We start from the raw sequence: 144,179 nt of genomic DNA, 5'->3' as shown, positions 1-144,179 counted from the left end.
TCGGCGAGTCGGGGCGGGGCGGGGCCCGCTCGCCGAGCCGTAAAATGACGTGTGGTGACATTGGACGTGCATTCAGAAAGTGGGACAATTGAAATTTATCACAAAGATTGACTTGCTGAAAGGATATTGGCAGATACCGTTGGTCATAGAGAGCAAAGGAGATATCAGCTTTTATAACGCCAAGTGGACTATATCAATTTAAAGTCATGCCATTTGGTATGAAGAATACACCTACGACATTTCAAAGACTGACGAACAAAGTAATTACAGATCTGAGCAATTATGCTGTTTATGTTGATGATCTAATAGTTTTCAGTCCTACATGGGGGAGCACTTACAGCATCTGGAAGAATTATTTACTCGACTATAAGATGTTAATTTAGTGATGAACTTGGCAAACAGTGAATTTGCAAAAGCGCAAGTTACGTATCTAGGCCATACTATTGGACATGGTAAGGTGGCTCCGAGAGATGTGAAAGTCAAGGCTATCGTGGATTTCCCAGTGCCTACAACCAAATGAGAAGTTTTGAGATTTCTGGGCATGAGTGGGTTTTACCGGAAATTTGTACCAAATACCACACTGAACTGTGTGGTTGCTCCACTGACTGAGCTATTAAAAAAGAACAAGAAGTTTCAATGGACACTGGAGTGTCAAAAGCCATTTGATAGTTTGAAAACTGTATTAACTACGACACCAGTTTTGGCAGTACCCAGTTATGCCAAGCAATTCAAGTTGGCCATTGATGCAAGCAATATAGGCATTAGAAGCTGTACTGTTACAAGAAGACGACACTGGAATTGAAAAACTGATAGGGTATTTTTCACGGAACCTGAGTAAACAGAGAAGATATTCAATAATCGAGAAAGAAACTCTGGATTTGGTGTAGGCATTGCAACATTTTGAAATTCATGTTGCAAACAATTCATCAGAAACAACTGTTTATACAGACCATAATCCTTTAAAGTTTCTGGACAAATTTTGCGACAAAAGTGCAAGACTTTTTAGGTGCTTTCTATTATTATAATCATTTAATCTACGGGTTATACATGTTGCTGGAAGAAAAAATCTGTTTGCAGATGCGTTATCAAGAGTTTGAAGCTTAAAGGAAAATTGGACATTTTTTTAAAACCTGGACACTGAACTGGAATAATTTCTGTTGATACTAAGAACTTGTGTATATACATATTGTTATGTTAATGCATGCATCTGGTAATGTAATAGTGTAATAAGTATAGGAGATAGTGTGAGATGGGTTATTAAAAGTGAAGCTGTCTTTTAGAATTATGAAAGTTCATTTTTCAATAGGAAAGGGGATGTCATGAAGAGATATTAATGTTTATAATGTTATTAGAAATTATCTTATTTTAAATAAAGGTTTAGTCTGTGTGTTGTGTTACTTGGATTAAAGCCAACTTGTCTGGGCGCTTTGATGTATAGTAGTTTTGAGATGTAAACAGTAAGGTAAAGGGTATATTTGCATTTTGTTGAATAAACCATTCAAGAATGGGGGGTGATATCTTGCACCTAGCTAGGTGACATCAAGCAATATGTTTATATTATTAATAAAATTGGTACTATGAATGTTTTATTGTTAGAAGAGGTGGGGTTCAAAGGGCCTGGTGATACAATGAGCATTTGCATTCAACGGGAAAGGCTGGGTATAACAGAAAGGAGTTTATGTGTGCAGGGCAGAGGAATGTAATATCTAAGCAGCTGTAAGCCTGCAACTGTCTGCAAAGGAACCAAATTGAAAATAACCTCATTTTGAATTCATAAGGTGAAAAATGTTTTGCCTGGCGTTTGTTTAAATCTATTGGTTATTGTTGCCTTAGTGGAGATTAATTTGGGAATTTGTTAAAAAGTTATGATAATAGTAATTTGTAGCCATGTTTAATTTGTTGTAAATTAATAAAGGTCTCATTTAGTTTGATATAAAAACCTCTCGAGAACTGGTGATCTCATTGCTGAATTTAGAGCTGCAACTCAAAACATATCAATTGAATATATAGGTTATAACAGTTGTTTAAAGTTTCCCTCTGGGATTTTAAATAACAGCTTATACCAACTGCTGTGTCATAACACCACCTTATCCCACATCTCTGTCTTCTACTAGTTAGCCAATCCTCTCTCCATGCTAGTATACTACTCCCAACGCCATGGGCTCTTATCTTATTAAGTAGCCTTATGTGCGTTACCTTATTGAACACCTTTTGGAAATCCAAATCTACTACATCTACTGGTTCCCCTTTATCTATCTTGCTTGTTACCTCCTCAAAGAATTCTAATAAATGTCAGGCATGATTTCCCCTTCATGAAGCCATGATGACTCTGCTTGACTATATTATGCATTTCTAAATGCTCTGCCATTACATCCTTCAGAATAGACCCTAACATTTTCCCAATGACAGACGTTAAGCTAACTAGCCTATAGTTACCTGATTTTTGTCTCCCTTCCTTTTTGAATAAGGGTGTTAAATAGCAGTTTTCCAATCTTCTGGGACTTTTCCAGAATCTAAGGATTCTTGGAAGATTACTACCAGTGCATCCACTATCTCTGTAGCTACTTCCTTTAATATCCTAGGATGCAACCCATCAGGTCCAGGGGAGTTATCAGCCTTTAGCCCTATTAGTTTCCTAATACCTTTTCTCTGGTGATTGTTGTTGTATTTATTTTCTCCCTCCCCTTTTTCCCCTTGATTATTTAGTATTTTTGGAATGCTATTGGTGTCTTCTATTGTGATGTAAAGTACTTATTCAACTCCTCTGCCATTTCCTGGTTCCCCATTATTATTTCCCCAGCCTCATTTTCTAAGGGGCCTATGCTCATTTTGGCCTCTTTCTTCCTTTTTATATATTTAAAGAAGCTCTTACTGTCCATTTTTATATTACTTGCTAGTTTACCCTCAAAGTTTATTTTCTCCCTATTAGTTTTTTAGTCTTTTGCTGGTTTTTTAAAAACTTTCCCAATCCTCTGGCTTACCACTAATCTTTGCCACATTGTATGTTTTTTCTTTCAATTCAATACTATCCTTTACTTGCTTGGTGAACCATGGTTGGTTTACCCCCTTCTTAGAATCCTTCTTCCTCACTGGGACATATCTTTGTTGTGAGTCATGAACTATTCTCTTAAATATCTGCCAATGTTCATCAACCGTCTTTTCTGTTAAACTCCTTTCCCAGTCCACTCCAGCCAACTCTGCCCTCATTCTTTTGTAATTACCCTTATTTAAGTTTAGCACAGTTGTTTCCAACCCAAGTTTCTCACTCTTACTCTCAAACTGAATGCTAAATTCTACCACGTTATGGTCACTGTTTCCAAGGGGATCTTTTACTTTGAGATAATTTATTAAGCCTGCCTCATTACACATTACCAGATCCAAAATAGCCTGATCCCTGACATATTGTTCTATGAAACTGTTCCGAATGCAGTCTATGAACTCTTGCTCGTGGCTACTTCTGTCAATTTGGTTTTATCAATCTACATGAAGATTAAAGTCACCCATGATTAATGTACTGCCTTTTTTACATGCCCTCATTATCTCCTGATTTATTCTCTGTCCTACAGTGTAGCTACTGTAAGGGGGCCTATAGACTACTCCCACATGGTCCCAGCATGGTTCAAGTGAAGCCCATCCCACCGGAACGCCTCGCTTCTACCCCAGTACTGGTGCCTGTGTCCCATGAACTGAAACCCATTCCTCCCACACCAATCTTTGGGCCACACATTTAACTCCTTGACTCTATTTATCGTATGCCAATTTGCCAGGGGCTCAAGTAGTAAACCTGAGATTATTACCTTGAAGGTTCTGTTTTTTAACTTAGCTTTAACTGTTCAAATTCTTTCAGCAGAACCTCCTTTCTAGCCCTATCAATGTCGTTGGCACCAGCGTGGACGACGACAACTGGACCCTTTCCCCACTCCAAAATACCCTCCAGCCCTGAGTAGATGTCCTCAACCCTGGCAACGGGCAGGCAACACAGCCTACGGGACTCACGCTCACAGTTGCATTGCTCTGCATTGTTCAATTTTGCCATCCTAAAATAACCTAGAAATGGATTTTCTTGGTGAGGTAACTGTTGTACATTATATACAAACAGTTATGGACATTGTATTATAAAGATAACCACATGTAAATCAATAAGCTCAGTGGAGAAATGTTGAGTTTAATTTATTAAGATTGAAACACATAACTTTAAAAACTCAAACTTTTCATCACAGCAGTGTGTAGCAGGAGATTGCTCCAATATAAAAAGTGCTATGATGATATGAAGATCATATATCAAAGGTTGTTTACAAGACAGCTTGCCTTGGAGGAGAAAAGCAATGATATGATGTAACAGTGTGGTGTGAAAACGAATGGGCCTTTCATCTCAGTTTGACAGTTGATTCAAACAACTGTGTAGTCATAGAACATCAAGTTGTGTGCATTCAGCAGGAAGAAGGCTACAAAGAAAAATAGTACAGAGATGCCTTGTTTTTGCTTAGAAAAAAAAGGCACCCTTTTTTACTTTAGAGGACCCTTGAAGCATGAAGAAGCCATCTCTGCGATTCATCATTAAAATCCACACAAGTAAGGTTCAGACGTGAGGCAAATGTGCTCTATTCTGTGTAGCTGTCTGTGTTTTTAAAACGAATGTTTTTTCAATAATAATGTAAGTGAATTATCAAACATATTACTGTCTCTAGTTTTATGAATTTGGTTAAAGTCTAATGATCTTATCCAACATGCACTAGAATGCCAGACCTCTTTCTTTTACTACTTGCTTTAGTTCTTTTCCCTGAAGGATGTATGTATGCCCAGCATTCACTCTGCTCACATGCATAATACTGCACTTTCCTAAATTAAACATCAATTGCCAATTATTGGCACATTCCCCCAGCACATCTAAATCTGCTTTTATTAATCTGCAATCCTGATGCTTGCACATATCTCGGTATCATCTCCAAAATTGCAGATCATTACCCCAACACCTATACTTGGACCATTAATGAATAATCAAAAGGGAATGCAAAATGTCAGTCTGGAATACAACTTTAAACTGTGGAGGAAGGACAAATTTAGGATATGCAGGGAGCGATCAGTAATTGGAATGACCTCCAAATGGAGTGGTGAAGGCAAAACCCTGGAATCATTTATGAAATTATTAGATGCAACAATAGGGGAATTGTAGGGTCTTTCTGAATGACAGGCTGAATGGTTTTCTTTATCATAAATAGCTTATTGAAACAATGGAACAGTTTCAGTATTCTATATATCCAGGTAGAGGGCTTCACTGTGTTGTTATTTGTCTTTGTTATTGATAGCATCTAGGCAACACTTCTATGGAAGCACAGTTCCCACATCACAATATCTCAATGGCACAAGGTTTAAGCTTACAAAGCCGAACAGACTGATTGCGCTTAGGGTTTGTACAGTTCCACCTGATTGAATGTCTTCAGAGTTTGGTTAGTCCTATAGAATTAATGTGCTTAGAGTTTGTTCAGTTCCACATGGTGAAAGATATTGAGAATTTAATATCGTGGCTTTTCGCCATATGTTCTTTTATGTTATAGACAATAAGGCGGTGCAAGCATGCTGTGAACAATCAACGGCTTGCAAGATCCAAGGAAAGTCAACTGCCTCACTACTGATCTCCAGCGATGTCTTGGTGGAATATTATTTGCAGACAGTTTGTCTCAACCAAAATAATCAACCTGGAGGAAATGCATATTGGTCACCTGGACAAATTTGATAGGGATCACTTCTTGCTACAAAAGAAACCTGAAGTACTAGATAAATGTATGCCTGCAGACCAAAAGAAGACCATAAAGAGGTGTGAAATAGTAAGACTAAAGCCAATTGCAAACAGATGAAAGAAACCATGGTGGGAGATGAGGAATGCTAGAGAGGATAAACAAGTTGAGCAAAGGAGACTAAATCACACCTAACCTCAGCCTTTAAACAACTTACAACACTGAATTCTTCAGCATCTTAGTGCAGGGATAAAAGCGTAATTTTTAAAGAACAATAAATTTGAAAAGCCCCAATGTAGTTCTCAGCAGTATATTTGAATCACTCCTTGTGATAAATGAAAAATCTTGAGACTTGGATATTTGATAAATCATTTACAAGCACAAAGGAAATCAAATTAACTAAGGATTTAATTTAATTATCTCCAGTACAAGCCACTCAAGCATTGCTGTTCTTAAAATTTCAATTGTAGTTTATTCTTTCGTTCCTGACTTAAAATCTCTAAAGGTGATTAAACGCAAGAGCAAATATCTGGCTCTAGTTACCATAGATCTATAACTCAGTCATTTAAAAATCTACAAATGGCTGTGCCAGTGAACAGTTATACTCAGTTCTGTTGAAGGGTCGTGAGGACTCAAAACGTCAACTCTTTTCTTCTCCGCCGATGCTGCCAGACCTGCTGAGTTTTTCCAGGTAATTTTGTTTTTGTTTTGGATTTCCAGCATCCGCAGTAGTTTTTTGTTTTTATCTCAGTGTTAATTAACTCCTCTGCAATTCTTAATTACCTGCTGTTTGCCACTCTGCAGCTTGATTAATGTCCTTTGCTGCCCAACTACTTAAAGCCTGAAATGGGTATGATTTTTTTTATTCTTTCATGGGATGTAGGCATCACTGAATAAGCTAGCACTTATTGCCCTTGAGAAGGTGCTGAATAGCCAGGTGAGGCCTCACTACAAATAAGTATACTCAAAGTAAATGTGTAGTCAAAAGATGAGAGGGACCAATCAGGGACTAAAAGGTAGGTCCTCTTGTGTAGGTGGAATGTATATAGTTCTAAATGAATACTTTATATTAGCCTTCACTAGAAAAGAGGATGCTGGAGATGTAACAGTAAAATATGAAGTAGTAGCAATACCAGAATAAATAAATATAGTCAAAGAGGAGGTACTTAAAAGACTGGCAGCACTCAAAGTAGAAAATCATGGGGTGCATTCTAGGCTGCTGTAGGAACTAAGGGTGGAAATTGCAGAGATTCTGGCCATAATCTTCTAATACGTCTTAGATATGAGGACGGTTGAGAGGACTGGAGGGTTGTAAATCGTACCCACCAACCCTCTCCATCCCCCACCCTTTCAAAAAAAAAGAGAAGGATAAACCTGGTAATTACAGGCTCACCAACTAAACTTCAGTGGTGGGAGAATAAATTGAGAGACAATTATGCAGGATAAAATCAAATGGCACTTGGAAAAATAGGGGCTAATAAATAAAAGGTTCACCGTGGGATTCCAGAACAACATCTGAGAAACTGTGCACTTCCTCTCCCTCCTGAGGCATCCTGTAATACGCCACTATGTTCCAGCCAGAGTACTCCACACCTACAATGGAAGGAGGTGTGAGGAACCTAAATATGCTGCTCCTTGAAAATAGTGTCTAATCAGCATATTTCTGATTCAGCACCTCCAGGCAAATTTAAATTATAGTGTACAGCAATTAACAACAAAATTAAGTGCTACATCCAGACTTTCAAACATGCTAGTCTTGTTAGCACTGAACCCTTGGGCCAAAATAAACCCAGAGAGTACAAAAGCACGGAAGTTATTTTAAATTTTTATAAAACACTGGTTAGCTTGAGTATTGTGTTCACCTCCGGGCATCAAATTTTAGGAAGCATGTCAAGGCGTTAGAGAACATGCAAGAAAGATTTACGAGAATGGTACTGGGGATGATGGACTTTGGTTATGTGGGCAGACTTGAGTAAGGGTTAAGAGGAGATTTGAAAGAAGTGTTCAGAACCATGAAGAGTTTTAATAGTGTAAATAATGTTTCCAGTGGCAGAATGGGCGGTCAGCAGGTGACACAGATTTGCGGTGATTGCAAAAGAATCAGAGGCGAGATGCGGAAACAATTTTTATACACTGAGTTGCTATGATCTGCAATGCACTGCCTGAAAGGCTGGTGGAAGCACTTTCAAAAGGGGAATGGATAAATACTGGAAGTGAAAAAAATTACAAGACTACAGGGCAAAGTGCAAGGAAGTGGGATTAATTGGACAGCTCTACCATGAGCCAACTCAGAAATGATGGGCTAAATGACCTCCTTCTGTACTGTATCATACTATGAAGTGAAAATATTTTTAGTTTAGTCAAAATTTAGTCAAATATATATCATGCACTGTGTGATCAGACATGTGAAATGATCAAATGAGGTATGGTAATTTTAGAGTTTTCCTTGCATTTGGAGAAAGACTATTCCCATGTCATTTACAGTTCGTTTATATTACACAGCTGCTGGCAATATAAGTGATCTTGTTCCTCATGTCCCATTGCACTGCACTGGGTGAATTTGGGTGCAGACAGCAATACAAAACCCCAGTGCAATTTATTGAAAAGCAGTTTTTTGGGAGTTGCAAGGAGTTCATATCAAGTGTTGATCATATCTTGAGATCTCGGTAATAATCTTTGTATTCTTGATGGCTAATTATTAGCTGATTTTTTTTATATCCAACCAGTGACTATCATTCTGAATTTTTACAACCTGACCATTTAGCTACTATGTATTAAAATTGCAAAGTAAGTCAGAACATTTCATTTCAAAGTGCATTGAGAATTCATGTTATACACCCAGAAGTGGGAAATGAATCACAAAAGTGTTAATGTATAACTGCAGTACCAGTTATGTATGTATTTAGACCTGTAATTTACATTTATAATGGTAAAGACTTGTAATGGTAAATTAGCTCAAACTCCAACAATCTAAAGTTAATGTTGCCTTTAAAGTCTGCAACTGTTTGGCATGTGATTCTCCTGTACAATGTCACTGGGAGACTTTCCAACCACCCTAATACCTTAGTCAACAGCTTCAATAATTAGGTCTTGGTGAACTCAGGATTCTAATTCCACCCACCTCTCACCATTCTTTCCTCTCATGCCACCTGCTTTCTTCTTTGCTTGTCCCTTTTCTTTCTCCTGCTATTCTCATTTCTTCCCCTTCTTCTCCTCATTCTTTACCCCTTCCTTCCTCCATCCTTTTCCAGGTCCTTTCCCTGCCTTCCTCTTTCACAGCTGCCTGCTCCCCTCCCTCTCCCCCATTCTCTAAACAAGTTCTTTGCTCTTCCCTCACCACCCCATCTCCCTTCCTACTCCTTTCCTCTTCAACGTTTTACCTCCTTCCTTCTCCCTTCCCCTATTTTCCCCTGCCCCTCCCTCTCCCCTCTTCTATCTCACCTCTTTCCTCTCCCCTCCCCAGTCCCTCTCCTCTTTCCAGCATTCTCCCTTCTCCATCTGCTTTTTCTCCCCACCTTTTCTCCTCATGACTCCTCCCCCCCAACCTTTCTCTCCACCCTCCCTTTTCCTCTTTCTCCACTCTCTCTTCTCCCCTCTCTCTGTCAATAGTCCTTCCTCCCCTTCTCTCTCCTTTCTCATCCATCTTAAATATGTTCAAGCAAAAATGTCATTATTTGGACATTCAGATGGATGGTTTCCCATAGCTGCAAGAACATCCCAAACAGTCCGTGTCTGCTGCTTGCATAGCATAACTTCGTAGTTCAAAGAAGAGTCTTTATGTAGCAGGACAAAGAAGGGGGTCCAAGAATCAGTAATAGAATAGGATGAAGAAGAGGGGAAGGAAACAAAGGAAGTTGCATCGGCAATACAGGAGTCAAGTCCCTTCAAATTTGGCTGATGATACCTCTGAGAAACACCATCAATAAAGCCCAAGAGTGGGACAACAATCCATATGACAACCAGATGAATCATTGAGCAATCCATTAGCATGCTGAAGATGCACTTCAGGTGCCTGTACAGATCTGGAAGTGCACTAGCCAGAGTCTTTGGAATGGTCATGGTGTGCAATACTCTACACAGCACTGTACAATAGTGAGGTTTGGATCTGCAGGAGTAACAAGGAGAAGAACACAGGGCCTCTTTTACAAATTCCAAAGGGGTTGGGGGAAGATGAGGAGGAGGCGAAATATAACGTAGACAATGCAACAATAGTGATGCATGTTACTGCCCAGGATACCTTCATTATTCCAAGGTTCACAATGGTTCCACCAGTCCACCCATCTGACAACCACATGCAAAAACCACTTTGTGCCCAGCCATAATCTCCGTTCCCCCAACACAAAGCAGTCCTGCAAACAAGCCATTGCTCGGCATCAATTGATTCCTTCCCATTCATCACAAGTGAAAAGGCTCCTTGCCAACCAGCAACCACAAGCTGACAAATATTAAAGTGGTGAAATGGAATAACTCATTATGCATGTGATCATATTTAACTCACTGCTGACATCAAGTCATGATGAGTGAGTGTTGTATACCCTGTGGCTGTGTGATATTTAATTCTGTCACCAGATAGCTGGAATATCCCCAGGGTTATGACCATGCATACTGTGACTTGGCTGATTTCCAGCACCTCCTCTGCAATTGCCAGATGAGAGGTGGCTTGAGGGCCAGTTCTGGTTTTCTGCCTCTCTTACATGTTTTGTTTTCTCTTACAAAGAGGGAAAGTGAGACCCATGAGCGAGAATAATGACGTGTGTTGAATGGGTGGATGGAGAGCATTTGTTGAGGGTGACTATGAGAGAGGCGTGGCCTTCTTCAAAGCTGAGGGTGAGTGTCAGTGGTGATGGGCAGATGGGGAATGTGAGTAAGTACATAAGGATAGATGTACCTGCATGATAAGTTGGTGTGAGGAGTGATGTACAGGGTTAGGTTTGAAATATACTCACCTTTCCTGCCTTGTTTAGGCCATTAAACCACTTTCAGCATTGAGTCCACAATGTGACACCACACTCCAGCTGTTAACCTCATGTGCAATCTCCAGCCATGCCTTCTTTGTTTCACCTGCAGTCTTGGGTGGAATCTTCTGTTCTTGGCGGGTGTCTTGCCTGCTGCCTGAGAAAGTGGTGAGACACCCTCGCTGACTCTGAGGATGAAAGCCTGCTGCATCTTCTACCCATCAGGTAGTTAAGTGGATAGCGGTGGGCCTTATTCCCAACTGAGGACCCTGGAAGATGACATACCGCCCGCCAAGAACCATCTGCCAATCAGAGGCTGGCAGCTCTTGCACTAGGCAACACCATGGAGGAGGCCATGGCTGCTGCCGGAACAACACCCGTCCGGAGTCCCAGGATTAGTGCAGATCGAGGGACCGTCCCTCAAGCTGACATGCAGCCCGTACAGTGTTACCAATCATGCAGGCTGCATGTCGGCAGGCCAGCCTAGAGCTGGGTAGAATGCAGTGGAGATGGAAATAGGCCTTTAAGTGGTTGTAAATTGGCCACTTAAGGGACTCTAGTGGAGGCGGGGTGGGAAGGACGACCAAGGGCCTTCTTGCCCAGAACTTACTTCCAATGGAGGTGGGAAGGTGTCAGACATCGGTACCGACACCACCCCACCAAATTTTCAGGCCCGCTTCCTTCGTGGGCAGAAGATTCCGGTCCATGTGTCAGTGGAGACGAGTATCTCCCTGTGGACCTCAGACCAGCAGCACATTGTGGGAAGGGGTACTCCTAACTCCAAAATGTAAGGCCCTTTTAAAACTGGGGTTCAAATTGACTTATGTAGGCTGTCATCCTGCCGACTCAGGCTGATTGGTTTGGAAAACTGAAAATGAAATGATAAAAAGCCACTGAAAGACATGCTCCACTTACTCGCAAGTTCCTTGTGCATCACTGGACCCAACCCCCGCAATGGGAATTTAAAACTTAGGCCTCTATCACTGAGGCAAACTGACAAGTTATTTGAATTTACAAGCAGAACAGAAACAGCCCCCTCTGTTGTTTAAATGTTGTGACTTACTGTGTCAGGGTGGAATATATCCTATTCAGAACAAGTAATGTTTATGGTCTTTCTGGAATCATGGAAATACCAGAAAGACATGAGTCACCTTCATGGAGATTTATGCAATGTGTGTTTTTCCTTCCAAACACCACACTGTCACCCACAAGGAGAAAACAGATGCACAGAAGAACTGAAATAAAATTACAGAAGCTGTTTTGGTGAAGTCAGGCAGGGTTAGCAAGCTCGCCAACAGGAGCCTAGTTTGACAGGAATTTTTCTGTTTCGCACAAATCCAGGAACCATCGCCAAGACGAGGTGAATTGGTTCAATCTTTTAAACACATAGTTCTCCCAGCGTTAGTACAACCATAGCAACAAACTCAGTTCACTTTCCCATGAGCATGGCAATATCAAAGTGTAAGGAGATGGGACAGTGCGAACCAATGTACTCTCTAGTGATCTGGGAACAGAATGGAATGGAGAATGACAGCTAAAAAAGAAGTTCAGAGAAGGGAGAGACTTTCCTCTTCAATGCCATAAGAACTTGGATGGAGTTGAGGCACTTATTATAAACTCCATCCATCAAATAGAGGGAAGTCTGTATCTGAATTCATGATAAATGCTTCTGCCCTGTTCAAGTTCTTACCTCTGAGTGCTGAAAAGGAAGAACTGGCCCATGTCTGTCAGTGAATCAAATTATTTGTTTTATTCAAATGATTTATCAAATCCAAGGATAGATTTTGACATCTGGCCAAATACCTTTTCTGACAGCAAAGAGGTTTCCGGTTGATGCTGAAGCTCCAACTTTATTTAAATTCACCAAATGACTTGCAGGGTTCCAAACAAATATTCCCCACTGCCGCCTCACCATCCCCCCCACCCCAACCTGATGCAATGCTTTGACCAATCAGAGTCCAGCTGCCCGGTTTAAATTTCAAACAATGCTCGGCAGTTAACTGTCAGTCACCATCAACTGGTGCAATCTCCATAGCCAACCGTCTGCCAATCAGAGTCCATTTGCTAGCCAATCAGCACTCTCTTCTACAACAAAAACAGAAAATGCTGGAAAACCTCAGCAGGTCTAGCAGCATCTGTGGAGAGAGAAGCAGAGTTGATGTTTCGAGTCCGTATGATCCTTCTTCCGCCTCAAAACGTCAACTTTGTTTCTCTCTCCACAGATACTGCTAGACCTGCTGAGTTTTCCCAGCATTTTCTGTTTTTGTTTCAGATTCCCAGCATCCGTGGTATTTTGCTTTTATCTTAGCACTCTCTTCTCATGCAGTATAAATTGTTGTTCACTTGGTATTCTTGTTAAATGTCCTGGTAAGTGCAAGATGAAAAGCTTTGACTAAAAAGTGTCTCTTTTTTAAGCAGTAATAATATTTATTGCACTTAATCGGTCTAAGTAAAATAATAAAAACACTCCAACTTTCACATGCACACACACTCAAAGTTTACCCACACACACAAGCACACCAATAAGTTACAGAGTGGCAGCATAGAGTAAGTGATATTTTAAAGTCCAGTAAAGATTAAAGTGATACGGCTCTTGTGGGTTGATGACTTGGACGGATCCGGGTTGGGGTTGGTGGTTCTTCTGGTTTAACTGTCGAGGCAGCTTAAACATGTAGACAAGCAATTTATCTGTTCTTCTGGAGACAGCAGCTGCTGGGTTGAGTTCTTTAAAATTTCTCTCTGTGGCACCATAGATAGACAAACAGCAAACGGGGGTTTGAGCTTGCAAAATAAGATGGATGGAGAGAGAGAGAGTGAGGCCCACACAGAGATCTTGCCACTTCAGTGTCTTTTCTGCTTCTGTCTCTGTTCTGGAGAATACAGCTTCTTAAACACAAAAAGAGTTAGCTGGCTTGTCTCATGATTCTCTCTCTGCAACTGACCCCTGACACAAATATGCTCATGGCTAGTGCATTCCAGGTGGATTGCTTTGACTTGATTAGATTATGGCTGGGGTGGATTCATTTCTCAGACAGAGTTTATTGCCTGAGGTGATTACATCTCATGCATAGTCCCCAACCAAGTGATTCGATGTCGGTGGTCCCTCCGAATCGAGGATGACATCCGTCAGGGCTGGTGAGACTTCAGATGACCGAGGAGTGCAATTCTGGATCCACACTTTCTTCCTCAGTGGGGGCACGTTGTTGCGCAGGGGACTGGAAATCACAGCCCCGGGTTGGCTTCCTTCTCCTTCCTCTGGCGCCACCATTCTGCCTTGCTGTCGAGTTGCTGAGCCTTGAAGTGGCTTGCACCTTGATGGACCAGGTGGTGCTATGCTGAGCGATCAGCAGCTTTCTCTTCCCAATCAGTGGTGTTAATGCCTCCGTGCTTTACAGCGACCTTGAGTGTATCCTTATACCTTTCCCTTTGACCGTCCTTTAAGCATTGGCCAACGGAGAGCTGTGAGAAGAGAACCTGCCGAGGGAGGCAGATTTAAGGCATCCGGACGCAATGGCCGGTCCATTGGAGTTGGTTCCGCAGGAGCAGGCCTTCAATGCTGGTAGAAGCAGCTTCATGGAGGATGCTTGTGTTAGTCCAGTGGTCCTCCCACTTGACCCTCAGGATTCGATGCAAGCACCGCTGATGCAAACTCTCAAGGATCTGAATGTGGCAGACGGTCCATGTTTCATTGCAGTAGAGGAAAGTGGTCAACACAACTGCCTTATAAACCAAAACCTTTGATGGCTTGTAAGGGTCACTGTTGTCAAAGACACATTGGTGTAGATTGAAGAAGGCAGCGCTGGCACAGTTGACTCAGTGTTGGACTTCCTCATCGACAGTAGTCCCTTGGGAGAGGTGGCTTCCAAGATAAAGGAAGTGCTGCACGTACTCCGGAGCCAACCCATCTACGTGGATGGCGTGGGGGATGATCAACTGGCCCGGGGAATGTTTGCAAAAGACCTTAATCTTGGCGATGTTTACGGACAGGCCAAGCCGCTTATACAAGGTTTTGAAAAGGTCAAGTGTCTTTTGCATGTCCTGTACAGAGTGAGCCATCACACAGCAGTCATCCACAAACTGTAGGTCGTGGATATCCATGGTGGTGAGTTTTGTTTTTGCCCGGAAGTGACCAAGGTTGAAGAGCTTTCCATCCAGACGATATTGAATGCTGACACCAGGTGGTATGTCAGCTTGGATGAGGTGGACAATGACGGGCAGGTAAATGGTGAACAAGGTGGGGCTGATCACACAACCTTATTTGACCCCGGTCCAGATGTGAAAGGTGTCAGTTTCAGATCCTGCACTCAGGACGGTGGCGATCATGTTGTCATGCAGGAGTCTCAGGATGGTGACAAATTTCAACGGGCAACCAAAGCGTTGGGAGACGATCCATACAGCTTCGCGATTTAAAGAATCAAACGCCTTGGTCAGGTTGATGAAGGTGAGGAGCAATTCTTGATTTTGCTCCTGACATTTTCCCTGGATCTGTCTAGCCACAAAGACGATGCCCTCTGTACCCCGGGATGGTCAGAAGCCACACTGGGTTTCTGGGAAGATCTCCTCAGCGATCGGACGAAGGCAGATCAGAGGGTGCGGGCAGAGGTTCCCCCCCCCTGTAGTTTTCTCAATCAGGTTTGTCCCCCTTCTTGTGGATAGTAGTGATGGTCGTGTTCTTGAGATCCCAGGAGATATCCTCTTCGTCCCAGAGGTGGAGGATAAACTGGTGGAGTCGTGATGTGAACTGATAGCTGCCAGCATGGTAGACCTCTGTGGGTATGCCGTCTGGCCCACAAACTTTGTTGGTTTTCATCTGTTGGATGGCCCGCTCAAGCTCATCGATGGTTGGTGGATCGCCAAGGGAATCCTCCACAGGGTGTCGTGGGACAGCTTGGAGGGTCTCCTCCAATATGTGGAGTCCCGATTGAGGAGCAGTTCAAAGTACTCCTTCCAATGCTGGCGGATGGTGTTGTCATAACCTCAGTTGTAACCAATGCGCCACAGTCATCAGTGCATACACCCAACTTTAGATTTCAACCATGAAGTAAAGGGAAGGTTCTACTCTGATCTAGTTGGCGTCCTTGCTTCCTCTGGAATGACAAGGTGACTTTAATGCCTGAATTGGACATGACCACGAAATCTGGAGTGGAACTATCAGCAAGAGTGGCATGGAAAAGGATGTGGATGGAGTTGTCCTGTGGTTGGAGAACATTTTGTCCTGTTAAGTGGAGTCCATAGATCGTCTTGCTAGCCTGGAAAAAGTTGCGCATGTTGTGCTGGTCAGTGTAGTCCTGAATCTCGAGCACCTTCTCCACCTACCAGTTGTCCTTCATGTCTTGAATGCATTCCTGGACCTCAGCCTTCAGTTGTTGATACACTGCTATCATTCGCCAGGTACAGAGGAGACTTTGCCAGGTTGATGAATGATGCTCGCTTCCACTCGAAGAGATCACAGGTCACTGTGTCATTGGCATCAAACCAGTCCTGGTTCCATTGTGGTGCAAACCCAATAGTCTGTGCGCAGGTATCTAGGACAGTGGACTTGAGTTGCTCCCAGTATGCCTGGATGGAAATGGCATCAGTGGTCGGCACTGTGCAGCCAGGCCTGGAACTCTTCCCGCAGTCCTGGGTCCTTCAAAGCTGCAACATTCAGCTTTCTCTGGGTGGCTTTTTGGGTCCTCTGGTGTCTTGGCACCCAAGGCAGATGTTCATCACCGAGCGCACAAGCTGATGATCCATCCAACAATATACAGAACCCTTCATGGACCTCATGACAAACACGTCCCTCAGATCTCTGCTTCAGACAATTATGTAGAACAGGCGGGAACAATGCCCCGACCTCGGGTGCCTCCACGTGGTGTTGATCGGGTTCTTCTGGTGAAAGACCAGGTTCGTCACAATCAGACCATATTGGACACTTTTGTTCAAGAGTAGGATGCTGTTGGCATTGGTCTTTTCCATGTCATTCTTGCCAATAGTTCCACTCCAGATTTCGTGGTCACGTCCAATTCAAGCATTAAAGTCACCTAGGAGGATTACCTTGTCGTTCCTGGGGAAGCAAGGATGCCATCTAGATCAGAGTAGAACCTTTCCTTTACTTCACGGTCGGAATCTAAAGTCGGGTGTATGCACTGATGACTGTAGTGCATTGGTTATGACTGAGATGCAGGCACAGGGTTATCAGCCTCTCATTGACCTCCAAGGGGAGTTTGGAGACCGTGACAGCTTTCCTGTTTCTCGTGGAGAAACTGGATCCGTGGGTGCGGGGGTCACAGTCTGACTTCCCTTTCCAGAAAAAGCGTGAGCTCCGGATGGCATTGCTCCCGGGTTCATTGGAACATGCAAGCCTCTCCACCACGGCAAGATGATAATCCTCGGAAAAGACCCAAGTGATTATTGGGACGTTCTGTGAATGGTATAGGAAATGTGATTCAATCACATTCCCCGAAGGTAATTGTCTTTGGTGGGCTCTTGCAGACAGGTTGGCTCCAATTAATGGTTTTGGAATTCATTTTGTACAGTGATGCAAATTTACAGCCATCTTAGAGGCTATGGCTTCAAGTCACTGGAATGTTGCTTCAGTCTTTCTAAAACCCAATCAGTGGTTTCCAACCAGTAAATTAATAAAGTCATTGTTTATAAAGCATAGCTTCATAACAGCTGCACTGTGGTGGAATTGAAGGAACTTCAGATTGCTGTTGTGCAGTGGCCTCAGTAAGATTTCAGAAATTATGCAAATGAGAGTAATGCTTCTTTCCCAAGAATTTCGCATAATTTGGCTTTGAAAAATGACCTTTATTGCTCAAATAATGAAGAATCAAACAATGAACACATTGAGCAGAGTTTTAACTGCTGAGAGGAGGTGGGTTCAGGTGCAGGTAGTGGGTTAAAGACCCAAAAAGTAACATTGGATCGGGAACCTGACATGACCCTGTCTGCTTCCGGTTAACACGGATAGGTTTGCAGGGGAGCGGGGAACGCCCTTGGGGCTGTTGGGTAAGTAATTAAAAGAAGCAAAGAGACCATAAGACATAGGAGCAGAAATTAGGCCATTCGGCCCATCGAGTCTGCTCCGCCATTCAATCATGGCTGATAAGTTTCTCAACCCCATTCTCCCGCCTTTTCCCCGTAACCTTTGATCCCCTTACCAATCAAGAACCTATCTATCTCAGTTATTAACTTCGGATTTAACTCAGCATTTCCCTAGCTGTGTGAAACTCGCCAGAGTCAGCAAGGTGAGGAGAAAGTAGAGAATGCTATTTCATTGAAACTGACAGGCTAGAAAACCTTCAAACAGTGAAACAGAATAGCTCCTGCCACATTGAAGTGGGAGGCTGCTGCTAGCACCAGAAGCCACACCAGCTGCCTTCACCTCAGCCACATGTTTCTCCGGAGGACAAAGGTGATGAACACAGAGACATTGACACAGCTCCAAGGAGGTGGGATCCTCCAATGCAAGGCTTACAGGCAGAGAATTAGATGCCTCGATATGAACGTGCATCAACGTCTCAGGGGCTCAGGCTTTCGTGTCAGATCATTGTCGACATCTGCAGCCTCCTGGAACAAGACCTCCTTTCCAGTGGACATGTTGACAATGCCTTGCCAGTGGCTGTCAAGGTGAGGCTCACTGGAGGTTCACAGCCCCAGTTCTCTGGCTCTGCCTGCAGTTCTTCACTCTTGTCTCCTGCAACCAGAGAATGCAGGGAGTTGTGAGTGTGAGAAATGGATTGTGTGAAGAGGAAGGAAGGACGATATTCGTGGAGGGTGACTGAGGGTGACATGGGTGTAAAATGGCACAAAGATGAGGGTAAGTGAGGATTGACTGCTCAGATGGGGATGTGAGGACTGGAAAGAGAGGAATGAGTAGAGTTGCAAGGCGTGTTGCTCTGGGGAATGTTGTACAAGAGAATGCTGGGAAAGTCAGAATGTGGGGCTCAGCACTGAACGAGTAATGCCCCTTACCTTTTCTGAACCACTGAGATCCCTGAACCTCTTGGTGCAGTGAGGGATCACACCTCTGCTGCTGACTTCCTCAGACACTTACATCCATGCCAGCTTTGTTTGGGAGACTGGCCGCTTCTCCCGTTCTTGACAAGTTACACTTCACGTCAGTCCCTCAGATTCCACAGCAGGCCCTCCAGGTAAGAGTCTGAAACCCAAGGGGCAGCCTCGCCATGTCTCCTTTCCATTCATCTGGTTGCTAAAGCCTCAGGAATCAATGATAAAAACAAAAAGCTAAAAGCTACTGCGGATGCTGGAAATCCAAAACAAAAACAGAATTACCTGGAAAAACTCAGCAGGTCTGGCAGCATCGGCGGAGAAGAAATCAGTTAACGTTTCGAGCCTTCATGGCCCTTCGGCAGAACTGAAGCATAGTTAGAAGAAGGGAGAAATATAAATTGGTTTAAGGTGGGTGGGGCGGTGGGGGGGGAGGGGGGGGCGGTGGGGGGAGGGAGAGACATTGAGGGTGTGGTGATTGTGGAGATGAGCAGATAATCAAAAGATGTCACAGACAAAAGGGTCAAAGAGGTGTTGAAGGTGGTGATATTTGTCTGAGAAAAGTGCTAATTAAGAATGGAAGACAGGATATTCAAAGTACAGCTCTAGTGGGGGTGGGGTGGAAAGACTAACAAGGTTTTAGTTTAGATTTAAAAATAATGGAAATAGGTGGGGAAAGAAGAATCTATATAAATTATTGAAAAAAAAGCGGGGGGGTGGGGGGGGGGGGGGAAGAAACGGGGTGGGGATGGGGGGAGGGGGAGTTTAAGATCTAAAGTTGTTGAATTCAATATTCAGCCCGGAAGGCTGTAAAGTGCCTAGTCGGAAGATGAGGTGCTGTTCCTCCAGTTTGCGTTGGGCTTCACTGGAACAATGCAGCAAGCCAAGGACAGACATGTGGGCAAGAGAGCAGGGTGGAGTGTTAAAATGGCAAGCGACAGGGAGGTTTGGGTCTTTCTTGCGGACAGACCGCAGGTGTTCCGCAAAACGGTCGCCCAGTTTGCGTTTGGTCTCTCCAATGTAGAGGAGACCGCATTGGGAGCAACGAATGCAGTAGACTAAGTTAGGGGAAATGCAAGTGAAATGCTGCTTCACTTGAAAGGAGTGTTTGGGCCCTTGGACGGTGAGGAGAGAGGAAGTGAAGGGGCAGGTGTTGCATCTTCTGCGTGGGCATGGGGAGGTGCCATAAGTGGGGGTTGAGGAGTAGGGGGTGATGGAGGAGTGGACCAGGGTGTCCCGGAGGGAACGATCCCTACGGAATGCCGTCAGGGGGGGTGAAGGGAAGATGTGTTTGGTGGTGGCATCATGCTGGAGTTGGCGGAAATGGCGGAGGATGATCCTTTGAATGCGGAGGCTGGTGGGGTGATAAGTGAGGACAAGGGGGACCCTATCATGTTTCTGGGAAGGAGGAGAAGGCGCGAGGGAGGATGCGCGGGATATGGGCCGGACACGGTTGAGGGCCCTGTCAACGACCGTGGATGGAAAACCTCGGTTAAGGAAGAAGGAGGACATGTCAGAGGAGCTGTTTTTGAAGGTAGCGTCATCAGAACAGATGCGACGGAGGCGAAGGAACTGAGAGAATGGGATGGAGTCTTTACAAGAAGCGGGGTGTGAGGAGCTGTAGTCGAGGTAGCTGAGGGAGTCGGTAGGCTTGTAATGGATATTGGTGGACAGTCTATCATCAGAAATTGAGACAGAGAGGTCAAGGAAGGGAAGAGAAGTGTCAGAGATGGACCATGTGAAGATGATGGAGGGGTGGAGATTGGAAGCAAAATTAATAAATTTTTCCAGGTCCCGACGAGAGCATGAAGCAGCACCGAAGTAATCATCGATGTACCGGAGAAAGAGTTGTGGGAGGAGGCCGGAGTAGGACTGGAACAAGGAATGTTCCACATACCCCATAAAGAGACAGGCATAGCTGGGGCCCATGCGGGTACCCATAGCCACACCTTTTATTTGGAGGAAATGAGAGGAGTTAAAGGAGAAATTGTTCAGTGTGAGAACAAGTTCAGCCAGACGGAGGAGAGTAGTGGTGGATGGGGATTGTTGGGGCCTCTGTTCAAGGAAGAAGCTAAGGGCCCTCAGACCATCCTGGTGGGGGATGGAGGTGTAGAGGGATTGGACATCCATGGTGAAGAGGAAGCGGTTGGGGCCAGGGAACTGGAAATTGTTGATGTGACGTAAGGTGTCAGAGGAATCACGGATGTAGGTGGGAAGGGACTGGACAAGGGGAGAGAGAAGGGAGTCAAGATAACGAGAAATGAGTTCCGTGGGGCAGGAACAGGCTGACACGATCGGTCTGCCAGGACAGTTCTGTTTGTGGATTTTGGGTAGGAGGTAGAAGCGGGCCGTCCGAGGTTGGGCGACTATCAAGTTGGAAGCTGTGGGAGGAAGATCTCCAGAGGAGATGAGGTCAGTGACAGTCCTGGAAACAATGGCTTGATGTTCTGTGGTGGGGTCATGGTCCAGGGAGAGGTAGGAGGAAATGTCTGCGAGTTGACTCTCAGCCTCCGCGAGGTAGAGGTCAATGCGCCAGACAACAACAGTACCACCCTTGTCAGCGGGTTTGATGACAATGTTGGGGTTGGACCTGAGAGAACGGAGTGCAGTGAGTTCAGAGAGAGACAGATTAGAATGGGTGAGAGGAGCAGAGAAATTGAGACGGCTAATGTCACGCTGACAGTTCTCAATGAAAAGATCAAGAGAAGGTAAGAATCCAGAGGGAGGGGTCCAAGTGGAGGGAGAATATTGGAGGTGGGTAAAAGGATCCGTTGAACGGGGAGAGGACTCCTGCCCAAAGAAGTCAATGTTTATTTCAGCCATTCTGATCACTGCGGAATCCTTCGACAGATTCAGCCTTTCTCTCTCTCTGATTGTTCAGGAAACCCAGAAGCAGGATGCATAGCCTGCTGACAGAGAGAAAGGTTTCCAACCTGCTACCAGTCCACCCACTGCATGTAGATCTTAATGTGCGGTGCTATGTCCCTCTGGGATTTTTCTTTGCTCTGAGGGAGCCTGAAGCGGCAACAGTGTCCACAGGCAAGTCCAGAGGCTTCATCACCTCTATCCCAATAAAACAATTTGCATTGACCGACCACTGACCATGGAATTGGATCCGATGTGATTATGTCTTGGGGGGGAACATGCGGGAGTAGGTGGTACCGCTGAGGGGGCCTCCTTTGGACAGAGGGTGTCCCAACTGAGGAGCGCCATCCACTCCCCCCACCCCTACCAAGTCTGCAACAAGCCTGGCAGGGTTCATGTGTGTGGGCTCCAACCTCACCCCCCAACCCCACCCCCCCACCACCCAAAACACCCCTCAACCACGACAACCCCTCACCCTGCATGCTGGAAATGTACCAGCAGTGACAAAAAATAGTCCTTAAGTGGGCCATTATTTGCCTCTTCCAGCACTGGTAAAGTAACAGCAAAGGCAGGTAGGCACTGGATTTTATACCAGCCCCCCCCCCGCCCCACCCAACTTCCTGCTATCTACCGGGTGAGGTGGGGGACAGGTTTGGGGTTGGTGTTAGATGCTATAAATTCCCACCCCAGGTCACTACTGCATTCTGCCAGGGCAGAAGACTTCATCACGTTGCTTAAGGATGACAACCAGTAAAGTTCATTTACTGAATTTCTGCCCTCCCAAGATTTCAGGACTGCATTGTTAACTCAGTAATTCATTAATCAAGGTTGTACACGATTAGCAGAATTATAACATGCCATAGATAACAGATACCCTGGAAGGTACCATAGTGAATTTATGATATGATAATCAACATCCCACCATTAACTTATGACATTTCTTCCCTCAATGGATGGATTCTGTGTGACCAGAGATACCTTCATATGTGGTATCACTATGGAATCCACAAACTGCAGCTGAAAACAAATGTAATGAAGCACCTGGCTCAACTAGAATAAAATAACAGTGTGAAAACAATGGTGCTACAGTCTTGCTTTGTCCTTGGGTTGTCCCACTGTGTGGCACCAGAAATTATAGCAATGCGCTCTATAAATAATCGTTTGGTAGTACAGAACTTGAGTATTGCTGAAAAAAGAAACACGTCTAAGCTTTTCATTTTGTTCTCATCAGGACATTCGCAAGAACGCCAATATAAGGAGGAAAACAACAATTTATGCTGTATGTGAAGAGACTGCAGATCGGTTGGCAAGTGGCGTTGCCATGAGAATGCACCACTGATAGTGACTGACAGTTAACTGCCAATCATTATTTGAAATTTAAACAAGGCAGCTTGACCCTGATTGGTCAAGGCATTGCCCTGAGGAATGAGTCAGCGAATGGCTGTCACTTATTTTGTTTAACTGAAATAGATGCAATGTATGTACATGTTTTTTCTGTCTGCAAAGAACAGGGTCCTGTATATTAATATATGTAGCTTCCAGTACACACAAATGTGCCACACTGCAAGCCCACTGACAATCTTAAATTGGTTGTCAACATAATTCTTAGCACACTGAGGATTATTTAGCAAATGTTGTCCAATCGCAGAATCACATCTAGTATTGAATACTGTGTTTTGAGTTTTGCAAGCATGGGCTGGTGGGGTACAGTCTGTACCTTGCCCATTACGAACAGCAGAAGGGACATGCTGTTTGATACAATCCACCAGCCTTTGGGACATACGACCTACATACCTAACATCACACTGGCATTGAAATTCATACACCACATTATTCATTTGTGTGATAGGCAGAAGGTCTTTTTGGCTTGATGGCAGCATCCTGTTAGTGGCGAATACCATTCTTGTTGCTATTGCCTAATAGCAGCGTGAAACAGCTTCACCTGTTGCTCAAATTTTTGAGATACCTTGCCCTTCCAGGATAATCCGAGGTAGACTGGGCACTTTTCAGGGTCGAAAGTGATGGCCTTAGGCCCATTCATGAGTTTATATGATATACAGTGTGAAATGATTTTCAGGATGTCTTTGATGTGCCCTATTTCAGCATCAAGCTTGCATGGTGAGCAAATGGCTCGGGCCTCCTTATGTTAGTATTCTTGCGAGTGTCCTGTTGAGCTTAGACATGTCCCTTTTTTCAGCAATACTGATGTGCACTATGTGCACAGTTACACTATGAGTAGGCGAGACCATATGCAGCAGGTGTAAGACAAGGACTGGAATTGAGGCAATAGCTCCAATATTTATCTGGAAATGTATTGGGAGCGGAATCCATTGTTGTAGGTGAAACCCAGAAGTAAATTCAGTGCATGTCAGTGGCTTTTAACTCAGCCAGTTCATTCGCATTTTATTCCTAGGTTTGGCATCCCACCTGCGGCAGCAGAGGTTATGAGGATCCGCATGATGTGATTTCAACATCAGTTTTTAAATGGCCAACCCAATACTTCCTTATCAAGCCTACACCATCCATCCCTACTCACACATACACCCTACTTGCATTGCACGTACACCTAGTTATGTACTTCCTCACATCCCCATATACCCATCCACTAATCCCATTCATGTTCATCCTAATGTAATTTCACACCTCTTCCCCATAAGATACCCTAACCAAATGCACTCATTGCCCTGAGCCCCTGACCCCACCGAATCAGTAGCCTGCATGTTGCCTCATCTCCTGATGGCTGAGTCTGATCTTGCACAGCTGAAGGTGTAAGAGTCTTTGGTGGGAACCTCACAGGCTCCAATCGCAGAGGTCATCAACCTAGAGCATCTCAGCAGTCAGAGCAGGGATCTAAGCAGCTTGTCTTTATCACTTCTCAAGCCACAGGGGTTGCACCGCATAGTAGTCGTAGAAAGGAAGAGGAAAACTTTGCAGTTACGCAAAGGTATGGAAGTGGATGTAAGTCATATTGTTAAGTTTCTGTTTTTTAGTTTTCGCACATAAATAGAATTCTTTTGCAGCACATGAAAGGGTTATTAAATAAAAGCAAAATACTGCGGACGCTGGAAATTTGGTAATAAAATCAGAAAGTGCTGGAAATACATAGCAGTTCTGGCTGCATCTGTGGAGAGAAACAGAATTAATATCTCAAATCGAATGTGACTCTTCCACAGAACTGGACGAAAGGGATGATTGGTTAAATATGGAACTGCTTTATGTCAGTGGCTTGGGGGAGGTGTGGCAAGTGCTTGTAACAAAGGAGCAGTGGTGCGAGCTAAGTGAACTTTGCATTAATAAGAGGGTCCCTGACATCTTGGGCAGCAATGGGAGCAGCTGGTGATTCATTGCCCCCATCACATTCCTCCTCCTCATCTTCCTCCTCCACCTTCTCCAAATTGTCTGGAGCATCTGAGTTCTTTGCCTTGTTCCTCCTGATGGTCCAAACCTCGCTGCTGTGCACTGTTATGCAGGGAACAACACACCACATTGGAGACCCTGTCTGGTATGTACTGAACGGTAGCTCCAGATTTGACTTGGCATCTGAACCTGTCTTCAGCATGTCATTGGCTTGTTCAATCCCATATCTAGTGACCAGATGGCATTCATTGTAGTAATGCTTGGCTTCATTGGTTGGTCTTTTGACAGGTGTTAGCAGGCAGTTTTGAAGTCTCCTAGCAGCCATCTCTTAAGTCTGCTTGCAGATACAAAGATGTTAGGAGCTTACACTGCCGTAGGACAAAAACATCATTGCAGCTCCTCTGCACTCTGGTGCACACCTGCAGAAATATCATTTTGTGGTTGCACACTAGCAGCACATTGATGGAGAGGAAACCCTTGCATTTGACAAATACACCTGGTTGTTCTGGCAGTGCCTTGATTTCCACATCTGTGAAGTTGATGATGCTCTGGGAAACTGGTGTCATCATAAGTGATGTTGACGTAGTTGCTGCCCCTGGTGAACAAATCATCAATCAGCTGTCTAATGCATTGTGGGTTGCCAGCTGGGAGATCCTAAACATGTCCCTGGCAGAGCATGGGAATGAGCTTGAGGCAAAAAGTTAAGGGTGGTAGTGACTTTGGCAGCTACTGGTAATGCATGGTCACCAAATCCAGCAGGGAGTAGGTCTTCTTCTAGGATGCTGCTCATGTTTGACACCACCTGACATGACAACCTGAGATACTCCCCTAGAGGTCCCCAGAATCACAGATGTCAGTCTTCAGCCAATTAAATTCACTCTATGTGATATCAAGAAACAGCTGAAGGCACTGGATACTGCAAAGGCTATGGGCCCTGACACTATTCTGGCAATGGGTACTCCACGCTGCACCCCTAGCCAAGCTGTTCCAGTATAACTACAACACTGGCATCTGTCCGGCTATGTGGGAAATTGCCCAGGTATGTCCTGTACACAAAAAGCAGAACAAATCCAACCCAGCCAATGACTGCCCCAGCAGTCTACTCTCGATCATCAGTAAAGTAATGGAAAAGGTCATCAACAGTGCTATCAAGCGGCACTTGCTTAGCAACAACCTGTTCACTGATGCCCAGTTTGGGTTCCGCCAGGGCCACTCAGCTCCTGACCTCATTACAGCCTTGGTTCAAACATGGACAAACCAACTGAACTCCCGGGGTGAGGTGAGAGTGACTGCCCTTGACATCAAGGCTGCATTTGACTGAGTGTGGCATCAAGGAGCCCTAGAAAAACTGGAGTCAATGGGAATCAAGGGGAAAACTCACTGCTGGTTGGAGTCATACATAGCACAAAGGGAGATGGCTGTAGTTGTTGCAGGTCAGTCATCTCAGCTTCAGGGCATCGCTGTATGATTTCCTCAGGGTAGTGTCCTCGGTCCAACTATCTTCAGCTGCTTCATCAATGACCTTCCTTCCATCATAAGGTCAGAAGTGTGGATGTTTGCTGATGATTGCACAATGTTCAGCACCATTCGCGACTCCTCAGACACTGAAGCAGTCCATATCCAAATGCAGCAAGACCTGGACAATATCCAGGCTTGGATTGACAAGTGGCAAGTAACATTCGCACCACACAAGTGCCAGGCAATTACCATCTCCAAGAAGAGAGAATCTAACTATCGCCCCTTGACGTTCAATGGCATTACCATCACTGAATCCCCCACTATCAACATCCTGGGGGTTACCATTGACCAGAAACTGAACTGGACTAGCCATATAAATACTGTGGCTGCAAGAGCAGGTCAGAAGCTAGGAATCGTGCGATGAGTAACTTGCCCCCTGACTGCCCAAAGCCTGTCCACCATCTACAAGGCACAGGTCAGGAGTGTGATGGAGTACTCTCCACTTGCCTGGATGAGTGCAGCTCCCACAATACTCAAGCTTGACACCATCTGGGACAAAGCAGCCCACTTGATTGGCACCACATCCGCAAACATTCACTCCCTCCACCACTGACGCACAGTGGCAGCAGTATGTACCACCTACAGGATGCACTGCAGGAATTCACCAAGGCTTCTTAAACAGCACCTTCCAAACCCACGACTACTACTATCCAGAAGGATAAGGGCAGCAGATAGATGGGAACACTACCACCTGGGAGTTCCCCTCCAAGTCACTCACCATCCTGACTTGGAAATATATTGCCATTCCTTCACTGTGGCTGGGTCAAAATCCTGGAACTCACTTCCTAATCGCACTCTGGGTGTACCAACACCACATGGACTGCAGCAGTTCAAGAAGGCAGCTCACCACCACCTTCTCAAGGGCAACTAGGGATGGGCAATAAATGCTGGCCCAGCTAGCGAAGCCCATGTCCCGTGAATGAATAAAAAAAAACTGCAGTTTGGTTGGACATGTCAATGAAACTCCAGCTCTGCCTGATCACCCTATGACATGGGCAATGCCTCCCGTGAGCTGCACCCATCTGCTGCTTCCCTTTCAGCCACTGTCCTCTCTGTTGCTGCATTCTCTGTTTTTGCCCACAATGCAGCTCCTTCTTTTCTCTGCTGCTCAGTTCATTGCTGGTGCCCTCCCTGCTGTTCTCCTCTCTGATGCTGCCCTCTCTGCTATCCCCAGCGACAAACCTCTGAATAGCAGGCTGCTGTTGCTGCTATTGCTGGTACTGCTCCTGGTCGTATTCATCTTCATCCAAGGTTCAATATAAAGTAGCCATAACAGCACCCATCCTGATGTGATTGAGTAAACCTCCAAGTTGTAGAAAGCAACCTTTTGGCAAAAGTACAGTAAACAAACACTTCTCCACTAACAGGTAAGAAAGCAGCTATTAGTACTGAGTATTTATTGCAGTATTCCAAGAAATTGTTTCAGCCCCCTCAATTGCTGTTGTATTCTCGCTTTGTCTTCAATGGTGAATTTCAGGAAGCCTGGGCAGCCCATGGATTTACCACTAAATTTAAAAGTATGTACAAAACATTTGAGCAATTAGTATAGGTTAATAGGCAACCTTCCTCTCCTGAAGAGTTTGCAAGCAAGCATCACAATCCAGTTAAACCCAGAACTCGGCAGGTTGCAGCCAGCTTCCCAACACATTGACGATTTTATAAAGGCAAAATACTGCAGATGCTGGAAATCTGAAACAAAAACAAAAAATGCTGGAAAAACTCAGCAGGTCTGACAGCATCTGTGGAGAGAAAGACAGAGTTAACATTTCGAGTCCACATGACTCTTCTTCAGAGCTAAAGGGAAGTAGAAATGTGGTGAAATATCTACTGTACAAGGGGGTTGGAACAGGTGAAGCTGGATAGAAGGCCAGCGACAGGTGGAGGCAAAGGAGAGATTGCAAAAGATGTCATAAACAAATGGCCAAAGGGGTGTTAATGGTGGTGGTACTGGCTAAAGGAGGTGCTAATGGTGACATTAAGAGTAGAAAGGAGGAGGCCGGACCAGGGTAAGCACTCTGGAAAGAACAACATGAGCAAGTGACAGATGGCCCTCGGTGGGGTGGGGTGGGGGGAGGGGATGTTGATGGGGAAAAAAGATTGAATATAGGCTAAAAGCTGGGGGTAAAACAATGAATAAAAATGGAAATAAATTTTAAAAATAACAAAACAATAATAAAAATAAGTGGAAAAAATAAATAAAAATTTAAAAATAAAATGAATATTGAAAACAGGGGATCAAAAAGGGGTGGGGATGGTGGAGAGAGTTCATGGTCTGGAGTTGTTGAACTCAATGTTAAGTCCGGAAGGCTGTAAAGTGCCTAATCGGAAGAAGAGGCGATGTTCCTCCAGTTTGCGTTGAGCTTCACTGGAACATTGCAGCTGGCCAAGGACGGACATGTGGGCATGACAGCAGGATGATGTGTTGAAATGGCAAATGGCAGGAAGGTCTGGGTCATGCTTGTGGACAGACCGAAGGTGTTTCGCAAAGCAGTCACCCAGTCTGTGTTTGGTCTCTCCAATATAGAGGAGACCGCATTGGGAGCAGCAAATGCAGTAGACCAAATTGAGGGAAGTGCAAGTGAAGCGCTGCTTCACTTGAAAGGAGTGTTTGGGCCCTTGGACTGTGAGGAGGGGGAAAATAAAGAGGCAGGTGTTGCATCTTCTGCGATTGCATGGGAAGGTGCCGTGGGAGGGGGGTTGAGGTGTAGGGGGTGGTGGAGGTGTGGACCAGGGTGCCCCAGAGGGAATGGCCCATACAGAATGCTGACAGGGGGGGTGGGGGGGTGAAGGTAAGATGTGTTTGGTGATGGCATCATGCTGGAGTTGTCGGAAATGGCAGAGGATAATCCTTTGAATGCGAAGGCTGGTGGGGTGAAAAGTGAGGACAAGGGGGACCCTATCATGGTTCTGGGAGGGAGAGGAAGGTGCGAGGGCAGAGGTGTGGGAGATGTGTCGGACACGGTTGAGGGCCCTGTCAACCACCGTGGGTGGGAAACCTCGGTTAAGGAAGAAGGAAGGCTTTTTGATCCCTTTTTTCAGTATTTATTTTTATATTTTTTCCATTTATTTTTATTATTACTATTTTAAAAATTAATTTCCATTTTTATTCATTGTTTTATCCCCAGCTTTTATCCTATTTTCGATCTTTTTTCCCACCACCATCCCCTCCCCCCACCCCACCCCACCCTACCCCACCCCACCCCACCTCCACTTGGGCCATCTGTCAATTGCTTATGTTGTTCTTTCCAGAGTGCTTACCCTGGCCTGGCCATTATTACGTTGACGATTTTGCCGGTTTTAACTGAAATAGAAAGATTGAACTAATTGCAAATGTAATTATCCAGTGCTGGGAAAACATTGCTAGAAATGCTGTAGCAAATGATACTTAAGGGGCAATTTACAGAGTCTCATTAATCACATGCGTAGGTCATAAAATTGGGCCTACAATGCTGTTATTCCCAACTCCATTGCCACATTACTGGGACTCAGAAAATTGTCCTCAAGGCCCCAGTCCAAGTTCAATTTAGTTATTCAATGATTTTTAAAAAAATCTTTAGGGCAACATAAGAGCTGTGTATACCATCTGGCATGTCATTCTCAGATAAAAAATGTAAACTTTGTGACATGCATGCATGTACATTTTAGTGAGTAATGCAATTGAATGTCAAGAGGAGATGGTTAGACTCTCTCTTGTTGGAGATGGCCATTGCCTGGCACTTGTTCAGTGAGGATGTTACTTACCATTTATTAATCCAAGGCTGGATTTTGTCCAGGTCTTGCTGTATTCAGGCATAGACCACTTCATTCTCTGAGTAGTTGCGAATGTAACTAAAACCCGCGTAATCACCAGCGAACATCTTCACTTCTGACCTTATGATGGAGGGAAGGTCATTATTGAAGTAATTGAAAATGACTGGATCTAGGACACTGCAATGAGGAGCTGCTGCAGTGATGTCCTAGTGCTGAGATGATTGGCCTCCAACAACCACAGCTATCTTCCTTTGTGCTAAGAATGACTCTAGATGTGGAGTTTTTTCCTCAATTTTGCTAGGGCTCTTGGATGTCAAAGATAATTGGTCTCACCTTACCTCTGGAATTCTGCTCTCTTATGTCTGGACCAAGGCTTTAATGAGATCTGGAGTGATACTTGCAGAACCTAACTGAGCATTGGTGAGCAGATTATTGGGGAATAAGTGGCACTTGATATCACTGTTGATGACACCATTTACCACTTTGCTGATGCTTGACAGCAGACTGAAGGGATGGTAACTGGTAGGATTGGATTTGTCATGTTTTTTGTGGACAGGACATTTGTGGACAATTTTCCACATTATTGGTTGGATGCCAGTGTTATAGTTGTACTGGAATAGTTTGGTTAGAGGCACAGATAGTTCTGGAGCACCAATCTTCTGGGGAACAGTCTGGATACATTCAGGGTCCATAGCCTTTGCTGTATCCCCTGTACTCAGCTATTTCTCAACGGTATGTTGAGTGAATTGAATTGGTTGAAGACTGGTTTATTAGATGATGGGGACCTCAGGAGGAGGTAAAGGTGGTTATTTACATGGCACTTCTGGCCAAAGGTGGTTGCTAAATAACTTTCCTTTGCCCTGATGTGTGGGACTGCCTCATCATTAAAGAGGGGGGTGTTCAATGGGCCTCACCTTCACTTCAGTTGTTCAATTACCCATTATTCACAACTGGATGTGGCAGGACTGCAGAGCATTGATCTGATCCATTGGTTATGGGATCGCTAAACGCTGGCTATGGCATGATGCTGTTGGCATGCATGTGGTCTGTTGCAGCTTCACCAGGTTGGCACTCATTTTCAGTTATGCCTGATGCTTCTCCTGGCATGCTTTGCTACAATCCTCATTGAACCTGGCTTGATGGGGGCCAGTTGGGCTCCATTTTTTCCTGAGGTTTTGCCATTGTGCCCGTTTCGGTTATGTTGACGTTCTGATAAACCCAAAAGATTGGAGTTTAAAAGAATATTCACTGACATTTCTCGTACAAAATATGCTTGCATAAAGTTGTGGAAAAGTAGAATTGAGATGGCAATCCTCAAACTACCCATAGCGAGAACAGTGCCGGGCAGGAAGTGTACGCGGTACCCATAATAAGATATTTTTTTAATGTGTTGACCGTAGTGTATAGCATTCGGATATTGCCAGCACAATCTGGTCGTACGGGTGCCAGCTGTCGTGGCTGCCGCATCTTGTTTTGAAATTCAAGTGAGGAAGATTAAAGCATTTTGTTTGTGTGCCTTTAAGGATTGCCACTCACTGACTGCCTTCTCTGTTTGACCTGACTGGAATTGAAGCCCCGCGGATCGTTCGCTCAACGATGGAGGGGGAACGTGTATGAGTTCCGACATTAATAGGCCGGGGAAAGATGCGATGATGTAAGGACATCTTGTAGCTCTGGTCTGGCACGCTAGCTCAGAGTGAACGAGCAAGTGCGCGGGATTGGAGAATTTGCGTTTATTTTTAGATTTGACTCTCGCCGTCCGCGGGCAGTTCGGCTTTGCTGCTGCCTTGGCTCCCTGGGCATAACTTGGCTTTGTAAGGTGAGTATTGGCCGATGGAAGCCCTCGGCAGAGCCTGCGAGCCACATTGCCACGCTTGTGCTGTGAATGACAATGTCACAACGATCGAAATTGGAACGGCGTGTGGCTGATGTCTGCGCGCACTGTCTGAGCGCCAAGGCTCTGTCTGCTTCTGTGACCGCCTTGTGCTTCTATGAGTTTTCTTTGTTTCCTTTAGACTTGCTGAATGCTTTTAATTTGCTTTTTTTCCCCCACCCTCCAATCTCCAAACGCCATTTCGTGTGGCCCCCCGTTATGAGGTGGGTTTTTGTTATGGCAAGTTGCGCGCGTGTTGATGTTGTTGCATATGTAAAAAGAACACGAAAGACCGCCTTTATGCACCGGTATAGACTGATGCAATCCCCTTTCTTCCTGACTGGAGTGTACGTTCTTTTGCTTATGTCGCAATGTTACATCCTGCTGCTGCAGAGGCGAGTCAATAGGACATAGTTTTGATTGGTGCAAATGCCCCACAAGCGTTGGGATGTCTATTTACACCAGTTTATCCCAATTTAATGCGCACGATCAGTTCAAACCGCCTTTAATCCTTATGATCCGCGAGCCGCCACGAGGAGCCAGATCAAAAGCGTGCTCCGGAGCTCAGAAAATCCACAGGTCTATAAAAGTTTATGCTCAGGAGCAGCAGGTTTTCACATTGTATCGTATGCAAGTGGCTGCCTGAGTGGGTAGAGATTCAAGTACAGAAAGGTACAGTTGTCGTAATTGTCTTTAGAGCTGGTTTGAATTTTCAGGGGGTTTTTTTTGGAGGATGTGGAGGTGGGGGGGAGGGGACTGCTTTGGCCGTGACACCTTTTTGCAGGTTTTGATGTTATTACAATTTTGTCATTGAAGTCACGCTGGTGTATTTAGACTTTTCCTGCGTTCATGTGTGTTTAAACTTTTCTGATTTTTTTAACAGTTTGTGTAAGTGCCTATACACACTATGAATTAATGAAATGTTATTTTTGAAGAACACGTGTGTTGTCCCCATGGTCCAATATTTTTGTCTTAACCAACATCACAAGAACACATTGATGTTGCACACTGTTGTTTTTGGGTCTTTGAGCCTGTCCGGTACATAATGTCCAGTAGTACCTATCTGAGGCTTGCATCTGTAATTTAATATTTGTACAGATTTGAAAATAAATGAAGCCATAATACATAGTGCACAAATAGGAGCATTGTTGTAATTGTATGTGAGCCATTAATTCATTTCTGTAGTAGAATAATACGGCTTAATTAACTTATTGAAGAAAAAAAGTTGGGATGGGGATGATGCTGACATTCCCCATCCTTAACTGTGGGTTAATTACTCAAGAGTTCTGCACTCCGTGTGATGATGGTGCTCCCCAAATGGTATTGGGTTGAAAGTTCTAGGACCATGACTCAGCAAGGATGAAACCATTGTAAATATATTTGTACTTTGGGATGGTGTGTGACTTGGAGGTAATATTGAGTTGGTGGTGTTTCCATGACATTGTTGACCTTGTCCTTCTGTGTATTAGCAACAACAGCATTGGAAGTTGCTCTTAAAGCAAGCCTGGTGATTTGTTGTAGTGCATATTGTCGATTGTATATATTGGAGTCACAGTGTAACAGTGTTGCATTTTTTAAAATTCATTCATGGGATGTGAGCTTCGCTGGCTGGGCCAGCATTTATTGCTCATCCCTAGTTGCCCTTGAGAAGGTGGTGGTGAGCTGTCTTCTTGAACCACTGCAGTCCATGTGGTGTAAGTACACCCACAGTGCTAGTAGGAAGGGAGTTCCAGGAATTTGACCCAGCGACAGTGAAGGAATGGCAATATATTTCCAAGTCAGGATGGTGAGTGACTTGGAGGGGAACTTCCAGGTGGTTCCCATCTATTTGCTGTCTTTGTCTTTCTAGATGGTAGTGCTCATGGGTTTGGAAGGTGCCATCGGAGGAGCCTTGGTGAATTCCTGCAGTGCATCTTGTAGATGGTACACATTGCTGCTGCTGTGCGTCGATGGTGGAGGAAGTGAATGTTTGTGGATGTGGTGCCAATCAAGTGGGCTGCTTTGCCTTGGACGGTGTCAACCTTCGAGTGTTGTGGGAGCTGCACTCATCCAGGCAAGTGGGGAGTATTCCATCACACTCACGACTTGTGCCTTGTAGATGGTGGGCAGGCTTTGGGGAGTCTGGAGATGAGTTACTCGTCACAGGATTCCTAGCCTCTGACCTCTAGTCCAGTTCAGTTTCTGGTCAATGGTAACCCCCAGGATGTTGATAGTGGGGGATTCAGTGATGATAATGCCATTGAATGTCAAAGGGTGATGGCTGCATTCTCTCTTGTTGGAGATGGTCATTGCTTGACACTTGTAAGGCGTGAATGTTACTTGTCAGCCTAAGCCTGGATATTGTCTAAGTCTTGCTGCATTTGGACATGGACCCTTCAGTATCTGAGGAGTCGTTAATGGTGCTGAACATTATGCAATCATCAACGAACATCCCCACTTCTGAACTTCTGATGGAAGGAAGGTCATTGATGAAGCTGAGGACACTACCCTGAGTAGTGATGTCCTGGAGCTGAGATGACTGACTTGCAACAACCACAACCATCTTCCTTTATGCTAGGCATGACTCCAACCAGCAGAGAGTTTTCCCCCTGATTCCCATTGACTCCAGTTTTGCTAGGGTTTCTTGATACCACACTTGATCAAATGTGGCCTTGCTGTCAAGGACAGTCATTCTCACCTCACCTTGGGAGTTCAGCTCTTTTGTCCATTTTTGAACCAAGTCTGTAATGAGGTCAGGAGCTGAGTGTGATGAATATTGAGCCCAATAGCAGGGGAACTCGTATCAGGGATGCCAATCAATTGAATTGTTCTGGTCCCACTTCTTAAGCGATGCAGCTACTGTACATTCATCCAAGAAAATACTGACTATTCACCTATGCACTTGTGATTTGAAACTTGTATATGGTGGAGAGGCTTTGTTGAGAGTGTATTAGCTTCTGCCTTTTCGTTTTTGTCCATATTAATATGGCTGGTCTGGTCAAGTATACATATGAACATACAAACTAGGAGCAGGAGTAGGCCACTCAGTCCTTTAAGCCGACTCTGCAATTCTATAAGATCATGGCTGATCTGACTGTAACCTCCCACCTACCCCCAGTAACCTTTCACCCCCTTGTTTATCAAGGATCTGTCTCTTTAAAAATATTCAAAGACTCTGCTTCTACTGCCTTTTGAGGAAGGTAATTCCAAAGACTCACTACCCTCAGAGAAAATTTCTTCTGATCTGTCTTAAATGGGCAACCTTTTATTTTTAAACTGTGACCCCTAGGTTCTCCCACAAGAGGAAACATCCTCTCCATATCAACTCTGTCAAGACCCCATGGGATTTTATATGTTTCAATCAAGTCGCTCTTATTCTTCTTAACTCAAGTGGACACAAGCCTAGCTGTCCAGTCTTTCTCATAAGATAACCTGTTCATTCCTGGCACTAGTTTAGTAAACCTTCTCTGAACTGCTTCTAATGCATTTACATCCTTCCATAAATAAGGAGACCAATTTTGTACACAGTACACCACATGTGGTCTTACCAGTGTCCTGTACAACTGAAGCATAACTTCCCTAATTCTGTATTCGATTCCCCTTGCAATAAATGATAACATTCTATTAGCTTTTCTAATTACTCGCTGTACCTGCATACTAGCCTTTTGCGATTCATGCACTAGGACACCCAGATCTCCCTGAACCTCAGCTGTGCAATTTCTCATCATTTAGATAATATGGTGCTTTTTATTCTTCCTGCCAGAATGGACAAGTTCACATTTGCACACATTATACTCCATTTGCCAGATCTTTGCCCACTCACTTAACCTTTGTAGCCTCCTTATGTCCTCTTCACAATTTAGTTTCCTACCTATCTTTGTATCATGCAAATTTAGCAACCATACCTTCGATCTCTTCATCCAAGTCATTCATATAAATTGTAAAAAGTTGAGGGCCCAACACTGATCCCTGTGGCACACCACTAGTTGCGTCCCGCTAACCAGAAAAAGACCCATTTATGGCCACCCTCTGTCTCCTGTTAGCTAGCCAATCATCTATCCATGCCAATATGTCACCCCCTACACCATGAGTTTTTATTTTTCGCAATAACCTTTGATGTGGTATTTTATCAAATGCCTTCTGGAAATATAAGTACAGTATGTCCACCAGTTCCCCTTTATCCAGAGCACAAGTGACTCCTTCAAAGAACTCCAATAAATTGGTTAAACATGATTTCCCCTTCACAAAACCTTGTTGACTGCCTGATTGCTTAGAATTTTAAGTGCCCTGCCATAACATATTTAATAATCCCTTTCAACATTTTCCCTATGACAGATGTTAGGCTAACTGGGCGATAGTTTCCTGATTTCTGTCTCCTTCCCTTTTTGAATAAAGGAATTACATTTGCTATTTCACAATCTAATGGCACCTTCCCTGAATCCAGGGAACTTTGGAAAAGTAAAACCAGTGCATCAACTATCTCACTTGCCACTTCTTTTAAGACTTAAGGATAAAGTCCATGAGGACCCGGGGATTTGTCAGCCTGCAGCTCCAACAGTTTGCTAAGTACCACTTCCTTGGTGATTGTAATTTTCCTGAGTTCCTCTCTCCCTTCCAGTTCCTTATTCACAGCTATTTCTGCGATTCTCGACAGTGAAGACTGATACAAAATATCTGTTCAATTCATCTGCCATCTCCTTATTTTCCATTGTTAATTCCCCAGACTCGCTTCGTATATGACCAACTTCACTTTGTTAACTCTTATCTAAGTATCTATAGAAGCTCTTAGTATCTGTTTTTATTTGTCTAGCTAGCTTTCTCTCATGCTTTAATTTTTCCCTCCTTAATAATCTTTTTGTCATTCTTTGCTTTTCTTTATATTCTGTCCAATCTTCTGAACCGTCACTCCCCTTTGTTCAATTATATGCTTTTTCTTTAAGTTTGATCCTATCCTTAACCTTTCTAGTTAACCTTGGATGATGGGCCCTCCCCTTGGAATTTTTCTTCCTCATTGGAATGTATCCATTCTGTGTATTCTGAAATATCCCTTTAAATGTCTGCCACTGCATCTCTATCAACCTATCCCTTAACCTCATTTCCCAGTTCACTTTAGCTAGCTCTGCTTTCATTCCCATATAATCGCCCTTATTTAAGTTTTAAGTACTAGTCTTGGACCCACTCTTCTCTGCCTCAAACTGAATGTAAAATTCAATCATATAATGATCATTGCTATCCAGGGGTACCTTTACTATGAGGTTATCAATTAATCCTATCTCGTTGCACAATGTCAGGTTGAGCATAGCTTGCTCTCTGGTTGGCTCCAGAACATGTTGTTCTAAGAAACTATCCCAAAAACATTCTATGAACTCCTCATCTAGGCTACCTATGGCCATTTGATTTTTCCAGTCTGTGTAGATTAAAATCCCCCATGAATATTGCCATATCTTTCTGACAAGCTCCTGTTATCTCTTCCTTTATAGTCTTGTTTTATAATTAGGGGGGCTGTACGCCACTCCCATAAGTGATTTCTTGCCTTTATCATTTCTCATCTCAACCCACATCGCTTCTGCATCCTGGTTTTCTGAATGTAGGTCATCACTTTCTACTGTGCTAGTACCATCATTAATTAGGAGAGCCAACCCTCCACCTTTTCTGAGCCTCCACTTATTCCTATAAATCATGTTATGTACCCTTCAATATTCAGGGCCCAATCTATCTCGTCCTGCAGCCACGTCTCTGTAATGGCTATCAGATTGCACTTATTTGTTTCTATTTGCACTATCAGTTCATCTGCTTTGTTTCAAATGCTACGTGCATTCAGATACAGAGCTTTTAGTTTTGTCTTTTTATTATTTTTGTAACCTCTAGCTTTGACTGTTGTTTTACTCTTTGATTTGTACTCTGTCCATTCCTGTCACAGTCTCTTCATCATTTCCAATATTAATACCTTTCTTTCTTGCCTTGTCTCTACTCTTTGGTTTACCACATCTTCCCATATTCGATCCCATGCCCCCACTATTTAGTTCAAAGCCACCTCTACTTCCCTAGTTATAAGGCTCTCTAGAACATCAGTGCCAGCATGGGTCAGGTGTTGACTGCCCCAACAGTACAGATCCCACTTTCCGCCAGTGATTGGTGAGCCCCAGTGCAATAATGGTGAGGATCTTGGTGATCATGGTGCTGTTAAAGGTCAGAATGTCATGGTTGGACTTGCTTGTGCTGGTGATGGTCATTGCCTATTATTTATGTGACACAAAGTTTGCTTGCCATTTTTCAGGCCAGGCATTGGCTGCATCCTTATCTGAGCTAAAGATTTGTCAGCAAAATACCCATTCTGGATCAGATGAGGGAAGGTGATCAACGAATAAGCTAAAGATAGTTGGACCAAGAACACTGCCCTGAAAAACTATATCCATGTCCTGAGTTTGCATTGATTTTAACCTCCATCAATCGTAACGACCTTGTGTTTTGAGTGGGCAGTATTGCCTTTAATCTCTATTGGCCTCAATTCTGCAGAGAACTCCTTTTGTGCCACATTTGTCACATGTTGACTTGATGTCAAGGATGGACACTCATCTGCCCTCTAATGTTTAACTCTTTCATTCAAGCTTAGGGCAAGGCTACGATGAGGTTTGGAGCTGAATGATTCTGCCCATACCAGTTGAGCATCAGAGAGCAGGTATTCAGAAGTAGATGCCATCTGATGGCATAATTGAAGACTCTCAACTACTTTGGAGAGGGCTGATAGTGCAGTATATGGTGGAGTTAGGTCTGTTTGATTTTTGCAGATACTTACAAGATCACTGCAATTTTCTTTATTGTTGTGTAGGTGACAATATCATAACTAGACTGAAACAGGGGAACTGCACTTTTGGTGTTGAAAGTTGTCATGCCACAGCCTCGATATTGCCTTTATTCATGCACACATTCCTACTCAGCCCCCAACCATCAACATCTTCGGAGGCCCTCCTGAAGGACCTATCTTTGGCTTGTTCCACCAACATCTGTATGCTGTCCCAGGTGAAAAGATTCACTGACATGGAGTCATCTGATCACTAGTGGCATCTTCTCTTGCCTTTTTTGATTGTTTCCAACATCCAATTTTAGGTGAATCTTAACTTTCCTCAGCAAAGTATTGAGATGACCTGAAGCCATCATCTCTGGTCAGTGCCAAATATTTTGCTCCCTCAACACTGCCTATGTCTCTTTCTTCAATTATTTGCTTAGACTGAACCAGAGTTTTGCAAGCTGAGCAAATCAAGTTTCAGGTCCTCCAAACCTTCCCACCAACTTGTAACACATCCTACTTCCACCTAAGTGTCAGTCCACCCCCTCAAACTCGATTACAGTAGTATTCTCTTTGCTGGCCTCTAATCCTCCCCATTTCTCAAAAATCCAATTCTGCCATATTGCTACTGTTCATATTTTACCCCATACCAAACCCCACTTGCTCATCTGCCGCTTTCATTGACTTTTATAGGTTTACCAAAATCACCAATTTTGTTTTGAATACTTTGTACATTGTTGCACTAACAGTTAAAATTGTTCTTTATTTATTATTCCTCTCTTTTTGCTTTGCCATTCAAGTTATTCCTTCCTTTACTCTCAGGAAAAATAGAGTATATTTCCACTGCTTAAAACTGACCCAACTATGGTGATGCCAGATCCACCCAATGTCACGTCATGACTACCCAATACCAGTGCCTTGGAAATGAACATCAGAACCCATCCCTTAACAGCGGTTTACCATTTGAAATTTATATTCCTAACCACTTTTAAAACCGAACAATTCTCCTTTGGGTCCTATTTGCAGCAGATACGTCACCCCGAGTATACATCTCACACACTACCCACCCATAATTACTTCTGCAACACTCCCACACCTGCAGCTTCCACTGTCAAGGAGGATAAAATCAGCTTTTTCATGAAAAAAAGGCAAGGAAACTACCTGAGAAATTTCTCAATTACTTGACAATTTTGAAGGGGAAGTTTGTATGGAACTGCATAGATTTATCACAATAGAACCTGCATTTTGAATAAAACTTTGGACAAAGTGAGTATTGGCACTTTTTTTTTTACATAGATTATAGGGACTGTTGAATGAGAATGCAAGTGTTTTTCTGGCTTCGCTATTCAAGTGTGTAATTGGGCGGGGACAGTGAGCATTATTCTCCCTATCGGATAGTGACACTGGTCAAAGTGAACAATATTTTTGCATTAATGTCTTTCAGCTTTATGAATACAAAGAACAAAGGAATAATTGTTGTCTGGTAAACCTTGACTGAGAAATGGGGCCCATGGTGCTTGATTTTTAGAATACATGGCTCATCTGTGAGAAAGGAAAATGCCCTCATTATCTGAATTGGGTCAGATTCCATGCCTGTTGGGAGCAGTAAATAGAAGGAAATCCCCACTATCCCTGAGAATTCTATGAAGGATTGAAGATAGTCTCATAGGTGCAGCCAATTATAATCCAAGGTATTCTATTTATTAGAGAAAGCTAGCCAGTCAGGTACCTAGATGTTCTGATGAAGGGAGGATGGAACCCATCTTAAAACCAAGGATAAGAAAAATAAACAGAACTCGGATTTATAAAATACTTCCTTAGGATGTCTCAAACATGGTGTATAGCCAATTAATTACTTTTGAAGCACAGTCACAGTTATGTTGGCAAATGTAAAAAGCCCACAAATAAAAAAAATTAGATGAACAAAGAAACAATCAATTTTTTGTGCGGTTATGTTGTTTAAGTTTAGGAGATCTCTCTTATTAAAATAATGCATGTGATCTGCTTCCAAGGTGAGAGTGCTATCCAGTGAACAAAGCTGATTAATCTAACTGGTTCCTTTTGTGTGCAAAGTTATATGGATAAGGAAAGCTATTTGGCCCACCCAGGGAAGAAAAATATTGACTGGGTGACCGCTTTGCGGAACACCTTCGGTCTGTCCGCAAGCATGACCCAGACCTTCCTGTCGCTTGCCATTTCAACACACCACCCTATTCTCATGCCCACATGTCCGCCCTTGGCCTGCTGCAATGTTCCAGTGAAGCTCAACGCAAACTGGAGGAACAACACCTCATCTTCTGACTAAGCACTTTACAGCCTTCTGGACTTAGTATTGAGTTCAACAATTTCAGATCATAAACTTTCTCCTCCATCCCCACCCCCTTTCCGATCTCCCTTTTTCCAATAATTTATAATTTTTTAACAAATATATTTTTCTTTTCCCACCTATTTTTAAATTTATTTTGATCTATTGTTTTATCTCCACCTTTTAGCCCATTTCGATCCCTTCCCCCCACCTCATCCCCACTAGGGCCATCTGCCACTAGATTGTCCTGCTTGCTACCCTTAATGTCCCCATTAGCACATTCCTTAGATAATATCACTACTGTCAACACCCCTTTGTCCTTTTGTCTATGACATCTTTGGCAATCTCTTCTTTGCCTTCACCTATCACTGGCCCCCCCTATTGAGCTCTACCTGTCCCACCCCCTTCTACCAGCTTATATTTCACCTTATTTCTCTATTTAATTAGTTCTGATGAAGGGTCATATAGACTTGAAACGTCAACTGTATTCCTCTCCGCAGATGCTGTCAGACCTGCTGAGTTTTTCCAGGTATTTTTGTTTTTGTTCAAGAAAAATATTGCTTCAGAGTTTCTGTCTTCACTGTCATACCTGAAAATCCATTCATGTGGCCTTAACTCCTCTGTGAAAGTGTTTCCTCATCCTGAATTGGGCTTTGTCTAGGTTGAAGCTGTGCTCCTTATCTTACTAAATCAAGGTTGAGTTCTGAATTTGCTTTTTTAAAAATTGGGTTCTTAAGAAACACATTCAGAGTCTGAGGTTTTGTTACTGTACATTCACATATCCCTTCTATAAAGCCTTTGTATGATTAAGGATGCATGCAGGCACATATTTAATGAAGCCAATGTATATTTAGGTGTGGAATTGAACACTTTTTGTATGCACATTCCATACATAGTTTCTGGAGCCACTGTGTCTTGATTGCACAGTGATTGCAGGAAAAATGTTATTACAATGGTCTGCCTGCATTGAGAGCAATGAAAGTCGAGGGGCGGAGGAAACCTCTTTGGCCCTTTGTGGAAAGTTAAGCTTGGGAATGGTAGGAAAAGTGTTGGAGTCAAATAGTTATTATGGCACCAAAAGGAGGTCATTCAGCCCATCAGTTCATGCTGGGTCTCTGGAGCAATCCAATTCTGCATACTGGTGGTTCCATTGCTTAGGATTGTAGCCCTTTTGGTCAATGGGGGAATTGCTGTACTGAAAGTTCTTTTCGATGGGCCTCCAAGGATGGCTCCCAGAATGCATGGTATTTACCTAGCACCAGATGGAGGGCAAAAGTCACTTAGTCAAACATCTGCAATATTTCAGCCAGGTTTGTTGTGGGTAGAGCTGCATAAACACTTCTATTTGTATAGAACCTTTAGTAGAATGCATAATAAATGCACTTTACAGAAACATTATAAAGCAAAATTAAGCACCAAGCCACATAACAAGACATTAGGGCAGATGGCCAAAAGTTTGGTCAAAGAGGCAGGTTTACAAAACAACTTGAAGGAATAAAAAGAACTACAGAGGCGGAAAGTTTAATGGAGGGAATTCCAGAGCTATGACCTAGGACCGAAGCAATTAAAATCAGAAATTCTCTAGAGGTCAGAAATAGAAGAGTGCAGATATAAAGATTTATGGACCTGAAAGCGTTCACGAAGCTAGCAAAGGTCATGGAGGGACTTGAAAACAAGGATGAGCATTTTAAAATCGAGGCATTGCTTGAGTGGGAGTGTAGGTAAGCAAACACGGGAGTGATAGGTGAACAAGTGCAAGTAAGGAAAAGGATAGCAGAGCTTTGGATGACAAGTTTACGAAAGATGAAACATGGGAGGCCGGTGAGGAGTGCATTGGAAAAGTCAAGATTGGAGGCAACAAAGGCATGAATGAAGATTTCAGCAGGTGGTGAGCTAAGGAAGGGATGAAGTTAGGTGATGTTATGGAGATGGAAATACGCGGCCTTAGTGACGGGGTGGATATCAGATTGGAAGCTCACACCAAGGTTGCAAATAGTCTGGATCAGCCTCAGACTGCAGTGAGGGAGAAGGAAGGATTTGGTAACTGGGGAATAGAGTTTGGAGTGGGGCCGAAGGCAATGGCTTCAGTCTTATTTAATTGGAGGAAATTGCTACTAATCCCATTACTGAATGCTGGCTAAGCAGTCTGATAATTTAGCAACAGTGGAGGAGTGGAGAAAGATGGTGAGGTAGAGCTGGGTGTCGTCAACGCAAAGTGTGCTTTCTAATGATGTCATCAATGGATAAACATGTAGATGAGTTAGGGAGCAAGGATAGTTCCTTGGGGGACATCAGAGGTAACATGGAACATGAAGAGGTGCCAATGCAAGTGATACTTTGGCTAGGACTAGATAAGAATGAAACCAGGTGAGTGCAGTCCAATCTAGCTTGATGACAGAGAGAGGCTTTGGAGGAAATGGCGGCTGTAGACAAGTTGAGAAGGTCGAGGAAAGATAGTTTTCCTTTATCATGATCACATAGGATGGTCATTTATAAATTTGTAAAGAGTCATTTTATTACTGTGGCAGAGATGGAAATCTGAATGGAGGGATTCGAATATGGAGTTCCAGGGAAAATGGGCACGAATTTGGGAGGCAACAACAAGTTCAAGGGCTTTGGAGAGGAAAGGGATATTGGATATAGGGCTGTAGTTTGCAAGATGGGCAGGGCATTTTAAAGAGATGGATGATGACACTAAATTTAAAGGAGAGAGGGACAGTACCCGAGGAAAGTTATCCATTAACAATATCAGCTGAGGCAGAAAGCATCACCTTGCATTGAGTAATATCAAGTTTCCAAGATGTAGGCCCAATGAGCACTGAACTGGGTTCTCTGGGATTGTAAGAGTAGTTATCTAGGTAATCTCCCAGACTGCTGACCAGAATGGCCAGAGTATATGCAAGAGGATGACACCCTCTAGGAGCTGTTTGGTACGGTGGTGTACGTATGGGTTCAGTGTGCATTATGTATGGATTTTGTATTGGCCTTTGTGCATTTGACTAAAAGTGTGGAGCTTTAGTTCTAACTTGGCACATTTTGCTATTCCTGCTCCCTTAACTATCAACCTGAGTTATTTTTCCAGGCATCCTTCAAGTTTACAGTTCCATCACTGAGTTAAGAATTGCACATGGCGGCGGTGCATCTGCAAGGTGTTTGAGGGGTGCTTCATGCTGAAACCTCCATAGTATTTCATATTTCTAGGGTTATTGTTTCATCTGGAGATAATAGTTTTAATTATACTGGACAAGGATAAATTCGTTAGACAGCTGATGAATGCCCATTACTGGCCCTGGTGGAAAAGCTGGCATAATTTGTTAAACCTCTTTTCGCACCAGGTTCTGCATCTAGCTGAAGTAAGGCCTCCTGGGTTCTCCCGATTTTTTCCATATTGGGGAGAAAACTGATATATCCTGTGAGATCTACAAGATCGTTAGGGTGGTGCAAACCTGATCTTATGTTCTTCCTGTCCCTTATAATTTAGCCTAAGAATAGCAATAGGAATAAGCCATATGGTTCCCTACCATTTAATAAGATGATGGTTGATCTACCACAACTCCACCTTCCCATACTATCCCTATATCTTTTGATTCCCTCAGTAACCAAAAGTCTGTTGATCTGTCTTGCATATACTCAACAACTGAGCATCCTTGGCTCTCTGAGGTCGAGAATTCCATAGGTTCACAACTCTGAGTGAAGAAATTTTTCATCAATCCTTTATTCTGAGACTGCAATCCCTTGTTCTAGACTCCCCAGCCAGGGAATGAACCCTCCCAGCAATTAAATTGTCACTTCTTCTATTAAAAAATTTTATACGTTTCAATGAGATCACCTCTTGTTCTTCTAAACTCCAGAGAATATAAGCCTATTCTACTCAATCTCTCCTCATAGGACATAGGAACGGGAGTAGGCCCCTTAGCCCCTCTGGCCTGTTTCACCATTCAAATAGATCATGGCAACTCTGCAACCTAACTTATACCTGCATTTGCTCCACATCCCTTTACACCTTTGGTTAACAAAAATCTATCGATTTCAAATTTTAGAAGTAACAATTGACTGAGCATCATTTGCACAAACAGTTCCGAACTTCTTCTGCCCTTTGTGTATAGAAGTGTTTCCCAACTTCACTCCTCAAAAGTGTTAAAAATTAGAACCAAGCCAAATCGCTCAAGAAGCTTGACACCACCCAGGATAAAGCAACCCACTTGATTGACACCCCATCCACAAACATTCACTCCATCCATCACTGACGCGCAGTGGCAGCAGTTGTGTACCATCTACAAGATGCACTGCAGGAACTCACCAAGGCTTCTTAGACAGCACCTTCCAAACCCACAACTACTACCATCTAGAAGGGCAACAGAAACATGAGAACACCATCACCTGGAAGTTCCCCTCCAAGTCACTCACCACCCTGATTTGGAAATATATCACTGTTCCTTCACTGTCGCTGGGTCAAAATCCTGGAACTCCCTCCCTAACAGCACTGTGGGTGTACCTACACCACATGGGCTACAGTGGCAGCTCACCACCACCTTCTCAAGGGCAATTAGGGATGGGCAATAAATGCTGGCCTAGCTAGCGATGCCCACATCGCATAAAATGAATTTTAAAAAATACCCTAGTGTTCGATGCCCCAACCAACAGAAAGATACTTTCTCTATACTCTATCTGTTCCCCTTAATATCGCAAACTACGACCAAATCACCCCTTCACTTTGTAAATTCCAAGGAACACAACTTTAGTTTGTATAATCGTTCTTTGTAATTTAACACTTGGATCCTTGTAAATTTATGCTCCAATCCTCCTAACTGCATTGTTCTATCCTTTTTTTAGACCCAAAGTAAATGATGTTACATTTACCTAAACTGAAATCCATTTGCCACAGTTTTGTCCATTCACTTAATCTGTTAATATCTTTAATTTTTTGCTTGCATCTGCACTGCTTACATTACCAACTATCTGTGTGCCATCAACACATTTGGATATGTGGCTTTCTGCTCCATCATCTATGTCATTAAGAAATTCTGTAAACTGAGGTCCCAACATAGGTTCTTGAGCAACATCTGCCAATTAGAACATGCCCATTACTCCGATTGTGTCTTCTGCTGCTTAGCCAAATTCCTAACCAGGATCATAATTTGCCTTCAGTTCTATAACCTTCAGCTTTAGTCTCTAATGAGTGACTTTATTAAATGCCTTTTACAAGTCGATGAAAATAACATCCATAGACATTGCCTTATACACTACTTCAGTCACCTCTTCAAAAGATTCAGTAAAGTTTGCTATGCACAACATACCCTTTATAAAACCATGCTCCTTTTGTCTGATCAGATGAAAGTGTGACTGAACACGTTGAAAACTATTTTAATTATAAGCTCCAGCAATTTCCTAACAACAGATCTGAAACTAAATGGCCTTTACCTACCTGGTTTATCTCTATCACCTTTCTTAAATAGCAAAGTGATGTGCATAATTTTCCAATCTAAAGGAATGGTTCCTGCAGCCCTACCTAAATTAATATCTTTATAGCTGTTTTGTGTTTCTGAAACAAATGATCGCAATTGGTTAAATTTTCAAGCACTGTTAAGCTGTTAATTAAGTCTGTGATATTACTTATTATTAAATCTAATTTGGAATGCCCCCTTGCTGGTTTTAAGACCCGTTGCTGACAAAAATCTGCAGTCTCATGAAATTCACTTTCTTGTGTGCTAATCTGCTTATCCCAATCTCTAGAAAGTTAAAATCCCCCATTAAAACCGCTCTGCCTTTACTACGTGCTTGCTTAATCACTGCGTTCACACAATCTACCACTTCACAGCTGCTACCCCAAGAGGCCTATGCACAAATCCCACTACAAGCCTAAATGCTTTTCTGTTTCTATTTCTACCAATAGTCTCCACTGCCTGCTTACACCTCATTATATTACTGAAGAGAATTGATTTCATACTTAATTATTAAAGCTAATTCTTTCCCTCTACCATTTTCTCTATCTTTTCTGCAGATGTTTTAATCTGGCATGTTTAGTTCCCAGTCCTGAGAACTTTGTGATGGCAGCCACTACAGTCACATTGAATTTGCGCCTGTAATTTATTCAATTTTTTCCCCCAGGAATCAGTCGAGTAAACTTACGTTGCACTCTCTCTAAGGCAAGTATATCCTTCCTTCTCTAAGGAGACCAGAACTCTACACAGCAGTAAGCAAGTGTAGTTTCACCATGGCCCTATATAATTGCAATAAGACTTCTTCACTATTTGCAAAAATACCTGGAAAAACTCAGCAGGTCTGGCAGCATCTGCGGAGAGGAACACAGTTAACGTTTCGAGTCCGAATGACCTTCAACAGAACTAAGTAAAAATAGAAGAGAAGTGAAATATAAGCTGGTTTAAGTGGGGGTGGGACAAGTAGAGCTGGATAGAGGGCCAGTGATAGATGGAGATAATCAAAATATGTCACAGACAAAAGGACAAAGAGGTGTTGTCGGTGATGATATTATCTAAGGAATGTGCTAATTAAGGGTAGAAAGCAGGATGAGCAAGGTACAGATAGCCCAAGTGGGGGTGGGGTGAAGGGATCGATAAAGGCTAAAAGGTAGAGATAAAACAATGGATGGAAATACATTTAAAAATAATGGAAATAGGTGGTAAAAGAAAAATCTATATAAATTATTGGAAAAATCAAAAAGGAGGGGGAAAATTGGAAAGGGGGTGGGGATGGAGGAGAGAGTTCATGATCTAAAATTGTTGAACTCAATATTCAGTTCGGAAAGCTGTAAAGTGCCTAGTCGGAAGATGAGGTGCTGTTCCTCCAGTTTGCGTTGAGCTTCACTGGAACAATGCAGTAGGCCAAGGACGGACATGTGGGCATGAGAGCAGGGTGGAGTGTTGAAATGGCAAGCGACAGGGAGATCTGGGTAATGCTTGCGGACAGACCAAAGGTGTTCTGCAAAGCAGACACCCAGTCTGCATTTGGTCTCTCCAATGGAGAGGAAACCGCATTGGGAGCAACGAATGCAGTAGACTAAATTGAGGGAAGTGCAAGTGAAATGCTGCTTCACTTGAAAGGAGTGTTTAGGCCCTTGGACGGTGAGGAGAGGGGAAGTGAAGGGGCAGGTGTTGCACCTTCTGCGGTTGCATGGGAAGGTGCCTTGGGAGGGGGTTGAGGTGTAGGGGATGATGGAGGAGTGGACCCGGGTGACCCGGAGGGAACGATCCCTGCGGAATGCTGCCGGGGGGGTGAAGGGAAGATGTGTTTGGTGGTGGCATCATGATGGAGTTGACGGAAATGGCGGAGGATGATCCTTTGAATGCGGAGGCTGGTGGGGTGATAAGTGAGGACAAGGGGGACCCTATCATGTTTCTGGGAGGGAGAGGAAGGTGTGAGGGCGGATGCTCGGGAGATGGGCCGGACACGGTTGAGGGGCCTGTCAACCACAGTGGTTGGAAAACCTCGGTTAAGGAAGAAGGAAGACATGTCAGAGGAACTGTTTTTGAAACAGAGGCCCGAACAATCCCAATCCACCACTATTCTCCTCCATCTGGCTGAACTTGTTCTCACACTGAACGATTTCTCCTTAAACTCCTCTCACTTCCTCCAAATAAAAGGTGTGGCTATGGGTACCCGCATGGGCCCCAGCTATGCCTGTCTCTATATGGGGTATGTGGAACATTCCTTGTTCCAGTCCTACTCCGGCCCCCTCCCACAACTCTTTCTCTGGTACATCGATGATTACTTCGGTGCTGCTTCATGCTCTCGTCTGGACCTGGAAAAATTTATTAATTTTGCTTCCAATTTCCACCCCTCCATCATTTTCACATGGTCCACCTCTGACACTATACCTTCCCTTCCTTGACCTCTCTGTCTCAATTTCTGGTGATAGACTGTCCACCAATATCCATTAGAAGCCTACCGACTCCCACAGCTACCTCGACCACAGCTCTTCACACCCCGCTTCCTGTAAGGACTCCATCCCATTCTCTCAGTTCCTTCACCTCTGTCGCATCTATTCTGATGATGCCACTTTCAAATACAGTTCCTCTGACATGTACTCCTTCTTCCTTAACTGAGGTTTTCCACCCATGGTGGTTGACAGGCCCCTCAACCGTGTCCGGACACTCTCCCGCGCATCCGCCCTCACACCTTCCTCTCCCTCCCAGAAACATGATAGGGTCCCTCTTGTCCTCACTTATCACCCCACCAGCCTCCATATTCAAAGGATCATCCTCCGCCATTTCCGCCAAATCCAGCATGATGCCACCACCAAACAATGGATGGAAATACATTTAAAAATAATGGAAATAGGTGGGAAAAGAAAAATCTATATAAATTATTGGAGAAAAAAAAGGGGGGTATCGGAAAGGGGGTGAGGATGGAGGAGAGAGTTCATGATCTAAAATTGTTGAACTCAATATTCAGTCTGGAAAGCTGTAAAGTGCCTAGTCAGAAGATGAGGTGCTGTTCCTCCAGTTTGCGTTGAGCTTCACTGGAACAATGCAGGCCAAGGACCAACATGTGGGCATGAGAGCAGGGTGGAGTGTTGAAATGGCAAGCAACAGGGAGGTCTGGTTTGGTGGTATCACCGGTTTTACTTGTCCCACCTCCCCTTAAACCATCTTATATTTCACCTCTTTTCTATTTTTACTTATTTCTGTTGAAGGCTCATTTTGACTTGAAACGTTAACTGTGTTCCTCTCCGCAGATGCTGCCAGACTTGCTGAGTTTTTCCAGGTATTTTTGTTTTTGTTTTGGATTTCCAGCATCTGCAGTTTTTTGCTTTTATTTCTTTACTATTTGCCTTTATTACAAGGGATTAAAATATAATGTACTATTTGTTTTCCTAATTGCGTGCTAACCTTCTGTGATTCGTGTACAAAGATATTCAGGCCCCTTGCTAACATTTCCCGGTCTCTCACCATTAAAAATATCTGCTTTTCTATATTTCCTCCCAAGTGGATAACTTGATACTTCTGCACGTGATAGTCCAGCTTTTTGCTCAATACTTAACCCGCCTGTATCATTTTACAGCTTTCGTGCGTTCTCCTCACTGCTTGCTTTCCCACCTAACTTTGTCAATTGCAAACTTGATACATGACACTCAGTTGCCTTATCTAACTCATTGATACAGATAGCATATAACTGAGGTCTGTTAACTGTATATCAATTGTGTTTAATTGTATGCTGATAGTGGTCATTAACTGGAGATTCGCTTGTGTTCCTACAATTAGGATCAGACTGAAACTGTGTTCGTTGGGTTAAGAGTTTTGTAATCTAAATAAAAGTCTGTAAAGATTGGATTTGGTTCTACTCTTTACCACCAGACCTTCTGGAATAAAACATGGTAACAGATGATAGTTGCCTAAAGTTGAAGGTTGGAAACTAAGAAGAAGCATATATAAATCCAAAATGATAGTGGCCATTGTGGAAGCCCAAGTGTAAATTGAGGTATGATTGCCCTCCAATATTCTCGGAGTCTGAACCATATAATCAGTGAAAAATGAAATGGAAACATGGACATGGGTTTTGACTGCCAAAAAGAAAATGAGATATACAGGAAATAAAGCAGAAGTAAAGTATTTTGCGAGAGGAATCATAGTAAGGTTTGGGCCTTGGGAGGTCCTGGATGAAATCTACAAGAAAGACTATTTGTCTGTGGTGCAGTCAGAAATCGATAGATTCCCAGGAATCAGATGGTCATTCCATGGGCCTTAACAGATTGTAAAAATGGTTCACAAAGTTCAATTTGGGGATCCCTGGATCATTTAAATGGATGAAGTGTGCACAGGATACAGATTCGAATTGGTGTTTGATTCTTGAGAAAGGAGACTCTGTTGAATCAGATGCCTCCTATCTTAAAAAGATTCCTGGGGAAACAGACATTTCACTGACACAAAGAATAGTGGACACTGATTACTGAATTTTCAATTAATTATGCAGAATAATGAGTCAGTTACGTTCATGAGGCCATGATGATGATATTAATGATGTAACTGTGACATCAGTAGTCAGATGACTGAGATGCCCCAAGAGAGCTAGGAGCAGAACAGACGGTCCTGAATATCATGTGCTTACCCTGTGGCCTTTGTAAATAGTTCTTAACAAAGGGTTTGAAGTTAAACTATACCGCCTATCTCGAGCCTGACAAAGGGAAACAAAGCCTCTTCAAGGTTAGATAAGACTAGAAAGCAAGGTATTAGTGCAACCTCACTAACGCTCAACAACAACTTTGAAACAATTCAAATATTGGTTGCAGGTGTCAATATAACAGCAGATTAAAAACTAATAAAATGAAGATGAAAGTGCCTTGAACAAACCTGGCTATTACATCAGAAGACAGAATTGGAACAACAATATTGGGTGAATGAATCTCAGCAATGCCTAAGGAAGATTTTGAATGTGCTTTAGGTGTGACTTGAAGTATCATTATATGGTGAATTGCCCAAAAGTGAAGAGATGGTCCTCAAAATGACACGTGATGAAGAGAATTCTGATGAAGATAATGATGTATTTGGTTGTAAGGAGTTTTAATACTCTGAAATATGTTAGTTGCAGATAACTATGCAGTATGAGACAGTATTTGGTCTTCTGTGGGGAGTGGGACAGACTGGTTAAAATGTTTTCTTGATTCACTAAGTAATGAGGATTGATACAAAGTTAAGGAACAAGAATACAACATACATTAGGTTTGGTGATGACATCTGATGGCTGTCATTAAAGAGAGTTTATAATTCCATTTAAATAGCTGGAGTAAGGCATTTGTAAATGTTGATTGAGTCTCAAGCGCAATCCCTGTACTGTCCATGACAGTATTGGTAGGAGTGACCACTGCATTGTCCTTGTGGAGATGAAGCCCTGTCTTCACATTGAGGATACCCCCCATCTTGTGTGGAACTACCACCATACTAGATGGGGTAGATTTTGAACAGATCTAACAATTCAACTAGACATCCATAAAGTGTTTTGGGCCATCAGCAGCAACAGAATTGTATACAACCATAATCTGTAACCTCATGGCCTGGCATATCCCCCACTCTACCATTGCCATCAAACCGAGAAATCAACCCTGGTTCAATGAAGAGTGCAGGAGGGCAAGCCAGGAGCAGCGCCAGGCATACCTAAAAATGAGGTGTCAACCTGGTGAAGCTACAACACAGGACTACATGTGTGCCAAACAGCAAAAGCAGCTCGCAATAGACAGAGCTAAGTGATCCCACAACCAACAGATCAAATCTAAGCTCTGCATCCTGCCACATCCAGTCGTGAATGGTGGTGGACAATTAAACAACTCACTGGAGGAAGAGGCTCCACAAATATCCCCATCCTCAATGATGGGGGTACCCAGCACATCAGTGCAAAAGACAGCTGAGGCATTTGCTACAATCTTCAGCCAGAAGTACCAAATGGATGATCCATCTCTGCCTCCTCCAGAGGTCCCCAGCATCACAGATGCCAGTCTTCAGCCATTTCGATTCATTACACACATGATATCAAGAAACAGCTGAAGGCACTGGATACGGCAAAGGCTATGGGCCCTGAGAACATTCCAGCAATAGTACTGAAGACTCGTGCTCCAGAACTTGCTGCGCCCCTAGTCAAGCTGCTCCAGTACGGCTACAACACTGGCACCAACCCGTCAGTGTGGAAAACTGCCCAGGTATGTCCTGTACACAAAAAGCAGGATAAGTCCAACTTGGCCAATTATCGCCCTATCAGTCTACTCTCAATCATCAGTAAAATGATGGAAGGAGTCATCGAAAGTGCTATCATGTGGGACTAACTCAGCAATAACCTGCTCACTGACACTCTTTTGAGTTCTGCCAGGCCTACTCAGTTCTGGACCATGTTATAGCCTTAGCCCAAACATGGAAAAAAGAGCTGAACTCCAGAGGTGATGTGGAAAGTGACTGCCCTCGATGTCAAGGCAGCATTTGACCAAGTGTGGCATCAAGGAACCCTAGCAGAACTGGAGTCAATGCGAATCAAGGAGGAAACTCTCTGCTGGTTGGAGTCATACCTAGCACAAAGGAAGATGGTTGTGGCTGTTGGAGGTCAAACACCTCACTCCCAGGGCACAACTGCAGGAATTCCTCAGGGTAGTGTCCTAGGCCCAATCATCTTCAGCTGCTTCATCAATGACCTCCCCTCCATTATAAGGTCAAAAGCAGGGGTGTTTAGTGGATGGATGATTGCACAATGTTCAGCACCATTCGCAACTCTTCAGATACCAAAGCAATACATTCCCATATGCAGCAAGACCCTGACAACATTCAGGTTGGCACAAATGTTAGTTGCTACTTAAGTTTCAGGCAATGACCAGCTCCAGTAAGAGAGAATCTAACCATAGCCCCATGACATTCAATGGCATTACCATTGCCAAATCCCCCACTATCAACATCCTGGGGGTTACCATTGACCAGAAACTGAACTAGACCAGCGATATGAATAACTTGGGTACAAGAACCGGTCAGAAGTTGGGAATTCTGAGGCGAGTAACCCACCTCCTGACTCCCCAAAGCCTGTCCACCATGTACAAGGCACAAGTCAGTAGTGTGATGGAATACTTTCCATTCGCCTGGATGAGTGCAGCTCCAACAACACTCAAGAAACTCGACACCATCCAGAACAAAGCAGCCCACTTGATTGGCACCCACCTACCACCTTCAACATCCACTCTTCACCACCTATGCATAATGGCAGCATATCTACAGCACTGCAGCAACTCACCAAGGCTGCTTCGACAGCACTTTCCAAACCCACGACCCCTACTGCCTAGAAGGGGGAGGGCAGTAGATGCATAGGAACTTCACCACCTGCAAGTTCTCCTCCAAGCCACACGCCATCCTGACTTGGAAATACATTGCCGTTCCTTTGTTATCGCTAGGTCAAAATCCTGGAACTCCCTTCTTAACAGCATTCTGGGTGTACCTACACCATATGGATTGTAGTGGTTCAAGAAAGCAGCTCACCACCACCTTAAGTGCATTTTTAAAATGTATTCATGGGATGTGGGCTTCACTGGCTGGGCCAGCATTTAATGTCCATCCTTAGTTGTCCTTGAGAAGGTGATGGTGAGCTTCTTGATTTTCCCCCTCATAATGTCATTAGTCTTTGGAATTCTCTACCACAGAGAGCAATGGAGGCTCGCTTATATATGTAGCCTGTTCTCCAACCATTGGAATTTGGGAGGTGCATGTTGAGTAATATTTAGGCTGGTTGCTTGCTGTACCAGGCGTTGCCATTGAGAGTGCCTCAGAAAAAGTGACCCAGAATGTTTAATGACCTGAGAAAACAGCCAGAACCAAGGTCACCATCCTTCAAAGAAGTACAGCTGGAAAGGGTCTAATAATTACAATGTAAGATTGAATTATATCTAAGAGGTCATGACATAAGTGAATGTACTTAATTTTGACACCTTTGAACAAGAACATCATTAATATTAATTGGCTCTATTGCGGACCAGAGCTTGCTGTGCTATAATTTTGAAAATGCACTGAACAAATGTATGTTGACAAGTATGGGAGAACCTTCCTTTCTGTACCATGATGATTGTTGCTTTTGCTTTATATGATGACTAAATGGCAGCCATCCAAGAATTTTTTACATTTGGGTGATTATTGTAAGACTTTGATAGATGGCCAAAATGAGATGCACATTGCAGGGTTCCAGGTGAATGGATTTCTCCTAAGGAGTAATTCTGTTACTAAAGCTCCTGTGCCACTGCTGTAGACTAGGTCATGGGATGTTAAGCCATATGTGAAGTGTACAATAGATTTGATTCTTATTATCTGATTTTAATTTTAAAGCACTAGTTTACCAAACTTCAGATTATTGTATAATTCAATCTTAATAAAAGAAAGTGACCCAGAATGATCAGACTTGATTCAAGAAATGCCTTCCTCCTCTTACCCCCTCCCCCCAACCTGTGCACACATCTTGCAAGAATCCACGTGACATCATGAATGTTGATATTCATGCTTCAGGAAAACTGAAAGGGCTAAGATTGGTCCTACTGGCAACATTTTGCTAAAGATTGAGCTGTTATTTAAAATGAAATTGCCTTTCCTGGAGGAACAAAAATGCAAGCTTTCAATTGGGCATCTCTGCTGTAGTCTGCTCATTGACATTGTTTGCCACATTCTCTGTTTCCTTCAGTGCAGTGTGAGCTGGTTCCTTTGAGATGCTGAAACTGGTGTATATTATGTGATTTGATATTAGGTTGGTACACCCAGTTTTGTGTGTGTTTCTCCTCCTCGTATAGGTAAATGTCACAATGCTTAGTTTAAATTTAGAAAATAAATAGCAGAAATGTCATTCAATTATGGCAGCAATTTGGCTTTCAATCTGTTACACCTATTAAATTGCCTCCACTTTTTTTTGCAATACTTGGCATTGGTTACAATTTTATTGTGCTTCAGTATGTTAACAAAAGATCATAGAATAGTTACAGCACAGAAAGAGGCTATTTGGCCTGTTGTAAACATGCCAGCTTTCTACAAGAGCAACTCAGCTAGCCCAACTCCCCCACCCTTTTCCGGTAGCTCTGGGGTTTGTTTTCTCTTCAGGTGTTTAACCAATTTCCTTTTGAAACCCCTGAATGTATTTGTCTGCATCACCCTCTGTGGCAGTGCATTCCAGTTTCTAACCACTCGCTCCTTCAAAAGGTTTTTCTTTGTGTCACTGTTGCCTCTTTTTCGATCACTTTAAAACAGTGTCCTCTGGTTCTTGATTCTTCCACTAATGGGGATAATTTCTCTCTATCATCTCTGTCAAGATCCCTCATGATTTTGAACAGTTTTTTGAAATATCCGCCCGACCTTCTCTAAGGAGTACAGCTCCTGCTTCGCCAGTCTATCCACATACCTGAAGTTCCATTGTTCCTGGAACCATTCTCATGGCATTCGCATCCTTCCTCAGATGTGATGCCCAGAATTGAGCACAATATTCCATTTGAGGCTGAACCAGAGTTTAATAAAGGTTCATCATAACTTCCTTGCTTTCTTACTCTGTGCTGCTATTTAAAAAGCTCAGGATACCCTATGTCTTTTTAACCACTTTTTCAACCTGCCTGCCATGTCAGCAATTTGTGTACATTCACTTAGGTCACCCTGTTCATACGCCTCTGGAATTTTGCCCTTTAATTTATATTGTCCCTCCCCCTCCTCCTTGCCAACATGTACCGCTTCACAATTTTCTGCATTAAATTTCATCCATCATGTGTCCGCCCCGTCCACCAATAAATTGATAATTTGAAAAAAGAGTCATTAATAAAAATGACCATTAATAAGTGCTAAGCAGCAGGGTTAACTTTAAAAAAAAACCCTTTTTGCCTTTTTAGAAGCAGAGATAGAGCCAGAGATATGCCCCAAGTCCTGGTCACCAGGGAAGGGGTTGGGACTGGGGTCAAGCCAAGATATTGGGTTTAACTAACTGACCTTTTGTATTTGCCCCTGATGGCACACACTCTGAGGTGGCCTTGGCAGAATTCATATGAAAGTGGGGGTCAGAAGTGGGTTGCCTTTTGGCCTGGGTTTTCCTCCTCTTCCAGCCTGCTATGTGGATAGGTTTTGGGGAGGGAGGGCGAGGGGAAGGTGTGTGTGGTCCAGCTCACTCCCAGTCTCTGGGTTCTCGCGCTCATCCGCTCACTTGTTCGCATAGACCCGCTTGTTCAACTCGCTCACTCACACAGATCTGGGCCCATGAGGTTTGGACACTTGACCTCAGTAGGTAGCTGGCAGGACCTCCTCCAAGTTGGTGGGCCTTCCTGACGTCCACCCACTCTGCGGACCATGTCACTGACTCCTGCTCCACGGGCCTTCCCAACATCCTCCCGATTGCTGAACGCTTGTTGCTTCCTGCATGCCGCCACTCTCCCAACACTTGCTTCTCTTGTTTGGGAAGGCCTGCAGAGCGATCAGCACTATCAGGAAGCAGCATGATTTCATCTCATGTTCTCAGCCAGCTCTGTGTATCTTTGTTTGTAGGTTGTGATATTTTATTTCGTGTTTTTTTAAAAAAAGATATACTCTTTGATCAATTAAATATGCATACAACAGAGGCACGGCCAAAAGGGGCATATTCAGTTAAGGTTGTGGACTAGCTGCTGTGTGGTGATAGATTGCCTAAAATGAACCAGACTTAAACAACTACACATGAAATAAAGTGCAATGGTTGTGATTATGCCAAATTGTGCTTCCTCACCCCTGGCTGGGGTGGGTGGGGGGGGTGTCAGGTGGTGCTGTTGCTGTAACCCTTTTTCCTCTTGTCCTTCCTAGCCCACTCTGCCATCTTGATCCCTGTGCTCCTTTGGGTGGCTGGTGCCTGCACAGGAGGGCAAGAGAGAGCGGATCCTGTGTAAACAAAGGAGAAGCCACTCGCCTTCACACTGCTGCTGCTTCTCCAATCAGAGACTGATTCTCTCCCATCTTTGCTAGTGAGCCTATTAGTAGCAAACGTGGGAGAGAACTGGCTTGTGATTGGAGGCAGCTCCTAGCAGATTTTTTTCAATGAACTTACTGCAATTTGAACAGGTGAGTCCATGGGCCACATGCAAAGGCTTTGGGGGCAGGGGTAGAATAGTAGAGGAGGAGGAAGGCATGGAAAATTTGTCAGAGAATTCCATAGCACAGGGATGTGGTGGAGGGTTCTGACCACCTCAGCAGCTGAAAGGGGATCCCCACTCTATTGCTTACCCATACCTCCTCCACTTCCAGTGCTTCTGGTGCACCCATCCTACATTACCAACCCTTCATTTTAGAATCGAGTTGGGCTGTTTGCAGAAAAGAGAGATCATTTCATGTGATGATCAGACTAGTAAAGAGTAGGTGATTCACTGCCCCAATCTTTTATGGTTCCTGGAATGCGAGATCTGGATTAAGTGTGAATTCCTGCACTTTGAATGGTAGCTTGTTCGATGTGCTGCATGGTTTCTATTTGAAACCAGCTGTAGTGATAAATTGGTTTGAAGTCCTATTAATAGTTGGGTTGCTTTTTTGGTACAGTACTTGTTTGACTAGTGTCTCTCAGGCACTGAAGCAAGATGGAATTGCTTGGTGCTTGGTGTTCTTGTCCATTGATACTTGCCTAAAGCATTCTAAAAGGAACAAGACTCCAGAGGAACTCTGAAATGCTTTATTTTATGCTCAATAGATATTGCAATAAATTAGAATGTGTTTTTTATCCTGAATGCTGTGACCTGTTTTTTTCCTTTGTCTGTTGGAAAGATCTAGATTGAACATGGGACAGCCTGTACTTATTCTGGTATAATCCACTGGCAAGTGTGATTTGGCAGCCCTGAGACACTGCACTCATTCACTCCTTGCATAGTCAATTCTTGATTCAAAAGAGCTTGGAGGCTGCCTGTAGAATTTAATTTTTGAGATGGACAAGAGTTCATGTTGGAGCATAAGTCCCAGTGCATAAGAAGCCAAGATGAATCATAGAATCATGACGTCTAAGCACAAAGGTGACCATTCAGCCCATCTGACAGCATCTTGGAGAGAGAAAGAGTTAACATTTCGAGTCTGTATGACCCTTCTTCAGAGCTAAATAAAGTAGAAATGTTAACTCTGTTTTTCTCTCCACAGATGCTGTCAGACCTCCTGAGTTTTTCCAGCATTTTCTGTTTTTATTTCAGATTTCCAGCATCCGCATTATTTTGCTTTTACCATTCAGCCCATGGTGGCTGCGCTAGGCTGAAGGAATTGTGAATCCTGCTGCATGTTTATCAGTGACATAAGAGTCTTGTTTAATTTCAGAATGTCTGTGTTATGTATGTAACCTAATAATGTTTTTTTGATCACCTGTCTTTACAGATTCCAAAGGCATGCCTTCAGTTCAAATATAGTCTGATGTTGTCGGATTGAATTGGTCAATTATTTTGTGACAACATGGAGATTGATTCCAAGAAACCCGCCACTGACTCCCTGAGGCTTAAGAAGGATATCTCCTTGTTGCATGGAATTTGCCTGATTGTTGGAAATATGATTGGCTCAGGCATCTTTGTTTCTCCCAAAGGAGTTCTGATATTCAGTGGTTCCTACGGCCTTTCGTTGATTATCTGGGCAATGGGAGGAGTATTCTCTGTGTTTGGAGCACTATGCTATGCAGAACTTGGAACAACCATAAAGAAATCTGGTGCAAGCTATGCGTACATACTGGAGTCGTTTGGAGGTTTTCTGGCATTTCTGCGTCTCTGGACATCTCTGCTGATTGTTGAACCAGCATGCCAAGCTGTCATCGCCATCACATTTGCCAATTATCTGATTCAACCATTCTTTCCTTCCTGTGACCCACCGTATTCCGCTGTGCGATTGTTAGCTGCCTTTTGCATAGGTGAGGAACCAAGTATGATGTTGTGAAATGAATTCAATAAATGTGTGAACTTGCGAAATGGTATCAGGGCAAAAAAATGACCATGAAACCTAAACTAAAGGTAAAATACAACGGATGCTGGAAATCTGAAATAAAAACAGAAAATGCAGGAAAAACTCAGCAGGTCTGGCAGCATCTGTGGAGAGAGAACAGAATAATGTTTCGAGTCCGTGTGATTCCCCTTCGGGGCATTTTCTGTTTTTATGACCATGAAACCTGCTGGATTGTCACAACAATGCAACTGATTTGCTCATCTCGTTGAGGAGGGGAGTCTGCCTCTTCTACTGTGTCTGGTCTAAGACCATATGATTGCAGTCCCACATATGACACAGTTAACTCTTAATGCCCTCTGAAGTGACCTGGTAATCTACTTCATTGTAAGAATAATAGAAGCAGAACAAGAAATGGTCAAACATGGAGCCTAGCCATCATCCTGAAAATAATTTATTTTTAAATGATCATACTCTAAATAAAAATGAACTAGTCACTAAATTATATTTTGCAAAGTAATATGAAATTGCATTAGGTCAGAAAATATAATCACCTCTCCCAAGGATTTTATAGGAGGTAGGGATCAAAATATCAAGAGTAAGAAACTTATAGATGAGCACTATTTCAATGTAAGAGTTTGAATAAATATTGTGGTAAAGCCTCAAGACCATTGCACTAATGGCAGCCTTCTATCTAGTAAGATAATGGTTTACGCCTTGGTAGTCAACTGTGTGTTAAGCGTCACTTGGTGTGACTTGAGAGCCCCACTATAGCATGGCAGTCTCTGCCATATTTGCTGCAGAGGAAGACACTGGGCTGAGAAGATGCACGATTCGTTAGCCTCTTTTTTTTTCTCTCTGGGCCTCTGTTTTCTCTAGACCCTCTTCTCGGCCAGCCGAGCTTTTCGTTTCTGCTCCCCTCTTCCAATGCCTTTCCAACGAGTCAACCTCCAGAAATCAAGGGCATCCATGACTGACACTGACAAATGAGCGACAATGTCCACCATTTTATCTCGCCTGCAGAGGTATGGATGCCCGCGAGGTTGTGACCCAGTGAGCAGTCCAGCATAGAGAAGGGCTTTGGGTATACAGCTGTCATCCATCTGATGAATGTGGCCAAGCCAGCGCAGACGTTGTTGGCTTAGCAATGAGTGTATGCTGATGGAATTAGCACGCTCTGGGACTTCTGAATTAGTGACCTTGTCCTGCCAAGTGATGCCGAGAACATGTCTAAGACAGTAAAGATGGAAACCATTCAGCCTTTTCTCTGGCCTGGAATATTTTGCCCAGGTCTCACCACTTTTGAGAAGCATGCTAAGGATGCAGGCTTGGTGCTCTGAGTTAGGTTACTGTTGTTTCACACACATGCTTATGCAGCTTGGACATAGCAACTACAGCTTTTAGGATGTGTGTCAGCATCAAGTGACAGATTGCTGGAGATTGTGATGTCGAGATATGTGAAGCCATCAACAACCTCAAGCGCCACATTGTCAATCTTGATGGTCAAACCAAACTCTTTTTAAGGCAAGAGAGAATATGTCCATTTACTGCTGCAGGTGTTCCTCAGTGTGGAATGCTAGTGTAGCATTGTCAGTGTAGAGCAACTGATGAGGACTTGGTGCACCTTTGTCTTGGATCTCAGGCGAGCAAGGCTGAACAGCTTTGTCAGTTCAGGCATGTAAGGTGACCTCTGTAGGTGACCTAAAAGCGTATGACAGCAGCAAAGAGAAAAATACGAGAAAGAATGTCATTGCCAGAACACAACTCTGTTTGACCCCACTGTGGTTCTCAAAGGGTTCTGATGTTGCCCCGTCATAGTTGACCTTACCCATCATGATGTCATGGAACGAGGAGATTACATTGAACAGCTTTGGCAGGCAGCTAATTTTCTCCAGCAGCTTAAATAGACCACCTCTGTTCACGCTCCCTTGTCTCGGCATTTCATTAAAGCTGCTGAACTGAGAATGTAGATCTTCCAGTTCTGAAACCACACTGGGATTTGGGGTAAATGCATTCAGCCAAGATGATCTGCAGTCTGACAAAGGCAACACAGGCAAATACTTTTTCCACGATGCTCAACACAGAGATTCCTTGATAATTGTTGCAATTGCTGTGCTTGCCCATTTTTTATTCTTTCGTGGGATCTGGGCATTGCTAGCAAGGCATTTAAGAGTTGAGTGTAAGCCAGACCAAGTAAGGACAGCAGATTTCTTTCCCTAAAGGGTTTTTATTACTGAGACTAGCTTTCAATGCCAGATATTTTTTCAATTAATTGAAATTCCACCTGCTACCATGGTGGGATTTGAACCTCTGTACCCAGGGCATTACTAGTCCAGTGACACCACTACGCCACTGTCTCCTCTCTGACATACAGGGTCACCGTCTTTGTGTTATGCATGTCTTGGGGCACTGCCCCCTCCCTCTAGCAGAGGTGGTGAAGTTCCTGCAGATGCTGCAGGAGTGCTGTTTACCCGCGCTTGATGAATTCAGGCAGTATTGCATCAGCCCTTGGAGCTTCATCCGTGGCATGCAAGTTAATAACTTTGCTAATCTCCTTGTCTATGGGTTTGATATCCAGCTCTGCCATGACAGACAGGCTTTCTATGGTGTCTAGAGTTTCCTTGGTGAGTGTCCTCCCTAGAGTACAATTCAGGTAGTGTTCCACCCATCTCTTTTTTTTTTTTGCTGATGGACCAGTTGCCTTTCTGATCTCTTCATACATGCCCCTGGCATTCCCTGTGTCGAAGGACATCGGGATACTCCTGACAGAGTTGAAACCTGTAGTTATTGGCATACCACTTGACAGTCTGTTGGACTTTACATCGATTGGCTCTTAGTGCATTCAGAGTTTTCTGTCTCAGATCACTCTTGTAATTAATGAGAGCTGTATGCTTAGCTTCACTGGCAGGTTCAATCATAGTGATGTTAGCCTTGAACCAGTCAGTACTGTTTCGCTGTTGCTTCCCATATGTTGAGTGTGGTATTGTGGATGGTGTCTTGAAGTATATTCCATTCGCTTCTTGCACCCTGTGCTGGAATTCTGGAGATCACCTGTTCAATTTAGTGGTGGAACTGTTGGTCGTTATCTGGGTAGGTAGTATGGCTGACATTGATACGTGTACTAACAGGGAGAGAGTTAGTATGCTGGTGCAGCAAATGGAATGTTGGTGCTTATTGCAAGGGGAATGGAATTTAAAAGTAGGGAAGTTTTACTGCAGCTGTACAGGGCCTTGGTGAGACCACACCTGGAATATCGTGTAAAGTTCTGGTCCCCTTATTTGAAAAAGGATATAATTGCGTTCTGAGCAGCTCAGAAGATTCACTTGACTCATTCTTGGGATGAGGGGATTTTCTTATGAAGAAAGATTGAATAGGTTGGGCCTATACCCAATGGAGTTTAGAAGAAAGAGATGTGATTTTATTGAAATATGCAAGATCCTGGGGAACTTGAAAGGTGGATGTCAGGAGGATGTTTCCCCTTGTGGGAGAGACTAGAACTAGGGGACAGAGTAAGAGATCTCCCTTTTAGGATGGAGATGAGGAGAATTTTTTGAGGGTTGTTAGTATGTGGCATCCTCTTCACCAGAAAGCATTGGAGAATGGGTGATTACATTTATTCAAGGCCGAGTTAGATTTTTGAAAGACAAGGGAGTCGAGATTTTTGGGGAGCAGACGGAGTGGAGTTGAAACTACAACCAGATCAGCCATGATCTTATTGAATGGCAGTGCAGGCTTGAAGGGTCAAATGGCCTACTCCTGCTCCCAAGTCCTTTGTTCCTGCACCTTTACACTAGTGTCAAATAATAATCCATTAATTTTTGTGTTTTATATGCTTACTGGTGACATTTATTTAAAGGGTGTAGATATAAATCAGGATTATAAGAACATTTTGTAAAGCGTTTTCTGAGAATTAAGAGACAAGTTCTGAGGAGTGTTATTCCTTAGTGAACCTGGCTGGGATGGCAGGCCCACTCCTCTGGAGTTGGTGTTCACATTGGTCAACCATATGATTATATAATACAGCCAGAAAGAAGCCATTCTGCCCATTGTACTTGTGCCCACTCTTTGCAAGAATAATCCCACTTTCTTTCCCTTGTAGCCCAACAATTTTTTCCTTTATGTCCAATTCTCTTTTGAAAGTTATTACTGAATCTGCTTCCATTACTCTTTCCTATGACTACCATTTTACTAATTATAGTTTATAAAAGACTTTTGCATTCGTTTGAACCTTTGTTACCCACTGAGTGCGAGAGGAGGACCCTGGGACAGGCAGTCAGCAGCACCTAGAGAATGCTCCGTTCCGGTTAATTAACGTGTATCCCCCGGCTTAAAACAGCGAGCGGCTGGCGGTCCTTCAGCAGCTCCCATCGCTGCTGGCAACTTTCTGGGCGGTGACTTCAACTGCACCATCAATGCAGATGGACGATCCGGCAGGGCCGACAGCAGGCTGGATGCCACGTCCAGATCCCTGATGGAAACAGTAAAGGATGCCAAGCTGCACGACTTCTTCAGCAACCCTACAGACAGAGCACAGCGTAGATACACCCGGTCGCGGCCAGATGAGTCCATCCATTCCAGGATAGATTTCCTGTTTGTGTCCTGTGTGTTCACAGTCAGATCCACTAACGTCAAGCTGCTGTTCTTCTCTGACCACTGCCTCCTACAGGCTGACTGACACTTACAGGAAGACCAGAGGGTTGGCAGGGAGACATGGAAGCTGAACGTGCAATAGCTGACCCCAGAGAACATTGGGGAACTCAAAAGGAATTACAAAGGTTGGAGAACCATGAAACCCCTCTTTGAGTCTCTAATGCACTGGTGGGAAGCGATCAAAGAGGATATCAAGAAGTTTTTCATCCTCAAAGGTGTCCAGAAGGCTAGAAAGGAACAGAGGGAAATATCCCGACTCCAGAAAAACATGCAGAACCTGCTTCAGCTGCAGTTGATGGGGGTTGATGTTGAGGAGGAACTCCAGGAGTTGGAGAGCCAGTAAGCCTCACTCTTTGCCTCGGTGGCCTCCAAGATCATCTTCTGGTCCAGAGTTCGCTCCCTGGAGCAGGGTGAGACGTGTTCATATTTCTTCATTGAAAAGGTACACAGAGAGAGTGCTGTGATCAGCAGCCTGAAGGAAGAAGATGGCTCAGTAAAGTCATTGCAGTCTGACGTTTTGAGGATCAGCAAATCCTTTTATGCCGGATTGTATTACGTGAAGCCCACAGACATCATGGCCTCCCAGTCTTTCCTGTCCTCCATCTCAGAGGTCTTAGACGACAGTACACAGGAGAGTCTGGACAAACCGCTAACTCCTGACGAACTGACTAAGGCCATTGAGCCCTTCGAGAACAGTAAAACTCCCAGAAGCGACAGCTTACCGGCTTAGTTTTATTTGGCTCTGTGGGACTGGATCGGCCCAGACTTGCTAGAAGTGTATGAGAGTATGCTTCTGGCTGGCAGCATGTCAGAATCCATGAGGAAAGGCATCATCACCCTCATCAACAAGCACAAGGGGGAAAGGGAGGAAATTAGAAATTGGCGACCCATTTCACTGTTGAATGTGGACTATACGATTCTGTCCAAGGCCATCGCCAATCGGGTCAAGTCTGTTCTGGAGCTGGTGACCCATCCTGACCTGACCTGCGCAGTGCCCGGCAGGAAGGTCTCTGACAGCCTTGCACTACTCAGGGATATGATTGCCTATGTGCAGGACAGGGGTGTGGACATCTGCCTCATCAGCCTGTGTCAGGAGAAGGCATTTGACAGAGTATTGTACACATGTGGATGTGCTGTCAAAATGGGGTATGGGGAGGGAATCCGCAACTGGATCCAGCTGCTCTACACAAAAACCTGTAGCGCAGTTTCAATCAATGGGTGGGAATTGGAAAGCTTTCCAATTAAATCTGGAGTCTGGCAGGGTTGCACTCTTTCTCCCCTGTCCTGTTTGTGTGTTGCATTGAACCCTTTGCTGAGTCCATCAGGAAGGATCTGGGCATCGATAATGTAACCCCTCTGTTTAAGAAGGGAGTGAGGCAAAAGACGGGAAATTACAGGCCGATTAGCCTGACCACGTTCGTTGGTAAGATTTTAGAGTCCATTATTAAGGATGAGATTTCAGAATACTTGGAAGTGCATGGTAAAATCGGGCAAAGTCAGCATGGTTTCATCAAGGGGAGGTCATGCCTGACAAATCTGTTAGAATTCTTTGAGGAGGTAACAAGTAGGTTAGACAAAGGATGTTATCTACTTGGACTTCCAGAAGGCCTTTGACAAGGTGCCGCACAGGAGGCTGCTCAGTAAGATAAGAGCCCATGGTGTTAGAGGCAAGGTACTAGCATGGATAGAAGACTGGCTGCCTGGCAGGAGGCAGAGAGTGGGGATAAGGGGGTCCTTCTCAGGATGGCGGCCGGTGACTAGTGGAGTTCCGCAGGGGTCAGTGTTGGGACCACAACTTTTCACTTTATACATTAATGATCTAGATGAAGGAACTGAGGGCATCCTGGCTAAGTTTGCAGATGATACAAAGATAGGCGGAGGGACAGGTAGTATTGAGGAGGCGGGGGGGCTGCAGAAGGATTTGGACAGGTTAGGAGAATGGGCAAAGAAGTGGCAGATGGATACAACGTGGGGAAGTGTGAGGTCATGCACTTTGGTAGGAAGAATAGAGGCATAGACTATTTTCTAAATGGGGAGAGAATTCAGAAGTCTGGAGTGCAAAGGGACTTGGGAGTCCTAGTCTAGGATTCTCTTAAGGTTAACTTGCAGATTGAGACGGCAGTTAGGAATGCAAATGCAATGTTGGCATTTATTTCGAGAGGACTAGAATATAAAAGCAGGGATGTTCTGCTGAGGCTTTATAAGGCTCTGGTCAGACCACATTTAGAATATTGTGAGCAATTTTGGGCCCCGTATCTCATGAAGGATGTGCTGGCCCTGGAGAGGGTCCAGAGGAGGTTCACGAGAACGATCCCAGGAATGAAAGGCTTAACATATGAGGAACGTTTGAGGACTCTGGGTCTATACTCGATGGAGTTTAGAAGGATGAGGGGGGATCTGATTGAAACTTACAGAATACTGAAAGGCCTGGATAGAGTGGACATGGGGAAGATGTTTCCATTAGTAGGAGAGCTAGGACCCGAGGGCACAGCCTCAGAGTAAAGGGAAGACCTTTTAGAACAGAGATGAGGAGAAACTTCTTTAGCCAGAGAGTGGTGAATCTATGGAATTCATTGCCACAGAAGGCTTTGGAGGCCAGGTCATTGGGTGTATTTAAGACCGAGATAGATAGGTTCTTGATTGGTAAGGGGATCAAAGGTTATGGGGAGAAGGCAGGAGAATGGAGTTGAGAAACTTATCAGCCATGATTGAATGGCGGAGCAGACTCGATGGGCCGAATGGCCTAATTTCTGCTCCTATGTCTTATGGTCTTATGGTCTTATTCCAATATTCAGGTGCAGATCTCCCTGGAACCCTTTCCCCACCAGTTTCCACCCCAGCCCCCTCACCCATTATCTTAAACTGATGCGAATAGTAGTTGTAATGGCTAACTCACTTCTGTTTCAAAGGGCCTATCAATCTCCCAGCCATCTTTTTACTAACTCTTAACTTCAGAAAGGCATGTTGGTACTCTTGGGAATTAAACCTTTGTAATTGGAACCTAAGTTTTATATCAGAAAAATTTCCATCATTTACATCAAAGATCTCTTCCAGAGCAAATAGGTGTAAGTCCTAAAATGTTACAATTCTCAAGGTAGTTTGGTTATAGAACTTCATTAGCTGATAAATTGGCTTTAGTGATAGTTTGTGTGTTAATTATCAACCACTTTATAGAAGAAAGCTATGGTCCTGTAATATGAGTAGTTATAGAGCCTGTAAACCATATTGCATTGCTTTTTAAATGTATAAGAGTGATAATTAGTGACTGCTTTCAGGAACACCTAGATAGATTTTTTTAAATTCTGAATCTGTGCGATAGGGGATGTGATGTTGATCCTTTTAAATGATTTGGCCTAATGATAACAGAATTAATTATGTTAAAACCAGCCTTTGAGCTTGACAGTAGGCCTTAAGAAAATAATAGAAATCTTCAACTTGTGAAGGAACAGAGTAACAGTTGGAGGCAAGAAAGCCAGATTCACTTTGTTCAGATTTCTTTGGTTTGGCCTTTCGTGCTTCAAGCTCTTTGATCCCTCACCCAGTCTGACGTTTTTGCTTAAGCGTTCATGTACACAAAGAAAGCCTTAAAGGAATAGCTGCCCTAATTGCCATGGAAATAAACACCTTTAAACAGTCAGCAGGTTATTAGACCAACAAGTCAGATCAAATTCATCAACGCAGTACAAAAATAAAAGGCTATCTGTTACTACCTCCATTTCACCCACTGAGGTCATGAGCTAACAAACATTTGACATAAGTCACAAGTGGCCAGATCATCATTCTGTTCATCTCCCAAAAGTTTCTAGGAAAGGTACAGAGACTCTATCCAAATTGGGCCAGAATAATTCTGTGTCCCAATTGGTGCATAACCCTGTCAGCTTTGCTGTTGTAAGCTGCTGGTGAGCTGTTTCTTGCTTGAGCCCAAAGTTATTCTGCACATTGATCTATGCACCAGATGTTGTTTTTGCAGGCCTTCGAGCTCCAGTGACTCGTGGCCTCAACTGTGACTTTTTTTTTCTTCCTTTTTCTGGATATTTTCTCCCCTCCAGTCCTTCTCTTTCCTTCTCATTGAAGTTTTGAGAAAAAGCCGAATTGAGCGAAATCCTCTCTAAATCTAACATCTAGACAGTGGCCAGGATTTTCCCCTCGGCGATTTGGGGGCGGGGCCTGCTCACCGAGGGGAGAATGACGCGGGATGATGTCGGGAGGAATCCCTGACGTCATCCCGGGCCATTTAAATCTTAAGGCGGGCGGACAGCGAAATCAGCTGTCTGCCAGCCAACCTGTCGATGGCCAATTAAGGCCATTGACAGGCTCATTAAGCTAGTTAAATGCCCTGCCCGGCCAACCTTAAGGCTGGCGGGCAGGCCAGGAGCCCCAGCGGCCTGTAGATTATTAATGAAACTTCATCCACTGGCGGGGTGAAGTTTCATTACCGTTTTGTAAAAATGTAATAAATTTTATGAGTTTGTTATCAACATGTCTCATCTCATGTGACATTGTCACATGAGGGGGACATGTTAATAAGTTTAAAATGTCTCTATTTTTTGACTTTACTTACCTTTCACTAAACTCCCTGAGACAGGACTTTGCCTCAGGGAGCAGTGTGCTCTTTCACACGCATGCGCGAAAGAGCACACTTTGACAGTTGGGGATTCCCTCTCTTCCCCCCCCCCCCACTCCCCCGAACAGGAAGTGCATAGTGATAGCGCTCAAAATGGCGGCAGGCCCCGTTTCAGTGGCAGGGTTCAGCTGCCCGCTCGCCGCCAAGCCGGTGGGGCCCGCCAGCCAAGGGCTAAATTCTGCCCAGTGTGTTATACAATCATGAAGTAGAAGAAAGTGAAAGGTCCGAGGAATACTCTGGTACAAAATTTCAACACTCGGAGTCCAGATGCAATATTGAAATGGTTCCTTTATTCTGCATGCGGGGAGCAAACGCTGGGCACTCCAGGCGCTTCTCCCCCGAGGTTGAATTGAGCAGAGTTTATGTATCTTTTACTATCAGTTACAACTTAATGGTATTCGTTAGACAAAGGCCGCAGCACAATGACCCCCCGGTGGGCTGATAATTGTGTTATCAGTACAGTAATTGCAGTGCAGAGACTGGGTATTGTCTTTTTTGAAGAGGGCTATCAGACAGTGCGAAATGGCCTTCCCCATTTCTTGATTGAGTTATCCTGTGTCCCCGCCTGTGTGTCTCCCATTTCCTAATTGCAAATTTACAGCTGAGCCCTTTGTACAAGTTTACAGCTTTCATGTAAGGCCGTGATTGCCTGTGTATGCTTTGGTGCCTTAGCTGCTGGACCTGGCTAGCACTTTAAAATAAATCCAACTTTTCTGCATCTTCAAAAGCACTAATACAAACCATTGAGGGGACCCGTAACTGTATGCCTGTGCTGCTGTATTGGTGGTCCCCCAGAGTAATGCTGGAAAGGGCCTAAGGCCTCACTCTCCGTTAAACAGCAGGTGAGTCATACTTGTAAGATGGATGAGGATTCTGGATCACTCGAGAGAGGTAGCTTAAGAAAGATGGTTAGTGAGGGTGTGACAGAGGAATTAGGGCATATTATCATAGAAAATAGAAGGGGTCCATTTGATCCATCCTGCCTGTGCCAGCTCTTTGGTAGAGGTATCCAACCGGTCCTACCCCCATGCTTTTGTTTCCCTAAGGCCCTGCTGTTTTATCCATTTATCTAATTTTGTTTCGTAAGTTACTATTGAATCAGCTTCCACCACCTTTTCCGGCACTGCATTCTAGATCAAAGCAACTCACTCTGTTCTCCTGCAGACCCAAGCCACATATCTGCTGGGGCTGCTCTCTGAAGATGGTGTTTCCCCTGCACAAGAGACGAGATTAAGTGAATGTTTTTCACCAGCACCCCTCTTTCCCTGCACCGCCCCCGTCCCCCGCCCCTCCCAACCACATGACAGAGCCCAGCCACTCCCAGAGAGAAAATGGGAAATATGATTTGGGACACCTCTCAACAGAACAAGGACTGGAGGGATGTCTGGTCCTCCCCTTTCTGGAGCAAAGCACATGCAAGAAAAAAATATGGAACAAAGTAACTTCAATGTTGGTTACTTGCTGGATAAATAAAAATCAAGGTAGCAATTGAAGTTTTGAAGTTTTACAGTGTCTCGCCTTTTATTTAAGACAATGTAGCTGGTTTGAATTAGAGACTCGGCTGACAGTAGTCGGTGCCCTTACAGACCTTGTGGAGCTCGTGTTGGCTGAAAACCAATACCCACAGAAGAGTTTGGCTTTTCTTTGGCCTGGTCAGTTGGTTGCTTTTGCAGTTGGTATTTTCTACCTTTATCTTCAACTTGCAATAAAATACAAATTGGGAATCTATTCACCAGTGCAGATTTTTTTTGTAGCATGCCTCATGGTTAGCAAATTCCTAATGGCACTGTGTGTATTTTTGTGTTTTCCCATGCTGTGATCAAAAACCCCTCTTTCTACCTGACATATTCTACTCTATGGGCAGAATTTTCCCCCCGTCAGGGGGGAAGTTGATGGGCTGGCACGTGTGGGCGTGCTTCTGATCGGCGCCCCCGATCGGAGATGTGGCGCCATTTTACGTGGGCGGGCCAATTAAGGCCTGCCCAGCGTGACGTCTGCAGGGAAGCGCTATGCGCTCCCTGTGCGGGCGGGGGGAATCCCTAAAATCGAGAGTGCGCTCTTTCGCGCATGCCTGAGGCTAAGTGTGCTCTTTCGCGCATGCCAGAGGCTAAGTGTGCTCTTTCGCGCATGCCTGAGGCTAAGTGTGCTCTTTCGCGCATGCCTGAGGCTAAGTGCTGCTTCAGGGAGATCGGCTCTACTTTCAACAATATTAAAAATAGAAACAAAAAATTCCCTTACATGTCCCCTCATGTGACATTGTCACATGAGTTGGGACATGTTCATAATTTCCATAACAACTTTATTAACATTTTTAAAGCCCTACATAAAACCTCATCCCGCCGGTGGATGAGGTTTCATGTTTTATCTATTTGCCGCCGGGGCTCCTGGCCTGCTCGCCAACCTTAAGGTTGGATGGGCAGGTCCTTTAGTTGCTTAAATGATCCTGTCAATGGCCTCAATTGGCCATTGACGGGTCAGCGGGTGCGCAGCTGATTTTGCTGCGCTCCCACCTTCCTGAAAATTTAAATGGGGCGCGGTGACGTCAGGAGTTCCTCCCAACGTCATCCCGCATCATTTTATGCGTCGGCGAGTGGGGGTGGGGCCCGCTCGCCGACGGTAAAATCCTGTCCTATATGTGTTGTTTCTTTGTCCTGCAATTTTTCTCTCTCTAATGTTATCAGTGTAGTTGAGGGGAAGAGACAAGGTTTTCATGTTCAAAGCAATTCTGTCAACATCAGCTGTTATGTTCTGTCCTAGTAAAATTTTAGATGTATCTGTATTCTTACAACTCTGATCTTAAGCTTTTGTGACAAAATTGAGAGATCAGAGATTATATTTTATATGTCTGCAGAAAAACAGAGTAAATGAAAGCTTTAAAATTTCTGTCAGCAAATCTCATTATTTCGATGGCAATTTTAATTGATGCAGTGGTTTGTCATGGGCAAAATTAGATAGTTGCACAAGTAGTCTTGTGTTTTTATATTTTATTTTTTTCTCTAAATAAATGAAAACCTAAGATGCATTTGTCTCATCTCTAGAAACCTTACAAAGCCTAGGAGTTGCCATGTTGTCTACATTGCAGAATGGTTCGTGTTTATAGGATGTATAACTGAAGGGCCTGAGGTGGTCAGGGGGTTGGGGAATGGTATTTGAGAACGTGCACTCCAAAGTCCCTCTGCTCCTCTACAATGTCTCGGGGTCCTGCCATTTATTATGTATTCCCTCTGCTTATTTGCCTTCCATAAGTGAATTACTTCATACTTCTCTGGGTTGAATTCCATTTCACTTTTCTACCCACCTGACCAGTCCATTGACATCTTCCTACAGCTTTCTTCCTTTCTCTTTGTCTTTTTTTCTTTCTCTCTCTTCTCGAACATCTTCGGCCTTTCCTTGATTTTACTTGCTAATGTTTTTTTCATTTCCTCTCTTTACTTTCCTAATTTCCTTTTTAATTCTATCCCTAGACTTCTTTACTGCAGAAAGCCTACAGGCATATCGAGCTCTCAGCATCCATTTATTTATTCTTTCGTGGAAAGTGGGTGTTGTTGGCTAGGCCAGCATCTGTTGCCCATCCCTAATTGCCCTTGCGAAGATGATGTTGAGCTGCCGCATTGAACTGCTGCAGTGCATGTGGTGTAGGTACACCCACAGTTAGGGAGGGAGTTCCAGGATTTTGACCCAGCAACAGTGAAGGAACAGCGATATAATTCCAAGTCAGGATGGTGTGTGGCATGCAGGGAAACTTGCAGGTGGTGGTATTCCCATGCATTTGCTGCCCTTGTCCTTCCAGGTGGTAGAGGTCACGGGTTTGGAAGGTGCTGTTGAAGGGGCCTTGGCGAGTTGCTGCTGCATCCTGTAGATGGCGCCACACTGCTACCAGTGTGCATTGGTGGTGGATGGGATGCCAGTCAAGTGGGCTGCTTTGTCATGGATGGTGTCAAGTTTCTTGTGTTGTTGGAGCTGCACTCATCGAGACAAGTGGGGAGTATTCCATCACTCTCCTGACATGTGTCTTGTAGATGATGGACAGGCTTTGAGGAGTCAAGTAGTGAGTTACTCGCTACAGCGTTCCCAGCCTTTGACCTGATCTTGCATCTGCGGTATTTATTTAGAGCCATAGAGGTCTACAGCACAGAAAAAAGCCCTTTGGCCCATTGAGTCTGCACCGGTCAAACAAGTACCTAACTATTCTAATCCCATTTTCCAGCACTAGGCCCATAGCCTTGTACGCCATGGCATATTTGCACATCCAAATACTTCTTATGAGGGTTTCTGCCTCTACCACCCTTTCAGGCAGTGAGTTCCAGAATCCCACTACACTCTGGATGAAAAAATTCTTTCTCACATCCCTTCTAAACCTCCTGCCCCTTACCTTAAATCTATGCGCCCTGGTTATTGATCCCTCCACCAAGGGGAAAAGTTCCTTCCTGTCTACCCTATCTATGCCCCTCATAATTTTATACACCTCAATCATGTCCCCCCCTCAATCTCCTCTGCTTCAGGGACATGCACACTTAGGTCCCTCTGATCCTTGGTGCTTCCCTGGGTCCTACCATTCATCGTGTATTCCCATGCCTTGTTTGTCCTGCCCCAGTGCATCACCTCTCACTTATCCGGATTGAATTCCATTTTCCACTGACCAGCCCGTCTATATCCTCCCGTAATCTAAGGCTATCCTCCTCACTATTAACCACCCCACCAACTATGACTGGTCCAGTTCAGTTTCTGGTCAATGGTAACCCCCAGGATGTTGATAGGGGGGGATTCAGCAATGGTAATGCCATTGAATGTCAAGGGGAGATGGTTAGTTTCTCTCTTTTTGGAGATAATCATTGCCTGGCACTTGTGTGGCACGAATGTTACTTGCCACTAACTGGCCAAGCCTGAATGTTGTCCAGGCCTTGCTGCGTATGGGCATGAATTACTTCAGTATCTGAAGGGTGACGAATTCCCATGACTCTAGTTTTGCTAAGTCACCTTGATGCTGCACTTGGTTGAGTGCTGCCTTGATGTCAAGGATGGTCACTTTCACCTCACCTCGGGAGTTCAGCTCTTTTGTCTATGCTTAGACCAAGGCTGTAATGAGGTCAGGACTTGAGTGACCCTGGCTGAACCCAAACTGAACGTCAGTGAGCAGGTGTGGCTATGGGTACCCGCATGGGCCCCAGCTATGCCTGTCTCTTTATGGGGTATGTGGAACATTCCTTGTTCCAGTCCTACTCCGGCCCCCTCCCACAACTCTTTCTCTGGTACATCGATGATTACTTCGGTGCTGCTTCATGCTCTCGTCGGAACCTGGAAAAATGTATTAATTTTGCTTCCAATTTCCACCCCTCCATCATTTTCACATGGTCCATCTCTGACACTATACCTTCCCTTCCTTGACCTCTCTGTCTCAATTTCTGGTGATAGACTGTCCACCAATATGCATTACAAGCCTACCGACTCCCACAGCTACCTCGACTACAGCTCCTCACACCCCGCTTCCTGTAAAGACTCCATCCCATTCTCTCAGTTCCTTCGCCTCTGTCGCATCTGTTCTGATGATGCCACTTTCAAAAACAGTTCCTCTGATATGTACTCCTTCTTCCTTAACCGAGATTTTCCACCCATGGTGGTTGACAGGGCCCTCAACCGTGTCCAGCCTATCTCCCGCGCATCCGCCCTCACACCTTCTCCTCCCTCCCAGAAACTTGATAGGGTCCCCCTTGTCCTCACTTATCACCCCACCTGCCTCCGCATTCAAAAGATCATCCTCTGCCATTTCCGCCAACTCCAGCATGATGCCACCACCAAACACATCTTCCCTTCACACCCCCTGATGGCATTCCGTAGGGATTGTTCCCTCCGTGACACCCGGGTCCACTCCTCCATCACCCCTTACTCCTCAACCCCCTCCCATGGCACCTTCCCATGCAACCGCAGAAGATGCAACACCTGCCCCTTCACTTCCCCTCTCCTCACTGTCCAAGGGCCCAAACACTCTTTTCAAGTGAAGCAGCATTTCACTTGCACTTCCCTCAACTTAGTCTACCGCATTCGTTGCTCCCGATGCGGTTTCCTCTCCATTGGAGAGACCGCTTTGCAGAACACCTTCGGTCTGTCCGCAAGCATTACCCAGACCTCCCTGTCGCTTGCCATTTCAACTCTCCACCCTGCTCTCATGCCCACATGTCCGTCCTTGGCTTGCTGCATTGTTCCAGTGAAGCTCAACGCAAACTGGAGGAACAGCACCTCATCTTCCGACTAGGCACTTTACAGCCTTCCGGACTGAATGTTGAGTTCAAGAATTTTAGATCATGAACTCTCTCCTCCATCCCCACCCCCTTTCCGTTTTTTCCCCCTCCTTTTTGTTTTTTCCAATAATTTATATAGATTTTTCTTTTCCCACCTATTTCCATTATTTTTAAATGTATTTCCATCCATTGTTTTATCTCTACCTTTTAGCCTTTTTAGTATTCCTTCACCCCACCCCCACTAGAGCTATCTGTACCTTGCTCGTCCTGCTTTCTACCCTTAGCACATTCCTTTAGATAATATCACCACGTTCAACACCTCTTTGTCCTTTTGTCTGTGACATCTTTTGGTTATCTCCACCTATCACTGGCCCTTTACCTAGCTCTTCTTGTCCCAACACCACCCCCCTTAAACCAGCTTATACTTCACCCCTTTCCTATTTTTACTTAGTTCTGTTGAAGGGTCATGAGGACTCGAAACGTCAACTGTGCTCTTCTCCACCGATGCTGCCAGACCTGCTGAGTTTTTCTGGGTATTTCTGTTTTTGTTTTTGTTTTGGATTTCCAGCATCCGCAGTTCTTTGCTTTTATATCTTTTATGTCAGTGAGCAGGTTATTGCTGAGTAAGTGCCACTTGATTGCACTGTCGAAGACACTTTCCATTGCATTGCTGATGATCAAGAGTAATGTCATAGACGGGAGAGAGACAGACTGAAACCCCCTAATTCTTCTACCCTTCTCTCCGTAATTACCGTAGTTTAATTGTGTTCCAAAACAATCATTTGTGTATGGTTAGTTTGTACAAAGTCACCAGCTGCAGACTTTCGTGGATTTTAAAATCAGAAGCATTGTTTATTCACACACACCTTTCCTGGAAAGATTTATCGCTACTTCACATACACATGCCAAATACAGACAAGATAAAGATTCAGTAAAAGAAAGGCGTTTCACTTCTACGAATATTAAAACCAAACAGAATAGTTAACAGTTCACATGTTTGTGGGAGAAGAGTGAGAGGGGCTTTTCCACTCGGGAACTGAAGTTCAGATGAATCAAGATAGCTGAAGACAGGATTTCATGGAGTTTCTTCAGAGTAAGAGATGAGCAGCAAGCAGAGTTGACAGCCTTGTTAATACTTTGGCTAGAAGACTACTTTCTCTTTTCCAGGCAAACGTAGGATCTTTTGGAAATAGGCTTTCAGGAGGCTTTAAAAATTTAAGCCTTGAGGCTTGGTAGAAGGCTAGATGTTATCGGCTGATTTCAGTGGTGATGTTCCTTCTGATGTTACTCCTTCATTCTGCAGTCTGCTGCAAAAAGGGACCAAGGCTTATGATAGGCTTTCAAAAATCAGTTTTGATCATGTGATGACTGCCATTGATACATGATGGAAAACAATTGATAGTCTATTCATGTTAATGAAGGAATTTCCACCTCCCATGCACAAAAACCATTGACACACAATAGAGGCAGATAGAGGTCCTTAGCACTTCCCTTGTTGGTAATCAGTTTAGATAGTTCTCCTTTGTCAGCTGGTAGCCCTAGAGGCAGAAAGCCTGAGGCCTTATTGTACTTGCTGTTTTGGATATGACCTGACAAAGGTAGGTGCCACATTCCATAGGGTGATGTCTTGGCATGTTCATTGTAATCACCCTTTAGAAGCTTCCAGAAGCTTGGCCAGCTTGCAATTCCAAAGGTCAAGTGACCTGTGGAGCCATCTTAAAGATCAGCAGTGCCTTTTTTCTTAAAACAGGCATACATGTATTTTTAAAAAATTGTATTTGGTTTGACAGTAGATTGGCGGGGTGATAATAGGCCAGGTTGGATTTGTCCTGCTTTTTGTGGGCAAGGCAAACCTGGGCAATTTCCCACTTTGCGGATAGATGCCAGTGTTGTAGCTGTACTGGAACAGCTTGGCTAGCGGGTAGCTATTTCTGGAGCCCAAGTCTTCAGTACTATTGCCGGATTATTGTCAGGGTCCCATAACCTTTGCAGAATCCAATCCTTCGGCTGTTTCTTGATATTGTGCAGAGTGAATTGTATTTGCTGAAGACTGGCACCTGTGATCCTGAGAACCTCAGGAGGAGGCTGAGATGGATCAGCCACTTAATTTTTTGGCTGAAGGTGGCTGCAAATACTTCAGCTTTGTGATTTGCGTTGATGTGCTGGGCTCCCCCGTCATTTAAGGATGGGGATATTTGTGGAGCTGCCTCTTCCAGTTGTTTATCTGACATAAGCTTCCCTTTTTTTGCTTTACTCTGTATGCTCTTTGACATCTGGGGGTTTAGAGTTTGGAGTGCCACCCTTTTTCTTTCTGGAACATGTGTTCTGAACCCTCTTTATCTCCTCCTCACCCACTGCTCTGACACTGATTTACCTTCAAGTAGCTTTTCAAATCCACTTTTGCTAAACCATATCTCAGCTTCGTAAAGCTGGTCTTTTCCAAATTGAGAACTTTTGGTCTACACTGTAACTCGTTCCACTGAACAGGAACTCTGCTTCTACTCTGTCCACAGGGGCATGTGCAGCTTCTCCTGCCACTGATATCACTGTTATGTGTCACTTACCCACTGACCGATCCCAAAATCCTCCCACTCTCTTTGCTCAATGGGTCTGCTGCCCATTGCCCACTTGCTACCACTGTCTGCCTGCTCTCTCCTGCTGCCCGCTGTCCACTCTGCCACTTCCCACTTCTTGCTCCCTCCTGCTCTCTTTATCGCACCCTTCTGCTCCCCTCCATCAGCTCCACTGCTCCCTCATGCTTTCTTCACCGCTCTTTTTGCCGCTTACTCCCCCCGGCTCTCTCTTCCTCAAGCAGTGGGATGAAGCTGGATGTGGGATGGAGCGGGAAAGGGGCGGAAAGTTGGGGTTAGTGGGAGGGAACAAGAATGGTTCTTTGTTTGGTCTGTGCCATCTTTAACGTTGCTGTCAGTGAGTCAGTGATGTCACAGGCATTGACCATATGGGCAGAACTTAATGTTCCCCCAGAGGTGAGTTCTGAGGTGGGCGGGGTTGGGGGGGTGCAGGGAAGGCGGTGCAGTTGATTGGGTGGAAGGTGCAGAGGTGGGACCTCAGTCTTCCTGCTTCCCTCTGATTGTGTCTCGGGTGGGAGGCAAACCCTGTTGGGTGGGGGTGTTCCTCATTCTGAACAATCAATGCCTGATCGAGGGATCGTCCTCCATTCTTCCTGTGAACCCTGTAACCAGGAGTGTTGAGCTGTCATTCCTGTCCTTGTTTAAACCAGGTTTCAGTAATTGCTAGGATATCATACTTCTAAGCGTCTTTGTATCTTCAGCTCATCTGCCTTACTTACTAACTCCTTGCATTGAAGTACAAACCACTAATCACTGAACAACTCGCCAGCTACTCACCCATCACCTTGAGTTCCTTACCTTGGGGCTCCGATTGAAGACTCTTTTTGACTTAAAAAAAAATCAGAATACTTACTGTTGTCTCACCTGATTTACTCAACCTCTGAGCTGCTCCTCCTTAGTAACTTTTGACATTACTTTAGCAAAATTCTGCAAACCCTTTGGTTTTTGTGCCTCCCTCAGTTCTCCGCATTGATTGGTGATTCTCCCTATACAGACACCCAGGATTCCCAAAACATTGAGTTTTCCCAACGTATATCACATATCTCTAGATTTGGTTGAAGACTTTATATCCTTACTGGGACAGGAATGGACAGAGAGAGAGACAGATGTGAAAACAGCTCATTGAAAGTTTGTTAGTCTCTTTTAAAGTGACCCATACTGGCTATGGGAGTTGTCTGTCCAATTCAAAAATTAGTTGGGTCAAAGTTATGCTCAATTTGGACGATTAGTTGTTTGATATATCGATGTTTCATACACATGAAACAGATAATTTGATTTTTGGTTGAAGAATGAATGCTGAAAGAGAATTCTCATCATTCGTACCAGTTGGTATTAGCTGTGAATGCTGTTTTGCTCTCAGTTTTTGCACTTCAAAGACATAGAAAAGCTTCGTTTTCCAATAGCAAAAACAGCTATAATCTTTTTTTGTGTCCAGAAATCTGAATTCCATGACTTTTAAATTCTAATTGTCCACATTGAAAAATTGTGCAATATACTCTTTTATCCTAATATGTGGTTACTTATCAAACTGGATAAGAAACACATTCTAAAAATCATATTTTAGCCCCATGTTAACTAAATTGTTTTAATTATTGTACTTTCAATAAGTTGATGTGTTTTCCTGGCTCCGTCTTATTATACTTGGAGAGAGAGTTGTTAGTTATAACTATATACGTTGGCCTGACTGCTTTTTCTGCCTTTTGAAAGAATTAAGGAAGTGGTTGGTATCCCATGTGATCTCTGGTGGCCAGTAGCAAAATAAAAGGGTCATTGTTAATCCTGTGTGCGCACACCCAAATGGTGAACGCTCCAGTTCGTACACAATTTGTTAAGAAAACTGCTTTTTGTGTTGAATGGGCAAAAGAGGAATGAAGAGGTGGCCTGAACCATATCAACAGGAAACAATATTCATTTTATATATGCTTTGTGTTATAGAAACTTTATGTTCCCATTCCCACTTGTTGCAGTATTTGCTGTTCAAGTTCCAGAACTTTTTTTCTGTAATGATATAACTACCTCTGGAAAAACTAAAAACCTCACATTCTGAAATTTAGGAAACCAGTGCCATGGGGGATTTCTGGTCAGCACTTTTACTTTCTGACGTATTGGCACGTGTTTCAGCTTCATGTGTGTAAGCAGAAAATGGCATGGCTTGTGCTCGAGATCTGAATAAAATCTCTCAAATGCCTGGAGAAGATAGCCAGCAACAAAGGTTTGCAAAGTAAAGGGAGACTTTCACCATCTTGCAGATTGCCATCTATTAGAGGGAAGGTGACTCTTTTCTGCTATGTGTTAGGAGTACATACACATAACCAGTTATCTAATGTTTCTTTTTAGCTATATGTTTACTATGACACTCTTGTATTTTACATTGGTCAAGGTATTTGCCGGTATGTGGGTGGAAATGAAATATTACTAATGTGTTGCTAACTAGGAAGATGCATTCAACATGGCTGCTACAGTGGAGAAAGTTGTTGTTGAGTTGTTATTCTAACACAAGGCCACACTTATTGTGGTCCTGGTAATTCGAAAATGTTCCAGAAAATATGTTACCTATGAATATTCTTTTTATTTGTTCATGGGATGTGGGCGTCACTGTCTGGGCCAGCATTTATTGCCCATCCGTAATTGCCCTTGAGAAGATGGTGGTGAGCTGCCTTCTTGAACCGCTGCAGTTCATGTGGTGTAGGTACACCCACAGTGCTGTTAGGGAGGAAGTTCCAGGATTTTTGACCCAGCGACAGTGAAGGAACAGCAATATATTTCCAGGTCAGGATGGTGAGTGACTTGGAGCAGAACTTGCAGGTTATGGTGTTCCCATGTGTCTGCTGCCCTTGTCCTTCTAGGTGGTAGTGGTCGTGGGTTTGGAAGGTGCTGTTGAAGGAGCCTTGTTGAATTCCTGAAGTGCATCTTGTAGATGGCATGCACTGCTGCCACTGTATCAGTGATGGAGGGTGTGAATGTTTGTGGAAGGGGTGCCAATCAAGTGGGCTGCTTTGCCCTGGATGGTGAAAAGGCGCCTTGAGTTTTGTGGGAGCTGCACTTATCCAGGCAAGTGGAGAGTATTCCATCACACTCCTGACTTGTGCAGATAGCGGACAGACTTTGGCAGTCAGAAGGTGAGTCACTCGCTGCAGGATTCCTAGCCTCTGGCCTGCTGCGAGTAATATACAAAACTGTTTGTAATTCTTATTTACATAAAAAATTTGCTTTCTCCACATTTAAAGAAATGAGCAGCCGGCAGATAATTGTACCAGATAATTCTTACCTGTATCAATAAATCCAGGTTTGTTACATATACCAACAAAAATAAGTATATCTTATTGATAGCTCTTAACAGCTGCATTCTTAAAACTTGGGTTTATTTCTACAATGCTGAATGAGTGACATTAGCAGTGGGAGCCGGAACACTTCCTTTTTTTGGGTACTGCCAGCATTCTATCCAAACATCTGCAGCCACTCTAATGAGCTCCCTGAGTAAAGTTATGCATTAGTACTAAACTAGATGCAGTTGTATGCTGTGAACCTGCAGTCAATTGAAAGCTGGATTTGGACTGCTTACGTGTAATGTACATAGGAACCTATAATCAGCTGTATAGAGGCCTGTTTCATTCAACCAGCCTGGCCTGGGTTCAAACCCACTCCTTCAAGTGAAAAGACAATCCATTGACCTGCTGCATTACACTGTCCTAATTCGAAAAACTTTGTGTGTAGTGATGCACTTTACTGTTTCTCTAAAAACTCTGCTTTTACTAGCTGCTTACGCTGAGTTGTTGAAAGTTGAGTCATCTATTCATACTCATAATGAAGATTCTTTTACATAAAATGTTGGCATGAAGCCACCAAAGAAAGTATTTTCATTTTGTTAGAAACTGAATCGAGGAGAGACAATTGATAATTGGTCTGCCTAGCCTACCCTTCCAAGATTTACATAAGAACATAAGAAATAAGAGCTGGAGTAGGCCATTTGGCCCCTCGAGCCTGCCCTGCTATTCAATAAGATCATAGCTGCTCTAACCCAGGCCTCAACTCCTCTTACGTGGCTGTTCCTCATAACCCTCAGCTCCCCGATATTTCAAAAACCTATCTACCTCCTCTTCAAATACTTTCAGTGATCTAGCCTCCATAACTCTCTGGGGTAGAGAATTCCAGACATACACTACCCTCTAAGAGAAGAAATTCCTTTGCATTTCAGTTTTAAATGAAAGTCTCTTTATTCTGTAATTATGTCCCCTAGTTTGCGATTCCCCCACTAATGGAAACAACATCTCAACATCTACCCTGGCAAGCTTCCTCAGAATCTTGTATGTTTCAATAAGATCACCCCTCATTCTTCTAAACTCTAATGAATAAAGGCCTAACATATTTAGCCGTTCTTGATAAGTCAACCCCTTCATCCCAGGAGTCAGCCCAATGAATCTCTTTTGAACTGACTCCAATGCCAGTATACCCTTTCTCAAATATGGGGACCAAAACTGTACACAGTACTCCAGGTACGGCCTCACCAACACCCTGTACAGTTGTAACAAGACTTCCCTATTTTTTAAACTCCAACCCCCTAGCAATATAGGTCAAAATTCCATTTGCCGCCATAATTACTTGCTGCATACACTTGCTAACTTTGTGTTTCATGCGCAGGAACACCCACATCCCCCTCTGCTGCACTTTTTTGAGTGTGTCTCCATTTAAAAAATAATCTGCCTTTTGATTCTTCCTACCAAAGTGCATGACCTCACACCTTCCTGCATTAAACTCCATCTGCCAAGTTTTTGCCCACTCACTGAACCTATCTATATCCCCTTGCAGATTCCTTATGTCCTCATCATAAGATGCCTTCCCACCTATTTTTGTATTGTCAGCAAATTTATACTCTGCTGCCTCCTCTAAGTTATTAATATAGATAATAAATAATTGAGGCCCTAGGACTGATCCTTGTGGCACTCCACTAATTACGTCTTTCCAACCTGAAAAAGACCCATTAATCCCAACTCTGTCTTCTGTGCGTTAACCAATCCTCAATCCATGCTAATACATTACCCCCAATACCGTGAGCTCCTATCTTATACAATAACCTTTTATGTGGCACCTAATCGAATGCCTTCTGGAAATCTAAATAGACTACATCTACCGGTTCCCCTTTATCAACTCTGCTTGTTATATTCTCAAAGAACTCTAGCTAATCTGTCACACATGATTTCTCTTTCACAAAACCATGTTGACTTTGATTGTATTAAGCTTTTCTAAACGTTCTGTTATTTCTTCCTTAATAATGGACTTTATCATTTTCCCAATGACAGATGTCAGGCTGACTGATCTATAGTTTCCTGTTTTTTTTGGTCTCCCTTCCTTCTTGAACAGGGGTGTCACATTAGCGGTTTTCCAATCCACTTGGACCCTCCTGGAATCCATTGAGTTCTGGAATATTATGACCAATGTCTCCACTATCTCTGCAGCCACTTCCTTTAAAGCCCTTGGATGCAGGCCATCGGGTCCTGGTGACTTGTCTGCCTTTAGTCCCATTAGTTTGTCAAATACTTTGTCCCTCATGATAGAGACTGTTACAAGATCTTTCCTCCCAGTAGCTTCTTGTTTATCTGATATCTTTGGGATGTTTATATAGTGTCCTCCACCATGAAGACCAATGCAAAATATTGGTTTAAATTATCTGCCATTTCCCTGTTCCCCCGTTTTCAATTCTCCAATTACATCCTCCAAGGCTCCCACACTCTCTTTAACCACTCTTTCTTTGTATATCTGTAGAAGCTTATATTTCTTGCCAATTTACTTCCTTAGTCAATTTTCTCCCTCCTTATTAGCTTTTTAGTCATCCACTGCTGGTTCCAAACACTTCCCAGTCCTCTGGCCTACCACTAGTTTTTGCTGCTTTGTTACCTTAGTTTTTGATTGGATACTCTCCTTGACCACCTTTGTTGTACGATAAGTTCCATACTGTAATATTATAACTAATAGCCCTGAATTTAAAAAGGGGCACTAGTGGTCATGTTGCTGAACTAGTAATCCAGAAGCCTAGCCTAGAGTTCAAATACCACAATGTTGATTTGAGTACTTTTTCTTAGATCTGGAAATAAAAACTGATATCAATAACAATATGGGTAAAATCAAGTAAATGGTGTCAGGCAGGGACAGAGGATATGAAATTTGGCTCCATCATGTTGGTTTTGTTTTGGTGTTATAGGTGCCATTTTGCCTCCAAAATGGTGTGCATGTGTGCAAACATTCTGGTGCTAGCTACATTGTCATTTTGTTGAGGGCATTAATGTGTGTGCAAGGAGCATTAGTCAGAAGTATGCAGATTAAGTAGATTGTGATCTATGTCATTGTGCTACACCTTGTTTGATACCAGCAGTGCTATTTTGGAGCTCCTTCAATGCCCTCCCTTAACCTCGTACAGCTGAATGTTTGTTCATGAGTAAGAAAGAACCTCATTGGTTCCCACCTGCGCTATATAAAGTGATCGTCAACTACTTTCAAGTTGATTGCTGATTGGTCTCTTCTGGCTCTTTTCGCTGTTATGGACAGGAGGGGGGTTAATTTGAACAGCACTAATTTCTCCTCTCACCACCCATCTGTAAGCAGAAAGATGTTTTGATTTGTTTCCCTTTTTATAGGTGATGGCCTACTTTCCAAATCTGTATTTTGGTGTGACCCAATTTTCTATTAATAACCCCACAGTAGACTCGAGATAGGATGAACTCAAAGGGTTACTTTATTTGCAGACACTCAAAATGCACAAAGAGTCTTTGCAGCATCCCCATCATGTAAAGAATGATTTACAGTGCGGAGACCACAGAGAAAAGAAATATTATTTCAAATAGGTTCCGGAGCTCAGGATCAAAATCTAATGAGGTATTGCTTCATGGAGGTCAGTAGGTTGAAAACCAATGCTGAATAAATTACTTTTCTGGTGGTGTTGACTTCACACAATAGGATAGGCACAGAGGGATGAATCAGTCTTGCAGGCAATTGTACAAAACTTCCATCAGAAGCAAGGTAGATGGGGCCAGGTATCAACCTAGGTCAGAGCTCCTTTGGTGTGGCCTGCTAATCAGATGTTAAACAGCAGACTGAGCTATGCAGTTCTGCAAGGCATTATTAACTTGTTCAACAAGGCAGTGGGTTAGGTCACGTGATGTTACCTCACCGCAAGTTCTTCAACAAAGGATGTTTTTCCAGGGTCTGGAATTCAGCTTGGTCTTCAGGACTGCCATTATGGGTTAAAATAAATATCTGAGAGACTATTGTCTTAGTAAATATTCCATCCTCGCCGGCAAGCCTGGGTTATTAAATACAAAAAGGCCTTCGCTGTAGCTCCCTTTGAAGCTGGGCTGTGCAGGTGAGCATCAGTAGCTCCTCAGAGATAATGAGTTGAGAGATTTCCGAGACTGCAAAGTGGCTTCTTTTGTACTGGGCTCGGAGACAGACAGTTTCAGCCATTGTAAGCATCTTTGTTCAGTTCTTAAAATTTTAGAAATAGCCATGAAAATATCTATATATAATGGCTATATTTTTATAAAATATATAAGGATCTTTGTTCAGTTTTTAAAATTTTAGAAATAGCCATGACAATATTTATATATATTTTATAAAAAATATACAGTGTGAGGCCCTAGTCCCTCATATTGCGACCGTACAAGTTCCAGAGTTGGATTAAAGTTGCTGAAGTCTATAGGAAGTGTTGTGGCATGCATTGTAAGACTTTATCTAGATAAGCCACTTGTTCACTGATGTGGGTGTAGTAGTTTGCATTCTCTTTTTGACAACAGTATGACAAGGAGAATGAGCAAAGATGGCACAAAACAGGACAAGCTGTTCAAAGCGGGAGGAGGAGAGGGAAAGGGCTGTCTGAAGAAGGCCATATCTGCCCAGTGTGTTCAAGGAGAAATTCTCATTCCTGAACCTCAGCAAGAACAGTGTGTCAGATACCTCCCCTTCACTAAGGGAATCCTCACTGAAATCTTCCGGCAGCCTCAGAAGAGGGCACAGATGCCTTTGTCACTGGCTGTGTAGGTGACTATGGTAATGAATGCTTATGTGCCTGGCTCGTTCCAGACTCGAGCAGATGGTTTTTGGTACATCTCCCTGGTTTTCATTCACTATTGCATAAGGGAAGTCATTCTTTCCGGAGAGAAGCAGGTGGCACAAGCACTTGGTCTTCCGAGGATTGTAGGCTTCCCCACACTGCAGGGTGCCATGGATTGCACATCCATCATCTTGCAGGTGCCGCATGTAAATTGAGATGTATTGTAAATGAAGAGTCCACCCGGTATGCGACAATATGCAGCGTGTCCCATATTCAGACAGCAGTCATAATGTCTTAATTCTACAGCAGGCCACTGGACCATACGCATTTGAGCTGCTACGACATACTGGAGGGTGCCTCCTGGACAACATGGGCTATCTGCTGACCACACGGTTTGTGACTCTGGTACGTAACCCATCCTCATGTGGCCAGCATGCAGATTAAAAGAAGCCGTACTGCCACATGAAATGAAGTAGACTAAATCAATGGGGTACTTAAACAACACTTCAACTGCCTGCACTGTTCCAGCGGAGCCATGCAGTACTTGACAGAGTGCGTGTCGAGATTCTGTTACATGCTGTGCAACTTTGCCGTTGTGATGGCACAACCCTTGCCACTAGTTATGTGCCAACCAGTTGTGGAGGAAAGGAAGAGGCCAGCTAGCACAGACCCTTTCTGACTGGGCTGTCCATGATCGACTCGTGCAATTGCGATACCAGTGAATGCAAACCCAATCCCTCATTTACCAATAGTCCAACTCTCTTTCGGCAACAATCCCACACCTGATGTTCACTCTGCCACTGACCAGCATTGTCTGCATGGCCACAGTGCAAAAATTAAAAACATTCCAAAGTGATAAATTATGCCCGAGTGCATACAAAAGTCAGTTGTGCATTCTTGTCTTCCATGAGCATTTGCCAGTCCTGCTGCTCCTATACAGTGCTGTGTCAGTGGCAGCAACATGGCTGGTGGAAGGCTGCTAACCACTTTAGTGGGAGAGACTGCAGATGACCTTGAGGATGACCTCAAATAGCTCTGGGTGCACAGGGACCAGCTGTGGACTGTAACATCTTGGCATGTGTGGCACTAGCCTGGACTGACAAGCAAGGGCATTGGTGGAGAGGCAGGGATGAGAGGCCAAATGATGTCTTTCAGATAGAGGATGCACGTTCATGCTGCATGGAACCCCTGCCGTCACTCTGAGGCAGCACTTCAGCAATCCTCAGTGTGCAGGACAGATTGCTGGATTACTGTAACACCCTGCAAACCCCTTTGAATAATCTAAGTGACAACCATGATGGAAGGAAGGCGACCTTGCAGGTCAGCAGTCTGAGCTTCTCTTGCAGCACTCGGACTTTTGGTGGAATCCACTTGTGCTGCAATGAAAACTGTGACATCAGCCATTGGACATTGCATCATATTTGGATTCACAAATGAGCAAATATAGTTGGCCACCTTTTCCTCATTGGAATGGATGGGCTCCAAGCTCTGTAAAGCCTCGTGCCAAGTTGGTGTTGGACTCGATGATGTTCTTTGCAACAAGCTTTCTGGCAGATTTCCCAATGCACCAAGCATTGATGCATCAATCAATGTTCTTCTGTAGTGCCCCATTGGATTGTTCATCTCAATCCCCTACAGCGGAACCTGTGTGTGAACCTGCCCTTTAGAAAGCTGGTACCTGCGCTATCCTTGTCCCCTGCCCAGGCTGCAGCCCACTTACCTGCACCAGAGTCATGAGCCATGTGTTCAGCAGATAGCCCACGTTGTCCAGTCGGCACCCTGTGGTTTATTGTGGCAGCTCAAATACGGATGGTCCAGCTGTGGAATTGAGGCACATGGTCTGACACCGGATATGCCACCTTCAGACGCTGCTCCAAATTATGTGCAGTGTCAGTCAGTATCTGATGGCTGCAAGTGTGAGATCAAGTGATGATATGTCTTCATGATCAGTGCTGTATCTCCATTGCCTGGCCAAGTTGCCAGGGTAGCTTGGGCATCTAAAAGGAGAAATGCAAGATTATGGTGAGGGGAGTGGGGGCATAGAAAGAGGTGCGTGTGCATACCATCTGGAAGTCAGACATTAGGGATTTTGGAATGAGGAGCATGTGGACTATGAGCAGGAGGATTAGGTACGAGTATAGCATCATCTTTGCTGGCCACAGCAAGAGCTTTTCCAGAAATGGCCAGCACTGTCATTTCCATAGGAGTTAGGACATACCTGTTCCCCACCAGGTCGTCCATTCTGCCTCCAGTTGTATGCCACCTTGCCTCGGCAAGAGAGAGGGAAGAATGTCAGAGTGTCATGCTGATGTGGCTCTTAGGGTTGAAGAGCTGGCAGTGTGAGCAAACTGAGGGTGAGGGCTTGCAGCAATGCTAAGTGTGTGGGGGTGAGGCAGAGCATCCTAATGTTAGGAATGAGTCCTGATTGGATAGAGATTATTGTTGGTCAGTGACAGGAGTGTGGTGAAAAGAACAATGTGAGAGAGACGATAGGCATGTTCATTGAGATTGACTACTTGATTGTTGAATTTCTTGCAACACTGCATCCGTTTCCTTGGTGCCATATTCTTAGCATTGAGCTCCATGTCTCTCTGCTCCCACTGCTTTTGTAAAGTTTGTCTGGAGAGCCTCCTTCCCCCTGCGGGTATGGGGCATCTCTCCTCCTCTCTACCTCCTGCACCAAAGCCCCCAGTAAAGCATTTAAAACCTTGGAGCCCACTCTTTCTATGCAGTGCTTTCTTCAGCATTTCTTAGATCAGATTCACTTCCTGCACAACTGTCAGCACCTGCATCAGCCAGAATACACCATCTCTTCAACAGGTACAAGCTAGTTTTAAGCATTACAAGACGAGCTTTAAGTGATGCTAGCCACTCAATAATGGCCCCTGCTGATGCATTCAGTCAATGAACAGCGCAGTTGCTGCTGGCTGGCCACTGACATCATTGAAATGAGCAGGCAGCATGAAGTTATCATTCGGGTAATTGTGTATCTCGATCCCTGTATCTCTTTTGGGAGGAATGCGGCTATCCAATTTAATCCCCAGGCAGTCTTACTACAATTGTACAGGACTTTGGTGAGACCAGACCTGAACCACAGTAGTTCTCTTTCCCTAAGGAAGGATATACTGGCCTTTATAGAGGGGGTGTAATCAATGTTCATTGGGTTGAAGGAAGAGAGATTGAATAGAATGGGCCTATACCTAAAACCTGTAGGGGATGGGGTGGGTGGGGATGGGGCAGCGGTGCGCCTCCATCGCATCTGTTCCAGTGATGCCACTTTCCAAAACAGCACTTCTGGCATGTCTTCCTTCTTCCTTAACCGAGGTTTCCCCCCCACTGTGGTTGACAGGGCCCTGAGCTGTATCCGACCCATCTCCTGCGCCTCTGCCCTCACCTTCCCCTCCCTCCCAGAACCATGAAAGGGTCCCCCTTGTCCTCGCTTTTCACCCCACCAGCCTCCACATTCAAAGGATCATCCTCCACCATTTCTGCCATATTCCAGCATGATGCCACCACCAAACACATTTTCCTCTCACCCCCTGTCAGCATTCCGTAGGAACCGTTCCCTCTGGGACACCCTGGTCCACTCCTCCATCACCCCCAACACCTCATCCCCCTCCCATAGCACCTTCCCATGCAATCGCAGAAAATGCAACACCTGCTCCTTTACCTCCTCCCTCCTCACTATCTAACGGCCCAAACACTTCTTTCGGGTGAAGCAGCGCTTCACTTGTACTGCCTTCAATTTAGTCTACTGCATCCGCTGCTCCCAATGCAGCCTCCTCTACATTGGAGAGACCAAACGCAGACTGGGTGACCGCTTTGCGGAACACCTTCGGTCTGTTCACAAGCATAACCCAGACCTCCCTGTCGCTTGCCATTTCAACACATCATCCTGCTCTCATGCCCACATGTCCGTCCTTTACCTGCTGCAATGTTCCAGAGAAACCCAACGCAAACTGGAGGAACAGCACCTCATCTTCCGACTAGGCACTTTACAGCCTTCTGGACTTAACGTTGAGTTCAACAACTTCAGACCATGAACTCTCTCCTCCGCCCTCACCCCTTTTTTATCCCCTTTCTTCTACATTCATTTTTATTTTTTATCCACTTGTTTTATTTTTATTTTTATTCATTTATCTGTAGTTTTATCCCCTTTCTTTAAGTCCCGTCTTCTATCCTTTTTTCCTCCCCATCCTCTACAGGGCCATCTGTTACTCATTCCATGTTGTTCTTTCACACAATGCTATCCTTGTTCTGCTATAATCACATTCTGCTTTCTTACCTTTATGCCACTATTAGCACCATTTTTTAGCACTAACCACTACCATTAACACTCCCTTTGTCCTTTCATTCATGACATCTTTGTCAATCCCTCCTTTGTCCCCACCTATTGCTGGCCTTCTATCCAGCTCCACCTGCCCATCCCCCTTAAACAGTATAAATTTCATCACATTTCCACTTCTCTTCAGCTCTGAAGGATCATATGGACTCGAAACATTAACTTTGTTTTTCTCTCTCCACAGATGCTGTCAGACCTGCTGAGTTTTTTGAGCATCTTCTGTTTTTTTTTAAAAAAGTACACATGTGTTACATGGATTTATACATAGAGGAATAGAACATAAAAGCAAAGCGTTTTATAACTTTAACTGCCAGAAGTTAATTAATCACTGATTAGACCTTGACTGGCATATTGAGAACAATTCAGGGCACCACATTTCAGGGATATAAAAGCTTTAGAAAGGATGCAAACAATGTTACCAGGGATGAGGGACTTCAGTTATGAGGAGAGGTTGGAAAAGTTAGGACTGTTCTCCTTGGGAGATGACGAGAAAGCAGTTTTCAAGATGAGTGGTTTTGTTGGAGTAAATCGAGAAAAACTGTTTCCTCTGGCAAGTGAGTCAATAACTAGAGGTCATAAATTTAAAATCATTGATAACATATCTAAGAGGAAATGAGGAGAATTTTTTTTACTCAAAGATTTGGGTCTGAAACATTCAACCTGAAAAGGTAGTGGTAACTGATTCCATAAAATATTATAAAAGGGAGTTGGACAGGTATCATAGATGCCTTTGAAGCCTTGGAAAATTGCTCCAAAAATGGGTGTTGACTTATATGCTGAGTATAAAGTGATCCACTGGCATGGGTGGCCACCTTCTTTGTTGCACGCCACGCAGGGTCTGCTCTGTGGGCTTGTCTTAAACTCCCGTGCATCTTTGCAGCACGTCCTTATCGCACGATTGATTCCTGGATGAAACATTGAGGCTGACTGCTAATGCAAGTACAGCATGTCAGGCCTGAAAAGGGGTGGGCGCGGGGGGTCGACTTATGCTGAGTGTATGCAAAAATATGATTTTGGAGGCTGAGAAAATGGGGTTGTCTTATACACCAGGTCGACTTATATGCTGCAGTGACTAATATGCTGTGATCTATGGGTACTTGAGGATAAAGAATTTATGTAGTTAGGGACAAAAAATGTAGGGATATGGAACTAAGCATGACTGCTTTTTCAAAGAGCCAGCATAAGCATGATGGGCAGAATGGAAGCCCCCTGTGTTGAGCTTGTGATTTTATATTCTCTGGAGTTTAAAAGAATGAGAGGCGATCTTGTTAAAAGTTATATAAAATTCTTAGAGTGCTTGACAGGTTAAATGCTGAAAGGCAATATTTCCCCCGGCTGGAGAGTTTAGAACTAACAGTCGCAGTCTGAAGATAAGTGGCCAACTATTTCGGATTGTAAGGTTTATCCCTCTTGCAGAGAAATTACATATCATGATGGATCTCTTTTAGTATTCTCTGTTTCTAAATCTCATTGTTCAATACTTTATACAGTTCTTAATGGCTTTGAGGCCTTTCTCACTTCACTGTTCATGCTGGTGCCCTTCACCCATTTTAGCTGATACCAGCTTGCAATATCTGTTGCAATACCCTGAAGAGAAACTGTGTATATATCAACTATTTTATGTCTAATTAAGATAACTGGGCAGCTGCTATGGATAAACAGTTATTCACATTCCACTTCCATCATGTGAATATCATTTTATGGGGATCATTATATTGGCCTTTTTAAGAATATCAAACAGTTAAATTTGAAATGGAGCATTTCTTTAAACTTGATTGTAACCCATGACTTCTCCACGTGGAACTGCTTCCTGCAGAGGTACACCAGAGGGACCCTGCCACTGTAAACAGCTTCAAACAGACTCAGTTAAATCGTGTTTAAAGTAATTTGACTCTCTTTGACTCCATGTCACTATTAACCTGATAATGGTCCTGGAAAGCACCTTGGGCAGTTGTACTATATTAAAGGTGCTTTTAAATGCAAGTTTGACTTCCTAAATAGTTAGGGTAAGATCTCTGATTAATTCCTATATTAGGAAAGCAAATCCAAAGTAAAGGAACAAATTATTGGAATTTGACTCTCTTGGCTTGCACTTTTTTTTTTAAAAAAAGGCTTACCTCACTGAAAGTTCAAATACAATGTTGAAATTCTTATAACTTGAAATTAGCTGGCCTCATTGATGTTGGCAGTGGGCACCAGATAGCACCAAGCCATCGTAAGATTGTCAAATGAGGTAAAAATTATATATTGACCCAAGATAAGTGCGGTGGTGTCAGATTCATTTTGTTACCTTAGTTTTGATTTCATATGTTGTGGTGGATGCAGCTATAAAGATAGGCAGAACTAGTGCAGAGCAAGTGAAGCAGGAGCAAATGGCTGTAGAAGGTGATGCAATAAATGTGTACAATATATTTCAACTGCTTTAAGCAACATTTGTAAAAATTAATTATGGTCAGAGAGTGGGAGGCATGCTAAGCCATTTTATTCCAAGTTGCAAAAAAATCTTTGAACAACCACTACTTAAAACCAAATGCTTCAACATAAGATGGACATTTTTATTGGTTATAGGAAATAGTTTTTAAAAATTGCATTTTGCACATTCAGCTCACATCGTGCCTTTAATGTAATAAAAAATTGCAAGGCATTTCAAAGGAGCATTATATGACACTTAAACCATATAAGCAGGATTTAGGTCAGCTGACCAAGGTTGGTAAAAGAGATCAGGAGCGTTTTAAAGGCGGAAAGTAAGATAGAGGGGTGGAGAAGTGTAGGCATGGAATTCTAGAGCTTGGGTAGCAGAAGGTGCAGCCCACCAATGGTCGTGTGGTCAAAATCAGGAATACTGGAGGCCAGAATTTGATGGGGGTTGTGAAGCTGGAGGAGATTAGAGATAGGGAGGAATGAGGCCATGGCAGGATTTGAAAACAAGAATGAAAATGTTAAAATCAAGACATTGACTGGGAACCAATGTTGGTGAGAGATCACAAAGGTGATAGGTGAACGAGACTTGGCATGAGTTAAGACACAGTGGATGGTCTCAAGTTTACTGATGATAGAATGTGGGAGACAGTCAGGAGTACTTTGGAATAGTCAAATCTATGGGTAACAAAGGCATGAACAAGGGATTCAGCAGCAGATGAGACAAGATGGGATGAAAAATGGGTGATGTTACTGAGGTGGAAATGGGCAGCCTTAGTGATAGCACGAATATGTGGTTGGAAATTGTGCATATTCCAATGAATGCACTGGTATTATGGCAGGATACAATACCTAATGAACCCCAGTTATTCTAATCCCAGAGGCACTATTACAGCAGTAATTTTTACGCACATCATACATAATATTTTATCTCATTAAAATTGTGGATTATAATATGCAGAACTAAATGCAGGATTATAGAAGGGCTTTCTGTGTATTATACTGAGGATCACTATGTAAATGATTATAATTGGGATTACTGCATTATAATAGGGGTCATGTATATTATAATCAGGATTGCTGTGTACTATAATGGGGACTGCTGTGTAAATAATAATGGGATCACTGCATTATAATGGAGATCACTGTATAAATGATGGACCAAATGTTGCAGTAGTAGGGATTTTATGGCAAATTCTGTTTCGTTAGACTTACCCTTGCTTGTTTAGGCTTTACAATTTCTGTGTGACAAGTTATTGAAATGTGAACTGATAGGGCAGAATTTTGCCGTTGGTGAGCAGGGGGCGGGGCCTGCTCGCCGATGCGTAAAATGACGCAGGATGACGTTAGGCGGAATCCCCGACGTCATCCCGCCCCATTTAAATTTTAAGGAAGGCGGGGGCGCAGCAAAATCAGCTACGGGCCCGCCGACCTGTCAATGGCCAATTGAGGCCATTGACAGGGTCATTTAACCAATTGAAGGACTAAGGTTGACGGGCAGGCCAGGTGCCCCGGCGGCAAACAGATAAAACATGAAACCTCATCCACGGGCGGGATGAGGTTTCATGCAGGGTTTTAAAATTTTTAATGAAGTTATTATGTTAATTATGAACATGTCCCATCTCATGTGACATGAGGGGGACATGTTAGGGATTTTTTTTTTCAATTTTTAATATTTTTAGAACTGTCAGCGATCTCCCTGAGGCAGCACTTTGCCTCAGGGTGATGTGCGCTCTTTCATGCACATGCGCGAAAGAGCGCACTCTCGCATTTGGGGAATCCCCCGCCCACACAGGAAGCACATAGCGTTTCCTGCCAGACGTCACGCTGGGCAGGCCTTAATTGGCCTGCCCATGTAAAATGGCGGCAGGGCCCACTTCTCCGGCGGGGATGGGCTCCCCACCCGCTGGAGATAGGGTCGGGCCCGCCCACCCGCCCGACAGGCAGAAAATTCTGCCCATAATGTTACAAAGAGGAAAACCAGGCATTTGGGACATGAGTGAACAAAGCAAACAATTGTCTATGTCTTTAACTAATCAGAGTGAAGGATTGTGAAATAATCAACATAAAGACTGAAAAGGAAGTGTACATTAGAGTTCAATGTCAAATTAGGTACAGAGAAAGAAATAAAGATTGGATTTAGAGTGAGAGAGGAAGGAAGGAAAAGTTTTTTAAAAATAAATTTGGCATTTTTAAAATCTCCAACAATAATTAACACTCAAAGACTCTACACTTGGTATAGTTAATTTTCAGTGCCAGAGGGGTTGTTTGAAAGTAATTAATGCTTTACACATCATTGAAAGAATACTTAATCTGGAATGGACAGGAATTAACTTCTATGTTACAAGTTTATTTTGCACATAATCTAAAAGCTGTGACACTATTTAGACCTTGAAATGAAAGAAAACGTTTCTTCAAGAGTACCTGTACATAGTGCCATTGTTGTTTCACATAAAGGCATGGTTTGATTTAATTTGCAATACTTGTCTGCTGTAACTTTCCTGTCACAATGATTGCATGTATCTTGACAGTAACAGTAGCAGGGGAAATTGGGCTCCACTGCATCTTGGCAGGGATAGCAGATGACAAACAAATGCCAAGATAAAACTTGTCTTATTTATTTAACCATAATCCAATCAGCTCTTTTTTATGTGATTTACTTACAGTTTGACCTTAAGTAGACTTTAAGAAGATGCAAATTACTTCCTGAGTATTTGGTCCTGCCTGAAATAGCAGGCATGTTTAACAGGCTGGAAGAGGTAACTTCGTAATTAACAATGGCTATAAGAATTCATTAGTGCTATTTGCCTAATTTAAACATGGAGCAGGATTTTTCAGTCGCGTAAAGTGACATGCGTTGACGTCGGCCGTGCATCCTGGCGTCATCGCGCAGTCCCGCTATATTTTGTTCAGCGGGCGCCTGCCGGAATTGGCTGCACGCCCGCTGAAATGTAAACAGCCTATTAAGGCCATTAACAAAGTAATTATTGTCATTGTTGACGCTGACTGTCCAACCTTAAGTTTGGCAGGCAGGCGAAAAGCCCAAGTGGCCTTCGCGTTTTTTAGGAAACCTCATTCCCGAGTGGGATGAGGTTTCTTAAATCTTTTAAATAAATAAAATTTTTTTCGGAAACATAAGAACATATCCCATCTCATGAGGGGACATGTTTAAATAAACTTTTAAACCTTTTATTTAATTTTTTGAACATCGATTCAGTCTCCCTGAGGCACGGAGCTGCCTCAGGGAGGTTAAAGTGCTCTTTCATGCACATGTGGGAAAGAACGCTGGCCCCAACTCTCCCTCCTCCCCCTGCCCGCACAAACAGTGCTGATCAGCTTTAAGTGGCGGGGACTATATTAATTTTGTACAAAACATTTTTAGGCACCAGTTAAACTACTGTGTGTAAGTTTTGGACTTTAAATCTGTGGAGAGTGGCTATTTTGGTTTCAACAGGTCATGACATGAAATGGGAAACAAGTCATTAGAAGGAGTGTTTCCACTGGAGCAGAGAAAGCTAACAGGATGTTTAAAAGATTTTTCAAATTTATGAAGGGCTTTTATGGAGTGAATAGACAAAGACTATTTCCTTTGGTTGGCTCAATTCCGATGGATCATCAATTTAAAATGGTCACTAAGAGAGTGAGGAGAAAAGTTGGGGGAATATTTTTATGCAGCAATTTGTTAATGTGGCTGAGACAGACTTTTTTTTAAGAGAAAGTTGAATAAATATTTTAAGCAGAGGCAGATATAGTAATATGCGGAGAGAGTAGGCAAATAGGATTAGTTTTAGATCTCTCTAGCAAGGAGCTTTCTGTTGAACTTTCTCAGTAATTAACTACACCTTTTGAATCCAAAGGTCTGCTGACATTGGTAAACTGTGCCAAGGTGAAATGGGGAACAACTGTCCAGGTGGTGTCCACATTTGCTAAAGTGATTGCCTTGATCATCATCATCATAGCTGGGCTGGTGAAGCTTTGTCAAGGTAAATGGCTTTAACTTGTAAGCTACATTTTTAATTGTGTGGAAATCACTGAGGTATAGAGTACAATGTACAATGGTTTTGTGTTGTAAAGTAATTAAATCTTCCTAAAGATTTCAACATTATTTAAATTCTTTGACATAGTGCAACCTGTAACTGCAACTTATAACTGCAATTCTTCAATGTGTGTGGAAATGTTTGTGTCCCTTTGTGTGTCTCACACTCTGTCTCTCCTGCTCTCCTTCTCTTAACACATAATTGGGCATAATTATCTACTTCGACTTAACTTGGATTCTTGCCTAAGTCAGAAGGTTGTGTGTTTAAACACCACTCCAGTGATCATATAATCTAGGCTGACATTTCAGCACCACACTGAAACAATGCTGCTTTGTCCAAATTGCTGTCTTTCAGATGAGATATTAAATTGAGGCCTATCTACTTGTCTAGATGAAAGTAAAAGATCCCATGGCACTAATTGAAGAAGAGTAGTTGGTTATACTTCCTCAACCAACACAATCACACAAACTGTTTTTCCCTTTATGGGAATTTTGTTATATTAAAAATCACTGTTCCCATTGCCTCGAGTACTTCTACTTCAAAGGATATTTTGAGGATGTGCAAAGTGTTGTTTAACTGTAAATTCATCCCTTCCTCCTTGATACTAAATGTTTATGAATTCTGCAGAGCACTTAAGAATAGATTTTGAGAGACAAGGCTTCTCATGCAGAGCTCTGCTCAGTGGGAGTGTGGGATTTATTGGCGATCCTCCCAATCTTTCAGTGATTCATTATAATTGCCGGATTATTCTAAGTGCCACTGACTGGGTGAGCCAACCCTTGGCTTAATCTGCAAGACAGCAGTTTGCATTGTTCAGTCCTACATCTGTCTCTTTGAATTGCAACCTCATCATGCCTCAACTCGCCAAATTTATCCGTGCTTTTTGAAACCAGAAAGCATAACTTTCTCAGCAAAATATTTTTTTTGTACCCTATTAAAAAGCACAGGAGCACAGAGGTTTCAGAATCTTTGCCTTATAAGAACATAAGAAATAGGAACAAGAGTAGGTTATTCAGCCCTTTGAGCCCACTTCACCATTCAATGAGATCATGCCTGATTGTCCACTTCAACACCATTTTCCTGGATGTTTTTAATTTGTAGAAATCTATCAATCTCCGTCTTGAACATACTCAACGACTCAGTCTCCACAGCCCTCTGGCGCAGAGTTCCAAAGATTGATTCATCCTCTGACTGAAGAAATTCCTCCTCACCTCAGCCCTAAATGGCTTGCCCCTTATTCTGAGACTGTGTCCCCTGGTTCTAGGCCTCCGAGCCAGGGGAAACATCCTTCCTGCATCTATCCTGTCAAGCCCCATAAAAAAATGTTGTATGTTTGAAAGAGATCACCTCTTATTCTTCTAAGCTCCAGAGAATAAAGGCCCAGTCTATTTAATGTTTCCTCATGGGACAATCCCTTCATCCCAGGAATTAGTTTGAACCTTCATTGCACTCACTCTATGGCAAGTATATCTTTCCTTAGTTAAGAAGACCAAAACTGCACACAATACTCCAGATGTGGTCTTACCAAGGCTCTATATAATGGCTGTAAGATATCTTTACCGCTATACTCAAATCCTCTTGTAATAAAGGCCAACATACCATTTGACTTCTTAATTATTTGCTGTACCTGCATGTTTGCTTTCAGTAACTCATGAACAAGGACACCGAAGTCCCTTTGACACTTCCAGCCTTTCACCATTTAAGAAATATTCTGTATTTCTGTTTTTCGTACCAAAGTGGATAACTTCACATTACCCCATATTGTATTCCATCTGCCAAATTTTTGCCCAGTCACTTTGCCTCTCCAAATCCTCCTGAAACATCTTTGCATCCTCCTCACAATTCTCACTTCCATTTAGAATGTCATCTGCAAACTTGGAAATAATACATTTAATTCCCACATCCAAATCATTGAAATAGATTGTGAATAGTTGGCGCCCAAGCACTGACCCTTGTGCTACCCCACTAGCCTTCCTGCCAACCTGAAAATAACCCATTTATTCCTACTCTGTTTGCTGTCCATTAACCAGGTCTCAATCCATGCCAGTATATTGCCCACATCCCATGCGCTCTAATGTTGTTTGCTAGCCACTTGTGTGGGACCTTATCAAAAGCTTTCTGTAAATCTAAATATACCACATTTGCCGATTTCCCCCTTATCTATTCTGCAAGTTACATCCTCAAAATAACCAACAGGTTCGTTCAACATGATTTACCTTTCATAAAGCCATGTTGACTCTGCCCAATCCTACCATTATTTTCCAAATGTTCTGTTATCACATCACATCCTTTATTATAGACTTTGGCATTTTCCCTACAACTGATGTTAGACTAAAGGTCTCTGGTTTCCCATTTCCCCTCTCCCTCCTTTCTTAAAAATGAGGTTACGTTTGCCATCTTCCAATCTGCAGGAACCATTCCAGAGTCTATAGAATTTTGAAGATGACCACCAATGCATCTACTATGTCTACAGCCACCTCTTTCAATACGCAGGAATGTAGTAATCAGGTCCAGGGGATTTATCTACCTTAAGTCCCATTAATTTCTCTAGCACTATTTGTTTTACTAATATTAATACCTTGAAGTTCCTTGTTTACACTAGGCCTTGATTCTGCATTATTTCTGGGAGGTTTTTAGTATTTTCCTCTGTGGAGACAGAGACAAAAGGCAGAATTTTTCACTCGGTGTGCAATGCGCGCCTGACACACTCGACTGTAAAACGGCATGCGATGACGTCGGGCGAGCATCCTGATGTCATTGCGCGCTCGTGTGATATTTCAGTTGTTCATATAATACATTACAGTATTACTTATCATTTATAACATAGAAACAATCACACTGACGAAACGCGAGTCTTAACTCGGAAGCGCACATGCTGGCAATTAAGAGGGCTATTAAGCCCATTAATGGCGCGATTAACTGGGATTTTTCGCTGTCCGTCCAATGTTACGGTTGGTGGGTAAGTGAATCAGTCAGGCGGCCTTTGCATTTTCAGGAAACCTCATCCAACGGTAGTGTTATGACCAATTGCAGTTGGTAAAACAGAGTTATTTAAAAATCCCAGAGGGAAATTTTAAACAACTGTCATAACCTATAATTTTAAGTGTTATGTTTGAGATGCGACTCTAAATTCAGGAGTCAGACCACCAGTTCTCGAGGTTTTACATTAAACTAAATGAAACATTTTATTAATTTATACAGGTTAAAACATATATATATATATATATACACATGGCTACAAATTACTCCTGTCATAACTTTTAACAAATTCCCAAACTAATCTCCATTATGGCAACAGCAACCCATAGACTTAACCAAACACCAGGCAAAGCATTTTTACCGTACAAATTCAAAATTGAGGATCTTTTCATTTTGGTTCCTTGCAGACACAGTAGTAGGCTTACAGGCTTTGATCCTACATTGCCTCTGACCTGCACACCCAAAACGATTGTCTTGTTATACCTGCTCATTGAATGTTAATTCTCACTGTATCAACAACCTCTGAACTAAACCTCTCTAACAATAAAAAACCCCTTTCACAGTACCAATTTTATTATTAATATAAACAGAATGCGTGGTAGCTGCTAGATAGGTGTCCGTTTTCACCCTACTTCTCGAATGCTCTATTCAAAACATGCAAATGCACAATATCTCTCTTGCATATCAAAACTAGTACACATGAAAGCACCACTAGCTGGCTTTAATCTAATTAAGACACACCCACAGACTAAACTTCTAATTTAAAAGAAAAATCTTTTCCAATAATATTATGTACATTAATAGTTTGACAGGTGGGATGATGTTTCTGATATTTTTTTAAAAAATGTTTGCACAGAATTTTCATCATCCATATGTTCTGGTGACTGATTCTGATGCGTGGGCACTTTTTCCCGGTTTTGAAAATCTTTATTTTTTTGTATTTAAATTCTTCAGCTCCCTGAGGCAGCTCTCTGCCTTCGGGGAGCTTTCATTCCACGCTCCTCCACACCCGCGCTGACTTTAACGCTCGTCCTCCTCCTGCCCCCAACCCAGGCAGCGCTGATCATATCAGCACATGCTTCACGCTAGCTGGCCACTAATTGGCCAGCCAGTGTGAAACTGCGGTCGGTGTCCGTCTCCCAACTGCTCCCAGGCCCTATGATCGCGCCTGCCTGCCGAGCTGAAAATTCAGGCCAAAGTACTTGTTTGGCTTCTCTGCTATTTCCTTGTTCCCCATTATAAATTCTCCTGACTCTCCTTGTAATGGAACCATATTTATTTTTGCTACTCTACCGATAGAAACTTTTAACTTGTTTATGTTTCTCACTACTCTTTTTTACTCTTTTATATTCTATTTTCTCTTTCTTAATATTTTTCTTGGTCCTCCTTTGCAGAATTCTAAAATGTTCTCAATCCTCAAGATTCCTATTTTTTTGGCAACTTTATGTGCCTCTTCCTTTGATTTCTTCCATTAGCCACTGTTGGAACATGTTCCATGCTAGGTTTTTGTGCATTATAGGAACATATTTTTGTTGTAAACTGTGTATTAGTTCTTGAAATGTTAGTCATTGCCTGTCTACCGCCATACCTTTCAACGTAGTTTCCCAATCCACCATTGCCAATTTTGCCTCATACCTTCATAGTTTCCTTTGTTCAGATTTAAGACCATAGTCTCTGATTGAACGACACCACTTTCAAACTTAATGTAAAATTTTATCATATTATGGCCGCTCTTTCCTAAAGGCAACTTTACAACAAGATTATTAATTAGCTATTTTTCATTGCTCAAAATTGCTAAAATAGCCCATTCCCTAGTTGATTTAAAATTTGAATTTCCACCTGCTGCCAGGGTGGGATTTGAACCCATGTCCCAGGAGAATGGGTGGAATTTTATAGCCCCATCGTAGCGGGGGCGGGGCTGGACAATGAGGCGAGCTGTTCAAAACTCCATTGACCTTGACAGGACCAGAAGGTGTGGGAAGAGCTGTAAAATTCTACCCAGTGTGCCTGGTACTTCAGAATACTAGCTCAGTGACATTACCACTATGCCACCATCTCCCCATGAAGTCTTACTCACTGAACATACTGAATTCCATTTCCTAATACAGGAATTTTCTATTGCAGGAGAAACGGATAAGTTCCAAAATTCCTTCCAAGGCTCCAAATTTAACGGTGGGGAGATGGCCCTGGCTCTGTATTCGGCATTGTACTCTTACTCCGGTTGGGATACTCTTAACTTTGTGACTGAAGAGATCCAGAACCCTGAAAGGTGAGTATTGAGACTTCTTCTCAGTTTGTAAAAGTGAGGGCTGCAATTTTTTCCAACCTGCCCAAAATCAAGCAGTGTATTGATAGAAATGGCTTGAAAACGTAGCAGTGAAGATCTACTGCACCTTTCCAGCCTGATCTGGATTCATTGCTTGGTCCATCACTGGCCATCTCTTTCCCACCGTGCTGTCTGTAAATTCCAGCAGTGGGGCAGGGCTCCATTTCTGGTCCTTTTTTTCCCCCTGCCACCACTCTTTAATCACCACTTCCTAAGACCACATTTAATTTTTTTTTAAAGTAATTTACCATTTGATTACAGTCATCTATAAATTGCTTTGAAATCCCAAATGTGACAGACCCGTTCCTACAACGCTCCGTGATGTTGAATATTGGCGAGAGAACCTAAAACTGAATTCAGGCCCCTTATTTACATATACAAAGAGCTTAAGGTCTGTTTCGGGTAATTACCAGAGGAGTCTTATAAAAACCGGCTGGATGGCCTTCAGGCATGCCCATGAAATTGTCTCCTCTTGTACCAGTTTGCCTGAAAATGGTTGCAATGAAGCCCAATTTCTACTCCAATATGCGATGTAATCTGCAGGGCTTTATCTCGCCGCCTTCCCTCCTCCATATGTCAACAAAGATTGACCACAGAAGAATTTTATTTTTATTCGTATTTTGTTTGCCTTTTTGTAGCTTAGCTGAATTTCCCACCATTTCTGTGTTTGGATCAATAGTCATCTGATCTGGTGCTCCTGAGCCCTATTAAGTTTGAACTTCACATCTAACATGAAAATATATTGCTACTTAAAACCAGTAGTCATCTTGACAGGAGAATTGTTGGCTGATGACGGAAGAAAATCAAAACTGTCTTAAACTGCTAAAATTTACTTCTTGTTCTTTTATGTAACATGTTAGTATCTAAAATCATATAATCAGTAATAGACACTCCTGAATTTGCAAAGTATTTAGTATTAAGTTTTTTAGTATCTTTTTGAAATCTCAGATTTCACCATGAACATGTAGCTTTTAGCTCAATTCCCCTTAAATTTCCATGGATATTAAACAAAATGAAAAATCAAAATTGTTTAAGAGATGAGATAATATTGCCCATATAGGAATAATAGATTTGGGTTTGTTCTTGGGATTGTGTATGACGTATATAGTGGCTTTTTATTAGGTTGATGTAAACAAGAGCACAAGAAATGGGAGCAGGACTAGACCATATGGCCCATCGAGTTACAAGATATCAAGACTACACAGGAACAGTTTGATGTACAAATAATAACTACTTCATTACACTGCTACCAAATTAAGCATAAGACGATTTTCAACTTAATTATCACAAGCATCACAGTTGTGTGATATGAGTTGCAATAACCACATTTGACATTCCGTTGAATGTAGATTATTACATAGTTAATAATTAAGGTATTGCAACTTTAGCTGACTCAGCTTAATTTTGGGGAATATAGTGTATGCTTAGCAAAGTTCTCTCTTTTGTAATTTAGAGGGCGAACTCCTGGCAACAAATAAATTGTGCTATTCCCTCTCACACAGTATAATAACAGCCTATGACCATCTAATATATCAACTGATGTTTCCAAGTGTGTATCCTCTTCCGCACTCTAGTCCTGGCCTCTGGGGTGCATTTTTAACGAGTCACCTGAAGTTCCCCACCCCCAGTCCGACAGTAATCTTAAGGCTAACCCTTTTCACATACCTCCGTGCTTTGAATGTACTTCTTGAGCAGTTCCAGCAGTTAGTGGTTTGAATATCTTACTAAGTACATATTTTTCGCTTTCAATTTGTCTTCCAATGGGTTTGTTTTCAAGTACTACTTTCCTGGATACCTTTGCTGACAGACATCTGATGAAGAAACACATTGATGAACAGCATTTTTGAGTGTTGTCAGATATTTCTCATCCACTGCTTTGTTTAGAGGCAAGCTCCTATCAAACTTTGGCCCCTATACAGTCCGACAAATATAATACTTTGTTTCTATGAATACCCTGTTCAATTAGAACATGTATCCTTGCATTTATCTATATGGAATTAGAGACCAGTTTGAGAGAAATAGAAGGTGTCACTTGATTCATCTCTTACCATGAGTAAAATAAGAACTAGTGGCATCATAGCTAAAAGCAAAAAACTGCGGATGCTGGAAATACAAAACAAAAACAGAAATACCTGGAAAAACTCAGCAGGTCTGGCAACATCGGCGGAGAAGAGCACAGTTGACGTTTCGAGTCTTCATGACCCTTCAACAGAACTAAGTAAAAATAGGAAAGGGGTGAAATATAAGCTGGTATGGTGAGGGGGGTGGTGGGGGGGTGGGGTTGTTGGGACAAGCAGCCAGTAATAGGTGGAGATAACCAAAAGATGTCATAGACAAAAGGACAAAGAGGTGTTGAAGGTGGTGATATTATCTAAAGGAATGTGCTAATTAAGAGTAGAAAGCAGGACAGACAAGGTACAGATAGCTCTAGTGGGGGTGGGGTGAAGGAATACTAAAAGGGCTAAAAGGTAGAGATAAACAATGGGTAGAAATACATTTAAAAATAACAGAAATAGGTGGGAAAAGAAAAATCTATATAAATTATTGGAAAAAACAAAAAGGAGGGGGAAGAAACGGAAAGGGGCTCATGGTAGCATCATAGCTACTTGAGCACTCAGCAGAACAGATATGATGCCAGAAGGATTAGCCCTACACAATTTCAGTAGAGACGTGATGACATAATGACTGAGCCTGAACGTGTCTGTGCTTGACTTAATTGGTGGTACACTTTCATCTGAGACAGCAGTTGTGGACTCAAACCCCACTTAGCACAGAGAAGAAATAGAATAGGCATGGGGAGTCTTGGAAAGGAATAGCAACGTTGTCACTTGCAATATCTAGATCTTGTGAGAAAGCAATTTTGGAAAAATAAAGCAAAAGTAAGAAGTTATGTAGTCAGAACATTGGAGATTAAGTCACAGAAAATTGTACAAAGAATTTACAATGCAGTGCTATGTTCAATTCTGGTCTCCATATCACACACAACTATATATTTGGCCTCCATGTCATAAAAAGGGCATGTTTAGATTAGAATGGATGCAGAGTGGAGAAAAAAAAGATAGATTCTAAGTTTGAAAGAGGTGACCTGAGGAAATGTTTGGGAAGGTCAAGTTCTAGGCCAGGATATTTAAGTCGGCAAGTGGGGGGTGAGGCCCGCTCGTCGACGCGGGGTGATGTCGGGCGGGACTCCTGACGTCACCCCGCGTCATTTCAATTTTCAGGTCGGTGGGGGCGCAGCCGTATCAGCTGTGCGCCCGCCGACCTGTCAATGGCCTATTGAGGCCATTTAAAAAGTAATTAAGCTCATTAATGGACCTGCCTTCCAACCTTAAGGTTGGCGGGCAGGCCGGGAGCCCTGGCAAGAATTAGAAAAAAGCATGAAACCTCATCCACGGGCGGGATGAAGTTTCATGAGGGTTTTTAAAAATTTAATAAATGTTTGATTAAAAGTGATGGACATGTCCCAACTCATGTGACAGGGTCACATGAGGGGACATGTCAGGGAAGTTTTATTTTTGCCCTTTCACCATTTTTAAATTTGGCGCCGATCTCCCTGAGGCAGCAGATGAGTGCGCTGTTTTGCACATGGCTTCTACAAATTTTATTGTATTTACTTTTATGAAAGTTGTTGAATAGTTGAGTAATTTTGTTTGTGGTTTCACACCAGAAGCTATTGTGTGACTAGTTCCAAGAACCAGGAAGTCACTTCTGAGTAAGTGAAGAGGGGAAACTGAGGAACCCATTCCCCCACCACCACCCCCCCATTTCAGAGATCCTCATCCCCACCCCCTCGTTTCAAAGCCCCTCAGCCACCTCCACAGCAAATGCTGAAAACCCAGGATTAATGAAGTCCCTCTGCCGGTTCCTTGAATACTGAAGCCTTTGATTCCTGAGCAGGAGGCTTCTGTAACAGCAGCTAGTTATGTCACAAAGCGAGGTTGTAGGTCGTGATAAATTTTAATCTCTGCCTTCAGCAGCCCTGGAGATTCAACGCGTAAAGGAGTAACCACCAATTCCAGGAATCTGCTGGTCATTCCCATCTGGTTGGAAACCACAAATTCTGCAATGACTTTAGATTTGGTTATGTTACAGCTGTCATAAATGAGATAGAATTGAGATGAATTAAGCATTTACTGTTTACTTGCTGTGTTTTTGCATTGATGTATTTTACAAACCTGTTTTTTTGCTTTGAGACAGGAACCTACCCTTAGCCATTGCTATTTCTATGCCTCTTGTAACGGGTATCTACATCCTAACAAACGTGGCTTATTATGCTGTCCTGGATATTCCTACCATCCTGCACAGTGATGCTGTGGCTGTGGTAAGTCTTCATACAGAGTTGCTGAATTACATTAAAATATGCTTATAACAAATATCTTTGGGCCTCACTTTAGGTACTGTGATATAATTAAGTGGTCTTTTAGTCTAAAATGAAAGCAAAATACCCCGGATGCTGGAAATGTAAAATAAGAACAGAAAATGCTGGAAAAACTCAGCAGGCCTGACAGCATGTATGCAGAGAGGAGCAGAGTTAACTTTTTGAGTCTATATCATTCTTCTTCAGAGCCAAGAAGGGTCATACGGACTCAAAGTGTTAACTCTGTTTCTTTCTCCACAGATGCTGTCAGACCTGCTGAGTTTTTCCAGCATTTTCTGTTCTTATTATTGGCCTTTTAGTCTGTTGGGTTCCTTAAAAAGGGATGCAAGTTGATTGAGCCTTTTTGGCAAAAGTACTGCTTCATTGAAAATAAAAGCATTTACCTATGAAATCATTTCTTTTAAGAAAACAAATGGTAAAATGTGTCTGCATGTAGATTCTAATTTACATCTTGCACTCACCAGGACAATTGCAAGAATACCCATGTCAGGGGAAGCAACAACTTTATACTGTATGAGAAGAGTGCTGATTGGTTAGCAAATGGCCTCTGATGTATCCCCATGATATATGTGACAGGGTTCATTCTTACAGCTCGCTGTGCCCGCACATGTATGGGCTACTCAAGGCACACACAAGTGATGTCCCTTTGTGCCCTATCTTATCTATGACCGGTTCTGCACAGCATGGATTGGCCAAATGTTTGGGTGAGTTGTTACAACCAGTTTTGAATGAGTTTTCCACATACACAGTGAAGATTCCTTCACATTTGTGAAGACAAGGTTTGCATATCGATAGCAATATTGTGTCCATGTGCTCATTTGACATTGCTAGCCTATTCACCAATGTTCCACTTAAGGAAGCCATAGATATTTGCACTGCAGCACTATATCACTCATCATCACTGCGTGAATCAGTATTCATTGAGCTTATGAACTCGGCAACTTGCACAGTTGAATTCAGCTTTAACGACACCATGTATGCCCAAATAGATGGTGTTGCTGCGGGATCCCCTCTAGGCCCAGCTCGCGCAAACACCTTTGTTGGGTTCCATGTTTTCGATGGAGTGACATCTAACCTCCTACCCCTCGCATATTTCTGATATGTGGATGATACATTTGCTATATTTAAATCCGCAGCCACATGTAATAACTTCCTTACATGTCTTAATGGGCTCCATCCTGTGCTCAAGTTTACCTTTGAAATGGAGCAATCAAGTGAACTCCTTTTCTTTGACGTACTTGTTGAGAAAACTGCCAGGGGTTTCTCTACCATGGTCTACCACAAGCCTACACTCACTGGTCAGTGTACACATTGGGATTCTTACAGTTCTGCATGCTGTAAAATTGACCTTATCGGCAGTCTCGTAAATAGGGCCTAAGCCATTTGTTCACCATGTAAGCTTGCTGCTGAAATAGGGCGCATCAAAGACATCCTACGGGATAATGGCTATCCTGATCAGATCATTTCATGCCGTATATCATACAAACTCACGAATGGCCTAAGGCTGTCGTCTTCAAAGAACAAAGAAAAGTACAGCACAGGAACAGGCCCTTTGGCCCTCCAAGCCTGCACCGATCATATTGCCCGTCAATGAAAACATTTTGCACTTCTGGGGTCCGTATCCTGCTATTCCCATCCTATTCATGTATTTGCCAAGCTGCCACTTAAACACCACTATCGTACTTGCATCCACCACCTCCTCTGGCAGCAAATTCCAGACACTCACTACCCTCTGCGTAAAAAACTTGCCCCGCACATCTCTTCTATAGTTTTCTCCTCTCTCCTTAAATCTATGTCCCCTAGGAATTGACTCTTCCACCCTGGGAAAAAACTTCTGACTATCTACTCTGTCCATGCCACTCATAATTTTGTAAATTTCTATCAAGTCGCCCCTCAATCTCCGTTGCTCTAGTGAGAACAAACCGAGGTTCTCCAACCTCTCCTCATAGCTAATAACCTCCAGACCAGGCAGCATCCTGGTAAACCTCCTCTGCACCCCCTCCAACTCCTCCATATCCTTCTGGTAATGTGCCGACCAGAATTACACACAATATTCCAAGTGTGGCCTAACCAAGGTTCTATACAGCTACAGCATGACTTCCCAGCTTTTATACTCAATACCCCTGCCAATGAAGGCAAACATGCCATATGCCTTCCTGACTACCTTATCCACCTGCATTGCCACTTTCAGTGACCTGTGGACCTGTACACCCAGATCCCTCTGCCCGTCAATGCACTTAAGGGTTCTGCCATTTACTGTATAATTCCTACCTGTATTAGACCTTCCAAAATGCATTACCTCGCATTTGTCCGGATTAAACTCCATCTGCTATTTCTCCTCCCAAGTCTCCAACCGATCTAAATCCCGTTGTATCCTTTGACAATCCTCTTCACTATCTGCAACTCCACCAACCTTAGTGTCGTCTGCAAACTTACTAATTAGCCCAGTTACATTTTCCTCCAAATCATTTATGTATACTACAAACAGCAACGGTCCCAGCACTGATGCCTGTGGAACACCACAGGTCACAATTCTCCATTCAGAAAAGCACCCTTCCACTGCTACCCTCTGTCTTCTATGACCAAGCCAATTCTGTATCCATCTTGCCAGCTCACCTCTGATCCCGTGCGACTTTACCTTCTGTACCAGTCTGCCATGAGGGACCTTGTCAAAAGCCTTACTGAAATCCATGTAGATAACATCCACTGCCCTTCCATCGTCGATCATCTTTGTCCCTTCCTCGACAAACTTGATCAAGTTAGTGAGACACGACCTCCCCTTCACAAAACCATGCAGCTTCTCACTAATACGCCCATTTGCTTCCAAATGGTAGTAAATCCTGTCACGAAGAATCTTCTCCAATAATTTCCCCACCACTGACGTAAGGCTCGCTGGCCTGTAATTTCCTGGATTATCCCTGCTACCCTTCTTAAACAATGGAACAATATTGGCCATTCTCCAGTCCTCTGGGACCTCACCTGTAGCCAGTGAGGATACAAAGATTTCTGTCAAGGCCCCAGCAATATCCCCCCTTGCCTCCCTCAGTACTCTGGGTTAGATCTCATCTGGCCCTGGGGACTTATTCACCTTAATCTTTCCGGCCTGAAAAGTGCCCAGTCTACCTCAGATTACCCTGGAAGGGAAAGATATCTCAAAAATTTTAGCAACAGGTGAAGCTGTTTCATGCTACTACTATGCAGCAGCAACAGGAGTGGTATTTGCCACTAACAGGATGTTGCTGTCAAGCCAAAAAGACGTTCTGTCTATCACACAAATGTGTAATGTGGTATATGAATTTCAGTGCCAGTGTGATGCTCGGTATGTAGGCTATACATCCCAAAGACTGGCGGATCATATCAAACAGCGTGTCCCTTCTGCTGTTCACAATGGGCAAGGTACAGACTGTACCTAACCAGCCCATGCTTGCAAAACTTAATGTCCAACATTAGATGTGATTCTGCGATTAGACAACATTTGCTCATTTTTTAAAAATTCATTCACGGTATATCGGCTTTACTGGCTGGGCCAGCATTTATTGCCCATCCCTAGTTACTCTTGAGAAAGTGGTGGTGAGCTGCCTTCTTGAACCGCTACAGTGCATGTGGTGTAGGTACATCAAGAGTGCTGCTAGGAAGAGAGTTCCAGGATTTTGCCCCAGTGACAGTGAAGGGATGGCAATATGTTTCCAAGTCAGGATGATGAGCGACTTGGAGGGGAACTTCCAGGTGGTGGTGTTCCCATCTGTCTGCTGCCCTTGTCTTTCTAGTGGTCGTGGGTTTAGAAGGTGATGTCGAAGGAGCCTTGGTGAATTCCTGCAATGCACCTTGTAGATGGTACACACTGCTGCTACTGTGCGTCAGTGGTGGAGGGAGTGAATGTTTGTGGATGTAGTGCCAGTCAAGTGGGCTGCTTTGTCCTGGACGGTGTCAAACTTGAGTGTTGTGGGAGCTGCACTCATCCAGGCAAGTTGGGAGTATTCCATCACACTCCTGATTTGTGCCTTGTAGATGGTGACCAGGCTTTGGGGAGTTAGGAGGTGAGTTACTCGTTGCACGATTCCTAGCCTCTGACCTGCTCTTGTAGCCAGAGTACTTATATGGCTAGTCCAGTTCAGTTTCTGGTTAATAATCCTCAAGTATGCTAAAAATTACACTGACAACCAATTTAAGATCGTCAGTTAGGCTTGCATTGTGGCACATGGAAGCTACATATATTAAAACACAGGGCCTTGTTCTTTGCAGGCAGAAAGAACATGTACATACATTGTGCCTGTTTCAGCTAAATAAAATAAGTGATAGCCATTCACTGGTTCATTCCCCAGGGCAATACCTTGACCAATCAGAGTCAAGCTGCCTGGCTTAAATTTCAAACAATGCTTGGCAGTTAAATGTCAGTCACCATTAACTGGTGCATTCTCCATGGCAACACCCCTACCAATCAGAGTCCACTTGCCAACCAATCAGCACTCTTGTCTCATACAGTATAAAGTGGTTGCTTCCCCTGACATTGGTATTCTTGTGATTTCCTGATGAGTGCAAGATGAAAAGCTTCAACAAAATGCCTTTTTTCCAGCAATACTCAAGTTCTGTACTACCAAAGGACTATTTGGATACTTTTTTATGCAGCTCGTGGTTAGGATCTGGTCTGCATGAGAGGCAAATTCAATCGTGGCTTTCAAAAGGGAATTGGATAAGCAGCTGAAGAGAGAATTTTCAGGGATACGGAGAAAGGATAGGTCACTGGGACTAGCTGTATTGCTGTTGTAGACAGCTGGCATGAACATGAAGGGCCGTGTGGCTTCCTTCTGTGCTGTAACCATTCTATGATCCTACTCTATGCACTCAGTTTTTTTAATGTTGCTTTGAAACTTATGGAATAAAACTGTTAGATTGAAAACTAAATGATCAGCTATATAGTAACAATACTATATTTATGTCAAGTATAACCAGAGCAGCATGAATGACCTTTTATTGGATATCTTAGGGCAAATACTGAGAGTCATGCTGCCTTTCACCAATTGCCTCATGCTAACATATGGCATCGCCCCTTTAAAATTTCGTAGGTTTTTTTGTTTTTTGTCAAAACCTGTCACTATAGAAACTGAGATTTTGCACGTTTTTAACCTTTAATTAAGGATAATTGTGGATCTCCTTGATCACTTCCACATGAATTTTGATTGAAGGTGATAGGTGTAATATTTTATTTAGTGTGCAGGAGGTTTTCCATTTTTATTAAACTGCACAAAGCCGGTGTCCTGTTTGTAACTTGTTGATGCATCATGGAGTGTAATCGGCTGGTCTACAGCAGTTTTAATGGCTGGGGGGGTTGAGGTGGCTATTGCTTATCCCTTTTTGTTTCCACGCTCCTCATTCCAGTGAGAATGACCTCCCAGTCTGTTCCGCAGTAAGAGTCAGAAAGAAGGATAGACATTGACACCAAGGATTTGATTCCGATAATTAGTTTCACTTGATTTGTGGGAGTTCAGTCTTGAACTGCCATCGAAAATTTGGCTTCTAGCAGGCATAGAAGTTTTCCTTCCTGTGGGCTAGTAAAGCTCATCAAAATTGCATTACTTCCCAGGAGATATTCTTATTGCCTTTTATTCCTGTGTGTACCAATTCTGTTGGATCTTTTTATTTTATATAAAGCTAGAATTCTGATACTCTAATTATTTGATAGCTAATTCTAGATGAATCGAATGAGTAAAAATCATCAAAAGATGTGTTAAGATTTGTCACTTCAATGAAAGCCAGTGAATTGTTTCTTTCTTTTAAGCATTGAACTTTGCTATCGGCAGATGAGATTCAGAATTACTGATGACTATATTTCTTCAGACCTTTGCAGATCAAGTTCTGGGTTACGTTAAGTGGCTCATACCATTGTCCGTAGCTATATCATGTTACGGTGGCCTTAATTCATCGATCATTGCAGCCTCCAGGTAATTCTGAAGTCCATTGAATTTAGGTTTGGGTGATGGGCGGATGATTGCAAACTACACAACTTGAGATAAGAGGTCATTATCTTCACTTTGTTGAAAAGTAAAACTTGACATAAAGATTGACTATTCAATGAATTGAACACTGCTCCATGAAAGGAAAAAAGAAAGACTGGCGTTCATATAATGTCTTTCATGACTTCAAGGGTGTCCCAAAGCACTTTACAGACAATTTCTGTTGTACTGTAGGATATGTGGCAGCCAATGTGGCACAGCAAAGTCTCTCAAACAGCAACATAATAATGATGAGAGAACCTTCACCCTTGGCATCTGGATTCAGATTCAAGCCAAACACTTTGCTCTAGGGAACATGAGTGACACTGACAATTTAGTGACATTTACTGACATTTATTGTCCGTTCCTTGTTGGAGAATTGGTTACGGTGGATCACTGCTTTGAAATGGTGATTGTTTTTACAATTGGATGGCTTGCTCGGCCATTTCAGAGCACATTGAGTTAGCCAAGTTTCAAATGGATGTCTCCTATACTGGCCAAAAAGTCCTAAAGGCAGTCTTAATTCCGTTTTCACAGAACATAATTTGTATTTAAAAAAAAAAGGAACAAAATACTTTTGGTAAATTATAAAGGGATGTGATCAAGGATTTAGGAAGCCATTCACCACCAACCTTGCCCATCCCCATCCCACAGTCAAATGTTTCCATCAAAAAGTATTTAAATATGAATGCATAGTTATTGGATTTGCCTACTGTTTTCTGGAACTGCATAGATAAGTACAGAGTAAAGTTATTTCTCAGTACTATTCTCCGTGGAGCAACTGTCTACTAAACCAATGAAACGTTTTCTCATTTCCAACATTAGGTATCCCACTGGCCTCTCTGATTGACTTGTGCCAGATGGTGAACAATCTTGAGCATGGTCTCTTCCTTCCACCCTTACCACTCCACCTCCACCCTTGCATTGAGGACTTTTACAGCCAATGGATAGGGAACATGTTCATGCCATGAGCCTGGGCTGGATTTAAACTTGAGCCCTGAAGTGAAAGGTGGTCGCTGTAGCTCATTGTGCCAAATGTTCATCCATATTTGTTAAACTTTTCATGATATTAGAAATATTAAGCACCTGTACATGAATCTAGTTTAGTGACTCAGGGTAGTATTTAATGGAGGTAATGGGAGTTCCAGCAAGGCCCCCACATTCTCTCTTTTGGGAAGGCCTCCCACATTAAGTGCCAGCCAGGCACTTAACTGGGCAGTGGCAGGCCTTCCCTGGGATCAAGGACCCTAGGGGCAGAGGCCCTATCCACTAAGCTGCTAGCCAATCTGAGGCTGGCAGCTGTTTATTGATCGGCAATGTCACTAGGGAGGTCGGGCTGCTACCGGTACTGTGCCCACTCGAGGCCTAGGATTTAATGGACCCAGGCAGAGGTGAGTAATGGTGGGATGGGGTTTGTAGAGTGGGAGTCACAGGGCAGGAGTGGGGTGGGGCAGTGGCACTCCCCCCTTCCCAATGCTGGACCCCTAGGAAATAGAGACAGTTCAGGTAAGCTATATTGGTATTTGTGGGTGTTAGGGATGAGTTTTAGCTTTAAAGTTTAAGTTTGATTTGTATTTCTTTATCTGTGTGTTAAGAAAGGTCAAATGGAGTTTTAGTTTCACTTTAAAAAAGTGCCTGCATTTCTAATGAGGTTCTTTATGACTGTCAAGCTAAGGTGAACAAACAAGGTTAGAAGAACAGTGTTGTTGCCTAGCAACAGGGGTGCAGAGAGGCAAGTCCCTCCCACAGACACATACAGAAAAACTAAAGAAACAGCAGTTTTAAGCAGTTTGAAGCCAGGACCCCAAAAATACTGGACACTGGGAGAGGGAGCTGCAGATTTCCCAAAAGAACCAAAAGGTCCCAAGGCCAAAGGAGTGAGACTGAAATAGGGGAAAGTCCCAAGTAGACCTTCTAGTCAAAGGAAGGACAGTAACATGGAAAAGGTCCTGTTAAGTGAAGTTAAGAGTGAGGGGCAGAGAGAAAGGCTCCAAGCTTCAGATTTAAAGAGACAAAAGCTGCAGAAAGAAGATTTAAAGTAAGAACAGCTTGCAAGAGGCAAGAAGGTCCAAAGAGGCCAGTGAAGGTCTGTAGCTCTATGCTATGGGCATGTGAAGCAGTGGTACTGTTGATGGCTGAGTTAGTAAGAGAGAGAGAGAGCATGGAAGACAGCTTGAATGCATGTGGTGACCTGGGGAGAGGAACAGCAGAAGGAGAGTTTGAAACCCTGGAGGTGAACCCTTGCAGAAAGTGTTTGAGAGAGAGAGAGAGTTTGGGAGAAGATTCAAAAGCAAGTTCTTGGAGAGTGGAGATTGGAAACCCTCAAGTGAAAGACCGAGTTCAGTGAGACTGGTTAACTTATGGTGTGACAAGCGTCTGGGGGAGTTGCGGAGAGATCCATAGCATCTGGTTGAGGTGGCATCTGTCACTTGGTTTCAGACTGTGGTGTGTCTGACCACAGGGTGCCTATTGGTACATGGACTATGGACATTAGATTATAAGAGAGCTTTTGTAACTTGTTATCCTTACAAATCTGCATATTTTTGTAAAGGCATAGTTGTGGGTGAAGGGGTATTTGTAATATAGTTCATCTTTTCCTGTTCAATAAATGTTTTATTCTTTTGTTAATAGTTCATCAGCTGACTTCAGTGACTCTGTTCAGTAGCCACTCTCCACGTGCCTAATCAAAAAATAAAAGTTAGGATCTATCAAGCTGGGTTCCACTCTGGGATCAGGCTTGTCCAGGGGTAACCTCAGCTGGGATCCTGACACAGGCACTGAGCGCCTTTGAATGACTCTTAGAAATGCTGTCTGAATTACAGGGCTGCATCACAATGATTATGAGATTGATTCAGCTTAATGAGCACTTTAGATGCACCATGCGGTGTTTAAGGTTAGAAGTTGGTTTTCTCATAAAGCAGGATTGGTTAATGAGCTGAATTTGGGAATGATGATTATTCTCCAACTGCTGCCAGTTTGATCAAATGAGCCGCACATTGCATCGATGTGTAAGGAACAGGAAATTAATGCTAAAAATTACCTAGATAAACCCATTCTCTGTGGTCTGTCTTTATTACTAAATATATCTACTATACTAGAATTAACTTGGGTATTTTATCCAGTCAATATATTTGTGTTTTGAAGTATTTATCTGACTACTATATTTCTTAAAACTTTATAATATATAATTCACCAGTATATTTAGGACATTTAGACTTTGTTATTCTCTTAGTGCACCTTAATTCCAAGGAAGTACTCAGTTTTCCATCTTTCACTTACACTGAAGATCTCAGTATGGCAGTATCTTGTACATTGTAGGTCAGTCAATGACAGTGGTACAGGACCAGTACAGTACCACTGCAGGCATAGCATTAAGTCAATTCAGTCTTAATGTCCTAACTCACCCTAGGCGTTATTGACCAACAGGAATAGTGTTGCTCAGTTGGGCGGTGTTCAAATGAGTTTTTTGGTGGGGGGGTTGCAGGGGAGATGAATTGGAGTTAGAGCTATGGGTTGCATCCCAGAATGCATTATTGTTGTATGCAGGGAAATCTCTTGTACTGGTGTAAAATCAAATGTGGCACTTGAGACAAGAAAATATAACAACTTGTATTTATACAGCACCTTAGGAAAATGTTATGCCCCGCCAAAGCATAGTCAGATAAAAGTGGACACTGAACCAAAGGGTATATTAGGAGGGGTCACAAAAAATTTAGTTGAAGAGGTGGGCTTCAAGGAGTGTCCCGAAGGAAGAAAAAGTCGCGGAGAGGTTCTGTAATTCGGAGCATCAAGCTTAAATGGCTGTAGATATGACTGTCAGTGGTGTGGCAAAGGCAGTACAAAATGCACAGGAGGCCCTGAGCTTGAGAAATAGTTTTTTTGAGGGTTGTAGGGCTGGAAGAGACAATGAGTGATGAGGTCAAGAAGGAGTTTAAGCATAAGGATAAAAAAATTAAATTTGAGGTGTTACGTGGCTGGGGGCTCCATGAGGGTTAGTGAGCATTGGAGGAGGATAGTGCCCATGCTCTTCATTCTGATCCCATTGCTAATCCCTGACCAACTTCGTGGCCAGGCTAAATGATTTCCACTGTGGCAGTTTGAGGGCGTGGTCATGGAGTAGATCACTGGTCCTCGGCTAAGCATTAATGAGTAGCCACATTGGTCTGGCGAAGGCGCAGAGGAGATCTACAAGGATGTTGCCAGGGCTTGAAAATTGCAGCTATGAGGAGAGATTGAATAGGGTAGGGTTGTTTTCCTTCAAACAGAGGAGACTAAGGGGTGACCTAATTGAGGTGCACAAAATTGAGGGGCCTAGATAGGGTCAACAGAAAAGACTTGTTTTCCCTAGCTGAGGGGTCAATTACCAGGGGCATAGAAAGGTGATTGGTAGAAGGATTAGAGGCGACCTGAGGAAAAACGTTTTCACCCAGAGAGTGGTGGGCGTCTGGAATTCACTGCCTTGGTTGGTGGTTGAGGCTGAAACGCTCAACTCATTTGAAAGGCACCTGGATCTGCACCTGAACTGCTGTAACCTGCAAGGCTACGGACCAGGTTCTGGAAAGTGGGATTAAAATAAGTGGCTAGTTTCTTTTTTTTCTCATCTTTGGCTGGCACAGACAAGATGGGCTGAATGGCCTCTTTCTGCACTAACTTTTCTATGGTTCTGTGTTGGAAAGTAAAATAAAATTTTAAGGGGGGTGGGTGTGTGGGCGGAGCACTATTTTACTTTGTGATGGGTCAATGGGAACTGGAGCTGAAGAAATTAAAATCCTACTAATGCAGACAGCAACATAACTGAAATTGGCCCCTCCAAATATCTAACTCTCTTTGAAACCTTGTTTCAAGTATTTGGCTGTAAAGTGCTTTGGGGCATTCTAACGTTGTGAAATGTACTACATAAATTAAAGTTCTTTCGTTTTTAATCTTTGAAGGTATCAGCAGTGAAATAATTGATTTTTTTTGTATTCTATTTGGCTTTACAGATGTACTGTGCAGAATGTCAAGTGCAGAATTATACTTAAAACACTGCTTGCTGAATTGCATTTCTCTATACATGGTTTCATTGTGCTGTATGTTAAGTAGCTCATTAAATTGTGGTATTGCTTGTGCTGGTAGTGTGTTAACACCCCTTATATCTAAGTTGTTGTACCGCAGACTTTACTTTGTTGCTTCACGTGAAGGCCATCTACCCAGTGTGCTCTGTATGATCCATGTTTTTCGATATACCCCGATTCCAGCCCTGTGTTTTAATGTAAGTGAAATTTAGAAATTGTTTTTTCATTTTTTACAATATTTCTAAATGTCAATGAAACTTGTTTGAAGCTATCGAACTGTCAAATATGGTAATAACATAAAGGGCAGAAGGAAACTGAAGTTGAGTAAACCAAAGTTTTTTTTCCTATGCAGGCTCACTAGTTAGTTCAGAGGGATTCAGACATAGAAACAGATGTAGCTGTCCTGCTGTTCTATAGTAATTTGATGCAGTGGAGCTTACATTGGAAATTTTGGACCCAGATTTTCACGGAGTTGGGCTGACCTTTGGAGGCATTTAAAATGGCTGGTGGTATCCAAATCTGGGATTCCTGCCCCCACAGGATAAGGGTGCGGGTTAGCGAGTCTGCATCCTGTACTCGTGACTTGGCTGGCTCCATTGTGGGGCTCAGCATCTCATATGCACTCACAATTTTCGTGGAGTCGGGCCAGCTTCTGGATGACTCGTGGTTCATGCCCGCCTCAGAAGAGTTGAAAGCCACAGTCTGGATTTGGGAACCTTTTGAAGAAGCACATTAACGTACAAATTAGGAGCAGGAGTAGGCCCTTCGAGTCTGCTCCGCCATTCAGTAAGATCATGGCTGACCGGATGCAACCTCCACCCTGCCTTTCACCCCCTTGTTAATCAAAGATAAGTTTAAAAGGCCTTACCCATGCCACTCCCATTATCCTGTGCCCCCTCAATATGCAGTACGTATAAAAGCGTCAATGCAACAGAGCTATTCACAGTATTGAAAATAGAAGCTTTCCTTCATTTCTCACCACTTAATTTTGTCCAAGTAAACATACAGACATTGACAAAATGAAACAAAGAATAGCTTATTATAACGTCATAAAGATGTTGATCAATCGAAGCTAACACTCCCCTTCAACCTGTGTAAACAGAACTGCTGCTGAGAGTCTTGGAGCTGAGCCAAGCCTATTTGGAGAAACCGATATCTGGCCATCTGTTTCTGTTTATAGAATTGCCAGATGGCCTCATTATGAATGCTTGACTGAGCTTCAAGACTCAAATGGATTAACTCGCCGGGGTTCTGTTCCGACAGGTGTAAGTTGAATGCTTGCTTTCATTGACATCTTTATGAAATTATAATAAGTTGTTCTTTCTTTGTCCTGTTCTGTCTTCTTTGTTCTGTTTTGTCTGTTTATCTGGATAAGATAGGAGATGTGAAGTGATGAAAAGTTGTTGTTACTAAAGGGCTCTGTCTGACAGTTTTATAGGGTTGTAAGAACAGCAGTTTATTGAAAGCAGATTCTGAATGAGTGTGTTTTTTCTCTTCAGCATTTCAAGATTGTTATTATATGGCTATAGGTTCTGTATCCAGTGCATACTCGGTGAGTGAGTCACTGAAGGGGCAAGGGGAGCGGGTGAAGGGTGCGAGGACTAGAGGGCCTAACAGCTTTTAAAGTGACCGGACCTTCTAACCAGCCTGCCTCGGTACTAGCCAGAATCAGTGGACCTGGCTCGATCCAGCCCCATCTATCTGGAGTGAAAATTACATACCTGGGCCCGTTCTATTGAGGCGGCTCTGCCAAGTCAGGCATTCCCTGCCTCGAGCAAAAATCCAGCCCTTGGTGGTTAATAAAGTACAGTCATTCTGATTGCCTTCATGAGACTTGGCCATAAGGCTTTCTGTCTTTTTCTCTCGCTCTTTGTTCCATCCTCTTCCTTGCCATCTGGTCACCATTCTCATGCCACTGTTCCTCTAATGCCTTGTGTGTGCCAAGTGTACCTGACTCCCCCAATCTTGTAGACCCATTAAGAACATTAACTTGGCTTTAGAGAGAGAGCAAATAAAAATTGTGGAGATTCATATTTCTGGCATCTGCTTTGTTTTTATTTGTTCCTGGGCAGTGACTGGTGGTGTTGGATGTGGGGGCAGTAGCATCAATGGCTATCTGATATAATGTGGATCTGAAGCTTTTAGCAAGTTAAAGTTTAGGTTTAATCTGCAATCCTGGTAGCGGAGACACACTGTGGTGATGCCCTCACTCCACCCATGATGATACATTTTTCTTCCCATTTTCTCCCAACCCTTTATCTGACTGAGCAATGTGATATGCTCCAAACTTCTGTCTGTGCCACACTCTGATCAGCTGTTGCACTGTATACAGTCTTTGATGAATTGCAGCCTGATGGATCTTCCTTCTCTCTGGGATGGAGTTGGGCCGCTATTGAGCACTTTCTTCTTGCCCTGTTGTTGAAAACTCATTAGGAGGAGGATTACAAATGCACACTCTGCCGTGGTTTTCACTGTTTGTGTATGAGGAATACTTGCAAACATTTAGGCATTCCTGGTGACCCTTTGCAAAACTGACACACTCCCATGCACCCCTGAAAATATTGGCACACTTCTGGCTATCCATTATTTTAACTTCCAGATGATGATTCCAGTTATGCAAAGGTAATCTGCATGTTTATTAGAGATTTTCATACAGCAAGTTATGTGCTAACAAGCCAGCCAACAAACAAAGAACAGTACACAAATCTGATAACCAGCAGACCTTCTAAGTTCCCACCCATGTTGTTAATGTGTTTTATTGCTCTGCAGTACACTGTACCAGAGGAAAATACTGATATAATGTATATAAAATTATAAATATAAAATTATCAAAAATACTTAGCGATATAAACTGTAGCACACTAACTGATATGGTCTTTACTCCCTGTTTGTCGTCTTTATATTGACTATCATGATTTTTTTTTGTTATTCAGGGAGGGATGGCTTTAATCTATCTCTGCGTAGAAGATATTTATAACCTCATTAACTACTTCAGTTTTAACTATTGGCTGTTCATTGGCCTATCGGTTGCCAGCCAGATTTACTTGAGATGGAAGTTCCCAGATCTACCACGACCTGTAAAGGTAAGAACATTAGTTAAAATGGCATTTGCTAATAAAAATCTCTTACAAAATCAAAATACTGTGGATGCTGGAAATATGAAATGAAAATGGAAAATGCTGAAAACACTCAGCTGGCCTGACAGTATCTGTGGGGAGAGAATCAGAGTTAATGTTTCAGGTTGCTGACCTTTCGTCAGAACTCAATCTGTTTTGGACACTATGGGAAAAGCTTTGTGCAGGGAAGTGGCAGAGAGCTGTTCCAGGGTGCCACCGATGTTACATCATAATTGGCCAGATTTACTCCCAGGTACTACCAATATTTCATTGTAATTGCAATAATTGCACAGAAGAAAGCCTGTTCCACATAATACCTGTATTACATTGTATCTGCAAGAAGAAGTTTTGTTCCCAAATATGACTAAATATGCTAAATTGTAACTGGCCAATTGAGGGTCTGTTCCCAGATACTGCCAATGTTGCATTGAATATTGTCAGGAGATAGTCTGTTTGCCACTTAATGTCAAGTCCACACAAATAGAGAGCATTACATCCATGATAAATCTTGTAGGTGTTGGAGAGGCTTTGTGGATTCAGGAGGTGAGCTACTCACCAAAGAGTACCCAGCCTCCAACAGGCTTTAGTCACTGTAGCATTTATGATTCTGGACAGTGTTGGCCTCGGGATTTTGATGGTGGGGAACTCCATGATGACAATGTGATTGAGTATTGAGGAAAGGTAGTTAGCCTCACTATTATTGGATGGAGTTGGTCATTGCCTTACACTTAAGATCATAAGAAATAGGAGCAGGAGTAGGCCATTTGGCCCATCGAGCTTGCTCCCCTATTCAATAAGGCCATGGCTGATCTGATTGTGGCCTTAACTCCACTTTCTGTGCTCCCTATCCCCTGCCCCCAGTGCATAACTCTTGATTCCTTTGTGGATGAAAAATCTATCTAACTCAGCCTTGAATATATTCAATGAGCCAGCCTCCACTGCTCTCTGGAAGAGGATTCCAAAGACTAAAGACCCTCAGAAGAAATTTCTCCTCATCTCTATCTTAAATGGGAGATCCCTTATTTTTAAACTGTGCCCCCAGTTCTAGATTCCCCCAAGAGGGAAAACATTCTCTCAGCATCTTAGTCCCCTCAGAATTTTATATGTTTCAATAAAACCACCCTTCATTCTTTTAAACTTCAATGAGTATAGGCCTAATGTGATTGACCTTTCCTCATAAGCCCTTCACCCCAAGAATCAGCTTAGTGAACCTTCTCTGAACCGCTTCCAAAGCAAGTATATCTCTCCTTAAGGAAGTAGACCAAATCTGTACACACTACTCTAGGTGCGGTCTCACCAATGCTGTGCACAGTTGCAGCAAGACTTCCCTCCTTTTATACTGCATCCCTCTTGCAATAGAGGCCAACATTCCATTTGCCTTTCTGATTCTGCATGCTAATTTGTTGTGATTCATGTACAAGGGCACCCAGATTCTTCTATACTGCATCATTCTGCAGTCTCTCTCCATTTAAATAATATTCTGCTTTTCTATTCTTCCTGCCAAAGTAGAGAACCTCACATTTTCCCACATTATACTCTCTCTGTCAAACCCTTGTCCACTCACTTAACTTATCTATATCACTTTGCAGACTCTTTGTATTCTCTACACAACTTGCTCTCCTACATATCTTTGTATCATCAGCAGATTTGGCTACAATACAGTCAGTCCCTTTATCAAGTCATTAATATAGATCATAAACAGTTGAGTCCCCCAGCACAGATCCCCGTGGCACTCCATTAGTTACTATTTGCCAAGTTGAAAATGATCCATTTATCCCGAATCTCTCCCTCCCTGTTATTTAGCCAATCTTGCATCCATGCTAATATATCTCCCCCAACACCACGAGCTCTTATCTTGTATTACCTTTTATGTAGCACCTTTATCAAATGTCTTTGGTATCCCAATACAGTACTTCTGGTATCCCTTTATTCACCCTGCTTGTAACATCCTCAAAAACTCTAAATTTGTCAAACACAGTTTCCCTTTCACCAAACCATGTTGACTCTGCCCAATTATATGTTGATTTTCTAAATATCCTGCTACTACTTCCTTAATAATGGATTCTGCATTTTCCCTGTGAGGTAACTGGCTCATTGTCTCCCTCTTTTCTTGAATAGTGGTGTTATATTTGCATCTTTCCAGAATCTAGGGAATTTTGGAAGATTGCACCTAATGCATCCACTATCTCTGCAACCACTTCTTTTAAGATTCTGGCATGCAGGCCATCAGGTCCAGGATATCAGCCTTTAGTCCCATTAGTTTTCCTAATTCACTTTCTCTAGTGATCATGATTGTTCTAAATTCCTCTCTCCCTTTTGTCCCATGCTTTTCTAGTTGTCTTGGGATACTTTGTGTTTTCTACTATGAAAAAATACTTGTTCAAAGCTTCTGCCATTTCCTTGTTCCCATTATTAATCCCCCAGTCTCTCACACCAAGGAACCAATGCCCATTTTAGCTACTCTTTTCCTTTTTATATACTCATAGAAGCTTTTACTGACTTTTAATGTTTTTTGCTATTTTCTCTTGTACTCCAGTTTCTCCCTCCTTGCTTTTTTTAAGTCATCCTTTGGTTTCTAAAGTGTTCCCATTCTTCTGAGCTACCACTAAGCTTTGGAGCATTTTATGTCTTTAAATTTGGTACCATCCTTAGCTTCCTTAGTTAGCGACAGATGGTATACTCTTCTTGTAGAATCTTTATTTCTCAAATATATCTTTGTTGAGCGTTATGAAATATCTCGTTAAATGTCTGCCACTGCTTCTCCGCTGTCTTATCTTTTAACAGGTTTTCCCAGTTCACTTCAGACCCAAATTTCTCTCGCTCAAACTGAATGCAAAATTCTATCATGTTATGATCATTCTTACGTAGAGAATTCTTCATTAGGAGGTCATTAGTTAATCCTGTCTCATCACACGTTACCCGGTCTAAAAAATAGCCTGTTCTCTGGTTCGTTCCAGAACATATTCTTAAAACTGTCCTGCATACACTCTCTTTATGAACTCATCATCCAGGATACCTTTGCCAATTTGTGTGCAAATTGTTACTTATCAGTCAAAACATGAATGTTGTCCAGGGATTGCTGCATGTGGGAATGAGCTACTTCATTACCTGAGAATTGCAAATGCAGCTGGGCACTGCAATCCTTAGCAAACAGCACCACCAACAACCCCCCCCCACCGACCCTGCCGCTGCCTCCCCCTTCTGATCTTATGATAGAGGGAAGGTTATTGATGTAGTGTTTTAGCAATTTTGTAACAGTTTGGCTAGTTCTTCAGTATAGGTCTTCAGTACAGACTGGCACTTCTGATGATGAGTATCTTGGGGAAAATGCTGAGAAGGATCATCAACTTGACACTTATGGCTGAAGGTGGTTGCAAATGCTTCAACTCTGTCATTTGGACTTACAAATTGTGGCCTGCCACCATAGAGGATGGGGATGTTTGTGGAACTATCTCCTGTTGCATGGAGTCAATATGGAGGATTCCCAAGGCTGTTCACCTTCCCACCCCACACCTGATTAGTACATCACTGTGCCCCCTGTCTGGTGCATTTCTCCTGCTGGTGGGACAGGATATATCCTGGAATGTTGCTGGAGAAGCCTAGGACACTAGCTGATTTGTATGATTGTATGTTTGCCTAGTCTGTGCACTCCAAACATAAAATTTCAGACAGTGACTTCACAGGAAGTAAACTTAAAATAGCCAGGCTCTAAATTCACTCAGTGCCCATCTTATTTGAATTTAATCTAAGGGATCATTTTAAGTGGGCATTGTCATTGATAAGTGAGAGTTTGGATCTGTGGGAACACATCTGCTTTTTAGTCAGAAGGTTTAGGTCTCAAGAAAGACTTGAACACACAGTCTCACTGTACTGTAGTACTGTAGGAGCTCTGCTTTGTTGGTCACGCTATGTTTTGGATGCAATATTAAAACGAGGCACCATCCGTCTTAATGATGGAAACAATCCCATGATATTATTTTCAGAAGAGTGTCCTGGCTAACTGTTCTCATTCAACTATCATTATCAAAAACAGGATAACTGGTCATGCACCTACTTTGCTGTTTGTGGGATCTTGCTGTGTTAAAATGGCAGTTGCATTCATGACATTGACTACACTTCTTTCCTGGTGTCTTGAGGACATGAGGCACAGTAAGTTCTTACTAAAATCTCATTACAGCACAGAAGGATGCCATTTGGCCCATTGTGTCAATGCTGACTCTGTTGAGCAGTCTAGTCAATCCCATCCCCCTCTTCTCTCCCAGTAGCCCTGCAAGATTATTTCCCTCAAGTGCCCATCCAGTCTCCTTTTGAAATCATTTAATTGTGTCCACTTCCATCACCTTCATAGGCAGCAAGTTCTAGGAGAACCTCTAACAGAGTCATTCTGTAACTTTGTGTTGGTTAGTCTTTGCTTATTGGAGTATAGGAACAGGAGTAGGGCATTTGGTCCCATAAGCCTGTTCCGACATTCAATAAGATCATGGCTGATCTTTGATCTAACTCCGTATTCCTGCCTTTGCCAGATATACTTCAATAGCTTTGGTTAACAAAAATCGATCAATCTCAGGTTTAAAGTTAACAATTGACTTAGCATCAGTAGTTGTTTGAGAAAGAGTTCCAAACATCCACCACCCTTAGTGTGTAGAAGTGTTCCTTACCTTCACTCCTGAAAGGCCTGGCTCTAATTTTTAGGTCATGGCCCATAGTCCTAGATTCCCCAACTAGTGGATATAGTTTCTCTCTATCTACTTTATCTCTCCCTCTTAATACCTTGAAAACTTTGATTAAATCACCTCTTAGCCTTCTAAATTTCATGGAATGCCTCATTAGTTTGTTTAATCTGTCCTTGTAATTTAACCCGTGGAGTCTAGGTGAATCTATGCTATGCCCCCTCTAAGGCCAATACATCCTCCTTAAGGTGTGATATCCAGAACTGTTCCCAGGATTCCAGGTGTGGTCTAACCAGCATTTTGTAAAACTGAAACATAACTTCTATTCCCTTGTATTATGGTCCTCCAGATATAAAAAACAGCATTATGTTAGCATTTTTGATTATTTTCTGTGCCCTTCCATGACATTTTAATGATCTGTGTTCCTAGCTCTCCAAGTCTCTTTGGATTTCCATTGTTTCTAGTTCCATTTTTGTTCCATTTGGAAAGTATTCTTTTTTAGGACCAAAATGAATAATCTCACATTTGCCTACATTGCAATCCATTTATCACCAATCTGTTTTTAACATCAATCTGTTTTTTTTATCCTTCCATCTATACTGCTTACAATGTCATTAATTGTGTCGTTAGCAAACTTGAATATGTAGTTTTCTATCCCATAGTCTAAGTCATTAATGAATACTGTGAACAGTTGAGGCCCCAATACTGATCCTTGTTGGACACCACTAGACACATCCTGTGAATTAGAGTATCTGCCCATTATCCCTATTTTGTTTCCTGCTGCTTGGCTAATTTCTTAACCAAGTCAGTAATTTGCCTTCTATCCCATGAGCTTCAATTTTAGCTAATGAGGGGCTCTTGAGGGGCTTTATCAAATGCCTTCTAAGTCCATGTAAATAATATCTATAGATAATCCCCTGTCCACTACTTTGTCATCTCTTCAAAAAACTCAATCAGATTTGTCAGGTATGACCATCCTTTACAAGTCCATGCTGGCCCTCTCTGATCAGCTGAAAATCTTCAAGATGTTTAATCACCTTCTCCTTAATTACAGACTCTAATAATTCCCCGACAACAGATGTTAGGATAACTGGTCTACAATTCTCTAGTTTCTTTCACCTTTCTTAAGTAGAGAAGTGACATGAGCAATGAGCAATTTTCCAATGTATTGATCATTTAAAATGAAAGCACCTTGTGAAATTGATGTGAAGAGTGGCATGGGGGAAATTAGTGAAACTCTTTTTTTTCTGCAAAAGGAGCGCAAAGTGAAAAAGACTAGCACAAGGCACTACTTAATAGATATGTGACATACATAATGCATAACGTGCATCTCTATAAAACTTATTAGCTATCATTTTGTGATTTTATCACTTGCAATTTTTTTCCAGCTCAGCTTGTTCTTTCCGATTGTGTACTGCCTGTGCAGCTTGTTCCTCGTGGTGATGCCCCTCTACAGCGACACCATTAACTCCCTAATTGGGATTGCAGTTGCACTCTCAGGAGCTCCAGTCTACTTTTTCTGTGTATACCTCCCCTCTGAGAAGCGACCCAAGTGCCTTAAAAAACTATTACGTAAGTTGCACAGATACTTACAGCTTCTCGTCCTTGTGTCTATTGTGCTTTATAGATTATCACATTACTACCGTGTAGCCTGATTGGGAGAATCTGGCATATTTGGGTAATGGAGCAAATGGAATCTGTGTGAGGATTGGTATCGCTAAATTTACTGGGATTTGTGCATCATTACTGCTGAACTCAGGTTATTGGCACAATGAATCTGAGTTTTAATATGTAATTGCTGTTTTAAAGTAACGCGCTTGTTGTTTGTGTGAAATGTTTAGTAGTGGATGGTTACTAATTTTCTGTACTGAGGAAGGAAGAAGCCACAGGTAAATCCTTCAGTTTCCCAATATAGTACAATCTCATCTGTTGTCATCCTTAAGAACATAAGAAATAGAAGCAGGAATACACCATAAGACCCTTTGAGTCTGCTCTGCCATTCAATAAGATCATGGTTGACCTTCTATCTCGGCTACACGTCCCACCCTATCTCCATATCTCTCGATTCGTCTTCATCTTCTTCTTTTCTCTGTCGTTGGTGATTATTCATCGAACCACAGCAAAGGGCCTGATTTTTTACTATGGGGTAGGGTAGGGCGATAGGCCCTGACTCTACTTCAGCCAGAAATAGGATTGAATCCTATGCTATTGGTGTAAATCCAATCTGCTCATTTGCCATCTAGCTAACTGAGCTAACTGACCCCCTCCCCACCCTCATCTCTTGATTAATGTCCAAAACTGTATTAATCAGTCTTGAATATACTCATTGAAGTCCTCTGGAGTGAAGAATCATAAGATTCATAACCCTTTTGGTCAAGAAATTTCTTCTCATCACAACCCTAAACGGTACTTATAATGAGACCATGACCTTTGGTTCTAGACAGGGGAAACACCTTCGCAGCATCGACCCTGTCAAGTTGTATAAGAATGTTATGTGTTTCAATGAGATCACCTCTTCTAAATCCAAGATTATAGACCAATTTTGCTCCATGCTTTTGTTACCTCTAGACTCAACTATTCCAATATTCTCCTGACCAGCCTTTCACCTTGCATACATCATGAACTTGAGCTCATCCAAAATTCTGCTGCTCATTTTCAAACTTTTACCAAATCCCGTTCAACCATCACCCTTCTGCATGCTGACCTACGTAGGTTCCTGGTCAAACAACACCTTGATTCTAAAATTTTCATCCTTGTTTTCAAATCCCTTTTCTGCCTCACCTCTCACTATTTACAGCTCTACAATCCCCTGAGATCTCGGTGCTCCACCGATTCTGATCTCTTGTGCACCTCCAAATTTCATTGCTTCACCTTGTCACCCATGCCTTCAGCTGCCTAAACCCTAAGATCTGGAATTCCCTCCCTAAACCCCTCCACCTCTACCTTTTTCCTCTTAAGATACTTCTTAGAATCTACCTCTTGAACAAGTTTTTGGTCATGTCACGACTCTCTGGGCATAGTGTGCTGTAATATCAAGCCCCACTCTTCCCCGAGCTGTGACAAATGTGAAAAGTTTGACCAAACCGCCAGATTGCCCCAATTCTACCTAACTGTTTAATTTAGGTTAACAGAATATGAGCACCAGGTTTGTAATATTATTAAGTAAATAACTGTTTATTGAACAAATTGCCTTTAACTAGGGGCAAAAGAAAGAAATATGAACTGCTAACTTCTAACTCTATAACTTAAACTCTACACCTTCTTAAACCCTTATATACATGCATTTATGCACAAAACATAGATTTTAAGGGTAAGGTAAAACAGTTTAATAGCACCAATCCAGAAATACAGGATTAGAGGGGTTGATTTTGATTGATGTTTTCCAAATTCCTTGCAGTTTGTTGTTGATGACATGAGGTAGTCTCCCAGCACTTTCAGTCTGTGGGTCATTGGTTGAAAAACTTGATTTTCAATGTCTCTACTGGTGGTTTTCTCCTTTTCCTCTTGACAGGGGTTTTCGGAGAAAGCAGGTTACAGAGATGAGGGATAGCCAGCTAGCTATTATGGCAGAATTGCTGGAATCTTACAAACACTGGAGAGAGAGATTTCAGGTCTTCCCTCTTTGCAGACTAGGAGCTGTTCTCCCTGCACTGTCACCACACACAACCCTGGTCACCTAGTCAGAAACCAATTAAAATGCTGTTGTCAGGCAGTTTTCCCTAGTCCAGAACTCTTTTCTAGCACCGTCCTGTTCTAATGGTACCCTATGTTCCAGGATTGCAACATTGTAGATATTCCTCATCCTGTTCTAGTGAATATGTCTTTCAGCTGCAGCCATGGTAGTTTTTAAAGCCACAATCCAAGAAAAATAAAAAAAGGTTCTTTACAGTCACATACCATAATATTTCATTATATAGCTCTGTGTTAAATGTTGTTAATGTTTCGCACCTTGGGATGTTTTTATTACATTAAATGCAGTCTGTAAATGTAAGTTATTGTTGTTCAAATTCATTGTTGCTATTTATTCAGTTTGAGCCAATACCATCATTTTGCTGTCATTTCTGTTAATCATTGGCTGAGCTCTGATTGTAAGGTCTAATCGGTTGTTACCATCAATTGTTCATGTATTATATAGGTATCCTGAATCACATCCAACTATGTACCATTAGGTTTAGTGGTGATGCAGCCAGTCGGAATTCTTTTTCTTCAGGCATTGTGACTGAATTGTAAATAAGTTAGTTGAAGGAGCAGCCTTTGTGCTGTGGGTTAACAAAGTGTGCACGGTAGTTAAAGCTGCTTCTGTAGATTTGATGCTGCAGATATTTGCAGGATTGGTCCTGTATGTAAACCTTGTGTTTAACCAAGCGCCATTCTCTCTCATCACTCGTTATTGATGTTTTGTCTTTGTGTTGCTCAAATATGAACTTGATGCACATAATTGCAAGTGGGAGGCTGCTTTTTCCCCCGAGTGAAAATAGTTATAATCTTATTTTTATTATTTTCTAATGTACCTATAGTGCAAAGATAGTGGAGATGAAATTGGTGTGTGTCAGCCTCATAGCTGATTTTCACCACTCCCAATCCTTCTTTCTCATGAAAATTCATGAAACGATAGTTCAAATGCTTTTTGAAGACTTATTTTCTAGACCCACTGTCCCTTCTACTTGGTTTGAAATTTAAAAATCATGACACTTGTTCAAGTCAGTGGAAAATAAAATCTTGCGCGATGAAAGATCGTCTTCTGACTTACTATGAGCCTGTTATGCACTGCAAAGCTAGTATATTTAGTAACTTTATATGTTTCTAGCATGGAGTTAAAAGCAGCTGCTTGATTGACACTTTTTTTCCCCCAGATATCTCCTCTTTGCAAACTCAGAAGTTGACGATGTGCTGTCTAACAGAAGACGAGTTTGTCGACGACAAGGAATCTTAACCAAAATCTACCGAAAACTGTTCCAGATACATGACACAAGACATCGTTCATGCAGATATCGAACCCTGCTGTCGTTAAAGCTATGTGACACATCACTTGAATCTGGCAGACTTAAAACTTGACAATCAAAATGCTGCAGCCTACACTATTGGAATATTTCTCTTGTATTGATGGGGTTTTTTTTAGCATACCACCGTCTACCCTTTTTATAGAAGTAAATAGCAGTCTCATCATAAATATTGGTGCTTTTATTTTGAACTGTCGATTTTCATCCTGCCATGGAGATTTTTGACTTTAGTCACTGAGTTGCCAAATGTGATAGGAAATGTTCTGGAGGGGTGTGAAAGCCACTTCTGAGCTGCCAAATATTGGGAAGACACAATTAAGCTGGGAAAATAGATTCCATGGTCTGCAACATTGTCTGTAGGAATCGGGAAGCTCTATATTGATTCCTTTTCCTTTCTGAAGTTGCACCCCTTGTTGTTTGAGGTGGAGTTCCTCTCCAGATTATTTCAGGCCACACTCTATGGTCCACATGAGAGTGACCCAACTTCTGGGTCTCCACAGCAACATGAAGATCGACATTGAATGGTGACTTTTAAAATATTAAATGAAGAACACCTGACACAATTTTCCTTGCTTGTTTTAACAAATGAACCTTTGATTTAAATCTGAATCTGTTCAGTCTGGAGTGGGTTTATCCAGGATGTTGTCACTGCCTGGTTCTCCCTGCAATTTTCAGAAAGTTTTTTTTTAAAATTACTTGTGTTAGAAGAAGCTTCAAGCCACTGTTGTAGAATGATGCTAGAAAATGTCAAACAGTAGAAAATTCTGATCCAACATCCAATTAAAATGACCAGGGGAAGAGCTTCAAATAGTAGAGCACCAGATTTGCACAAATGTGTTCAGTTAATGCATTCCAGCAAAAAGGGGATTGTGTGTATTAATTGAAGGTAGCCGGTTAGATGAAAGAGAAAAATGTTTACAATGAGCAAATATCCCTTGCTTGAAATTTTTAAGTAAACTTAAATATTTTCAAATTGCAAATCATCAATTGAAAATCACTGCCTGATCATGTACTCGCCCAATGCCCAAATAGGTTCACTTTCCACCAGGAATCACTGGACTTTGATCAGGACAAGAAAGCTTGGCTGACTTTCCCCTTACTTGGCACCAGGGCCTCTGAGGTATAGTATAGTTACAGCCCCATTGAAGTCTACTAATTTAGCACCATGATTAGGATAATTAAAAACAGGGACACTATTCAGAACATATTGTTTCAAGTTTGAGAGGACCTATATTTGTGTAGGGCCTAGAATATTTCTGCTTGATGAAGTAGCAGTTGGGTTTGAGGCTGTCAGGAATGTTACAGTGGCAGGGCTCAAGAGATTATGAACAGTATTTGACCTCTGGGCAAATGTAGTAACTACTATATCTGAAATAATGTGAGTTTTAAAAGAAAAGTCCTGTTGTGCTATTGCTCAAATAATTTTTCATCTTCAGCATTTAAACGGTTTACAGATCCATTTGCACCTATTCTGTAACAGGCAGAGAACTTATGAGCTGCAATAGGAAACTGTTAGTGATAGTGAATTGTTCTGTCGTTCAGAGAGCTGTGCAGTACAAGCTTTTGGACCAAATGGACTATTCATTCTCTGTGTGTTCAGTTACAATTTTACAACTCAGGTACAGTAGAGCAACAGCTAACATCCATTTCCTTCTTGTGTGACCCATTTATGTTACACGCAACCGCCACCGCCTGCACTGACTCCCTGCAATCTACTTCAGTATAGCTTTGATGCAAGTTGGCTCCACTGACCTCATGACAGTTGTTGGTTTGAAGATTCATGTGTTCTTGCCATTGTCCTCTGAGCACCATGATCAAGTTGAGTTCTCAACTTCACTTGCCCACCTTGGTAATACATCGTCTGATCATGCACTTTCTGTTGACCCAAAGGAAAGTGACTTTGATTTGTCACCCCATCCACTCCTATCCTTATCAGAAACATGTATTAAAATGGGTAACATGCAGTTTGAGTTCAGTGTGTTTATGCCTGATCAGAAACTCCCTCTGCTGGTGTCTTGAACTATATAGACACTGCCATGCATTAAGCTGGGTAAATTGTGTGACCCGTAATCAAAATGTTTGGAACAATTCACTGAGAGTCTTGAGTTGCAGTGAAGATTCTTCTCTAATTGTTTGCAGGCAATTTTTAAAACACAAGTGATCTCTTGGGTTTTCTGTCTCACCTCTGTTATTCTGTACCTAATAGAGCTGCTGCTTTTTGTATTGTAATACATTTATTTTACTGACACTGGTTTCAGAACCCAGGAAAATTAGACAAGATTATTCTTAATAGTTAATGATTTTAAGAATTTATTACAATCTTTTGTTACGTAATTGTACCTTCATGTAGGTTTACCTGATTACAGATGGTTGTAACGTTTTTTTGTGACTATGTAATTGTGAACAAATAATAGTAAAAAAATTGTAGCAGCATACAAATGCATTGTGTCTCAAGTACTAAAACGGTATTCTGATGCCAAGCTCTTGGTATTTAAAACAAGTATTACCCGCTGCCTTTCTCTTAAATTTAAAGGTAATTTTTGAATATGGTTTTCAGTTATAGAAATGTAAAATTCTAATGGTTCATGCGATTTGTCTTGGTTTCCAACTGATTGCTTTGGCTTTCACCCTTTCTTCCTTGTTTCCTTTCTTTCGTTACCTTCTCTTGCTCCCCTCTATCTTTCCATTCTGAATTGCATTGTAGACCAGAGTTAAGCATTGCCTGAGAGGTGAGGTGGGCGCACAGTCCTTGGACTTATTGGAGATGACTTCACCAGTAGTGAGGAGCATTGGAATTATGCAACTCTGGCCTTCACCTGAATGGTAAACAAAAGCAGGAGCCGTATGCAAGAGGTGGGATGAACCAGTGAGAGGCAAGATGAAAAAAAGCATTGAAATGGTGTTGGGATAAAAAAATACAGGTAGGAGCTGCCGTCTCTGTATTAGGACAGACAACCTATTGTATGCAAGTCTTTCCAAAACAGGTCTGAGTTTCCCCACCAGCACAACTGAACACTGCTTCATCAGTAAAAAATGATTTTATAGGCTCCAGTTACTGTATCAAATGTTATTGAGAGGAAGATGCTCGATTAAATCCTGTGAAAAGAGCCAAAATTACATTTCTAAATTCCCAACAAACAGGGATTTCAACCTCCCAGCACCCTGAACATGTTGCTCTTAAGATTATGTGGGTTTTCTCTTTGGCCATTTAGTGCCTGAAGACATTTGTGTAGATTAAATATTTCTGATCTTTCAGTTGAGTTCCTTTACTATCGCCTGCTAGGATTGAACATCTAGAGCATTCAAATGTAGATATACCCTAACCTCTGTACGTTTAGTGCTGCATCACATAATCACGCACTTTTAGGCCCAGATTTTTGTTGCTGGGTTGAGTGCGCAGAGACAGGAAGATTCCTGGCTCCAACCACCCAACCTTTAAAAATTGCTGCCCAGATACTGGATTTTTAGTTGGGGGTGGGGTGGGATGGGCTGGATTAGAAGTCCGGGTGGGTGACCCTGCAAGAACTGAGGAGGCTGCCGGGTGTGGAGGCGGGGCTGGGCAGAAGGCCTACATGAGGGATCCGGCATTCATGACCCATGGATGTCATGCCCCCATGCCATCCAATGCTCCTCCACCCACCCCATGGCCCTTAATAGCCCTTATGCCCCTCCATCCATCCTCATGGCCTTTTACAGTACTTTTGCAAGCTTAGTGCCAACTAATGTCAACCCATGCCTCCACTCACGACCCTTTGCCTTTTTCCAACCATGCCAACTCACACAGTATCTATGATGGGCAGACATCAGGGCCCTTGCAGAGATGAGATAACATAAAGCCCTAAATGTCAAATGCAGACTTCGCTATAATAAAAAAAACACTCATTCATAACCGATTTACCAAACTTACATTCCTTCAGCTAAATAAAGCCTTATAACAACAAACATTTAATTCAAGTGTACAATCCCATAAAACAACAAGCATTGGAATTCATAGTCGTACATCAAAGATTTTATAACTACTTGTAGCTGTCAATCAAACTGTGAAACCCCACTATGATAATGGATGTTATGAAATCAGTCAAGCAGCATTGATCCCATAACGGAAGCCCTCAGGCTTATGTCAATAAAAAACAGTGAAATTGCAAGCCATAATTTTTTTTCAATATTCCAGACATTTTTCTCACAGATTTAGAGGGCAGGACTTTTAAATGCTTTGACAGGTCCTCATGGCACTTTTGACAGGTGCTTCTGACAGTTGGTTTTTAATATGCCTGTTGACCGTTCTAATGAGCTTGACAGTAATGAGTTTATGCATATTTATGTCTACCTTTAACAATTCCAAAGGGCAACTTACCTTCCCCAAAAGTGTCGCGTGACCAAATCCAAGGGTGAACCTTACCTCTGCAAAGGCTATCCAAACGAATCCATGAAGTTCAGACTTGCTCTTTCAAGGTTTAATCTGTACACTTTGGGCATCAGGTTTAAGGCTACCAAAATCAGACTTCAGTGAAGGCAGCTGATAATTTAAATGGCCAGCTGCCTCCATAAAATGTGCATGCGTGAAACATGCCCTGCCCCCACTCCCGCCTCTTCAAAAATGGGAAGCACTATGTTTGGAGCGGGACTTGTGTGATTTTCAGGCTGTTCTGCTGTTTTTTGCTATGACAGCCTCTCTGTTGTGGTGAAACTCTGGGCCTTGATGTAACATTTACTTTATATATTTGTAAAAATATTTTGAATTTGACAATGAAGATATAAATAGAAGTACTAGAATGTAATATAATTAGTTCAGTGTATTGGCTGGATGGTGTGAGTCCACAGGGAAGGTGTCTGGTATTAGTGTCAGATCTTAATTCAACCTGACAATGACTGAAATTCCATGCTGTCTCATATGTTCATATTGGATTGTGTGTTATTGGATACATTGAGAAAGTTTGGCTTTGAATTTTCTAGCCCATGTTCCATTGTCAGGGGAATAAAGAAATGTCTCGACAGAGATGTATTGACTCCCAGGTGTGAGGCTAGGTATCAGGGAAAGGATACAAAAGCATTTGTAGAGGAAACTCTTTCGAGTTACCAACAGTCACAGATTGCAACTTCTTTCGAGTACAATCACAGTTCTTGGTTTTCCGGGAGTGGGACATGAACCCACAACCCTCTGATTTAAAGGCGAGGGTGCTATGAACTGAGCTGACACCTCCAAGCATTTGTAGAGGAAAGTGAACAACTGTGTTGCAGCCAATGATCTGGAAAGCAATAGAATTGATGTCTTGCAAAGGGAGTTTGAGCAATTAAGATGATTGGATTGATGAGCAAGAACTTGAAGTTAATAGGAACAGGAGTCAACTATTTAGACCCTATTCTATTTGGTGAACGGCTGAGCTGCAACCTAACTCCATTTACTTTAAGGGATAAGGGAGGGGAGTGGGACTAGGTGGAATGCTCTTTCAGAGAGCCAGTGCAGACTTGATGGGCCGAATGGCCTCCTCCTGCCCCTTAAAAATACTGTGATACCTGCCTTTTCCCCAGATTCCTTAATACCACTGTGCATGGTAACAGGAGCAGGCCACTTCGCCCAGATTACTCCCAGTGCCACATACTACTCAGTGTAAGAATAGTAGGATAAGAGATTTTAAATGTGATTCGGGTAATGGTGTAGAAGGGAAGATGTCAGATTATTGGGACCGGTATGAGTGGCCAGCGCAGGTCATTTGGTTTCACCTGAATACAGCTGACTCTGTAACTGGTACGATTGTCAACTCTTTGTTGGACCTGTTCCTGGATGTTCAGTTATGTGACATTCCCTACACTCTACATATGTTATAACATTTACTTATTGATTTGATACATTCAACAAAGCATTGTTATCAATGACAGCTATTTGTATTCTTTATTAGGTTTGCAGGGTACCAATATGCTTAACCTGGAAATCTCATCGTTGCACTCTTTTGCATCTTGCTCATCACTAGGCCCCTTCACCAGGTATAGGTTGATCTGCTCCTGACAATAATGAAGTGAGGCTGCCTTTGGCAGGAAAAGTAGATATCTTTGTCACAGCCTCTGTTCTGATGCTTTATCTTCACAGGAACAGTGGTGAACCACCTCTCCAGCAGACATAAGGGTGGTGGCACCAGTGCAAGCAATGTCAGATATCCTAGTGGGAGTGGCTCAAACTGACGATACAAATGTGCAGGTGGGATAATGTGGGACAGGAATTGACAGTTCAGGCCATCAAGAGGCAAGTAGACATCAACAGATTGCAGATGTACTTTTTCTTCCAGGCCATCGACAGCAATTGTCCGTTCTGGGAGAGAATTGGGAGGGGTGGCCATCTTTAAGTTTGTATAGTTCATTATTGCATTAGGCAGTGTCTGCCTAATCATTGTATTTTCATTGATGACGTTGTTATGAACTACATCACTGAGCTAATGTCATGTTCTCTGTTTCCTACTGGGAGCTATCTGTTTTCTTTACAGAAGGTGTGAACAGAATTACTTTTCTCCTGGATTGCCAGCAGCAGTGTCTAGGTCCTAGGAGATTGATTGATTGATTGTGGGAGATTCCCAGGTAATCCAGCACACTTATTTATGAGAAAACGTTTAACAACAGCAGGTGAGGGAAACAAATGAGTTGAGAAAGCTGAAAGGAAAAGGCCAAGGAGTTGAGGAAGGGGAAAAAAATCAGAGGCAGATTAAAACAAGCTTCTCAGGGAGGTTTAAGATCTACGTATGCTCATGCAAAACGTATTGAGTGTGTGAGTTTGTTACAAATTTTTTTGCTCTGCATGTGATAGCATCACCAGTCTCTCCTACAACCATATACCCTTTACAAACTAGCTTTACAGCTCAAAAGTCTAGTTAAGCATGGTATGAGCGTAGATCCTAATAGTAAGATCTCTTGTATACTGGGTTCTCTGATGATACAGACACTCCCAGGTGTTGGATTGATACTCCAATGGGACATGGCTGAACATAAACAAACAAAATGGCTTATCTTACACGTACGGTATGAATTAACAAAAAGCAGTCTTCTAATGAACTGCATTTATTATTGTTCTTCGTACCATGAAAAATAACAAAAGTCACTCCCTCATTGCTAATGAAGAATTATTTTTACAAATTGTTCCCGGAAGACTTGCACCTAAGCTTTTCTCTTGGAGGTTTCATTTTTCATATCTCAGCCTGGTGTTTCACAACCTCCCTCTCAATGAGCGGGTGGAAGCTCGTGCTCAGCTGTGGGCGTAAATAAGGAGGATTATTTATTCATGTATTCACCTCAAAAATCTAAATGCCCTCTCTCATGCTTGAGAAAGCTACAGTTCAAGAGGATAGTGCGCTTTCACAAGTTGTAAACAAAAGAATAGTTCATAGTTCACGTGTTTGTTATGTCGTAGAAAAAGCAGTTGTTGCTGGCCTGTTGAAAAAGGTGTTTCCACTCCTGAAGGGTGGTTTTAATAGTTGGAGTTATATATTAGGATGATTGTGGGAATTCCCTCAGAGATTAATATTCAGCAGGTCGCGAAGTTAGTCACTTGTAGTTTTTATTACCAGCAGACCAAGTTTCTGTATTCGTGGACTTTAAACGGGAATGGCTGGGCTACTTTTAAACATATTACACCCTCCAGATTTTTAAGGCCTTTTTCTTCAGCTGCTGTTTCCTTCTGTGTTCTCTGCAAACTGACCAGTTTTCCCTCTGGTCCTAGGGATAATGCATTTGATTTCTGTATGCAAGTATGCAATCATTAAATGTTTTAATTCTCAACAAGCCTCTAGGTGTTTCATTAGTTCTGCAGGTGGACGGGAACCCATGATATTATGAGTGACTTATTTGTCATTGAGCTTTATTGACAGGTCACACAGTTCATGTTCCTAACCAGGCAAATGTTGCTCTCAGGTATTGAGTATGGAGCCTGCAGCCCTGGCATGTAGTGGGGGTTCATCTTTGGTGGGCTAGCTGAAGGAGCGTTGGATCAAAGCCTCCCGGGTGTCCCTGCCTCCCTGGAGGTTGCCCAGGTTGGCGTCTATCCCCTCAGCATTCTCCTGATTGTGCTCGTCCTTGGACTCACTGCTGGGCTCGTCTGCTGCCAGAGCAGCTGCGTCAACGTCTTCTCCCTCCACTGTGCCCCCCCCTTTCCAGTGCCAGATTGTGGAGAGCGCAGCATGCAACCACTATCAGCGACTCACGATCTAGAGAGTATTGCAGTGCGCCCCCTGAACGGTCCAGGCATTGGAAGCACATCTTGAGAAGACCGATGGTTCTCCCTACCAACGCCCTTGTGGAGTCATGGCTCCTATTGTACCGCTGCTCAGCCTCTGTTCTTGGATGGCGGAGAGGCGTCATGAGCCACCTTCTGAGGGGATAGCCCTTGTCACCCAGCAGCCATCCATCCAGCCAGGCTGGAGCACTGAAGAGCCCCAGCACCTGGGAGTGTCTGAGGATGCAGGCGTCATGGGAGCTGCCTGGGTACCTTGTACAGACTTGTAGAATCAGCATCCTATGATCACACACTATCTGCACATTCATGGAGTGGAATCCCTTCCTGCTGAACCGGGCTTACCTGTTGCCGCCTTGATGGCCACATGTGTGCAGTCTATTGCACCCTGGATGCAGAGGAACCCAGCAATCACTGCAAAGTCTCTGGCTAGCTCAGCCTGGCTGGCCTCTTCCCAGCGGTAGTGAATGAAAGTCAGTGCATGCCTGAACAGAGCATCTGTCACCAGCTTGACACAACTGTGGACAGCTGACTGGGAGACTCCACAAACCCACCGACCCTTGGAAAAAGCGGGAGGCATAGAAGGCATAGAAGGAGGCAACCGTGACCTTCAGCGCCACTGGCATGGAGTCTCCACCCACACAGGTCAAGCTGATCTCAGGGCCAATCATCTGACAGATGGAGGTCACTGTCTCCCCTGAGAGTTGGAGCCTCCTTTGGCACTGCACCTCAGATATATTGAGGTAGCTGCTTCACCACCTGTAAATCCTGGCAGCAGGATAGTGACGTCTTCTGTGGTCTCCTCCGCCTTGGACTTCCTGTTGGCCCTGCGCCCCTTGTGCCTGCGCCTCTCCTCCCATAGGTGGCTCCCCTGGAGGCTGAATATGGACTCCTGGCCTCATCCCCCTTCTGGCCCTGTCTTCCTCCTCAGAGCAGGTGCCTCCTGTGGAGACCACAATCCCCATTCCCAGGGTAAGGGAAGGCTGTCTGATACCTGGAAGGCCCCAAATGTTATGATTCCTCCAGAGACCTGAACTGAAGCCTGTTCTTTCTGTCAAAGCAGCTGTGAAGCAAATTGAAGTTGTCCTGTTCACACAAGCAAGTAGCAGTAAATTTTAAAACTAAAGTACTAATAATTCGCATCAGTGAGCCCACTCACCCCTCTTATCCTGCCCGTGGATGTGGTTTTTAAAAATGTGGCCACAATGGCAGACTGAAAATCGCACGGGCTGCGAAAAATCGCTGTTAATTACTGCCTCAAGGCCCTTAACTGGCCCATTAATTAATGGCAGTCGTGCCTCAGAACTCATAGCACCCACCCTCCGAAATATCGCGATGGCGCGCGGTGACATCGGGACACGCCCGATGTCATTGCTGGTCCTTTTACGCGTCAGTGTGTGAGGCCCGCCCCCACACGCCAACGGCAAAATTTTGCCCATTGTCCTGTTCCTGAACCTGTTTTGAATCATCTGGGGGAGAATTTTCTCCTGGTCCGGGGCAAATTGCTGCCCACGATTGGCTGCGGGCTGCCATTTTACGTGGGCGGACTAATTAAAGCCCCCCCCCCCCCCCCCCCAGCGTGATGCGCACCCGGAAGCGCTCAGCGATACCTAGGAGAGTTGGGGCCTGCGCGCTTTCATGCATGTGCACGAAAGAGTGCCGAAATCTCCGAGGCACAGAGCTGCCTCAGGGAGATTAATTTCATTATGAAAAATTGAAGAAAGGAAAAAAATTATTCAGACAGTGTCACATGAGCTGGAACACGTTTATGAATTTTGATATAAGTTTTTATTTCATTAATAAATCCCTCATGAAACCTCATCCCGGCCTTGGATGAGGTTTCATAATAAGTGCGAAGGCCGCCTGGGCTTTTCACCTGCCTGCCAACCTTAAGGTTGGATCGGCAGCTTTCTCTATAGGGCTAATTGGCTTTTAAATGGCCTTAACAGGCCTTTGGCAGTTCGGCCAGCGCACAGCCAACTCCGGTGCTCGCCCGCCGAACGGAAGATCTGAATGACACGCGGTGATGTCGGGACGCACGCCTGACGTCATCGTGCGACATTTTACGCGTCGGTGTGTGGGCCCCACCCCCACACGCCGTACAGAAGATTCTGGCCCTGGGTGCAGTACATAGAGGAAAATTGAGTGGGGAGGATGAAACGCCTGTAAGAGTACTTGCTTGGTTTCTGCTCATCCATTTAAGGATGCAGGAACAGAACAATTTTTGTTCCATAGCTTACTTTACTTTCAGAAAGTTCTTGATAAAACTCCTCCAGGAATTTTGAATGAAACTAAAAGCCTTGGAAATCCAGCACAGAATATGGAATTGGATTAGAAGTTTATGAAGATAGAAAATGAAGGATACTTGTGAGGTATGTAACGTTAGACAGGGGAAGATGATGTTGATTACAGTGCAGCAAAGGTCTGAGTTTAATAAATAGTTTTGATTATACATAAATGATTTGGATTGTAGCGTCAATTGTAGTCAAATGGTCAAGTAGCTAAAATAGGGAGATCAGTAGAGGCAGTGGATGCAGCTGAAGATTTGTAAAATGATTTACATCCGCCGTGTATTAGAACAGGCAGATGAGTCCAACACTGGGAAATTGACCAATATTGTATTAAATTTAACATGTCTCAAATGTTCCATTCCATAAAAGATGCTAGTGATACCTTGGTGCTATAAACTTAAATATGTATATTATAAGTGTCTTTGCTCATCTAAATTTAAGTTGATTTAAGAGTTTATTTTTGCAGCAAGTCATCTAATTACCAGCTGATTATCACTGGCATTATGTTAAAGCTTAAGTCAGAATATGAATTGCTCCTACTCCATCACTATAACTTCACTAGAAGTTATATTAAAACTATATATTAAAATCAATACAATTGTATCATTGAAAAACACTGTGTAACATCCTTCTGCAGATCCCCTTGATAGAATGTCCACAGGTAATGGTGATGTTTTCCCTGTGTTGTTTCCCTGTGGTGCCAGTGTAATAGGATTTCTAATTTTAAGCTGATTTTTAGTAATATCACAGACCACTGAAAATGCCATGAATCTTCAGCATGCCCACTCACTAGTTCCTTGAACGCTCCTTGTGTTTTTCCAATTAGTCATTAACGATATTTAATTGCTGCACGCGTTGATTTTTTAACCACTGGGCTTCATTCACATGCTTGCCCATATTCTGTCCAGAAAACTTGGCCTCTGGAAAATTCAACCACTTGCTATAACCAAGTAAATGTCAGGAAAGGGGGTTATGGGGTTTGGAGAAGAAGAGGTCGAAAATATCCTTTCGGCCCTAGAGGAGCATTCCAGCTCTTCTTGCCTGGCAAATGAATGTAAAAACTTACCTAGAGGGCTTCTTCAGGTTTTCAATCCCCTTCACACTGGCTTTCACCAGGGACAAAATCCAAGACGGCTTCTCTGTTCAGGCTGAAGGTCAAATTGCTTTAGAGCCCAATGGCCTATGGAAATTAGTGCCTGGCTGGCTTTGGGCAAACGGCTTAGGCATCGGTCCAAAAGCTTCCACTAAAATCAGAATGGGTAGATTCCAAGTGGCTTTCGGGAGGTAAGTAATCCGGGACTAAACTGCCCGTCCATCCAGTTTCTGCTGGGCGAGTAGGGTGTGTCCCCTTTTATCTTTTCGTAGCCAGGCTTCTCATCTGAGCTGCCACACAACAACAAGCACTGGTTCTTGGCCCAATCCTGTGGCTTTTGCTTCTAGCCCCTTACAAATACACTCTTCTATGAGACAGTATTGAATAGCCCCAAAAACAGGTGCAGGGATCAAAAAGCACGATTAAACTGTTGCTTCCAATGCAGGCAGCATGCAAACCTCATGCTGCCTGCTCATGGGCATGATTACAGCATGTAGTCAGCAATAAACATCGTTAAATGGCTGCAAACCTCAGCAGGGGGACCAAGTTCATGCGAGGCAAGCATCACTTCAGGCAGGACTGCGTTACTTAAAGATAATCTGCCCCTTTGAAGTGGGGAGGTGCATTCTGGCTGCAGAAGATGCTGGATGCGGGTGGGAAGGAGTGTCTGAGCAGGAAGAACAAATTGGTGCAATGGGGCAGAGAGCCTGTGCCAAGGCCCTCCGAAGCAGCACTTGAGGTCTTGGTGCAGAAGGTGGACAGGAGCAGTGATTGGAATTCAGGGTAAGGGAGTTTTTCATCAGTGATCAACGTTATTGGAGGAGTGGTTATATTTTATTCAGTATAGGAAAGACTTGACATATGCTAATATCTAAGAGCAATATCAAAGTGCAGCAGCCTTACAGTTACGCTCTGGGTAGATGCATAATCTCTAGGGAATTGCTCCCTGGTCACACCAATCAATATGTCAACCTACACGTTTGATCCCCATTGCCAGTCCCGTTCTCCTGTGAAGCTCCACCTGTGGGACGGTCCCAAACCACCTCTGGCAAATATCTTCCTCTTCCTGCCAAGGGGATCCTTTATTTGTACTTTATTTTCACGGCAAATAGTGCTCAATTTAACCCAATCTTGCCTTTGTTTGAATGGACCAATTACAAAAGATGTTACTGAATCATCTGTGCCAGCCCAAGCCAGGTCAAATTCCTGAGATTTTAGACTTCCCACACACCTTATCTATCAACTTGTAAAAATTCTAATGCTAGCACCTGGCCAAATGGTGGCCTTGGCACTCAGTTATTTTGTCGCAGCTCTAGCTAACGTCTCTCTGAGAGGTGTTTTATCTCTAAGTTCCCATATAAATAGCTGTCCATTTTCACACCCAATTAGATTTCTACTGAAGTCTGTTTGACCATTTGACCCCTCTTACACTTTTCGGGGCCAATAAAACATTTAGTCAATGAAAGTCCAAACCACAGTTTCCCATCATGCCACCATTGAGCTGCTTTTACCCAGAGTGTATCACAAAGGATTAAAAATTCAGTATAATAATGCAATTAAAGAAGTGCACAGTCGGTCATAGTAGTTAAGTTAGTTAGCAAGAAAACCCAATGTAGGGATTTCCCAGGATTCTTATAGGTCCTCTATCCATAGGGGACTAGAGAAACACTGCAAAGATTGTGGGAGCAGATAGCTGCTGAGTGCTAGGAGCACAGCCTCCCAGGAGCTGCTTGTAGTGCTGCAAGAAGTTCAAAGAGCTCAGGGTGATTGAATGCATCTTCAGATGTCATTTCCTTTCAGTGAACCACCTGCTTCACACACTGTTCAATTCACCATTCACCCCTGCCCCCATTCACATTCCACCACTCTCTATCAACCACAACTCATTCCTCACATTCATAGCTTCACTTCACCGTGAAATATTTAGCAGTTCTACAAGACACAGACCCACATGTCATAGCTTGCATAGACTGCCACCAATCAACCATATCATACAAACACATTGCATCAACTCACTGACCTACTTCCCTCTCTCCTGTGGGACAAGATGGTACAGAACTGCAGACAACAGGGGCTAACTTGTGGAGGACAAGCATGGCTCCCCATGTAGGAGATGATGGTTGCCATCATTGGGTTGGTCATGACTGGGGCCTTGGCCAGCATCGGGGCTGAAATTATTCTGCTTGTACTTATGTATCTCATACCAATGGTATGCTCCTACCTAATCCTCCTCCTCATACCTCACTTACCACTTATCCCACAATTTCTTCTGATTTACAGCTTTCAGATGGTGCAAGCATCTTATTTTCCTCAATCTCACCCCAACCCTACCCTTGTGCTTTTCTCCTTTCAGATACCCAGGAACAGTAAGCTAGCCAGTCAGTGGTGTCAGAACAAGAGGTGGCAATAGAAGAAGCACCATCACTTGATCTCACACTCGTGACCACCAGCTCAGATACTGACATGGTGGTAGCTATTGAGGGTGGCTTAGAAGTGGGATCTGTGCATAGTGAGACACCAGGCAAGAGTGTCTTGCAGCTTGCAACCAGACAGGGGGAAAGGATAGCGCAGATGCCAACTCACCAGAGGGGGAATTCAAACATGAGTTCTGCTGCAGGTGACGCCGATGAGAACTTCGATGTGCCAAAAAAGGCTAATA

At 43.1% G+C, this 144,179-nt stretch overlaps 1 protein-coding gene across 3 annotated transcripts; it reads left to right on the top strand.

Annotated features, from left to right (window-relative positions):
- Positions 1-31,587: 31,587 nt before the first annotated feature.
- Positions 31,588-132,424, top strand: LOC144679015 (Y+L amino acid transporter 2-like). 3 transcript variants are annotated; one of them, XM_078539232.1, is made up of 10 exons: positions 31,588-31,829; positions 58,924-59,443; positions 96,232-96,357; positions 101,515-101,659; positions 105,914-106,037; positions 111,930-112,033; positions 117,239-117,335; positions 120,072-120,221; positions 126,313-126,496; positions 129,778-132,424. In XM_078539232.1, exons 2-10 carry the CDS (start codon positions 58,999-59,001, stop codon positions 129,855-129,857), a joined length of 1,455 nt encoding a protein of 484 aa, XP_078395358.1. In that variant the 5' UTR covers positions 31,588-31,829; positions 58,924-58,998; the 3' UTR covers positions 129,858-132,424. The 3 variants fall into 3 exon arrangements, with proteins under 3 accessions (XP_078395358.1, XP_078395357.1, XP_078395356.1); XM_078539231.1 differs by having other exon boundaries at positions 31,823-31,994; XM_078539230.1 differs by lacking the exon at positions 31,588-31,829 and adding an exon at positions 32,462-32,720.
- Positions 132,425-144,179: the final 11,755 nt, after the last annotated feature.

This window comes from Cetorhinus maximus, chromosome 3, assembly GCF_964194155.1.
Source record: "Cetorhinus maximus chromosome 3, sCetMax3.hap1.1, whole genome shotgun sequence".
NCBI classification, from domain to species: Eukaryota; Metazoa; Chordata; class Chondrichthyes; order Lamniformes; family Cetorhinidae; genus Cetorhinus; species Cetorhinus maximus.
Note: the sequence above shows the minus strand (reverse complement) of the source record. Positions and strands in the feature narration are given on the sequence as shown.

What these genes read in the sequence shown, in the direction of transcription:
- LOC144679015 (XM_078539232.1), top strand. Translation starts at nt 58,999, where the DNA reads ATGGAGATTGATTCCAAGAAACCCGCCACTGACTCCCTGAGGCTTAAG. An exon ending in GTTAGCTGCCTTTTGCATAG is followed by an intron (nt 59,444 to 96,231) that starts GTGAGGAACCAA and finishes TTGAATCCAAAG; the next exon opens with GTCTGCTGACATTGGTAAAC. An exon ending in GTGCCTTAAAAAACTATTAC is followed by an intron (nt 126,497 to 129,777) that starts GTAAGTTGCACA and finishes TTTTTCCCCCAG; the next exon opens with ATATCTCCTCTTTGCAAACT.